General features: G+C 32.6%; 3 protein-coding genes across 3 annotated transcripts; 1 reads left to right on the forward strand and 2 right to left on the reverse strand.

Moving 5' to 3' along the window:
- Positions 1-230: 230 nt before the first annotated feature.
- On the reverse strand, positions 231-34541 carry LOC133178172 (uncharacterized). Its single transcript, XM_061312919.1, has 25 exons — positions 34365-34541; positions 32379-32587; positions 31967-32263; positions 31535-31860; positions 28144-28277; positions 27977-28050; positions 27740-27874; positions 27433-27609; positions 26707-27290; positions 26216-26354; positions 25776-25988; positions 24968-25094; positions 24646-24760; positions 24151-24195; positions 23948-24001; positions 23628-23852; positions 22802-22944; positions 22259-22565; positions 22047-22116; positions 20099-20844; positions 19886-19979; positions 19380-19567; positions 17585-17782; positions 15752-15942; positions 231-1821 (listed from the first exon to the last, which is right to left on the reverse strand). Exons 1-25 carry the CDS (start codon positions 34539-34541, stop codon positions 1549-1551), a joined length of 5241 nt encoding a protein of 1746 aa, XP_061168903.1. The 3' UTR covers positions 231-1548.
- A 320-nt stretch (positions 34542-34861) lies between these two features.
- On the forward strand, positions 34862-79897 carry LOC133178173 (uncharacterized). The gene is given in 52 exon segments (XM_061312920.1): positions 34862-34949; positions 34952-35025; positions 40549-40636; positions 40822-40858; positions 41271-41391; positions 43192-43243; positions 43605-43705; positions 43971-44062; positions 44271-44317; positions 46312-46355; positions 46700-46784; positions 46876-47162; positions 47343-47400; positions 47650-47796; positions 48169-48392; positions 48502-48632; positions 49893-50074; positions 50313-50420; positions 50423-50457; positions 51094-51423; positions 52042-52184; positions 52331-52401; positions 52773-52933; positions 53480-53649; positions 53767-53941; positions 54269-54879; positions 55057-55316; positions 56462-56668; positions 57575-57772; positions 58042-58181; positions 58477-58639; positions 59356-59426; positions 61463-61620; positions 64322-65557; positions 65690-65784; positions 66206-66375; positions 66482-66848; positions 67149-67326; positions 67769-67953; positions 68150-68835; positions 68975-70422; positions 71341-71606; positions 71726-74881; positions 74965-75270; positions 75525-75653; positions 75766-75910; positions 76065-76228; positions 76507-76589; positions 76707-77800; positions 77906-77953; positions 78055-78075; positions 78726-79897. Coding segments are annotated over 52 exon segments (15558 nt in total). The 3' UTR covers positions 79648-79897.
- A 1497-nt stretch (positions 79898-81394) lies between these two features.
- On the reverse strand, positions 81395-98657 carry LOC133175259 (translation initiation factor IF-2, mitochondrial-like). Its single transcript, XM_061310363.1, has 16 exons — positions 98382-98657; positions 96302-96404; positions 95579-95641; positions 95104-95215; positions 94257-94417; positions 93480-93656; positions 91962-92011; positions 89907-89996; positions 88092-88216; positions 86033-86111; positions 85423-85548; positions 84526-84757; positions 83992-84129; positions 82781-82945; positions 81994-82134; positions 81395-81583 (listed from the first exon to the last, which is right to left on the reverse strand). Exons 1-16 carry the CDS (start codon positions 98646-98648, stop codon positions 81411-81413), a joined length of 2202 nt encoding a protein of 733 aa, XP_061166347.1. The 5' UTR covers positions 98649-98657; the 3' UTR covers positions 81395-81410.
- Between the last annotated feature and the right edge of the window lie 20959 nt (positions 98658-119616).

The following is a 119616-nucleotide window of genomic DNA, read 5'->3' on the forward strand; positions in this document are numbered from 1 at the left end:
TTTTGTAAATAAATTTTTGATAGAGATGAAGAAAGAAAATATTGTTAGTGAAATTCATTTCGCTAGTATGACTTAAATTCTTTGAAGCTTGTTGCTGACAGTTTCAATTATAAGAATAGAAAATTTAAATTTTTGTGATTAGAAAAATTGTAGTTTTTTCTCATTTATTTCAATATTTTAAATGGACATTTCTATATGACAATCATTACTTATGAATAAATTGTTAAGTTTCACAAGACTATTTTACAGATAAAACTTGAATTCACATTGATTAATAAATATAATAAAACTTTGTTTTACAATATAAATAATAAAAGATTTTGCACTATACATTACAAATAGGCATTAACTTAAAATCAATAAATATAAATAGAATGTAAGTCCACATGCTATTTAAGCTTTTACGGAAGATAACCAGTTAGGGTGAATTAACCATTCATCGGACACATACCTTGCAACTTTAAGCCATAAACCTTCACTGAACCTGGGTCTCCCCGTGTTTTTACTTGTTTCTGTCTTAAAGGAGAATATTTAAACATTTTAATGATGCCGATTTTTATTTTCATGTTGTGATAAAAATACCACTAGAATGGCCTTACGTCATATCTTACATCATCAAAGGGGAGTAATCAGAATTCTACGATTTTGCCATTTTTAGAGTTGTCGTTCTTTTAAATAGACTTCATCGGAAGTCGGACCTCGGTAAAAATTGTCAATGATTGATAACTGTAAAGAAATTTTTCAAAAAAAATTACTTCAATGTTTGTAGAATATTTTTAGAGTTGTTTTTGACTAGTATGTAACCATGCATCGGACACTTTCCGATGCATGGGTATACGTAATCACTGCCATTTTCATGTAAAATCCAAATGACAGCTGGTTTTTTTTTTTTTTACGGAAATAGAAAACAAAAAACTCTAAATTTTCAGTGAAAATACAAGTTATCGATATATGACGACTAGAAGTGGACTCAATTTATTTCTTTAAACTAGATGATGATAACACACAAGACAAAGGCGCGAGTTGCCATATTACTAGCATTGTAAGGCCTTTCTAAGGCGATGTGATGCAACTAAAATCTCTTCACATTTGTGGATCGAAATAATCATTCAAATTTAACTAGAAGGTTAATTTTTAAATAAAAGATAAAACTGTTTCGATATCACTAATTTTAAAGCACCGAGATCAAGGTATGATATTTTTCTGGTTTAAATACCGTATGTCCGATGCATGCTGAATATTGTCCGATCCATGGTGAATTCTTAATTATTTCGAAAAATAGGTTTTTAGTGATATATTCTCATAAATTAACACACTATTGTGCCAAAATTTATATTTTAACCATATACTACTTGTTAAGTTCCATTTTGATAATATTCGGTCGGTAGCGATATATATCGCTAGAACTTGCTGAAGTGCAATGCATAGTGAATTCACCCTAAATGGTCTCTGCCTTAGAAAAGAACTACTTTGAAAGATGAACAAAAAGTTTTAAACATTATTAAAATCATAATTATTAAACAGCTTTCATTTAAAAAAAAAAGACTATCACGTTTTTGCTAACCACTCCAGTTCCCAGTTATTTCTCAGTTGTTTCACTACATTTCTGTCTTTGCTTCTATCAATACTTCGCTTGTGTCTTTCATTGTCTATTTTCTGGACAGTGTATGGAGCTACTACAACACGTGTTCTATCTGGACACATGGAAAACGCCCATCTCTCAAGTTTACGTTGAATAGCTGACATTGCCTGATTCTCCCTCACTGATTTTGTCAGATGAAAATGAACGTTTGAAACCTTTGCGTTATAAACCATAAGTATCTAAAATAAAACAGAAAATATAACTTTGATCGATAACTTGACGGTGATATCATACTAATAAGATACAGAATGCTAGAAACAAGTGTCCTCATAGAATGTCCAAAGGAGCATCAAAAAACTAGTAGGATAATACATATCTTTTACTATATCAGCAGTCTTGTTTAAAATCATCATTTCGTAAGTTCTGTGGTCGATACAATGACCTTGTCAGCAAATGCAATTTATCATTGAGTCAAATGCTGACTGACGTTTTTCATACTAATTGTTAGGCCATTATCACTACTAAGTCAGAAACGTACTGACATTCCCATTTTTTACTGATAAACTAGACAATTACTGACCATGTGCTGTCTTTACTGCAAAACTTAGACAATTACTGACCTTTTTACTGCCGGTGCTGATAAACTTAGAAAAGTGCTGACAATCTTAGTCGATGCTGATAAACTTAGACAATTACTGACCCGTTTACTGTCCCTGCTGAAAAACTTAGACAAGTGCTGACTTTTACTGATAATTACTGTCCCCATTGTTCTCGCTCTCGGGGAGACTGCAGATGTGTGAAATTGATTTTTTTTCTAATTTAAAAGAGGGTTTATTTGATTTTCAAAAATTAAATAATTTTTTAACTATGTCCCAGTGATATTTTTATAAAACTCCTGTGATCAATGTATAGTAGAATTATTTATTTAAAAATATTTCATAAGGAAAACATAAAACTCCTTTCAGCATATTAGCAATTTATAAACTATTTTAGTTGCATTTATTAGCGAAATATCATGGCGTTTTACAGTGATCTTTTTCTACTGATTATAAAAAAATATTATTATTTCTTATTTCTTTAATTTACGTGTACTCCCTCTTTTTGTTTATTTATGTATGAAAAAATAAAACTTATTAGATGTGTTATATGCATTTAATTTTGAATAACAATATTTCAGACCCGCAGTATGCGGACGCCCCTCTTTCTGAGAATAGACATTTTGGTGTAATTTTCATACATTAATTTGACGTAGATGCTGCCCCTAACCCCCCTCAATTTGTGTTGCTGTACACTCAAGCATACCCTAATTCCAGCTTTAGAAAGAAAATATATATTGAAAAGTTAGGCACACCCCAATCCCCACCCCGGAAAAAGGATGATTTTAATGAATGTTTTAAAGTTTATACAGTTTGTTTTTCCCCCTTAATGTCCTGTATTTACTCAATGATCCTTAGTATTCATTGATTAAGTTACTGCTCATTTTATTCTTTTGAATAGAATACATGATAGTTGATTTCCATATCTTGAATTTCTGGATCCCCACCTGAGAGATTTATTTAGGGTCAATGTCCTTCTATTCAGTTGCACTTGTAAATCGTATTTCTTAATTCATACGTCAATTGTTACTGTTAAGATTTGTAATGCACGGCAACTCATTTGGAATTAAGTGATAATAAATAAATGATCTATTTAAAAAAATCAGCGGTTTGAAAAAAAAAATATCATATGCATGTCTATTTTAACTCAATTTGGATTGAAAATAATACTTTGTTCAGTATATAAACTGGTTTGATTTTACAGTAATACTGTGCTTATTGCTCTTTCGAAATGTTTCAAGTCTGTTAGTTGATAACTAGCAGAATTACAGAATTATTGAACACACAATCGGAAACTCTGTGAAACACCTTTGTGTAGAAGAAATCGCCTGAGGCGATCCGAGTGTGTACGGTAGCGAGGAAATAAGACAATAGGTGTCACTGCTGCATTATACAGAAGGGCACTCGCCGCGGAAGCTAGTTACGCAACATTACAGCGACGGGTAGACATCTCTGTTCTTCAACACAATTTTGAGCAATTTAACACACATCTCTCACCCTCTTTCTAGAATAAATATTGCTATTCTAAATAAAAAATACTACTAGATTTATATGAGATAAATTAAAATGATTTATCAAGTATCAATTAAAAATTACATGTAAAAAGCAAAGTTCTGGAAAGACACACACTTTTTAAGATTTATCTGCAATTTCTAACAAACAAAAAATAATAATTCAATAACTACTACAGTGTTGCAAAAATATGGTTTTCAGGGGTTTCTTTCTAATATTTTCTGTTAAGTCGGGTTAGCAGGTTAGTGTGCGACGTACATTTCAAGCTACGGTAAAGTGAGAGAACAATTAAAATGAATGTGTTGTCGCTTGCATTTACCATAGATGATAAACATTTTGAAGATGCAAGTAAAGTTTGTTTATCAACTTAAAAAAAACTGAACATAATTCAAAGTTACCGTATATTATCTGAACTTTTAATGAACAATTTAAGAATAATTATTCGAAATCAATTTACATACAACAAGATCAGAAGAGTAAAAAAATTATTCTCAGTCGGATTTATACTGACTGTATCTAAAACTATCTTCATTCACTTCGCCTGGATCAATATTGATTTTTTTTTGGAGAGAGAGAGAGAGAGAGACACAAACGGCAACTCGGCACAGAAGATGTTAGAGACCTATAATGTATAGTCTTAATCGTATAATGAAAAAAAGAACGGTATAAAATATTAATCAAAACTGAAACAAATGAATAAAAAACAATACTTATAATAACGATAAAGACTGTATATTTAACAAGTGGCCACATAGATTTTCACCCTGTAAAGTAGCAAATGAATCCATTTCATGTATACTATATAGATATTGGGTATTTCATGTAACTTGGAGAATATACGTGTATACTAATATTGAAAATTAAATCTCATTTTGATGTTTTGACGAATATTTCGTTGAGCTTTGTGAATCATCTGACGGCATTTAAAATTACAGTCATGTTTTTTCCATGTGCAACAGGAAAGAAAAGTCACTATTAATGAAAGAGGATCATGTATTAAGTTAGAAATACATTCACATTGATTCTCTATTACACATGTAAATATTTCTACGATAATTCATTGCACTTTAATACATTTCATGATTTTGTTTACTGTGTTTAACGCATTCGGCTTCAGAGTGTCAGTGTGTGTTAATAATTTAATAATTTTTCTGTCGGAGTTACGCTGATGTAATGAATTCAGTATCAGTTTACATATCCAACTCAAACAAGACCCTTAACTTCTTGCTGTGAATAAAAATATCAATTTCCTTTGCAAATCAAACTATACATGCCCTTCCTTGTTAAGGTCTTCCGTTTCCAACGGAAGACCTTCTACTGATTCTGATGGTTAAGATTATTCTTATTATTCTTTTTTTTTTTTCCTAGACGCCAACTTTGAAGCTTCATATCTTCCTCATTTCTGAACGGATTTTGTTCAAATTTTCAGAGCTTTTAGACTTTGCAAAACACTCTCAGAATACTGTAATACAATTCGGAAATTACCTTCTGTTCACGAGTTATTCCCCTTTGATTGAAATTTTTATGCCTCTGGTTTCCAGACAAAGGCTCTGAGACTGTAATAATTGGAGCACAAAACCCTTTGAAATTGAAAAGAAGAAGCATTGAAGTTGTGCACATCGGTTTTTGTTTTTTGATTTTTGCATTAAAAATGGCGCTAGAGAGGGGTCAAAAGTTAGAACGCGGAAAAGAGCAAAAATTTTGACATATTTTCCTTTATATCTTTAAAACTAAAAATATTTTGTTAAAACATGTAGAATAAAAGTTGTGCATAATAGCAAGAGCTTTCATTTGATACCATTTAAAAGGGGCTGGCCTCTAAAATTAGGGATCTAGAGCCTTTGAAAGTTTTCGCTTTATAACTCAAAAACGGTAAATATTTCGATATGGCTTTCGGAATTAAAGTTGTTCTTTAACACCTTATTGATCTCATACAAATGATGTTTTGTTCGAGTATTGCGCAATATGTCGTAATATGTAGGTAAAAAGCAGGTCCCGTAAACAGGTAAGCGTTTTCATTCGGCAAGTAAATCGGAACTCTTCATGTGTATAACTTTAACAAACTTGCAATAAATTATATACCCTACTGTATTTAATGCTAATTTTCTTCTAAATAAGGTTTTAAACGTGTTCTGTGGTTCACTCATAAATTATTCTTTACAACTTTCTTTTCTTTTTTAATTTAGATTTAAAGGGAACACGTCTTCAAATAAAGGAAGGAATTAAATGTATCTATATAACTATATAAGTAATATTAAACTTTAAGCATCGAATAATTAATGATCATTAACAGTACGCATTTCTCCATGTTCACCTAAATGTTTTTAGTTATGTAACACAACCCGCGATCCCACGTTGCCGAGGTCACCATCGACCAGCCACCTGCGGTCATAAACCATGTAAACAAAACAAATATCTGTGAAGACTGTGATCACGTTTTAAATCCATCGTGTAGAAACAACAACTAATGAAACATTGTGTTTTTTAAATTTATATTGAATCTTTAAGATAACTTAATCTCATCTTTGATTTAATCTTAATTTCAAACACTAGTGCATAAAATCATTTCGAATTTTAATCGCTTTTACCGGCCTGTTCACTGTCGACACAGCAATACGATTTAAAAAAAAAAAAAAAAATATTTCTCTGTCCCGTGTAATTGCATCTTTGATTTAGTCTTAATTTCAAACACTAGTGCATAAAATCATTTCGAATTTTAATCGCTTTTACCGGCCTGTTCACTGTCGACACAGAAATACGATTTAAAAAATCAAACAAACAAACAATTTATTTCTCTGTCCCGTGTAATTGTATTCTATTTCAATTGTAATTGAAAAGGTGCTAAGGCAAATAATTGCAATTAGTTATGGAAGTATTAAGTATTAATACTTGTGTAAAGTATAATTTTTACTATCAGTCTCTTAATTGTTTCTTCATTTAATTTTCATTAAATATTAAACTATATACATCAAATAATACTTTTAAACATACAATAATTCACGCCTTCTTACAGCACAGTTTACATTCTGCTCTGTCGCTTTGTAACCCGTCTTCGTGCACACGTGGCCGCAGAGAGCCGGGGTCATATCGGTATTAAAATACATTGTGTACTCATAGCGATTAATGGAAAATTGGGTTTGAAATCATTTCGAATCTTACGTATTATTTTATTTTACTCTATCTCACGCTTATTTTTATCAATCCTTACCGCCCGTGCATTTATTCATTTCAAGTTTTACGCATTTTAATTGCCGACTTAACCATTAAGTTTGCAACAATTTATTTTTCTGTCTCGTGTTTTAAATTGCATGTACACATGCATGATAATTGTAAGTGGAGGTGACTTTTTCAATTCTCGGCATCCTCACATGTGATTTCGGAACCTTAATTGACATTGTGAGGATGAATTCTCGGGAAAATCGAAAAGTTTTACGGATACATGCATACATACATACATGCATGCAAGTACAGAACATGCTCTTTTTATAAGCACGATCATGAATTCGAATGTACAAGTGTACATGTATATGCAAGAGCGCCCCAAATGTACGCATATCGAGTGTTTAAAATACAGAGAAATACAAAATCCCCGGTCTCTGTTTTACATTATCTTTGCAACAAAATATTGGTTAATCTGAAATCAATTTTATTGATCTATAGCTTATTTTGAAGTAAATTATCGGTCCACTGAGTTGATAATGAGTTGTTTTTATAACGAGTACATTTAGAGTATTCCGAATCACTTTTTACATTTTGACGGTAAACGATTTTATTAACAAGTTTATAAATGGTTGGTTGGTATTAAAGGAAAGCCAATTCAATGAAAAATCAAATCTACATTACACGGCGAGTCTATCTACGATACAGCGGCCTTGACAGGGGTTATATTTACATCACCTTTTTAGTGTATTGCAGGTCACTTCCGGGTATTTCGAATCACCAGGTAAATGGCTAAAAACAGTCAGATAACAACATTATAATTAATGAATTAGTTGGTATTGTTTACCAAAAGTATCAAAAAATAAAAAGAATTATTTTCTTGTTGAATGTTGTTGGTTTTTTTATTAAGTTATTAAAGCCCCCCCCCCCCCTTCTGTAGACACACTATAAAACAGCGTTCTCAGAGGCGGATCATGCAGAAAAGCAAATACCAACAGAATATTTACTTTCTGAAATTACCTGATTGTAAATTGTTGTCCTGTAAATATAATCATGATAATTATGTAATTTTTTTTTACCTATGTGATTTTTTTAATGCAAATAATTAACATTGAACTGTCATAATTCTACGAGTAGGCTACCAAATAATGATATAATGATGATAAAAAAATTGTGAAATGGAATTAAACCAACTCATGTTTAGATTTCATGATTATCAAGAATGACGTATATCACTGCATACGTGTACTCGTACATATCAACATTGATCAACACTGATCAAGTGTATACCGGGACCCGGGATAGTCTTATTATAGCTCTTGCTTTGTCAAATCATTACTTTCATACCCCTTGCATTTAAGGAAAACAATGTTATAAAAAAAATAATAATCTGACATATAACAAGTATACATGTAGCGTGTGTAATTTATTTGGCTAGGGGCATGTACACACGTGGTTCGAAACTATAGGGGGCTACAAATGCGGCCATAACTAGTATATTTTTGAGGTGTTATAAAAAACAAATAATACTCACAAAAGCTTATAAAATTGCCGTTCTATCGATACCTTATATGCCATGTTTCATCCACCAACAACGCCACGACATCGATGAGAAATACCATGCAACGTTTCTACACGGGCATTTTCTTCGAAAAGGGTAGGAAGTTAATGAATTAAAATAATTAATTCTTTTAGTTAACGCATTATGTTTACCTCTTTATTTGTTGTATGCAATAAGTATAGACCTTACTAATAATGACTGTTTGGTTGTCACACCTGTGCATGTGTTGTGCGAGGTACAGCGGTAAGGTAAATTACCGAGAGTCGCGATATGCGGGGTGATTCGGAATACCCTAAATGATCTAACATGGGCCCACATAATACGACTAAATTCGTTTCATGAATGAACTGGTTCTTAACAAATATATGTACAGTATACAATATCTTTTCCTTAGATCTGTTTGTTTATTATTTTCAACCACAATCTGCAGTTACACGAAATCCATGCACAACGGCGCTACACCTGTCAATCAAAATCACTCGATATTGTGAACTCAGTCTGGTGTTACGGCAGCATTTCCGAAGTGATTCAAAATATTCTATCGGCTAATTCTAATTTTTCGCGTTGAATAATAATATTTTGGAACAAAGTTGGAATTAAGGCTGGAGCTGCATGCTGTGAATTTATCACACCTGCAGTCTGCAGTCTATGTATATGAAGCATCTGTTGAGTAATGAATCAGAGAGCATAATATGCGGAACAAGTCTGATTGAGATTTTTACTTTTCCTTTAAGATAAAATGATTAATAACATAATTTATGCATCTAATAGATACATATCAATGTACATGTGTAGCTTTTTTAAAAACAAGAATCTGTAATTGAAAATGTGAAAGTGAAGAGTTTAGGTAATAGTTCTTAACCAAAATTTAATGACAGTTCATTCCTTCCTAGTCTCTATATAACTTTTAATTACGGCCGTGCCCTCTCCCCTTCAATTGATGTCTTATACATGCTTTTAAATTCTGTTTATGTATCAAGAAATTTCCACAGGTACTTGTGGACAGGATCCCCCCCCCCCAAAATTCAACCCCGATGTTTGTTGGACATTTTTTTCCACAAATTATATTTATTTCACTTATTCATCATGTGTACCATAGGAAAAAATCGAGTACAAGTACCTGTGGAAATTTCTATTTGCCCCCCTCCCTCCAAAAAAACTGAAATTGCTTTCTACGGGCTTGACAAAAGGTACTTGTGGACAGACCCCCCCCCCCCCCCCGAATATTCAACCCCGGGGCTTGTTGGACATTTTTTCCACAAATTATATTTATTGCACTTACTCATCATGTGTAACATATGAAAAAATCGTGAAAACCCCATTTGATAATCTTTCCACACAAAAAATGCCTCACTGTGTATAGTTAAAACATTAATTTTTCATATTTCTTGATGAAATTAACATTAAAAAAAGCAACACAAAATTAATACCGGATTACATATCACTTGAATTTATCATAAAGCAGAAAATCTGTTCTGCGGGCTTCAAGGCCAGCTCAGGAACCTAAAGATGTCCTCATTTTCCAAGTCCAGTACAGAACGTAAAATAAATGAAATAAATCACACGATCACTGGGATGAACTCAAAGAAAGAAGACTCTTGAGGAAAAGATATTTTGATTCGACTTATAGACTGAAATAAACCGATATTCTCTTTTTGCCACTCTTTCCTGGTGCCCTGGGACTCTGAATGTAGGATCAGTATTTTTTTCACAGGTCCGTTGTACGGATTGTACCGGGGGGGGGGGGGGGCAGACCTTCTGAAAATAGTCTTTTGCTGTAGTTTTAATATGTAAATTTTGATTTAGTTGCTGCTTGCACCCTCCCCACTCTTTGTTTCTCTACGGTCATACATAGGCGAATCCCAGCAAAAATGTAATGACCCCCCCCCCCTCCAACACACACTTTCTTTTAAATATGTATTGCGATAGGACTTAAAATAGGAAAACATTTTCTGCATATCTCTACATCGAAAAATATAAAACAAATATTTTTTTTATATTTTCTTTTTAAAACAACATAGATAATTATGCATAGCTAATTAAATACTGAATTAAATATTCATCTTTGCAGACAATATGCTCTGGGTTATAGAACATGATGTGAAAGCGTATCGTAATGCACCTTGTAATCCTTTGGATTTTCAGATTTAAGGTCAATGCGAAAACCCAAAGACGCCGACATTTTTTTTATGCTACTGTAATCGAAGATCCGGGGGGCATACAGTTTTTGTCCTGTCCACCTGTCTATTTGTCTGTTAGACTGTGTTAGCCTCTTTGTCCGCAAAAAACTATGCCCATAAAATTTGATTGGTTGGAACTACTGCTTTCATATTTCTTATGTGTATTCGTAGTAACAAGGACTTCCTTCAGGTACCAACATATTTGACCTCTTGACCTTGAACTTGGAGTTTGATCCTCTTTTGTAAAATTTTACCAAACTATAACCTTGGCCAAAACTTTTGAACAGTTGGTGCTATGGCTTTTATACTTCACATCTGTATCCCTTGTGATAAGTCTCCTCCTTGGGTATAAATATGTTTGACCATTTGACCTTGATCTTGGAGTTTGACCAACTTTTAAACAACTTTAGCCTTGACAATAACTTTTGAATGACTGGTACTAGGGCTTTTATATTACATAGGTACTTTTCTTGTGACAAGGCCTGTCATTGTATACCTTTAATTTTGACCATTTTACCTTGACCTTTGAGTATGTCCTACTTTTGAAAAACTTTAACCTTGGTTTTAACTTTTGAACAGTTGGTGCTAAGGCTTTTTTAAAACCATATGTGTATTCCTTGTAACAATTAAGACCTTCCCTTAAGTACAAACAATTATGATCCCTTGACCTTGGAGTTTGACCTTTTAAAGAAATTAACCTTGGCAATAACTTTTAAACTGTTGCTGCTGTGGCTTTCATACTAGTATATATTTCACAGTATATTCTTTGTTCAAGACCTTTATTTGGGTAATAACATTTTTTTTATCTTTTGATCTTGACCATGGAGTTTGACTTGCATTTGAGAAACTTTAACTTTTGCCATAAGATGCCATATGGGGGCATCAGTGTTTCAAAAATCACACGTTGTTCAGTATCCAAATCGGGCATAAAACATTTACAATGATCCTTTAAAGCAGTGAGTTGAACCTAATAAATTATGACTATAGAAATTATGATAATTTATTTCGATGTATGGTCTAAAAAAACGTTTATTATACCTCTGTGAAAACTAGCTTACAAGTGAAAAATCACTAGTAAAATAGAATTTGATTGGCCGAGAAAGTCACGTGTCCATCATGTTTGCCCTGCAACAAAACGTCGTGTTTCACGATTGTGACGTCACAATTAAACGAGTGAGGAGTTAGATTGTTTATAGCGACGCTGCTAACCTCGTTCGCGCGGTAACAACAACTAAAAATTCACCCCAAAAAATCACCTTAATTAATGGAATTGCATACAGATAGTAGATTAAACATTCTTTGTTAAAATGTTTGCACTTTTCAAAATTCGTTTATGGAAGTACAGCTAACATACGTCATGAGACGTCACAGTCTAGACGTTCCAAATGTCTCGTGCTGTTTGAAGAGGCGGATCTTAAAATTAAGTGAACAATGCACTCGCCCAACGGTCGCACCGTCAACATATTATCGTTGATTGATTGTGTCGATTTAAATGTGTAAAAATGTAATGGTGTTTGAATGTTACTGGTGTGATCACACAAACTTGTCACGTAGGATTTTTTTTTTTAATGAAACGAGGCTATTGGTGTACCTGTAACTTACTTCTCTTTCATATCGTTCTCATCAAATGCATGTTTGCTTTATTCATTGGATCTCCTTTGTAATTCCTGCATTTTGGTTAATTCGGTATTATAAACAATTTATTGCATAATAGAGACAGAAAGATTTCTTCGCAAATGAAAAATCATATTTCCCTCGGGCGTTGCCTTCGGGGAGTATGATTTTTCATGGGCGAAGAAATCTTCATGTTGCCCTCGCGGAATTTGATTTTTTATGGGCGAAGAAATCTTCATGTCTCCCTCACTATCATGCAATAAATGCAAACTGTGAACTTGTCAAGTCCGAAACACACAAAAGGGTATCGCTGATATCATACAGAGTGTATCATTGCCTTGATCAGGCCCATAGGAAGCAAATTCAGTTTTTTTTTCGGGGGGGGGGGGGGGATGGGCACAGCCATACATTTTCAGTTGACAGTTGAGGGGGCACTACTACCATAAATTTCCTGACAAGCAAAAAAAAAAAAAGGGTCACCAACTACCAAAAATTCCTTGACAAGCAAAAAAAAAGAAGGTTATCAGACGTTTTTATTGAGGTGGCACAAGCTATAGTATCTATGTCTACTATAGTAATCTATATATCGGCAAAATTATTGGGGGGCACGTCCCCCTCGGTTCCTACGGCCATGTTGATTAAATTAAGGGTCACTAAGGAAAGAATGTTTTGACTGGATGAATGGTCTGAAAGAACATGTGTTAACTTGTCGAGTCGGTAACACATAGATGGGGTTTTCTTATAACCAGAGTGTGTCATGGTTTGATGCAAGGTCATTTGAACGAGTTCAAGGTCATCAACGGAGAAACAACATTCCTTAACTGTCTTTCTACTGGTGAGACATTGCAAGTTGATACCCCTTACAAGATTGCTTATAACCTTAGAATGTGGCATGACCTTGACTCAAGGTCACTTCTTCCTGTTCGCAGCTCCAACGGAAGACCTACTCGTTGCTTTGCAACGAGCTCTGCTCTAGTTCACCCGTACTATCCTAAAATTGTCTGCACATCTGAAATCACCGACAAATAACATTTACATGTACCTAACGGAATTCTACCAAATCACGAGTCAAGCTCTTTCCTTCGCTTGAATTGTCGCTTGAGTACACAGAAACTAAATTTGCATTTATTAAGAACTCACATACCCCTTAAAATTAAAATGCTAACAATTAAAATAAAATGATAGAGAATAATAATACATGTAGGTATGAAGCGCCTTTTGGTGAAAATAAAATCGCAAAACATTGTAGCCCCCCCCCCCCCATTAATTTCATAATTTGCTAAAGGACAAGTTTCTTTGTGTAAATATACAGGCATAAATATATTCTGCCATTATCCTGTTTCAAGATGTCCAACAATTAAAGTTTCTAAAACTAGGCAGTGATTGATTTTTCTCGTGTAAATTTCGACCTGTATACTGTACTCATTGTTATTAAGCGAGGGATCATTTTCGTGCACATTTCGACCTTGCATTCTGCACTCATGGTCATTGAGCAGTGAGGGATCTTTCTCGTGAATTCTCTCTTACATTCAATAAAGTTAAATTCTATACTCCACAGATAAGAGGTCTTCCAACATTTTTTTCAAAGTTTGTGAAAAGGTTGGTTATTATGGCGTATACCTAATACATTCGAAGTTGTTTTTCCGCTAGTCGGAAAGGCCCGAGAAGTTGCGATTGATCCATTTCATGTTGCAATATCATGAATAAAATTGTTATGTTTTAAACACATTGGAATTACTTAAAAGAAACTCTGAAACACTGAGGGAAACAACATCGACCGCTGAAGTTAAGATTAAGTAGTCTACAACAGTAATAAGTGTACTTCGGTGTTCATTTCAACGATTTTTTTTTAATTCGGCGATCAACCAGATTTATGATATATTTAATTTAATTGATAGAGAATTTGTGAAACTAAGATCAACTCAGTTTTGCTCTGAGCATGCAGAGTGGTCAATCAGTTTGTATATTTACTCCTTACACCAGTGGTCCAGTGCATACGTGGAACAATACGCAATGAGGGCCTATTGTTAAACTGACCACTGAAAATTTCATGTTATTAAAATATATACAAAAACGTATCTTGCTTTAGGATGTGTAAGGTAAACGAATAAAAGAGAAGGCGCCGGACGAATCAGCAATTTTCATTATTTCATAAGATTATTTAGGAAAATATGGTTTCATTGCGTAAATCAAAAGCAGTTTAAGAATCCTCTGAAATATGAGATCGACACATTAAAATTTGCCTTTGTTTCAAAACATTGGAAAAGAAAGAAAAGAAGCGTTGCATTAACACGATTCCCTGAACGTCTTAAAATTATAAGGAGAAAGAAAAATAATTAATATGAGTGCTGCCTATCACTGTATTTAACTCATTACATGAATAAATTATATTCTTCAGTATTATTTTAATACGACTAACATAAATATATAACAGTAATTTAAATTACTTGAATACGACTGAGAATTCAAATTTTATCGAACATCTATTCAAGATTTTTATACCATCAGTCCTTCTGCACTCTAATTCATTAGCCACCGCAATTTCCATCATAGACATAATTTTTAACAATTTCTATAGGCAATTGTTACCTTCCGTGAAGAGGAACTGCTTTTTTTCAACAAGTTCAAAGAAAGTCTGAAAATGTACTTTCCTGTTACTTGATTAAAAAAAATAACAAACATGTATTTCCGATCGATGTAAACTGGAATCAATACGTTAAAATACATTAAAAAGGGGCATATTAAGCATACGCCTGCGATGGTATGAATTAATGAAAACCAGTTTGTTAATTAATTATTTATTTACATTTAACAGGGATAAAGATAAAGTACAATTATTCCACACAATAATTATTTAAACTTGATTCATGCATAATTCATTGAACATCGTATTCGTTATGAATTATTTTACAGATATCAATAAAAAAAAATGTTAGTTTAAACATTTTAACTGTCTTTGAACTTGCACTTTATTTCAGAATATTATTAAAATTAAATTAAGACTGTTTCTAAATTGAAAGTATAATACACACAAACATTTTCACACCACTGCAGCCTCCCCGAGAGCGAGAACAATAGGGACAGTACTTATCAGTAAATGTCAGCACTTGTCTAAATTTTTCAGCAGGGACAGTAAACCGGGTCAGTAATTGTCTAAGTTTATCAGCACCGGCAGTAAAAGGGTCAGTAATTGTCTAAGTTTTGCAGTAAAGACAGCACATGGTCAGTAATTGTCTAAGTTTATCAGTAAAAAATGGGAATGTCAGTACGTTTCTGACTTAGTAATGTATTTACACACTGAATTGTCGACGGATTTTTCCGTAATTTCCCGATCATGACAAGGAGCACACGGCGGGTGTGACCGGTCGGAAGGGGATGCTCACTCCTCCATGGCACCTAATCCCACCTCTGATGTTTTGGAGGTCTGTGTTTGCTCTGCTCCTATTTTGAATTGTTTAATAGACTTTTGAGCATGAATGCTGTTCGTTATATCCATATATTTCACTGTAGAAATTTAAATTCGGAATGAGCTTGTTCAAGGGTTTACCTTTAGTATGTGATTTAGTTTTGAAACATCTCCATTGCTTTCAATATAAACTGACACGTTTCCGGAAACCCTCATTGCCATTTCCTGTTCTAAAATATCAAGCAAAGGAGACGGATTGTCAGCGGGATCGTACAAGAGTTCTTCGTTCGTCTCTGAAGGGCTTGGTTTGTACTTAGTTGTTAATGTTTCCTCTAAAACAAAATTTACATAAAATATACATGTGTGTATGTTTCAAAAGTAACATATTACGGGAAAAGCATACTCGCAAAACAATAACAAAGGCAAAACAAAACAAAAAAAAATACATATGCATACACAATTACAGGTAAACTTCGTTATCTCGACATCGACGGGAACATCGGAAAATGTCGAGATATCCGAGGTGTCGAGATATCAGAGTTGAGACTTGACGTCCAAGATTTCATTGCATAGCAAAACAGACAAGCTTATTATATGTACCTGACTATAATATATACTGTAACTCAACATATTTCAGAATTCCCTCTATTTTTATTAAAAATCTAAGAAGTTATTTTAAAAATCTTATTTATAAAACATGTTCTTTAATTATCGAAATCTTTCTAAATTCACAAAGTTTCAGCACAAAGTTAAAGCATTGAGCTGCATTCGCGTGTAACTTGCCTTTTCGTCAGAACAGGATACGAAATGCGCTCTATAAATTTCGAACCGTATAAAGTCGACATTCGATATACGGTAAAAAAAAATTAAATGCGGATTATTTTTTATTTCATTCAGGAAGAATGTACATTAAAATTAATTTTTTTAAAGAGATTTGTGTATCTAAACTAACGTAGTGATGTTACAGATGCACGAATTTCGGCTGATTCGGTCAATCGTGTCGTTAATTGGATTGTTTCCTGTTGAATACATTTTAACTACAAAATATCATTAAAACATTAAACGATTTTTTGTTATATACATATATATCTTTGATCGCCTATTGTGGCTTGACCTGATCCCTGGGGCCATGCTTTGAACAAAATCCAATCTACACTACGAAATAAAGCTTTCAAATAAGTTTCGTCTTTTCTGACCTTGTGGTTCGTAAGAAGGATTTAAAATACGCCATTAAATTCTTCACTAATTCTTAATCATCTTCCCTGAAAGCGGGTTGGGCCCTTCATTTGAACAGAGTTGAACTCCCTTCACCCAAGAATGCTTTGTGTCAAATTTGATGAAATTGACCTAGTGACTTATTAGAAGAAGTCAAAACATGCACCGTTCACTGTAGATCAGTCGGTAGAGCGCTCGCTCCGTGATCGAAGGCGGTGAGTTCGAATTTCGGCCGCGACTGATCTAGGTCGATAAAAATAGGTAGCAACTGTTCCTTCGCCATGCGCTCGGCACTTTGGAGTGAAAGTTGCGGGTCCTTCGGATGAGACCTTAAAAACCGAGGCCCCGTGCCACGGCAGGCGTTGGTATGATAAAGAACCCTCACTGCTCAATGGCCCTGAGTGCTGAGTAAAGGTCAAAATTTGAAGCCCTTCACCGGTATGTGGTGACGTCTCTATATGAGTAAAAAATTCTCGAATGGGACGTAAACAAAATACAATCAATCAATCAATCAAAAATATGAAATGTTAACAGATGAGACATGGCATACAATATACGGAGGCCGGACACCATTTATCAGACAAACTCACTTCGGCTCAGGTGAGCTAAAAACCTTAGAAAAGCATAAAAAGGCAAAATAAAATCAGAGAAAAAAAAATAAAATTAGATATTTATGTTGGTATTTATCATTTACATGAATTATTTTCTGATTCAATTAGAATTGAATACAATAAGATTGAATACTTTAGATCTGCTTACGGAGGAAAGAATGAAGCTGAACATTTTCGACACATGCACTTCCGTCATGACACGCCAAGGAGTGAACCTCTGATTTTGTGTTTTCTGTATTGTAAAACGCCCCGGTGTTTCTAAGGTCTGGGAATGGAGTTGATGATCCGTCCAGGAAATAGGACATTAGTTCAAAACATGCAATCGTTTTTTCTTTCCATATTTTTCCTTGAGGAAAAGATAAGAATTGCAAAATTTCCACACTCAAAGTTTGCTAAGGAAAGAAACACATATGCTACACCTTATTTCAAATGTTCCTTATATTTTGGCTGATTGTAGTTAAAAGAACATTTTAACATTTGTGAAAATTATTTATTGCTCGTAATAACAGCTTGAATTAAACAACCATAGTGCTCATGAGAATTACCTCTCATTACCAGACAAATAAAAGTGCCGATAATTAATTGATTGATTGTATGTTGTTATACGCCCTGTTTGAGAATTTTTCACTCGTATATAGACATGACCATTACAGGTGGAGTGCTTCAAATTTAGACCTTTACTCGACACTCAGGGCCATTGAGCAGTGAGGAATCTACTGTATACAGGGAAATTTTCGCCCCCATTTTATTTTCGCCCCTTTCGCCCTAATCACAGGTGGGCGAATTTAAAACGGGGCGAATTCAAAATACACAGTACCATTTCTTAAACAGAACTGTGACTGGGCGAATTTAAAACAGGGCAAAATTGTTCGCAAGTGCGAAAGGGCGAAAATAACACAGGGCGAAAATAACCCTGTATACAGTATATCGTGCAAAGGCTTGTCCTAACACGGGGCCTCATTTTTAAGGTCTCATCCGAAAGACCCGCAACATTCACTTCAAAGTGTCGTGCGCTTGGCGAAGGAACAGCTGCTACCTTTTTTTTTATGGACTTAGGTCAGTCGCCACCGGGGTATGAATCCACGACCTTCCGATTACGGAGCGAGCTGATGGACGAAATCTCCACTTAAAGTCAAGGATTTCAACTATCTGAAGGAAATGAATGCATGATGTCACTTAAAAAATTTAGTTCAAAGTTTCTTATGTAAAGCATTAACTTCATATTGTGGCCTATCCTTGCTTTATGAGTTTTGGAGTGCAAAGGACTGGGTGGGTGGGGGTTAAATCCAGACTTAAATTCAATTTTTGTTGGAAAAAATGTTTAAAGGTATATTTTATGATAAATGTCTTATAGCAGTTGGTAGAGCGCTTGCTCCGTAGTCGGAATTTCGTGAGTTCAGGCCGCTGCCGAATCTATGAAAAATAGGATGAAAGTGTTCCTTCATCTAGCGCTCAGAAACCGTGAAGTGAAAAATAGAGGGTCATTCGAATGAGACAATAAAAACTGAGGCCCAAAGGCGTTAGCAAGAACCCTCACTGCTCAATTGCCCTTGGTGCCAAGTAAAGGTCTAAATTTGAAGCCCTTTTACCGGTATTTGATGACGTATTCATATGAGTGAAATAATCTTGCAAGGAACGTACAAACACGACAATCAATCAATCGAATAAAACACCCTGAAATAATGGGAAAATAATTTAAATGTTCTCAATTTATTGTGATAGCAATACATTAGGTTTCTTCCATATTGGAAAGTTCTGGTGTTTTTGAGTAATTTAAAAAAAAAAAAAAAACATTTGTTTCCTTTTATTCATTTGAAGAAAAGTTAATTACAAATTCTGGCTTTACTATAGCCCTTAAGGATACAACCTACTTTATTGTCCAAAAGGTTCTGCTATGACTTGACACTTTAAACTTATATTACTAAGACAAATTTGGAAGCTACCTTTTCCGATGCAGCCACCACACAGTGAGACCAGACATTTGTTGACTTTGTCTCTAAGTGTCGCCCTGTCCAGCGGTCCGTTTCCTGTGACTTCAGTCAATCGTTTAAGAAGATCGGAAGCTGACTTCTGACGATCAGAGGTAGTTGACGAACAGACAACGGAAACCCCAGAATCCGAATTACAAGAGCTGTAATTATCGATAGTAAGCATGATATGAAAACTACGTGATAAATTCGAAGTTCATATAAAAACAAAAAAACATTCAAATATAAAAAAAAAATCAAAACTATTAACAACATTTAAAGATTACAAAAACTGCAGAAGAGTAATAAATAATATAACGAATTACAAATACGTCAAATTGATAAACTTCATTTTATTTATAGATAAATACTCTTTAGCACCGACAAAAGAAAAGGGACAATTGGTACTCTATTTTATTGAAAAACAATATTAATAGCGTAGAAAGATTAATGTTTTGAGAAAATAAAAATAAAATTAATACTCTTCTTTGGAATATTTTATATAATATGCTTTGGATCCTAGAGGTGGAGTTTGGCATGCTCTTGTTCTATTCGTTGGATCAATGAAGGCACCGCCTAAGATTATATTAAAGCTGATATTAAGAAAGTTTGAATATTCAACCGTAAATTTTATTGACTAATTGACGAATTTGAAATGGGTATTGTAATTATCAGCAGTAATTTCTTCTACTAACCTTTATTAAATCCTGTCTCTATATCTTTCAGCTCTTTGTGCAATTCCGGAAATCCTGCATCCCAGACTTTAATAAACTCCTCTCTTGGGGTTGACTCCCTTATATCAACATAGAGCCTATCTTTGTGAGCCCCAATACCTAGTATTAACCTCTTAGGAATAAGATTTTTTACACATGATCTGATAATTGTTAATCCAAGATTCGATAGTTCTTTCAGCGACATTTCTAATCCAACTTCTACTGCTTGGCCTACTGAAAACCGCCATCTTTCTTCTGAATGTCTTAATTCAATATTTCTATTGTTATCGGATCTTACCCGATATCCAGAACCAGGTATAACCTTTATGCATCCACCATAATGACTACTGGCATCCTCTAAACATTCTAACAGTTTTACGTCAAATCTAAAGTATCTATATTTCTGTACTTTTAAATCGGCTATTCGATAACAATCTGAGAGTTTTATTGAATCATTAAATCCATCTAAAAGAAGGGGATACATTAAACTATAATCTGCCTCTGCTGATATTTCGTATTCTACTGTGTCCTTTGCTGGGGGTTCTGTTTCGTGCATGTTCAGGTTTGGATAATTCACTATGACAGTATTAACACCAGTAGCTGGTCGCACGCTGACTATAATATGATTGGACTCCTTTGTCACATGATCGAATCCCGCGAGAACGGCGAGATTCGCCAGTTTACTGTTGCTCAGTGACAAGCCTGTGTTGACTGATATTTTCAATGATCTGTGAAATAAAATAGCAGTATTGTTGGATATAGCTAAATATCTCACAAATGAATTATAATACTTTCCAAAGAGAAATATTTCAAAAATAATTCTTTAAAAAAAAGATACCAGATATGTTTTGATAAGTTAGTAATTGGATTCAATACGCAGTACAGTTAAGGTGCCAAATGGAAATATCGGCGAATTTTTTAGACAGTACATTCTTTACAAGGATGGGCGATTCTTTTAAGGCCTTTACTATTATCGGACAAATGTAGTGTGGCTGAAAACTACATGTTGAGGACGTTTATATTTTTTTTTTATTTAGATTTGTCACGTAATGTTGCAGTCACGTGATTTTAGCAAATATACCTGCAGTCTTGAGGTCATCTATAAATTCCAGTATTGCAAGGGCATAACCAAGTTAAAAATCTAAGTTTAATTTATAGTTATTTTCAACACTCTTTGTAGTTTGTGAAAAGTGCTGCGAACCTATATAGATTCTGCTATATAATTGCTAAAATTACATTTGTTAGACCGTATGTTGAATATTTTGTGGTCAAGTACGTTAAATGTGGATATAATTAATTCATTTGCAAGATTTCATCAGGTTCGCAGCACTTTTCAAATATCTTCATGCTTCTTGAGTATATGCGTAAAAGCTTGTCGTAATTCATTGAGAGTATGCCATTGCAATATATCGATTTATTACGACCCTTCTATTACCCTTCAATAAATCTGCATACAAATGTACGGCAGTTTCACTTGTCTAGGGGATGTATGGGTAGTATATGAATAAAATCATAAAATAGACATCGCATCCAAGTTAATGGCCTCTTATATATCTGCAAATAATATTTTATTTAATTACAAAACACATTTTTCATTGTATAAAATATAGCTTGATCCGCCTCTCACTGCATGCAAACTGCGTCAAATTTTACGATATGACGTCACATTGACAAGTGCATTGCAATCAGTAAATTGTTTATACATTGCTGTGTGGGATTTAACCAACGACAAAAATACATTCAATAGTAAGTATTGATGTAGTTTAAAGCTATCCAACAGTTTAAAGTAGCGTATCATTTCATTTTGTGGTAACTTGAAGAACATGTATTTATGTGTGATGTCATAATAAGCATTTCCCGTAAAAATTAGGCCCTCCCGCTCCTTATTGCAGCCTTAACTGTGCTGCGTATTATGAAAATTAAAATGCACCTCCCAACAGCTGACAGGGTCGTCCCAGTCGATCTCTTTCCTTGAGGCGGATCAGTCTTGGATACCTTCACTGATATGTAACAAAACATTAAAAACATTACAAATCTGGTATAATAAACAAATTAATAAAATATATCAACATTCTCTAACCACAGTAATTTGAATCCAGATTATTTATTTGTTGTTTTTGAAATTTATGATTTGGAAGTAACCTGGTTTCCAAACTTGTTTTTGGAACTGTTCGGCATTCCACTTCATTCTAGTGCATATACTTCCTTTGCCGGTTGTCGTGCATTTGTATTTAATCTTGTACTCTGGGTGGCTGATATAAATAGCTGCAGCATTTGCCCACTGGCCATTGCTGACAGCAGTGTTAAATTTCTTTTTAAGAGTTCCAGAAATTTCCCCTCTATACCTTGCATTGATGATGGCAATTTTCGTAGCCGTGTCCAAATGTACGAATATTTTGAAAGGAACGATACTGTTGATGCTTCTTATAATGTGCCTTCTCATTGTTCTCTTTAAAAACAATCTCTCAGAAATATCAAATTGCACTTCCATTAATATTTGAATACGTTATAGTATTTTATGTATGTTTTGTGTTGACTTAAACGCATTGCTTAGTGTTATGTAAGTGGGTTTTTTAAATAACGTGTTGTAAATATAAAATTAGAATTAATGGTACAAATTGTTCTAACAAAAATTGATGGAACAAGTGTTTGTTTCCTTTGCAAAATGAAAAAACAAAAACTTACATCATATAGGAAAAGTGCTTGTTCTTTTGTTATTGTTTGTTCTCCATTCATTATTTTGTTATAATCCAGGCTTGGGATTGTTTCCAATAGAAAATCTTTCTTTTCTGTCGAATCTGTTGCTTCACGAAGGCTGTAACCGATTCCTAGAAATGAAATGAATTACTTCATTTTATCCCATTTTAAGACATTAAGAAATAATTGTGACAACCCATTAGCAACTGTCTGCATAAAAACATTCTTTCATTAAAAAAATATCAAAAATACGATGAAAAACCATTCCAGATAAGATATCTCAAGATTTTTAGTATTGACGTCATATAATTTCCAAACCACCAGAATAAGGGCAATATAAGTAAACCGGGGCTATAAATAGTTTAGAGTTCTCATTCAGATTTTTGTAAAAATAGATTAATTATAATCGGTAAAAATTTGAAAATTGACCGAGGAAATTCGTACTGGAATATTAAAAGGTTTATTGCTCAACCTCTAGTTGTTTATGTATATTTAGCAACACTTGTCCAATTTCCAATTTATTTTATTATCTGAAGAGTTCTCTTACTTATTATACATGTATTTTATTAATAAAGAAAATATTGATCATAGTGTGACAAAATTGAGGTTTTTACTGATAAATACTTAGGGGCCACTAGCGTAAAAAGTAGGTCATTTACCTAGTTTTTTGAAGGTGAATAACATCACTATAATCATAGGTCTACAATGTACATAAAGTGGTTTTCCATTTTTAACAGTGGGATTTTTTGTCCTCTGAGTAAACACTATCCTTATATGTTAATATTATAATGATAAATTATGTTAATTTTCTTACCAATTGTTGGATCATTAGGAATAGGGTTGTGAATTTTGAGGATAGTATTATCACTGCCCATACACGAAGACAAGAACGCCATCAGGTTTCCTTCCCTGACATTCAAGTTCTTAATGTCTGAATCCATTGTAGCCTGATCCCATTTCCCAGAACAAACTTCGAATATCATTATTACTTTGAGAAGTAAATGATATTCTTTTCCAGAGAAGAATTGACAAGGGTCGCCTGTTTGAAAACATATCATCTGTAAGATGTAACTAAAATGTGTTCAAAATACAAAATAATCTTTTTAATTTCAAGAAAATTAAATTTGTACTTACCTGAGCATACATTTCCGTAGAGAATCATTTTCGAATCGTCACCTTGATTACACGCTAAAGAGAGAATGTAAAGTTGTACATGCTTTTGAACAACCTTGTAAACTCATTTACATACACTGTACTTGTCATACTAAGGCATTTGCAAAGCACAAAGGTCTGAGAAATATTAATCATTAAGTAACTTTAAAAACTGTAAAATTTACCTGGAGTTGAAGGGATGGTAACATCAGGCGCGAAAGGATTTGGTTCTACAAAGGAGTTTAAACATGAAGCATGCAACGTCATTTTCAATTTTTTTAACAAAAAGAATTGACCTGGATTTTGGTTAAATTATGAAAATAAAACCGTGTACCGTTTTTATTTCTTTGATCAAACAGGCGATATGTATCTTTTTACAAAATATGAAATTCAACTTACTGGCTTTATTCATAAATATTTTCCAACGATATCATTACATTGAAACAATGAACACTGTCCATGTAAAGTCTATGGAGTAAATAGGTACCCTCAGCTCTATCAGAGAAAGCTTTGAAAAATTGGCAAATTTTATCCAGAAGAGAAAAGCAATACCAACACTTAATTAGGAAAATGAAATTTCGAAACCGAAATGGAAAGTGCAGTCGAGTCATTCAAAGGCAGTAAAACACAGCGGGACTCTCGTGTACTTACTTCCCATAATGCATTATCAATAAACGTACCTTTACATGTAATTGGTGTCCATACACTGGCACTTTGGTCTCCAGAACAATCATTTTTCATGCAACCTATTTTGTCATTGAGATAGCAACAACGGGTTTCTTTTATGCAGTTGTACTAAATGTCAACAAAAATGTTTATCAGTACTAGCAGTGAAATTTTGTCATGCAAAATTCAGGATTTGCTTTTACATAACATTAACTTAACACAAAAGTATCTCTGATATGCTGATGTTCAATTACACAATATATAGAACATAAATAGAAGACAAATGTCGATAGTTTTACGACAGAAAGACATACGACAGTCAGGCTTATTACTAACACATTTAGTTTCTTTGTCGGAGGTTGAGCTTGGCATCAGTTCTTTACACTTTTGAAGATCCTGAAACAGCACCACTCCAGATCGACAAACACCGAGTTCTTCGTCTGTCATTCCTAGTGATGATCCTATGAAATACATGTAAATATCATTCATCACATCATTTCTGCTTTGAATACTTCGATCGGATATAATGAGCTGTAAAGGTTAACATATTTTTTTTATCGATTAAATGTTTGAATTTGATGTAGAAAATGCTCACAATAGGGAACGGGTGCATGAGCATGGAACTATTTCACATGCCATATCGGCAGGACCCTAAAATTCTCACATCTTGAAATATCATCTTTAGTGAAGCATAAGTTTGTAAAAGTATATGTTATCAGACTTGAATTTTCAAAGTAACTTGATGGTCACCATATATTCCTGATCTTTCGTTACTTGCGGAATTTTGATATTGCACACTTAAATCCGTCGTATCTGCTCTTGAATTAATTCCTTCTTTTTGAAACGTTTCAATTCTTTAAATCTGTATCAAATTTGAGTATTTAACTGACTATAGACGATATGACGAACTAACAACACAATTCTTTTAAAACATATTTCTAATTAATGCATCCCAAGGATATCCTGTATTTGTAAGTCGCCAATTCGAAGACAGTCCGCCACAATTAATATTCGCAATCTGAATTTCTGTTTCATCTGCCGAATCATTTACAAGTCCTAAACTATTTCGGGATGCAAGATGGAGTTAATCACGCAGACATTTCATTGATTAAAAAAGCTTACAATCATGAGAGGAAACTACTGCTTACTCTGTGTATCGTCTTCTATTAATTTCACCAGTCTCCGCAGTCTCGTGACAGCTCTAGTATTCATGGTCCAGGTCAAGCACCAATCCCAGGGATTATCAACGTCCTTATAATCTTTACACTGATTACATTCCCGGGTCAACGCTCCACAAGATGACGTCTTCGCTCCTTCTGGTTCAAACTCAACGTTCTGTAGTGGATATTGAACTAATCTGTGAATGATTCAATCAAATAGTATGCTATATTAATTATTTTTTATATATCAAATGTTTCAAGGAAGTATAATTGGGAAAAGACAGTTTTTGAGGAATTGTATCAGAACTACCAAACCATATTTGTTATTTGGACTTCTAATGAAAGATGTACAAGATTGCACAGTAATATTCATCTTCAAAAAACTTAACATGGACTTACTTTTAACTGCTGACAATATACTCACCGCTGCATCTGTTCCAGGTTTTCTATACTGTATATTTCATCAGCTTTTCCACACACATCATCCGCTGTTTTACCCTGTGGGTAATATTTCCCACTCCCGAAGTAATCCTTCGAGGTAGAGCCAAGTGTTTTTGCACTAACTAGAACATAGACCGCAGTATTTAGTCTCGAAATGTATACAATATACAGGATTATTTTCGCCCTACCACACTTCCAAACGGCTTTGCCAAGACACGTACTGTTGTGTTAAATAGAAACCTCTGTTTTATTAGGATATATCCCATATCAAATTCGCCCTCTTGTGACGAAAGTGAAAGAGGCAAAATATACCCTGTATCAGTATTATGACAATGTCTTAATTAAAAAAAAAGTTCTCTTAAATACTATAACGACATACACCACTGATTTTTAAATATTTATCTTTATCGATTTCATATGAATAGGAATATTAAAAATATATTCAAATTCTGTAATACATAGACATTTACCAACCTAGACTAAATAAATGATCGTCATATTTGTCCTTTTCTTCTCTCCAGGTGTTGATTTGAGCGATGTTGTTTGAGTTCACTGCTCTTTTCTTTCTCTTTTCGTCCTGGTTTGTAAATATAGACGCCAAATCATCAGAAACACAAATGTCAACGATAGAATTTTTTGTGAATATGTCGAAAAAATCGACATCAGAACACTGGAGTAATTCCTCTAATCTTCGGAATATATCTTCGTTAGTTTCAGGTTCTTTACTAGTGAGGGTTTTGCTTAGCGCAACTCGAGCTGCTCTCCCAGTATAAAACAAAGACTGATTACCATGACTACCAAGTGGATGTGCGGATGTAGGTTCGTCCCAAGCTTCGAGAACCAAAAGCTTACGGTTTGGCCATTCAGCAGCAACCAATTTTGATAGTTTTGTTAAAACTTCTGCGAGAGTTGGAGTCACGTATCTATCAGAGCAGACGTTATCATCTTGAAAGTAGTCCGCACAGTCGGTACAGGGATTTCCTGGATGTCCACACCACGACGATTCGCTCGACTCCTCCGATAGGAATAATATCGAGTCACCAAATAATTTTCGCAAACTAAATTGACGAAACAAATGGGATAAGAAATTACATTGTACTTGCACATTTGTGCTAAAACGACAAGCTTGTTAAATATTTGTTTTAATTTATATCCCGAACAAATGTAAAACATTGTTAATGCTAAAAAAGGTATACGTACGAAGAAAATGATGACGAATTTCGAAGCACTACGTCTTCTGTTGAACCACATACGTTTATTGTCCTCGTAGATTTTTGTTGAGTTCCAAAGCAATTTGCACGACATTTATTGAATAAATTTTGCTGAATTAAAGAGGAATTCGTCACTTGAGCTTTAGATAAAGTTGAAACATCTCCCCTTTTTAAATGAAATACATTCTATCAAAAGACATATAGGGGCATATGAATACTTTCATTACCAAGAGTGTTATGATTGAACAAATCTTAATTTACAGTGGGAATATAAAATGAAGGTATGTTGGATGTACCATATTGGAATCCCAAATGCATCTACAACCAGGGAATTCTTTCCTGTGACGAACATACTTGTAGTCTGAGCTACCATATCTGTACACAGGGATACATCAGAAATTGATGACATCACATCCAACTCCTGAATTAACCTACGAAATGAATGATTTTTTTTCTCCAATGATACTTTTGACTTATTAAAAAGGTATACTTATTCTAGATATATAGATTCCAGTAACGTACAAAAGTCTAACCTTAGGGTAAACGGTGATCCAAAATCTAATCGAATATCTCGCTCTCTCCATTCAATATACGGTTTTATGAAAATCTGATTTAAGAAAATGTTTTCAGCAATGACATAAGTAAAAAAATTGTACATTTAAAAATCTTAAATTGGATTTTTCTTGCAAATCATACATACCTCATGAGAAAGACTGATCTGAATAGAAAATGAATCATTGGACAGTACTCCGTCACGTGGGCTGTGTTGTATCTGCCAATCAGATGTCGTGAGATGATTTGTTGGTGGACCATTGTGCTGACTGTGTTGATTAGCTATAAGTAGAACATAAACTCTCGCTTTTACTGGCTTTAAAGATGCAATCTGTAAATGCTTCAAAACATATTATATAAAAAATTAAAAATGATTTCATTATTTCCTGTCTTTTTATCAAACAACAGCATATAAAATTTACGTGTAATCAGTGTTAGAGAGAGAGAGAGAGAGAGAGAGAGAGAGAGAGAGAGAGAAACAGAGGAGTAGAGAGAGAGAGAGAGAGAGAGAGAGAGAGAGAAAAGGTGGGGTAGTTAGTGGGAGGTTCAAGAACATGAATATTAGTTTTATCAATCATAGATATTTCAGTTTCTCTTTAATTAATCTCTTTAATTCTTTAATTATAGTATAGTGATGGGATGTGCGTCCCTCTAGATCTGTTCTTCCGTCCGTCCTTCTCTTATCTACAACTCCTCCTATACCACTGAATAATATATAATGAGACTCTCACAGAATCTTTATTACATAGTGCTATTTTCCACCTTTTGCTGTATATTTTGATCGGAAAGGTATTTGGGCTTTCCCGTAGCAAAAAATGGACTTTGCCATTATATCCATATGGGAGTGGGGGTAACGTTTTGTGAGCTTACTAATACCTCTAGTTTCAATTGTTAGTAGCAAAATTTTACAACAATTTTAATGATGTATTTTAGGATTTCATTACCTAATTGACATAAAAGTGACAGGGCCTGTAATTTTGGTAAAATTTGTTTGATGTATGAAAAAACAATCTTTAAAAAAACCTCATTTTTTTTTCTACAAAACTTATGTACATCTAAATGCATTGCTTAAAATAGTGTTATTTGATATTTCAAAAAGAAATGTTGACGATAACAGTTAAATTTAAAAAAAAACAAAACATTTTTTCCTTAGTCAAAAATCGACAAAAATTAAAATTATCTTTACGTTTAAATTTCCAAGAATGTGCACGAGAATGAACCCTGATAAATCTGTCTCAATTAAAAACTGTGAAGATCGGTTATGTTTTATTATTATTATTTTGAACCTTTGTCGTGTAAAATTATTTTGAATGTCCTTTTATCAATGAAATTGGAGGATTGAAATGCAATGCTGGGATAAATCAGGTAGATCGTAAATTGATAATTTTAAAGAACTTTTCTTGTTTTTTTTTTTTAGAATAACAGAATACACACCCAAAAAAATTGTCAACAGTGTAACCCGATGCATTTTCTTTTGTCAGTAATTAAGAACTTCATAGTTGACCTTTATCATTCAAAGTGGGATTTACATGTAAATGAAATTCAATCTGAGGTTTAAAAGGTCATCAATAATTTTGCAAAGAGAACGATTTAAGATATAAGGATATTTATATATTGTGTATATTTGTGTACTACAAAATAGGAATCGGTTAAAAGAATATAAATACTGTCAATTTAATTTTAAAATTTTTATTAATTTAAAAAAATTTCATTTAAAAAATAAATTTTTATTTTCATAAAATGTGCTTGAATAGTGAACAGGGTTACCTTCAAATAGATCAAGGGACAAAAAGACAGATAGACGAACTGACACCTGACTTTGTATGACATTGACCTACAAAGTTTGAATGACTTGATTTTTTTTTCTATTCTCTAAACATGAGTTCTTTTTGCTAGAAATTATTATCTTTTTTTCATTGTACCATAATTAGGTGTGATTTTATTTGTTCAGAGTGTGGATTTTCTGTATATAATGCACATTTTTTTTTATAAACTCCAATCATCAAGCCAGGACTAAAGAGCATTTCAAAGAACCAAGCCACATTTTTTTTTAATTGAACAATCATCCGCCTAGATGCACAAAATTCAAGAGCAAAAAATATAAATTATAGAAAGCATTAGACGATCATTATCAATTGAAAGTTGTATTTTAGACTTAGACTTTCACTAACAAATGAAAAGAAGTGCAGAAATCGCTTGATTATTTTTTTTTTTTTCATTTTTTCTAAATAAATATTCTCATGACAAGTTTTTATTAGTATTGGTTTTGATATCGTTGGTATTTCTTAAATGATTCCAATATCGTTCTATTTATAACCTACCAAAAAAATTTGGTACATAAAATCAAAATATACTTAAATACACTGTAATATATGTACGCACGTCTCGAAGTTGTAGCTTTCCAACGAAAGAGGCGCAAAAAGCATCCATATCAGCACGGAAGTGGGACAGGATGTCGATATACACAAAGGTTCAAAAATAAATGAGCGATGACTACGGCTTTTAAAATGTATTTAATGTTATAGAAAGATTATTCATACATGTACATATGATGTCAAGCAGTGATGATTTTAATGATTATATTGTATAATTAGAATGCTTGAAAAAAAAGACCAGTCATAGTCGTTGTGAAAAAGATGCTTCTTTGATTGTACAAACCTTTTTTTTAGTTAGTACACTCTTTGAAATTATTATAAGGGAAAGAGTCGGTGTGTCATTCAGAATGCCGAAGTGCAATGATCAGATGCCTGTGTATTAGAGATCAATGTCTCTTCCCTCGTCTGGTGTCATCCACTGATATTTTCTTTTTTCCCCGATAGAAATAATGACGCCTTTAATCGAATTCGGTAATTTTCGAGTTGATGAGTGCATCCCAACACAGTTATGACAGACCGGTATATCGATGATGTAACGTATCCAATATTACATTTCTACTTAATTAGTAATTACTTCATAGTAATAACTGTTCCACCTGCCGGTTTACGCGGGAAACCCCCCCCCCCCCCCAACGAAAGAGCGTACCAAGGGAGGTAATCTCGAACTTGCGTATTGAGTTTGATTGCATCTACTCTAAATATATAAATTCCTTTACATTATTAAATGTTTTAAATCTTATATAAAAGAAGGCCCTATGTGCAACCATGCACGAGGAGGATAGGTAAAAGTTAACAGGAAAGAAAAATCAATTACGTTTAAAAAAGAGTTTGAATTATTTGATTTTGACATTTTAGATATACGAAAAATAAAGTCAAATCAACATGTTTCATTGAAAAAAGCACATTTTTCAAAAACTCATGTCAGTTAAAATTCGTAACTGCACGTAAAAGACTTAGATATGATCAATTTTACAATACTATGGTACAAGTCAGTTATTACGCTCTCTCACGTCATTATGACCAAGCCCATCGGGTATCTGTACATAACCAACATTATTATACAGAGTAACTATATATATTCTATTTCACGAAAAATTTGTCGAAAAGATTCTTTCAAAAATCTTACAATTACATTTCCTTTGTTTTGAACTCATATGTACTCACATACGACGAATTCCCCCGATGTTTGGAAGGAGTCGTCGACTTTCATCTCCTTTGAGGACATGGTTATTACATCCGCAGACAAATTAGAAATGGATTGGACACTGATAGCCAGATGTATTGTGGGAAATCTTTTGAAAGTTGCTAGTTGTATCGGATGAAGGAAAGAAGGAGCTGTCTCCATAATTTTCCTTTCTAACTTGAGAGACAGTTCTCTTTGAGATTCAATTGTAAACTGATAGTAATTTGTAGACGTGCCTTCTATCTGAGAAAGGTAGGAATTTATAATAGGCTTGTTGGTTGTTTGGTTTCTTCTTATTCTCATTTCTCTGTGAAAATATTTTGATAGGGTTAGGTTGGTTTTAATTTGAATTATAATTCTATATTATACATGAGGTGCATTTAAAAAACTGATTTTCTCTTTGCAGTACTTACAAATGGTATGATAGATCAATCTTTCCAAAACAAGTAGAACACGTAAAATTGAACTCTGTCCCTGTTGAATTTTTAATTTGGCTTGCTGAATTGTATACCAGAACTTCCGGTTCTGGGTTATTGACCATTTTCAGCAGAGAGAAAGGCTTTCTTTCTGGGTTTAATTCAACTGTTGTATTTGTTCTTTCTTCCCAATTGATGCTATCCAAAATGTTCGACAGAAAATTTGTGTTGCTTCTTTTTGAGCGATGTCTCACATGAACAGATAAGTCTGCTTCTTCCAGTATATCCAATGGGCTAAAGATATTAAAATAATAATGCCTTTACTATTGTACAAGAAGAAGAGTTGCTGTATCATTTTAGGTTCAGTACGTAGAGTATCATCGTTAACAATTAGACTGAGCACACCAACCTTGCATTATCTACCGTAATATACAAAAGTCCTTTTCTTTTCTCCTCAATGTTTGCAATTTTTCCAAGGACTCCCTCCCCCACTTTTGTGAACTTGAGATGACATCCGAGGGATGCACTACCCACAATTACGTCTCCTATCCTCCATTCACTTCCCGAAGTTCCAGAGACAAAGGATACTTTAATTAAATAATCTCTGCACATTGTTTTCTATGAAAAATGAGCATAGAACACAGTAAGCGCAAGCTTAAGAAAAAAACATTTTACTTTTGTGCTTTAGGGCCTAAATCATTTTTAAACAAATCACAGTAATATTAGATGTTTAAGTTTTTCGTACACAAGTTTTTTTCAGTTGTTATAAATTAATTGCTTGCTTGATTGATTAAATGGTGTTTAACGTCCCATTCGAGAATTTTTCACTGGTATAGGGACGTCATTGTATGTCGGTGAAGGGTTTCAAATTTAGACCTATAATCGGCATTCAGGGCCTTTGAGCAGTGAGGGTTCTTTATCGTGCCACGTGATTGCATAAATTCAACAGTAAAACTGAGTGACAAACAGTTGGGTATATAATAAAGTAACGTAGCATATAAGAAAAGGATCATGGACCATCTTATATATTTTCTAAAATTTTTAATTTGATTTGACACAATACACATTATGTACACAGATATGCATACCTACTTACAAAACATTTGATCACATAATGAGGCAATAACTCAGTTTTTTTAAGGCAATATTTTGAAATTTTCTAGTTTTATATATTTTATCTAAAATTTAGAGAAAATACTACAAGATGAAGCAAAAAAACAATATTGCCAGACAGACTGACAATTATGTAAAACACATCTCTTCTCTTAGGGGCTTAGTACATCACGAACAAAATTTTAAACAAACATTGAAACCCCCCCCCCCTTAATTTCGTAGTATTAATATAAAAAACGGTAATTTACAAGCATAAAATGAAATACATGGAGATAACGAACAGTATTCAAGCTTAAAAGTCCATGAAACGATACAAACTTTGCAGCAGAGCAAACACGGACCTCTAAAACATCAGAGGTGGGATCAGGTGCCATGGAGGAGTGAGCATCCCCTGCTGACCGGTCACACCCACCGTGTGCTCCTTGTCATGATCGGGAAATAACGGGAAAATCCGTCGACAATTCAGTGTGTAAATAATGGCCTAACAATTAGTATAAAAAAACGCCAGTCAGCATTTGACTCAATGATAAATTGTATTTGCTGTCAAGGTCATTGTATCGACCATAGAACTTACGAAATGACTTTAAACGAGACTGCTGATATTCTTGTTTCATCAACTTGTTTGTCAATAATTTACCTCTGTTTAGAAATCGAAAGAGTTCAGATTGAGATCCATTAAGATTACAAAAAATAAATTTCAAGCATTCAAACATAGAATAATTTTCATTAATAAAAAACTACTTTCGTTTTAAAGAGCTTAAAATGTTCTTGAAAAAGAGAATAAATACTTTTCATGTTGATTCATATTGCTTGTACCATGACTATTATATCATATTGATTGAAAATGACGCATGTGTTTGAAACTGCTTGGTAAATGATTTACAACAAACGTATACATAAGGAAGTTGAGAGATTGTCTTGAACGACGGTCGTAAATCAGAAAAAGTTGTCGATTTTTCAAAGTAGGGATGTGCTGATTTTTAAATCTTATTGCACTTTTTCTAAGTATTGATATAAACACATTTACAACAATATTAAATTTCCTGCTATACATTGTATAATACACTGAGGAAAAATTTGTTTCAGTTAAATACTTTTGGACCATAGGTTAAAAATTTATATTCAATTTTAAGTCAAGTACTTATGGTTGATTGCAAGTGAATTTTTATCACAAAAAATTAAAAAAAAGACAAAATCTTTATAATAATTGCCATAATCGCCAAGAACCAATTTAAAATCTTGTGACTGTTAAACATATCGATAATTAAAGTATAAATCTTACGGCAACGGTACTCTTATCATCCAAGTCCAGTATCTTTCGTAGTCGTCCTTGAGTGGATACCGTTAGTTCCCTCCCGGTATCCTCCTCTATTGTTTTATATTCCTCGGTAAAAGATTCATTTCCACTCACTATTCCCAACAGACACAGGCAAAACAAAAGTCTATGTACATCTAACATGGCTTGCTCCTAGCTTACAAACAATCGACATATATATGCATTTCGTGTAACAAATCTGGCCCAATTAGAAAATTAAACAGTCGGACTTCTAATTATAGATTCTTTTTAGACTTCCTTTCTTTCACTTTAGAACAATTCAAGTACATATTTCCACACCAATTTAGTAGAACTGCACAAATACGTTTAAAGGGATAATAGTCGGATTCAAACTGTGAACAAAGGTCCGAGAGAACGGTTTTGGCACGAATTTTACTGCCTTGTTTTATTCCAAATAGACGTATAGCGCTTTAACATGAAACGTCCGCTCTCATGACGCTATGATGGTTTTCATCAGTAACAGTTTGGTTATTTACGGTAGTATTTTATTCTTTTGTCTTTTTGGAGGCACTGTCGGTTATAATTATGACATGGATACGAATACCGATACAACTACAAGGCCGACTCAGTGGTTTTGGGCGATTTCAGAGTTGCTACCATCGTTAAGGTAATTTGAAAGATGTTGCTTTTGTCCGTATGATCTTCTTTAAAACATTTCTTTTTGAGTTTTCACACTAGGTACATAATTTTGAACATTTTTACATACCATTCTTTCTCCTACATTTTTTTTTATTGGTTATTGCGAGAATGTGTATTTAAATGAACTTTTTTTTTGAAATTGTTGACTCATTATATTTTAATTTTAGTACCTCATGTCAAATTTGTAGAATTTTAGTTTTTTGTTGTTTATTTTTTAAATTAAACTATTACATGTATCATAAAACACAAATTTTACTTGTGGTAATCTTTTATTCTAATAGATTGACACACTTTTCATTCTTACATAAGCTGCGTTACAGCTGTTTCTGAATTAATGTGTACTCGTATTTCAGAAAACAGCTGTTAAAGTACATGTAGAAATATTTTCTACCCGCAACGAACCAACAAACTCACTCTGTGTGTTTTCCTTTATTATCACTGGTGCCATAATTTACTACTTAATATGCAATTCAACTGATAAATAGGAGAAAACCTGATGGAAAGGGATGTTTAGATATTCTTGATCATGAAAACATTACAATTTTAGTTGGTTTATTAACAAAGTGTATCGTGAAACGCTGATTGCGTTTAAATCTCCACTGTAAGTGATATATATGAAGGAAAACCGTGCAAGTCTAGGCAGAGAATATTTAACTGAAGCCTTTATTTTTGAAAAAGCAAATAATGACACAATAAAACTGTAAGGTTTAACGATTTTTGAAAAGGGAATTTCCCTTTTAAATCCAGCCCTTTTCCTATTTTTCCCTAACGTTTTAACGATTGCGCATTTTCATCAACAGAAAAATATCTTTAATACTTTTCTTTTTGACATAGAAAAAAAAAAGAAACTACATTCATTTTTTAAATAAAGTAAAACATTAGCACTTTTTCTCTCCAAGACAACATAATCTTTTGTCAACTCGCCCGAAGAAATTCTTAATGACGAAATTTGAATGTACCTCATATGAACATTTAGACCTGGAAACCTGAAATTCTTGACACAAAAGTCCTTATTTTCATAAATGTTTGAAGCAAATCAAGTTAAAGGAACAATACGACTAAGGACAGAAACAGGAATAACATGACTGATTTGTCATCAAGATACATTTTAATACGTGAAATATATGAATATAACGAAAAGTATTCAAGCTCAGAGGTCCAAACAATACAAATTAAGGAGCAGAGCAAACACGGACCTCAAAAACATCAGAGGTGGGATCAGGTGCCATGGAGGAGTGAGCATCCCCTGACTACAGGTTACACCCGCCACGATCGTGAAATCCATAGACAATACAGTGTGTAAATAATGGCCTAATAATTAGTATGAAAAAACGTCAGTCAGCATTTGACTCAATGACTGATTTTCTGATACATCTAAATGTCGAGTTGAAGGCCACAGCAAGTGTTTTCTTCTTCTCAAGTATAAGATTTTGAATAAATACTGCTTCATATGAATGCAAAAAATAGGACTGCTAATAACAGGGCGCAATTTGGTACCTATGAGAATTCCAACAGATTGTTTGAAGACCTGGTCTCCAAAAATCACATAGATATTGTCAATCAGAAACTCAAGCATCTTTTTTATATCAACTTCAGAGTACTTTTGTGTACAATCAGAATGTTTTTAAAAAATATAATTTTGCAAATGTCCAATGACAAGGTAAGTAAATTTACGAGTTCCACTTTTATTGAAAAAGCAGCTGCATGTCAATGACAAAGCCTGGGCTTTAATTTATCGTGGGGAATGCTTGTATATAGAGTTGAAAAGTCAAACGTTTTGATATCATTGATTTTGTTAAAATTTTGTGATTTCAAATTTTCCAAACGTTCCCTGGAATTTTTAAGAATCCACATCTGATTTACACCACTTCTCAAATACATTGTTGTACAGTTTTCCTGCAGTCTCTCCTACACAGCTGTTTATAAGTATGAGAATGACTTATTCTCATAAGGCGGTCAAAAATCCTAAAATTAAAAAGAAATAAATATAGTTAAGAAATCTTAAATGTCTATTTTTGTTATAACACATAGTTTCAATACTTAGTTGGAATATAGGTGTGTGCTTATTGTAAATAAACCCTAAATATCAAGTGCTAAATTTAAGACAATAAAAATATCAAGTGTAAAATTTACAGCAATAAATATATATAAGCTAACGGGTCATGAGGTACAAATTTGCAGGGAGAAGTTGCTATTTTTTATACAATTTTTGAAGACAGAAGTTATTCTTTTCTATTATGCAGTATTTAAAGGTTTATACTGCTTTAATTTCTCAAAAGAAATGCATTGACCTTATTTTGTGCGTTATGTTCTTTCGTCTCGTAGATATAGCTGACTTGTGTTTCAATGAATTTTAAACAGTTCTCAATGTCCTTTCATGAAAGCACAATATCTTTTTTTTCGTACGAAAAAGTTTTTTCTTTTTCTTTTCAATAGCTTCGGTGACATTTTTGTAAAAAGAATTATATCACCTTAGTATATATTATTTGCATTGCTAAATAATGTCAAAAAAGTAAAATATATTTGCATACTTTATGAACATACAGTGAAAAATTTCCCCAACAGAAGGAAAATATTTTCCTTTTCAATACTTGTTAGAAAATACTTGAAATGACATATATCAGGGGGAAAAAATATGATCATATATCATTAGTTAAAACCTTCATGTATATTGTTCTCTTTTGTCTTAGTCAAGAAATATGACCACCAATATAACAACAGATCTAATCTTAAAATCTATACTTGAAAGAAAATCGTGCATTAAAACACAATAAAGGTGCTACACTCAATGTATGCCTGAACACCTTTAAATTATTTTGAAAAAATTTCACAGTGAAAAAATTTATGTAATAAAAAGGATAGGACCTTTGAAAAATGCAATTTTTTTTTTGGAAAAAGGTTGATTGAATTATAACAAAACTACTTGATTAATCTTGAAGATCTTAAAATATTTCACGGTTTTTTTTCAACATCATCAATCTGTTAAAACATTGTAGCCCTATATAAATCATATGGTGAATTTCATCTTGAATGAAATACAACGGAGAAAAATACCACATGTTTTTGTTGTACTTTATCTTGTCATCTGTATTTTTTCGTATTGACATGCTTTGCGTGACAAAATGTGAACGTTTTATTTCAATTGAAGGAATCCAAATATAGCATATGTATAATTTGGTTGTCTGCATGAAAAAATGCAGAAATTGACACCAAATTTATTGTGGTTACAGAAGATTCAAAGAAAGACTAATCAGACTTTTCAACCTTCGACCTTTCTCAGTACCGTAATTTCTGTATCATAATTGAGAATCAGTATAATAAGTATTTAATATCAGGATTACCAGGAAGCATACTGTAAATCAGTCTTTATTCGCGAGAACTTTATTTTGGCGTAATTACGCTAGACGGTCGACTCGCCAAAATTTCATTCTCGCGTATATTTTTATCAATATAGGTAATGTGTACCATTAACCAAATTTCATTGAAATTTTGTAGCGCTTAAAAATATCCAATACCTATCTTTCGAAAATAAGGTGTTGCAAAATTTTGGTGATTTACAGTAATAAACATACAGTTAACATTACATGCATTCAAACAACACACCCAAAATTCTGCCAATAAAGGCTTTTGAGGCAACTGTCATTTTAGTATAACTTAATTTCTTAAAATTTGCTGTTGACGTCTACAATACTTAAGGTTTAGTTCAAGTAATGAATTCTTCATTAGCAAATTTCCAAAAAAAAGTGATATATGAAAGTCAGATTTCAATATTCATTTTAAACTACAAACTTATAATTGATTTTTGTACATGTATTCATAACAGTATTTCACATGAAATATAATTGAAAGGAATTTTTTTATGCCAATAAAATATATATTATTATACCTCTACTGTTATTACTCTATATAAAATTAATACCATAAAACTGTCTATTTCCCTGAGAAGATACTACTTCCTTCATCTGAAGACTACTCCCTGAAAAATCGGAGCTACTCCCTGGGACTACTCCCTCATGAATATTTATTAATAATTTTAACCAATTAAAATGAACAGTGGGCGGAGCGTTCAAGGAATCTCGAGTCTGTGACGTAAAGTTATTAGGAATGTAACTATGACGTCAAAACATTTCAACATGCGATGTCAAAATCATATGTGGAATTCTAATTTTATTAGCAAAATGAAGACAACGATAATCCTTCGAAGAGTCTGTGAAATTATTTTATGTTTTTTGATAATTTTATTTTCCTCGGTATTGATGCATTAGTTATCTTACAATATTTTTAATCGCATGCATTTGTGATTATTTAATTGCCTCTATATTGTTTTAAGAAATGTCTGAGTCTCTAGTTGAATAAATCTCCCATGATTGTTTCGGTATAATAAAACAGTTATGGAATGGGTACTCGGGAAATATCAAATTTATGGTTCCCCTCGGAAGGAAACTATTTCCCTCGGCGGCTTCGCCACCTCGGGAAATAGTTTCCTCCCTTGTGGAACCATAAATTTGCTATTTCCCTCATACCCATTCCATAACTGTATACTACACTGACATCATTGGTTCGTCTATTATCTGCGATACATCAAACAGTTTTGAAATTTCTTGTAATAAATCACAGTGAATGGTGTATCTAGAGAAGAAAAAAAAGGAAAAGGTTATACTTTGCTGTAAATACAATTATGGATTAGAAAGTAAATATTAAAATAATACAAGTATACTCTCAGAACTTAAAGACTGGTGTTTATTTTTCAATTCTTTTCCTCAGAATAGATGTTCAGCTGTATCATTGACAATTTTCTTGAGTGTAACCGTTAGAAAATAATAAACATAACGAATTTATTCATTTTCAAAGAAATTACTATTGGTTTCAACTTATCGAAGAGTTTATTAAAGAGTTAAAGTGACAATTGACTCTGGATAGAAAATATGAAATGATTTCAAACCCTTTTTTAAGCAAATTAAATACATATTAAGATAAAAATACATAAAGTATGAGAGATACTGATTTAACTTTTACGTAAACAAGTAAATAAATGAGCTCCGAGGAGGAAGGAAATATGATAAATAATAAAAATGCTACTCAGGCTACTTATGATGCAAATTGAAACCAAAATTTTAAAATAAAATATGATGATTGAGGAAGAAAAAAAAGAGGAAGGGGAGAAGGACTGGTGAATATTTTTTTTTTTTAGTCAAGTGACAAATCGTGATAATAAATAAGAAATTAAGCATAAAGATTAAAATAAATAGATCGAGGAAAATAAAATAAATGACTGGTTATACTTCTAAAATGAGAGTATATTAGTACACGGGTTCTAAACTTCTGTGTGTTTTCAGAATCAATAAAAAGATATTTTGTGAATATGAAAAATTATTGCAAACATTTTTGAGAATACTGAGAGAGAGAGAGAGAGAGAGAGAGAGAGAGAGAGAGAGATATGTTTGAAATTTTCCTAGAAATCAAATATAATAATAGCCTTATTTACTAACAGTTCCGCGTAAGACCACTGGAAAAAAGGAATAACTCACTGCTGTGTCAACTCCATGTAGACAGTTTCACCCAATCTGCTGGTGGGAAAAGTAAGCGCCGTCTTAAGTGTATCATAAATTTTGTTACATGTATATGAAGTGTGTTTTATATTAAAAAAGAAACGATAACATTTCTTACTAATAAAATTTTGCAAATCAGTTTTACATTTTAAACAAAATTATTGATTTTATTTTCCTTCACTTTCTTTTTACTTTTACTTTTTACTATCATTTAGCAAAAACTAATCCCGTGGGATGGGACTTTTACAATGGGTATTTATATTTATATTTTATTTTAAAAATAATTACTCATATCTTTAACAATACTATGATTTATATTTTTTGAAGATTAAAAGTATATATGATATATCATTTAACACAATCATACTTTAATTGCTCTATTTCTATAAACAAATACATAAAGGAAATATTTAAAAGTACTGTGTAAATGAAGTCAAGTACATTTTCAAAATTATAGATACATGTACATAATAAATGTTATCATTTACTATTACTAATAATTAAAAATCTGAAACAAATAACTGCTGCAGCAGAATATTTGTAAACAGTAAAAGATCGATATTAGTTCAAATGGCTGTTTAGTTGACATAAACGTTTACCACAGTTCTAGTACAAACCCTTTTTAAGATTAATTTTGTAATTCTTTTATTTCGATGAAATTCAGATTCGAGTTTTTCATATCAGAAGACGGTTTGATTAAGGAAATAGCACACCACCACGAAGAGAAGACCGACGTGTTAAATCTGAAGAAGGTTCTTGCCAGCGTTCTATCAGCAAAGGGAAAGGTTTGTTAATGGCTATTTTATAAACTTGTGACCGGTCACTGTAGCCTAGTGGTAGGGCTTTCGCCTCTTGATCGCTAGGTCCGGATTCGATTTTCGTTCGCCGCGCTGCGTCAAACCTAAGACGTAAATGTAGGTAGTGACTGTTCTTCCCAAAACGTCCGGCATTAGTAATGAAAGTCATGGGTCTTTCGGATGGGACCTTAAAAACCGAGGTCCAATGTAACGATAGGCGTTTGCACGATATAGAACCTTACTGCTCAATAGCCGTAAGCCGAGTATAGGTCTAAATTTGAAACCTTTCATCTGTATATGGTGTCGTCTCTATATGAGTGAAAAATTCTCGAATGGGACGTAAAACAATAAATAATCAATCAATCAATGTAAACTTGTGAATATAACCTAATGGTAAACTCTACAGGAAACTGGACCCTGAAACAAGCTAAGACTTAAGTCAAAATTTCAACTATCTCTTCCTTGATTTTAAGCTGTTAAATAGAATTCAAAGTTTCATATAACAGTACTTCGGTGATGTAATCTTGATTAACAGTTCTATCTTAGACTGTTTGATTTTACACAATTTCAGTGTACTACAATGGCTTTAACTAATGGTATATTGTTGGTTTGATTTTGGATATAGAAAAATCAAACTGCTGATTTTCGGAATTAATATTTTAAAAGTAATTGACTACAGATATTTGAACTTGAAAGTACTCTGTTAATCGATATAATATTTGAAGATTTGACACCGTTTATTTTCATTTACAAAAAATATTGCATTCAAAAGTTTTTTATTAAGCTATTTGAAAAATTTAGTGGACGTTGTCAATATAGTCATTACGCCATTAAAATCTACATACACAAGTTTTTATTGCCTGTTCATGCACTTTGAAAATATCAATGCTTACTGACAATTGCATTTGTATAATTGCATGGCAAGTAGGTTTCAGCAATCAAAATCTGTGTCGGTGTCAAAGAAGTCTCTTTAAAAGCTATGCTTCAATGTCTATTTACTTAGTTCTTTTTATTTTCAAAATTCGTCTGCAAATTGATAAAGTCCCAATTCTAATTCATATTTATTTAAGGAATTGAAAAGTTTTCTCTTTAATAACCCCAAAAAAAAACGTAAACTGTTCCAACCCAGGTTATACACTAGAACTTGTGTAGCTATTAAACATATTCCTAATAATTTAATTCTCCATCATGAAGTACAGAAAATAATTCTCCTTCAAAAATGCCTTCAAATTGAACATATTTTGAAAGTAACCACAAGCGGATTGATAAGGTTTGGACGTAAGTCATTGTGACGTAGGCAACTAAAGTTATACGATATAAACTATTTTTTTTATTCAATCAAATTATGCGTTACAGCAAAAATTCAATTATTCTTTGATTTAATTTCTCATATGCTCTTTTAATATTTATTCTTTTTATTTATCTGCTACAAGACCACATTGCGATTGTCTTGATAACGTAGCAATAAACCACTTTTCCCTCCGTTTTTACCGTAGTCAAAGCAAACCACAAAAATACTCGAACATAATGCACTATGCTGCTAATATGTCTTTTTAATGCCAATAAAATCTTTTGAATTTATTGATAATTCCTTTAATTGTTAATAGACTTGCAAATACTCTAGAAATAAATTATCGAAATTAGCTTTTTTATCAAAGACCCAGGGTAGGGAGAGGGGGTGCCCTTACTTCTTGTTTTTTCTAGTACAATTTATTTGAATTAATTTTAAAAAATACAATAGACTTCTCTAATTATTCATGAAATAATTACCGTTGTCTATTTTTATAGCTCGGACTTAAAAGCAAACAAACATTTTACAACTGGGAACACGACCATTCAGGTAAGATATGATGAGATCTAACTTTCTTTATTTAAATAGAGAATAGGGGGATCTTTATTACTAACAAGCATTAAATTACTTTAAATGATACATGTATTTTGTGACCAGCAGATTTTGAATCCTAGCCAGATAATGAAAGTAGATAACAATAGCAGTTTTAGAGTTAATTTCTTTTTCCAACAAAAGAGATCCACACAAAAGCATAAAAATGTTTTGTCCCTCAAACACCTGGAATTAAAGTATAATTTTTCAAGCCTCTATATTAACAATCATAACCAACTGTCTACACTATTCAACAGAGACATTTTTTCCATAAAATAGCAAGATATATTAAATGAGATTAACCTAAATTATTTTTCAGGTTATCTGCCTCACAAGTACGACATTCAGAGCACAACTTCAGGTTACAGAGTCACTAAATTTCATGAGAGCACGGACAAAGTCTACAGAAAACATGCTAAGGTAAATAGGTTTCAGTTTCCTATGAATCAAATGAATATTAATAATGACTATGATTATTTTTTTCTTATTCAAATTTTTACTACAGTTCAAATATCAAGTATCTTTTCGTAGAAATTTATCAATAAAGGTCTTGAAATAATTGAAATCTTTTTATTCTACTTTTGATAACGTAGTTTTACTATTAAACAGTAATGATCAGACATAAGTTTGCTTTTATCTACCAAACATAACGTTTTTTGAAGACACAATCTTATTCATTTCTTAGACATTACACTACAGTCATGGTGGGGTCATTGAATATGTTAGTGCCAACGATAAAGTCATTTTTCAGAACAAAAACAAATTACCGGAAACAAGGTAATTATTTACAATCAAAACTGCACCCGTGATTTCTCTGTAAATTACTAAGAAACTTGATTATTCAACTCTTTTTTTCTTTACATTACATTTCAATTGTACATAATATCAAATTGAAAAGACAGTACGATGATGCAGAAATCGTGATAATCAGTCCATAGTTTGGGTTGTTCCCCTTGATGCGAAATGATGATGCGTTTATTTACAGACACCCTGTTCCTGACGAAAAGGAAATCGAAGAAGAAAAAACTGGAGGTAGAATATTCAGTAAATTATCATCACCAAACGATTTAATAAATAAATTTAGCAAAATGTTGTTTAGATAACGAACTAGTGTAAATAAAAAAAAGTTATTTTGAATGATAATAAGTACAGCTTGCACTAAATCTTGCACTAAAGCTTCTAAATATATACACGTAAAAGATTTTTTTTTAAAAAACTTTTCATCAATACATATTCTGTTACTTATAAACGGACATAGACACAGATAAACGGAATAACTGTCTTGTCATTTGTCATTTGCGACAGTTAATGCTAATTTAATTGTCGTCAATTAAGTTTTACCGGCTACGCTAGCGGCTAGTGGAGGTGGAAAAAAGATAAGCGACCATCAAATCATTATTCAAATTTTTATACAATTGGTGGATTTCATTTTGTTTCATGTTTACATCTAAGATCGTTGAATTTTGTAATATGAAATTCGCCACGAACCGCTTATTCTTTGTGTGTCTTTTTTTTTATGTCATTCAATCAAAAACTGTCTCTCTCGGTGCTCGTTTAACTTCCCCAAGCATTAATTTAGTAGCCACTCAGATGCAGATTACAAAACATTTGCATTAGAGTTGGAGTTTAAATCCTGCATCTTTTTTAAATAGAACTTTATACTTCCATGTTGCATGAGCGTTGCGTTTCAGACCTGACATTCTAAAAAAAAAACTGTTTTTTCTGACTTTGTATATTAGCGTTTCATACTAACATGTTGTTTAAGCGTTTTTTTTTTTAAATCAAATTATCAAAAGAACAAATTTTAGGTCTGTTTGATTGCCATATGTCATCCTACTTTAACTTTAAACTATGCTTTATATTTAAAAAAGTGATAAATATGTACCGTATATACTCGCCTATAAGTCGGTCCGCCTATAAGTCGGTTGTAATTTTTGAGGTTATTTTGGAGGGATTTGGCATTGACCCGCATAAAAGTCGGTACAACTTTTTGCAAGAACCGCTGACAATTTCAAATCAATGTTTTAACCTGATTTAAGTTTTTTTTTTTTTAAATGACGCCATTATTTAATTTTTAATCATTAAAAAAATGATAAGTAATGCACACTTAAAATAAAAATAAAATTATTAAAATATGTAAATACTTGTACTTCATGCATAATCTTAGAATACAAAAATTATATAATATATCCAGACTTTATTTAACGAATATCGTCGGACACGTTTATCAAATACTACATGTTGCCGTTCAAAATAATGCCAGTTTTTTATGACTCGCCTATAAGTCGGACATAGAGTTTTGGACCAAAATTTAACTCCCCAAAACCGACTTATAGGCGAGTATATACGGGTATGCAGTATGTTGACATTAAGACATTACTGTAAGTCATGAAGAAAGTCAGTTAAAAAATGTAAGAAAGCGATGACACACCAGTGGGTGTCTGTTCATGTTCAGTAATGTGTGTAGTGTTAGCAAATCAAACGTATGATGTAATACCACGATGTGTATACTTTGTTGGTGCGTTAGCAATTTTGTCTAGTGTATACACAAATAATTTCCAAACAAAAAAGGATTCTGGGAAGCAAGCTACTAAAACCATTTCTCAAATACTTTGATAGACACAATGACCTTGTTTGCAAATGCAACCTGTCGTTAGGTCGAAAGTTGTCTGACGTTGAAACTCAAATTACGGATAACACCTTTCAGCCGATTATGACAAAGGGCTCACGGTGAATTTGACCGATTAACAGGAGATACTTACTCCTTTAATGCACCAGATCCTTCCTCTGATGTTTTCAGGGATCCGTGCTTTGTTTAATGTTTAATAAGACTTTTCACTATGATCACTGTTCATTATCTTCATATTTCATATATTTGAAAACATTTTAGGCAACAATTAAAAAGATAAAGTTATATTAAGTCCATTATATTTTAATGATGGCTTTCCATTATTCAAAAAGGTAGTACTGGTGACATTACTTTGTTTGTTCATCCTTTATATATCTTGTCTTATTCTTATCTTTAGAGGTGAAAGACATTGAGTCGAACACGTCAACAGAAGTTAGACTCGTCAGCAAAATGTGAATACTTTGATAAATTCTGAGAGGCTATATCATTCATTTAGTTATCTTGTATTTTGGTACTACAGAATGTTATAAATGTGTCATTTAAAGACAAATTGATCTTATCCTTCAAAATAATCATCTCTTAATTTATATTGACAATAACCTTTTTTTGCTAAATTGAATTTCAGAAAACTGAATAAAATTGATGAACTATCGCCCTTGGACAAGTATTTGAAAATTACGGACAGTATTGTTGTTCAAAAGGTGAAACCTTATTTTCTGTTATAATTGGATTTTAAAATTAAAGAATTTATTTTTGAAATATCCACTTTTATGTTTTATTTACAGGAAAAGCCAAAAACCACTGATTTTTCAGAAGTTGAAAACAATATTGAATCTAATGTAGCATGCGTTCAATCTTACAATGATGAAGGTAATTAAGCAATGTCCAATATATCTTAATTCATATTCTAACTAACGCAGTTTTGTTTATCCTGAAACATGATATTTTCTTTTCCTTCTAGTCAGCAGAAACAGATCCGATTGTTTTGCAGACCTTGTGCAGATAGTTAATCGCCTTTCGGAGGAGGATTATGTAAAATTAGTGACACGCGAATTCTCCGGAGAATGCCAATCAAATGACACAATATGCTCCAGTAGACAAAATTTATTCATTGATCTTTTGCTAAAAGAAGGACGTAATGTAACACAAAATCTTATTAGCCGACACTTCTTAAAAAAGCAGGATGTCAACGAAACGGTCATGTGTCGAATATTTTTCCATTTAGCGGATATAAAAAGACCTACACTGGTAATTTTTGTTGAAGCTCATATATATATATATATATATATATATATATATATATATATATATATATATATATATATATATATATATATATATATTTATTTATTTATTTATATATATATCTTATTCTTTTTCAAAATTTGTCCTTAAGCATTCGGTATATGTTGTTTTTAATCCCTTCAGGCCTTGTTAGAAGAAGCTGTTGAAGATATATGTCTTGGTCCAGATCATGCAAATATAGGTATATATTGAATCTTTAAGGTCTTGTTCAGAAAAAAATAATGGAGGCTTTCCATGAATTCGTGTCTTCTGATCAGTGGATACAGTAAATATTTTTGACAATTAAATGAACTGAAAAAATAGATGACATTATACGATAATAATTTAGTGTCTAGACGTACCACTAAAATTTATATTTATATAGATCTCTTGGACAGCCTGTTTGGTATATAGTTAATGTAATTTGAGTTGAAATTTATGATCTTTGAAGGATTAATTGCCATGAACAAAACCCAAAAACATGCTTGTTTGGCACTTGGAACATTGATAAGAATATTACGAAACAACTCTGAACATAACATAAAGACAGACCGTCTACTTGATTCCCTCCAGAAGTGGCTATCTCCACATAATCAGAGTAAGGAACTACTAACAATCTTCTTCGTCTTCTTCCGGTTCAGTGCAATTCGCTTATCGCACTCTGCGTGAGGGTGTGAGTGTCTATGTACAGTGTACATTAAATAATTTAAATTAAAAAGATTAAAAACGCAGACGTGATAACTAGTGACTGGCACTGGACAGCTGGGTCTTAAAGCCGTCTAAGTGTTCATGCTCGCATTTTATACACTTTTTATATACTTTTCTTCAAAACCAGGTTAACTTTGTTTCAAATAGAAAATATTTTTAAGTGAATAAAATATAATCATTACATGTTATACATGTACACCTGCATTGAATTATATTTTCATTTTACATTATGGTCATGTTCTGTTTTAATATTATTTTCCAGCAAATTATAAAGTAATGTACAATAAAAAAAGACCACGCCGTTCTGTGGACGGATTTGATGGAGAAGTTCATAATTACACTTACTCCAAAATGGTGTTAATTCATGCCTTGGGAAATTCCGGAAACGCCAGAGACCACCTCCTGACGTACATGAGGCCCGGGGAGGGGGACAACAGCTGGAGAAGGGCTGCTATCATAGGGATGAGGCACTTTAGCTGCACGAAGGTATAACATTTTCTAAAGGCTTAGGGATGGGATGCTTTGGAAAATATATACATGTAGTTTCAAAGTTATGATAGGTGAATATTTAATTTTTTCAATTTATTATCTATAGAGTTCAGTTGCTTTACTTGACCTTGCTGTCAACGACGAGTATTCCTTGGTTAGACAGCAAGCTATGGAATACTTTGAGAAGCATCCTTTATCCAAGAGAAGTATTCCGGAGCATCGAGATATCATTTTGAGGCATATATGAAAACTTTTAACAACGTTTTGATCAACACAATTGTGTTTATACAATTGTGTGTATATGAAATCTTTAAATGTTCATTTGTTTTGGTATCGTTTAAAATAGATTCTTCTTATGAATATGGATCGCCTACAACGTACAGGGTGTTTCATAATATCTGTTACATTTTTAAATCTATATATTTTTCTTACCTATCATATTTCTAATACAAACCATATATCATTTTAAACATTAAATCCTGTATTTTTATTCCATGTGAAAAAATCATGGAAATTGTAGCATTATATTTTAAATTTTGACAAAAACGCACATGTCGTAATTTGGATATTTTTTCGAAATGAATACAACTTATCAACACGTTGCTGAATTGTAGAGATGTTTTGTCAAAACAAACCGCCAAAATTCATTCATAGGTCATAAGTTGATGAAGGAAAATATTCCAAAAGAACAGTAGCATTTTAGAATGCTTTTTTTTCCAGAATACTTCATGTAGTAACAACATTTAATAGTACAGGGAAGGGAAATATGAGAGAAATGACACAATAATTCAAGAAGACTAACTTCAAAAACCAAAGATTTTCTTTTTATTGCGGATACCCTATGTAACAGATGTAGCAAACTCCAGAGAAAAGTGTCAGATAGATGTTTTCTGAATTTGATGCTGGCAATATCAGCATTTTCAGTGTGTATTATATAAAGTTATCAACATACAAATTCTCAATAAAGCAACAACCCAAAGGAAGGGTTTAGCCCCTGCATTCGCCTTGGGGTTTCTTAAGAACAGTTGGTTTACAATCCTAAATCCCAGTTACTGAATAAGCTCAAAAACATAAAACTTTACATTAGGAGTGTCTCATCAAAAATGTTTGACAATGGTTTTAAAAATTTCCAGAAATAACTTTGTTTTGTAGATTGATTGATTGTATGTTGCTTTACGTTCCGTTCGAGAATTTTTCACTCATATAGAGACGTCACCATATACCGGTGAAGGGCTTAAAATTTAGATCTTTACTCGGCACTCAGGTCCATTGAGCAGTGAGGGGGCCTCGGTTTTTAAGGTGTTATCCGAAGGACCCTCAACTTTCACGTCAAAGTATACTCTGAAGCACCCTGTCCAACCTCTAAAGAAATGAGAAACAAAAATACTATCACTTAAATTTAATTCAGGAAAAGATTGCATAAGATTTGTAGTAAAGTGTATTAATGTCATAATCTTTAAGTGAAAATATGTATCTAATATGTTAACTTAATTACAGTCGAAACTACACATACCAAACTTTGATGCGTGTAAAAAGAGGTATTCTTGATATAAAATTCAAAGATGGCTTCTTCTTTGCAATGAAACTTCCGGGCATACAATGGAGTAAACAGTTTGGAAACAGTGCTCTTGGAGCAGGCATTGGACTTATTTTGACAAATGAACTTGAAATAGAAATAAGTATGTAATCTAAATCTATATTATATATATTAATCTAAATCTCAAAGCGAATGTAAAATTTAGCATTTTAGAAAAAAAAAATACTCGAATAATGAATCTTAATCTTTGTTGAATAATCATATAAATGCTGCGAGTATATATCATGTTATATTCAAGCTTTTTATCTTGTTTATCTGACAGTATGCACATAAAATTTAGAGAGAATTTTAAACTCTATTATCACTTGTTATAACTTCAGAGCCACTCAGTGGGCACGCTATGTTGAATGTCTATGACGATGCGTATGCTAAAGTCATGGTTGGTTGGCTTGGAATAGAACAGTATCTCTTCCGAGCTCACGCCTGCTACAGGGGCATGCGGGATATGATATAAACATCCTAAAGGTATACTTTATCATGAAGTGTCTATAACAACGGGGGTTTCGTGAGATTCTAATGTACGGAATAGCATGCAAAGTATAATTTTATCGGTATAGATCGTATAATTTTGAAAATCTGAAAATGAACAAAATTAAAGTCAAAATTAAAAAAAAAAAGAAAAAAAAGAGCGAATAATTTTCTGAAAGAGAATGATATAATTTGATTAACTTGACTTCAAAACATTTTCATACTGCATTCATATGAATAGATGCTATCGTTATACAGGTCCATATATAGTGCAATTATCTTTCATTTTTAGCCGTATATTATGAAAATTAACAATATAAAGGTTGACAATATTTATAAAGGTTTCAAAAGTAAGATTGATCAGATTTGAACTTGCGATTTTTACATATGTAGTATATTTCTAACAGAAAATAAAAATTTAAAAATCTGGTCCATTTTACATACAAAAATAGTTTTGGGCATTAAAATTATTTGTAAATTTGTTTGTTTATCAAGGCAGCGTTTTGTTGACTTCTTGTTGAAATATTGTGTAATTTAAACAGGTCCAGTTATATTATTTTTAAATACTTTTTGCCCCCTCCTAAAATAAAATACGCATAGAAATGGGTTATTTTTTTCTCATTTTAATTACAGGACTTTGGAGTCAATGGCATACAGGACTTAGCAACAATATTCGACAGAATCGTGAAAACAGTGGTTGATCCAGTAAAAAACGCCGTCAAGGCTTTCAAAGACATTATTCAGTTATTTGACAAAGGCGTTGAATACATTGTCAACAAGATTATTGAAGTGGTCAAAAACTTCCCACTTATTTTAGAAAGCATCATTCAAAATGTCATCAAAGCAGTCATGAAGGTCATTGAGTATGGAGGGGTTCCTTGGATTGACCAAATAAAGAAGATAATTATTAGAGCCAGATATTTTGTAGAAGACGTTAAGGAGGACCTTACAGAGTTCTATAGTGTAAAGATCTGTTTTTTGTACACTTTGATAAAACAGTGCAATTTCATATCTCAAAAAGATTATGTTTTAAAGAAACATCATTTGATGATAAATTTGTTAATAAATACATCTCTTCTCTAGAGTGCGCTATCGATATTACGCGATTTTCTTATTTAAGGATAACACAAACAAACTTTTTTCACAAATCAGCAATATTTATCATAGATTTATATTCAAATAGGTAACCTGTTAAATGTTTGCCATGTAAAGGGGAGAATTTTGTACGATTTTGTCACAGTGTTAAAAATATGCGCAAAATTTTGCATAGAATTACATAGAAAACTACACAAAGTCACATATCTAAGAACCAAAGAAAACTTACAATTTCTTTATATTTTAGGGATTTATTATTTATATCATTTCTAATCAAGTTCAGTCAAAGAATATATATTAATCCATGTATCGAATTTTTGTTTGTGTTATGAATCCTTAAAGTTTGTCTATTCAAATACATTTAATTATCGAAAGAACTATATTTTCAAAAATAATGTAGTTTGAGTAATTTATTCAATTATTTCATTTATGATAATCATTGATGAATCTATTTTTAAACATAAAAACCTGCTTCTGTCATTGTAGACAATTGCTGATGCTATCACAGTGACATTGCCCTATGTTGCAAAGAAGTTGTTTGATTCTGTTGCATCAATAATTTCAGCACTGAAGAAGTTCTTATCAAATCCAGTTCAGTCCGTAACGGTCTTTGGAAAATCTGTACTAGAGTTAGTTTCGATAACATGAAGCTATTAACTTAAAAATTTAATTTTGAATTTATAATCGTTTCAAAAAATTGAATTATAGTGAATTAAATTTATAAATGACATATTGTAAAAGTATTTTTTTTCCTATGTTCAGTTTTCTTTTGCAGCATAAAGCTGGCTGTTGGAATGTTTTTAGACGTGAAAAACAAAGTTGTAGAGAGTTTGTCATTTCTGAAAGGTACCTTTGCTTTAAAGAGAAAAAGAGACCAAACTTGTTAAATAAAAAGACGATGAAACAACTACATTTTCGAATAGGAATTCCCCGGCATTTCTCCACACACACACACCCCAAAAAAATAACAAATTCCTTAAATAAAACGCAGAATATGCAAAGAAATTTTTAATAAGATTCATTTTGATTGAACACATTGAAAGGCATGTAACATGTATTTTGAAAAAAAAACCCAACAAAAAACAAAACAAAAACAAAAAAACTAAACAGACGTTCATTAAAGAATATCAGATACATGTAGCTATGCCTGACATTCATTCTCGATTTTTAATTTACTATACGAAGTTGTCCTTGTTACCGACTGTTTCTAACTGCAGGTGGTACCCCATTTTGGGTTGACTATTGGGAAGATTTTAAGGAGATTTTAGGAGACGTTAAAGACCTTTTTGGGCTTCTTTTTGACAAGAAGGAGAGTCCTTCCGCCGAAGAGTTTGAGGATGAACTTTCCACAGCACTTACGGACGGCGTTTCAATGACGGTAATCTGAAATTTAAATTCAATTGTTTTGTAAAACGCATTTTCTTTGGTAAATGCACTGATGTTTGAGGAAGTTTAACGAACATTATCGAGAGTGAAAACTTTCAATTCTGACGTCATAATAAAACGGTGCCAAAAAAAACCCCTTCATGACGTATTTATATAACAAAACTCAACAAAATAAGGCGTAAACATCAAACAAAATGCATAAATTGCAATAAAATTGGAATAACTATCTTCTCATCTGTTATTTGCGACCTTTAGTGCTTACTTAACGATTGCAAAGATCCGTTTTACCGGCTCCGCTTATAGGCGTCTCCAGTAAAACTCAGTTTCCATTAAATCAGCATTAACGGTCGCAAATAATAAATGAGAAGACATTTATTCCTTAAACCGAAACGCATTCATTTATGTTTTCCCTTTAGTATGAAGCTTATTTATTTTAAACGGTTTTATCTTAATTACAATTGCTGGTCATTCAATATTTTCTCTAATCTGAAGTCAAATTATAAAATCATAAAAACATAATTGATGAACTATTTTGCAGAGGGAGCAAACTAATATATTTATAGAGGCTATCAAGGAGTCATTTGGGGACATAACAACTCAATTTAAGGACACTTTGAGTGATTTAGTGTCTCCTTTTTTCAATGCTTTCCACTCAGTTTTGAATGCAATCAAGGCAATCAAGTCCGGATATACATCTGTTAGAGATATGTAAGACATGCGTTCTGCCTTTTTGTTAAAAAAACCCAAAAACCATCAAATCTTTCTTTCCCATTGAAATGAGTAGGTTGTCTGTATAATAAATAATAAGTGCAAAAATTATTATAGATTTATAAAGACAAAAAATCTCATACAAAAGATATTTGGTTCCAAATTCCACATCACATTTCCCAAGCGGCGAAGAAATGAGGATTCTACTTGCGGAGTAGGGGTTTGGCCCACGAATACGAACGGGAGATATCAGACAAGGGGTGTTGATGTGCGAATTGGATACTATGCTGACGTAAATATGTTTTTATGCTTCTGAATGATGTTTTAATTTACTTTAGAAAAAATGTTTCGGCAAGATTTGCATTGATATATCTTTGATCACTTAATAGTTGGTTTTAACTTAATTACAGTATGCTATGTACTTTATTGTAAAAAAACAAAGAGGGTAAAGGAGAAAAGGGTAAATTATATCAAAACAAAACAAATAGGTGAATTGTATTTTAGATATACGACACCAAGACACGAAACATCCAGTTGAAAATATATTTGTATCATGCTGATCGTCTTTTGTTTGGACTCTCTTCGAGCTTTCTGAGTTTAATTTTTTTAACATGTGCAGATTCGAAGCCCTGTGAATGGAGAAGTTTTTAAAGAAAATAACAGAGTGCTAATCTTGCCTACAGATGAAGATTTTATTGAATTTGAAATAGTCATAGAAAATATTATTCCGGATTCTTCCATCCCATCAAATGGGCAGTTTCTCTCAGCGGGAAAAGATATCATTGGAAAAGCTGACAAATCACCTTGCGAATACAATTCTATCCACGTGTCTGTTCGAAAAAGGTCTCCGATGAAAATGTCAGATTCTGATTACGAATACATAGACCCGTCTCCATTTCTAGATCATTTGCTCCCCACTCCACAATGGATCTGGGAATGCAAAGACTACACTTATATTAATTTTTTAAGTGTTGTTTCGGCTGATGCTGTAGGGGAAAATTTAGACGAATTAGACGAAGAAATTTCAAGAGCAAGTTTCGAAGGAGCAGAAGATCTTGGGAACGAATTTCCTCCCGAAGAACCTAATTATCGCCCTCCAGAGTTCGAAGTGGCTTCTCCGGATGATCCAGTGGCTGTTGGTGCGTGGAACAAGTTCAAGGAAGGATTCAAGGGTTTAGTTTCAAACTTCAAGGACATAGCCAAACAGCTTTTTGATTTTTCAAATAATAGGTTATGTATATCGAGTTTTAATTACATCTAGATTCTTCGTCATCAATTTTGAGATGAGAATATTCCAGATGTTTTTAATTCGACAGTTTTATTTTGCTAATTATGATAAGAGGACTGAAGTATAATCTAAGTTCTTCTTCGGTCTTTTAATAATTTTATATTCTTACCTCATTTCAGAACTGGGCCTAATCTCCTTGATCTGGTTAATGTTAATTCATATACACTTGGGAGAATTAAAGAATTACTTGGAGATAAAGTTCAAACGGAGATGAAAATTGTTTATGATAAACTGATGCAACTTCGAACATCTATTTCTGCTCAAAACCTGGATGGGTTGTCAATGTCAAAGCTCCGAAGTTTATTATCAGCCTCATTTAGCACCGCGTCTGGATCCAAATCAAACATGGTTTCAAGAGTTCTCTCAAGAACTGAAAATGGTTCGTACACAAAACAATTCATTGATTTCATTTCTTTGGGAAATGAAATAAACGATATTGTTAAAAATGAAAAAAATTATGAAGATTATTGTGAATCTGAGGTATGTTTTTTGTAAATAATCAAGAAAGTGTCATTTCTGTTATGTTTCCTTATATGTCTATGATCTGGGAAAAATATTCTTAATAAAGACAATGCTAAAAAGTCACGACAGTACAGTGAACAGTACAGTATAGGAAGTGAAAAAAAAATGTTGAAGATAAACTAGACTTCACTACTATTCAGACATGTGGATGTTTTTTAATCGACTGAAAACGAATTTATATTTAGATAAAACGTTGCGAGTGGGATTGATGATTTTTACCTTACTGTTCTATAAGACAGTTACTGGTCCATGTAAAAGTTTCTTGCGACCCTCTCCAATTCTTTTATCGTTTATTATCGAAGTGTCAATGAAAATTCTGTTATATGAGTGCTTTTGGGTATAATTATTCATTCTTGTTTTAGTTTGAGATTTGGAACTCCGCTTCCAAAAGCTTGATAGTTGATCAGGATTCACCTTATGGTATTTTGAACCCAAGACACCGAATGATGACCTTAACCCATCAAAATTATGTTTTTCCAACAGCATTCCTTAAATTAAAGATATTAAAAGCAAATTTGTTTTCAGTTATGAAAAATGGAGAAACAATTATAGTATAATGTGCTGAATTAAACAGCTGATTTGTTGATTTTGTTCTAATTTGCTTAACTGAATTATAGGTTTTGTGTCTGATAAATGGTGACAATTGTTCGAGCCTTCGATCTTTTTAAATTTTACTTACAAATTAAACACTACTGTATAAATAAAAGGTCAAAGCTTACGCGTTTTATATGTTCATATTTTAATGATAAGATTTCATATGATTTATATCGCACGTTATTTTTTTTATAATTTAGATCGCACGTTATTTTTGTTATACAAGCAATGTCATGAAAATACGTCAACAATACATATTAACCATTATAATAATATATAATTGGTGGTTTGTTTATTAATGTTAAGCTTTATTTATAATGCTACAAAGGCAAACCTTTGAAATATTAGTTTTTGGAAATATATGTTTAGTTGTTTATATATATATATTTTTTCTATTTTTTTCTTTAGATTGCCCGATGTTTCTCAACAGACTTCCAAAAGGCCCTGGAAATGTTTGTTTTGTGCATCGTTTCTGTAATGAAATTTCCTGTGCTGTTCTACTTTCCCAAGCCAATCACAGAATAATGGTAACTGCCGATATCAAAATGGATGGATGTTTAAAACAAGTCAATGTTACAACGCAGTCAACTGCCTATGTAATAAATTTTCAAGATGGTAAGTAATTAGTTTTTTTTTTCAATTTCTGAATATCTGCATTGAGCTCGTATGAAATATAGCCAGCAATTCTATAGAGAATAATACATGGCAAAATCTGTATCACACCCCATATCAACCCGAGACTCCAATATCAGCCCGAGGGCCGAAGGCCAGAGGGCTGATATTGGTCGAGGGTTGATATGGGGTGGTGTGATACAGATTTTGTCATGTATTGCTGTTTTTATTATATATTTGAAAAAAGTGTCTAAAAATCTTATATAAACTTGTCAATTAATTACCATTTTTTAAATAATCGAATGTGTTCTGTTGTTGAATTTCCGTTTTCTCTTTTTTTTTTTCCAAATTTATGCAATGCATTCGGCGATAAGAAATGAAATAATTATAAATTGAACAAATAATTATTTTGAATAGCATAAGATATCTGATGAAGTAAAATTACAATTTAAATAAACTTCATTAACAAATAGAAAAAGATCCGAGATACTCCAAATGAAAAAATACAGAAATGTTCCGGAAAGGTGTAATAAAGGGTGAAATAAAGGGTGCTAATACAGGGTGTGTAATACAGGGCGCGTGCCTGTGTTCATATCAGGGATGCAAAAATCCTGTATTATATAACAAATATATAATAAATATATTTATATATATAAATACTATTTTGTCATTACTTAGCAATTAATAATATACGAATTGTATATTTTGCTAAAATAACATAGTCGAAACTCGATATTAACAATGAGGTCGCAAATAAAAGTAGAAATAACCGAGTGTGACGAGTATGAAGAATGATTAAGTGTACATGGTACTATTGACTCGACCCATTGTGTGCTGTTGGCCTACTGTTCGACATGCCGATGTTCAAAATATTTGAGATACAAAATTTGCGCTTTATTTTCATTTCAGGTGTTGAAATGGAGGAGAGGGTTCCTTTAGTACATGTGTCTACGTTAATGTCTGCAAACTTAGTTGTTTCTATAAAATTTGACTGGTCAACTGCAGTTATCTCCCTTACTGCAGAACTCTGTGTTTCTGATTTCATTTCTTGCTTACATACTGTACCAGTGTTGTTGAACTACGAAATTGATTCTACATGTTCTACGGGTCAGTAAACACAATATGGTTTGGTAAAATATGATTCATCTCTTTTTTGTAAGTATCCTGAGAATTAAATAAAAGATAGAAGTAAAAGGTTTAACCACAGAATTATTTTTAACATATCGCCAAATACATGGTTTTCTTTTTTAATTTGAACATCAAATATCTAGTAAATATCACAAAGCTTATATTAAAAAGGTTTAGAATATATGAACACGTTTGGAAAATTTGACTTACATGTTGTTTTTATTTGAAATATATATAACAAACAATAGGAGATGGAAATAAACCCGTTTTGCCGACTATGGATAGCATAACTGTTCAAGATTTCATAGCAGAACTCTCCGAAAATCACCTTCTTGATAAAGACATTCTTAAAATCCTTGACACCATAAGAGAAGCTATGATGGACGAAGTAAGCTTTTTTTCCGTTATAAAGTAAAAAATTCAAAATTCAAAATTAAGCTATATTCAAAACGGTATTATTGAAACCAATCCGCCAAATTGTGGAGCTTTTTTATAAACACAATACTAATGTTACTTCAATAGAGTTTGTCAAAGTCTGTTCACGAAAACTTCAGATGTAGTGTCTAAATTGTTTTATCAATACCGAATGTGGTTGAATTTCCTGTTCCAGTATAATAATTGATTATATGGAATGCAATTCATAATCAATTTATAATCATTGATTTTTTTTTCAATTCTTCAAGTTAATTAACGATCCCAGGACGCTTTTAAAAATAATGGGCAAAGAGTTCCAGAATAAGGTAGACTTCTGCGCAGACGTAGAAATCCCATTTCCGACGAAGGATTTTGAGTTTCTGGATTTGGACATCGGTCCAATCATGGTTGGTCCTGTTCCATTATATTTTGGTAAGTTCTGTTATTAGTTTTTTATATACAATATATCTTGAAATCATTTTCACAAGAATCTCTAAAATTGAAAGTCAAGTCGGAAAAGATAAAAAGAATGATAATATTTTTTAAACAATTTCAATTCTAATTTTATTGAGTCAAACAATGCATACTTTTTAAAAGTGGTTTGTTCGTTCATAGCTTATTGAGATGTTGTATGACTGACGACTATATCATATCAAATTATATAACTTGGAGACATTTCATATATGAATTTAGCTATGTAAAGAATATATGCGGTATATGCATATTTTTTGCCCCAACAAAAGTCATATTTTAAAAATTTCTTGAAATGTGCTGAATTGTATATTTTGTATGAGAAATCTAAATTAAGAAAAAATATTATAATTTCAAAGTAGGTTATTGGCAATTTTGGTATATAGTCCTTACATCTGAAAGTTAAACTAGTAATATGAAATAATCTTCATAAATTTATAATGACATATATATGAGTGGTATCATGTAATTAAATATGCTCCCTTGTGTAAAGGGGGCATACTAGTTCTCACCTGTCGGTCTGTTTTATACATTCTCAATTAAAAGTTTATCCTTTTTAATATTGATTCAAGGGGGTATAAATGTTTTAAATCATTTCTTGTTTAATACATATGTATCTTACAGGCAGGTGCCATCATCTAGATAATATTATTCATATCAATTACATGAATTTGTAGAGTTAGGAGCAGGAGCGTCTATTGGCCTGAGAATACAAGTCGGTCTTTGTATTCTAAGTTTCAAGGCAAGGGTAAGTAGACAAGATTAAATCTTCTAATTATTATGTATCTAATTGAGCAACATTATTTATTACCCTTGTTAAGATTTTTTTTCTTTCTCATTGGTTATAGCTACGTTAAGAAATCCCCCATGGCTCATATATAAGTTACAAATGTAGTTACAGTACCTTGGATTAAAACGACCTTTATGGCACAGTCCTTGTTTTCTCGGAAAATTTTGCAAAATGTGTTTAAGATTGGAAATTATGCTCTTTTTAAGCGCCTTTAAATGCACTGATTAGCAGTGATAATTTCAATAATCAATGTTCAGAATGCAGAAAATGTATTTAGTTTTAAGTATTAGGCTCATTACTGAAGAATTCTTTAAATTACTACTGTACTGGTTACTCAATTAAATATGTGAATTCAATGAGCTAGAATTTTGATCAAAACGATCCGTATAAAAACATTACTGTTGTGAGACCAAAATAAAACTATTTTTAATTGAGAGTAAGCCGATAAATTATTAAATAGCAGAGAATAATGCGTTTTGACGTTCCTTCTTTATTCTATGAAATATATGGAGATAACAAACAGTATTCAAGCTCAAAAGTCCATTAAACAATACAAAATAGGAGCAGAGCAAACACGGACCTCCAAACATCAGAGGTGGGATCAGATGCCATGGAGGAGTGAGCATCCCCTGCCGACCGGTCACACCCGCCGTGTGCTCCTTGTCATGATCGGGAAATAACGGAAAAATCCGTCGACAATTCAGTGTGTAAATAATGGCTTAACAATTAGTATGAAAAACGTCAGTCAGCATTTGACTCAATGATTAATTGTATTTGCTGACAAGGTCATTGTATCGACCATAGAACTTACGAAATGATGACTTTAAATGAGACAGCTGATATTCTTGTTTCATCAACTTGTTTGTCAATAATTTACCTCGTTTTAGAAATTGTTCATACGTAGAGCATGCTCTTGCGTATCGAATCAACTGAGAGATATATACCCCGTATGCAGGTGATGAAGGTATATTGCTGCATTAGTAAGGGAAGTTGACGATTGAAAAGTTAAAGTCATCACGTTTATCATAAAGCTTGGTTGTTAGATTACCATTAACGTCTTTTTCAAGTAAAATATCCAAATATGAAACAGATGTGTCAGACTCTGTGGTATCTTTTATCTCAAGCTCAACAGGATATATCGTATCGACATAAGAATGAAAATAGCCATTGTTAATTGACAATACATCGTCGATATATCTAAGTGTCGAGTTAATTATGTATAACAATAGAAATGGTAATGATTCGTAAGACTATGATAGATTGCTCATGATATAAAGCGAATATCCCTTTCTCGTATATTTATGCATAAAAAGATCTACTTAATTATAGAAAAGACATTCTTTTCAGTTAAATGGGCCTGGACGCAGTTGCATTATTTACATTTCAAATTTCTATATTTATTAAAAAAATATCTTCAGTTGAATAAATTGAACTAACATAAATATTCTTAAAATTCAATGACAACGACCTTCTTTATATTATGTCAAAGATCTGTGTTTGTAAACAGGGCACGAGCTCTGTTATTGTTAATGTTTTACCGGTTGTGTTCAATTGTTTTACTCTGTACACATCACTGAAGTAGGACTGACAATACTGGTGAGTTGGATAGGCTTCCTCACATTTCTACTCTGAATTATATGGATTATAGTTTTATCATTTTTCATTAATACTCAATAAAATTTCTACTTTTCTTTTACGAATAAAGTTGCTTCGTGAAAGTTCCAGGATATTTGTCTATCAAACGAGTCCCAAAATCCGTTGTTTTCATAAATCTCCTAAAAACAAGAAATTTTTTAACAGCTTTTACTATTTTTCGGCGTGAAAGCTTTAACAACATATAAGTCATGATATTTTACTTAAGATTTTAGAAAATATTAACTTCAAATCTGGGTCCAATCCCCTTTAATATATGAAGTTGGTTCCCTTTAAATTTTTATATGCATGTCACTTTTGGTACACTCTTTCTATCTTCATAATTTTTTTTTTATTTACAGGGAACACTTACCCCCTGGGCAGGGGCAAAAGTTTGGGGAGGAGTGGCCATTAAATTCTTTATTTTTAGAGCTGGATTGAGACTTATAGGATATCTACTAGAGACACGATTTCCAATAACAGCAGAAATAACCTATAATAAATTCCCTCTGGACGTAAAGTAGGTATTTAATCAGTCTGTTTAGAGAAATGCATTTTATATCTTTAAAAGTAGATACATTTATTTGATTTGAGACTAGTAGAAAAATTATTGATAAAACATCTTAAGCAATCTCAAAATATGAGCAAAGCTTTATAATAAGCTATGCATGAAATATGGATGAGAAACTAGAGGCCCATGGATCACAACGCTCACCTGAGTTAATATGGACCTGCTCCTCAGCAGCAGAATTTAAAGTCTCCTGAGTCACTCAGATGACTTCACTCAGGTTACGTATTGCTATCTAGTTTTGTCGGTCGTTGTATACGTATGGCATCCATGGGATACAAAGTTTGTAAATTTTAAGATCCCCGCCCAATTTGGGGCTGAGAAATAGGGCTACACCATCAAATCTTTTAAAATCTTTTTCTTTACTCTTGGACATCAAGAAGTTATACTGTTGGCATGATTGTATTAAACATCAAGTTCTTTGCCAAAATTATGAAACTCATGACCCCTGGGTCAGAGGTTCTGGAGTTAGGGTGGGTTTCTTTTGACCATACAGTGAAAATACATTCTTTATAAAGCTACTTTTCTCTCTCCCCCCTCTATATTTAGCAGACAAACTAAGTCCATAGAGAGCAAAGTTGCCTCTTCCAAAATTGTAAAAATCATGGCCCCTGGGTCAGAGGTTCCGGTGTTATGGTGGGGCTCTCTTGGTGATATAGTGAAAAAAAAAATGCATTCATTCTTTGAAAAATTTTCTCTGCTTCTGGGTATTTAGCAGATAAAAAAGTGCATGGTTGTAAAAAGCAAGGATGCCTCTTCGAAACTGAAATTCATTGTCCCTGGGTCAAGGGTTCTGGTGTAAGGCCGGGCTCTATTGATTGTAAAATGAAAAGAATAAATTCTTTGAAAATCTTCTCTACTTCTGTCCATATAGGAAGCAAACAGAGTACAAAGTTGTAAAGAGCAAGGATGTTTTTACAAGATTTGTGAGAGTCTGCACTACTACTTCTAGTGTTATGGTGCTGGGCAGTGCCCTGTTGATATTGTAATGAAATTTGTACTCTACTGACAAAAGTAACTTCCCTTCGTTGTAATATATAGGGTTTACTAAATGTCGTCAAGCACGAGGGTGTATTAGTACTAGCAAGTGAAAAGATCTTCTTTATTACTGAGTACTAGACTTGACTTACTACTTCTCTTGTTTTGGGGCAACCTATCTTCATTTCTAAGTTTAGTTTGTTTTATTTCATAATTCATTAGATCCTTTACAGTGTAAAACTATACTATACTCAAGTGACCTGAATGGCCCTTGACCCCACCCCACCCCCCAACCCAACCCCATTGCTGCTATCATATATTCCTATGTAAAACTTTGATTCCTGTTGTGTCATGATTTGAACAAATTTGAATATACACTACCCGAGAAAGCTACCATATCAATATGAATATGAATAATAATAGCTTTACTGCTCTAAAAAAAGAAGATTTTGAAGATATTTCTCTTTACATTCTATCCTACGTAAACATTTCATCCTAAATTATGGCCCCACCCTACCCCGCAGTCATGATTTTAATAACTTTGAGTCTGCACTACCTGAGGATGCTTTCAGATCAATATGAAAAACCATGGTTTGCTGTTCACCGTAGATTTTAAATATTTTTCCTATATATTCCTATGTCAAAATGCTATCCCCCATTATGGCCTCAACCCACTTCTTGGGGTCATGATTTGAACAAACTTGAAACTTACTTTTTATAATGATGCTTCCATATCAATATGACTTATCATGGCTTTGTTTTTCTTGAGCAGAAGATTTTAAAACTAAATATTCCTATGAAAAATCCCCCACTGTGGCCCCACCCTACCTCTGGGTAATGAAATGAACAAATCTAACTCTACACAACCTGAGGATGTTCCCATATCAGTATGACTAATCATGGCTCTGCTACTCATGAGAAGAAGATTTTTAAAGATATTTCCTAGATATTGTATTACGATGTAAAACTTTGATCCCATATTAAAGCCCATCCTACCCGGTCATTTTTTGAACAAACTTGAACTTACACTAATAAAGGTTTCACATAATTTTCAATGTTTTTGGAAGCCAATCACAATTCATCATTACTTTTACATGTATGTTAAAAGTCGAAAAAAAAAAAATTAAAAAGTCAAACAAAACACTATATTGAATAATAAAGTAGAAAATGGCAATTTATCATAAATTCTTAATATAAAGTCCTGGATTTGAAAACTGAAGATTTTAAGAGATATTATCAATTGGTTATATTTCATACGTACGTTGTACACTAATCTTGTCCGTAAATGATAACACTAAGCCTCTACATTTTCATTCTTTTTATATTGATATTAAACTATAACCTAACTTCGCGACATTGAATCGGAGACTAATATTGTCCTTGTAGAATCTTGAGTAAGAGGGGAAAAGGGCAAAATGAAAGGGATAATATGGGCTTAATTTTTCAAGAATAAACAACTTGCTGTGACTTCGAATATTTTGTTGTTGTTCTTTTTCTGCAATACAATATTCAAATGAAGTCGGCAGTATTTAAGTTATTCTGCAGTAGTAAAAACTGTTATTTTTAATTCCATTGAAAGTCAACAGTTAGTTCTTGTCAGTGTCTACTAGAAGGTCATATTTGATTTAAAAATTAATATCAATTTTCGAAAATGCTACACATTCTTTTTTTATAGAGGAAGTATGGACCTGATCCTGAATCCATTGCGTTTGAAACTGGAGGCATACTGCGTTATAGAATTCAAAATTTGCATCTGGAAATGCTTCAAAATTACCATTACAATTTTCCGAGGCACGCTTTGGACATACTCCACAACACCAATATCAAGTAATATTTTCACAAATATCAAGGATGAGAAAGACACCTCTCCTCCGGAATTTTCCTCACCTAGTTTAACTGAACAAGGAAGTCGAGGAAAAAGAGAGACAACAGACAACTGTGTCTTGAGACAAATTCCAGGTCGAAATCATAAAGACCCTGCATATGAATTACAGATCGCTGCAGACGATGACAAAAGCAATTTGAAATTATACTATGCTATTGGGACACAACAGGGAGGTACAAATGTTGCTGCTTTTACGGAAATGGGTGGATTTTCTTTGCTAGTTGCAACAAATGATTTGCCAAATGCTGTGCCTTTATACTGGACTGTAAAGGCAGTCAACAGCCAAGGCACTGATGCCCGTGTGTATTGCATGCTCCATACGTATGATAACACATTGCCAGATGGGCGAGTAGACCCCTCTTATATATATAGCTCCAATCCAAACGTCTTGACTGCTACCATCAATGTATTTGAGGACTCTCAACTGAAGAAAGTTCATAGTCAGGCTTTAGGATATAGCTCCGGTATGTATGGAAGTGAAATTGTATCTTGGAAGAATCTTACCCTAGATTCATCGGCACACAGAACAGGAATTCCAAATGATCTTAAACACTTCAGTGTTCCTAAAACTGGCAAACTTACAAGTAGCCCCTTTCCTATTCACATTACGCATACACCAGAGGACTGCGCAACAGTCTGTATTAATTCAGGGAAGAAATGCGTTTCCTTTGATTATGCTTATTTTACAGAATCTTGTGAACTGCAAACTGTTGTCGAGGGCCCGAGTGCTAAGTTAAGAAAAAGTGGTACATATATGAATTATGAAAGACTTGGAGTTGGATACAATTCCTATGAAAGATTTGAGAATCTACCCTTGGAACACGGCAATATGTATTATATCAATGCCAGAATAACTAACGTTCTTGGATATGTTGGATACCTTCATTCCTATGGAACAATGGTCGATTTTTCTCCACCAAGCACTGGAAATTTAGGCACAGAATTTAAAGAAACGTTATTGGCAGATGGATGTAAAGCATCCGTTGCACAACGATGTGTCGAAGTGACCTGGAAGAAAAACCACAGGTAATGGAAAATAGTCGATTTTAATCAAAAGCATTTGATGGCATTATTCGTTGGCACTTAAATACACCAATTCAAATTCTTTTAAAATTATATGAGACCATCATTGTTAATCGTGTCACCTATTTTTTTTAGACACGTAATTGATGGGAAAGGGTCATCAGTTGTATTCAATGGACACACACCCTTAAAGGATAAAATGTATACAAGATCGAATCACTATATATCAGGTAGTTTCTTAAAAATCTATATTGAATTGAGCACAATAAAAGCATGCATAGAAAATATTTTATGTTGCATTTGATAGATCTTTATTCACTGTTTTGGTAAAATCAAAAATTCAAATTTAATTTTTAAAAAAATTTAAAAGGATATTTTTTTTAAATGAATGATCCACAATACCTTATATTTTCAAAGTTTCCTGGTTTCTGAGAATGAACTTTTTAAGTTGTCTATATATGATTTTATAAATTCAATATAATTTTTAAAATTTTCTTTTAGTTTCTCACTCTTAACACAAGTGGAAAAGACCGTAGTCTATTTTAAGTTATCGGTATTTGATTGATGATTTATTCGTTGTTGAACATGGTCCTACATGTATCTTTATAATTGAAATCATGGTATCACATGTGTCATGAATATACTTTTCAGTCAATTTTGATGGCTTTCATGATGATGAATCTGGGATTCACCAGTACACGTGGGCTGTTGGGAAATCAGTGTGTAATAAAGACGTAGTAATTTTTTCTGATCCACACGAGTTTCTTCACAGTGCTAAACACTGGACACATAGCGGTTATGAGAAAAATCTGTTTTTACAGGTAAAGTTTCCTTTAAATGATTTTTGAACTAAAATTTTATGCATTCCTTTCTCAATGAGTAAAGTAACATGATATGATTGCAATTCATACATTTGTCTAATTTAAGGATGGACAATACTTTATGACAGTCCAGTGCCTCAACAATGTGGTGTTTGGTGGTTCACTGGTTACAACTGTTTGTCACAGCATTCCCCTCACCGTGGACACAACTCCTCCTTTCTTCGATGGTGTTGAGCAAACCTATTTCGATGAACACTTTGATATGCTTGCTATTTATTATAAAGCTGGTGATAATGAGTCTCTACTTCGGAGCGTCGACTTCGGACTTGGAAAAACAAAATATGATGTTCTGGTCAGAAAGTATTCATATCACGAGCCAATGAACGGGGATGATGCTCCGTTCATTGTCATTGAAGAGCTGGATTTAGAGGAGGGTGTTCCAGCTTGGCCTCGAGTGCGAGTTGATAATGGAGGTATTGTGTTAAATCTGAAAATTAAAACAGTAAAACATGTTTAATAGGGACAACACTGGTTCTATAGAACTTGGCCAAATTAGACAACATTCCTGTTTAGACACATTTCTAACAATTATATTCAATAAAAGGGGTAGAAATTCACAACGTAATAGGAAAGATTTCGACACCCACAACATCCAGATAAGACATGCTAACTGTAAAAACCCTGTAAATTTATATCGCGTTTTATTCATTTTGATATCTAACATTTATGCTTTAAAGTTTGATTTACAAGGTGAACGAAAATATTTTTTCCAGTGGGCTTATTTAAAGCTGGCAGTGGTCCTGAGCCCATTTTGATTGATAGAACATCTCCTGTGGCTGGAACAGTATTGGATGGTCATATCGTACATCATGATTTGACCTACCAATCAAATGATGAGCAGATCTGTGCCCAGTGGACAGGCTTTTATGACCCCGAGTCTGGCATTGACCAGTTAGTGTTTTATATTTTATGCTAAAATATTTTAATTAGCACATAAATCATGATTTTTATAAGGTTATTTTATACTGCTATGACAAAATTCTGATCTTTTATTGTCTTAATATTCATCCTTTACTATATATAGGAGTTCAATAATAATAATAAACGGTCTGCAGTGATGTTTTCTATATTTACTTTTCACCTCTCCCTAGTAATTTGTAAATAAATAAATGTCATTGTTTTAAATAAGATATACGTTGAATACTTTGCTATAATAAAAGAAAATTATCAGAGTGTCCATTAGGATGTTATATGGCATACATTCATTATGTAGAAACATCAGAAATATTTTGAACTTAGGAGATAAAAGATGATATAGTTTCCAAGCTCAAAAGAATTGAGTTCTTCATATACAAGGACTGCCCAATCCAACACCTGTTGTTACTATTTATAGTTTCCGTTGGGGTATAGGAACTGTTCCTGGAAAAGACAACATCATGAATTTCCGTAATTTTTCACATAACACAAGACATTCCTGTGTTGACGTCGCCCTCCAGCACAATACACGTTACTATTCCACTGTCATTGTCTTCAATGGAGCCTTAAATTCCAAAGATTCTAATAGCACTTCTAATGGTGGTATGTTATTTTAATATTTGGAATAAAACACGTCATAAAAGCCTTAGCTCTCAATGTTTTTAACCCTATTATAAGAAACTTCTAATGTCAACTACGAGGCAGATTGGTATAAATTTTCTTGAGAGTTATTTCTTGAATTATAAAATTGAGTGTAAAGGTAAGTTTTTACATCATTCATTTTTTCTGTTAATTTCAGTGTTAGTTGACACAACACCACCAGTTCCGGGTTATGCAGTTGATGGTCCTGATTTATCCGAGGACATATCATTCTCATCAGAAACAGCCACCAAAATTGTCACCTGGGATAATTTTTCCGATCCAGAATCTGGCATAGAAAGGTACGCCGTGACAGTCTATATAAACGATGCTAAGGTTAAAACATTTGAATCTAAAACAGAGACAACTTTCGTGGATCATTCAATTAGCATGGATCACAAAGATAAAGTTCATTTCAAAGTTGATAGTTTCAATAAAGCTGGCTTATCGGAGAAGTTCATCACAGATGGATATATTGTCGACCATACGCCGCCAAATTTGATATTCATTCATGACAATATTCATCAGAGGAGATATCAGACTAACGACAATCTCCTGAATCTTAGATGGCAATTTAAGGACGAGGAATCGGGGATTAGAGAATATCGCTATGCGGTTTTACAATCCTTGCATGGAATGAAGAAGCGTATTTGGCCAAAGACAGAGATGTTCCTAACTGTATTTCCCAATTCCAGCATGGGCACTGCTGCTATAGATTTAGATAAACATCTTTTAACAGGTGCTACTTATTCAGTTCATGTGACAGCAATAAATTTGGCACACCTTTCCACAGCACACGAATCAGAAGGCGTAATCATAGACCCTACTCCTCCAATCATAGTTAAGGTGAAATTAATAATATACACATTTATACCGATATTTTTATTTTATTTGGGGGATGATGAGCGTTACTGTTGGTTAATTTAATATAATGCTTTGGTAAATTTATCAATAATGCTGTTCTAAAAATATTTTTTTCTTTAAGGTTCACATAGGTTTGTTGGATGAGGATGAAGAAGTTGAGGATGGATATGTGCAGCATGCTAATTCACAATCTATCAGAGTAAGTTGGATTGGCGATGATCCAGAGAGTCATATACAAAAATTTTATGTAGCAATAGGAACAAGTCAGGGAGACGTAAGTGTAACCCATGGATATATTGATATGGAAACAGAAACGTCTGCAGATATCAAAGCCTCTCTTTTAACTTTTTCTGAATCTGGTGAAATATACTATGTCGCTGTTAAGGCTGAAAATGGTGCCGGTATTCTATCCTCTCCACTCTTTTCAAAACCAATAAAGATCTTGAAGGAAAATGTACCAGGGGTTATTTATGATGGTCGAGAGCCTTTCATTGATGAAGATAGTACAAACGACAGATTCAGTATTGCTGTGCATTTCCAAGGATTTTCAAGTGAAGCGTGTAATATTCTTAAATATGAATGGGCGATTGGATCAAAACCTTATTATTCTGATATAAATGAATATACAGAATATGGCATTGTTCATAATGAAACCCATGGTAAAGCACAAACCCATGTACAATTAAATGAAAATCAAACATATCATGTCACAGTCAGAGCAAAGACGGGACATAACTGCCACGAAGAATTCATTGTGTCAACATCAGATGGAATAACCACTGACTTTAGCCCTCCTGAAATTTCAAATATAGAGCCAGAAAACATTGAAGGCCACTTTTACGACTCAGAGTCTCAGTGCCTCTTTCAGTCGTATGTCGATTCTTTCGAATACAAATGGAATGTTACTGATCAGTCTGAATTGCAATTTGAAAATTATTCGGTTGGATTGAAACCACTGATACATAATGCACTGCCTTCTTCTGTATCTACAGAGTCGAAAATTCCACCAGGTGTTCTTTCACCACAAACTGGTGTTGCATACTTTGTGAATGTCTTTGCAAAGGATAAGGTTGGATTTTTAACTTCCTCATCTTCACTGCCAATTGTTGCAGACATCTCACCACCGACAATTAATAATCTAACCTGCACAAATACAATATCTACCAAACAATCTTCCATACTATGCTCATGGCAAATTATGGAGATAGAAAGTAAGTTAAAACAAATATCTATCTGTGTTGGATCCCAAGAAATTCTGGAAGACGTGATTCAGAACGTCACACTTCCTACATATCAATGCAAGTGGACTATTGATGTGAAGAGCTTTTCAAATTTGAACAGTCTCTCATATATTTATGTCTCTCTTACTGCATCAAACGTGATGGATCTCTCTTTAACAAAAACTTTTAAAATTGCAATCGACTCCACAGGACCAGTTATAGAAAACGTTGAATTCGTCACATGGACAAACCCTGTTAAGGAACGTTTAAAGCAGATTTGTCAGCTACCCTGGTCGTATGTAGATGTCAATGTGTCTACTATAGAGGACAAAGAATCCGAAATAGAGAGGTAAAAAAGTACACATTTGTGATGGAAGGTCTGCACACAGGGGCATCTTATTCGCTCTGTTCTTTAATGCACATATAAAAATACACAAGGGAAGAATCGAAAGTAGGACACGATTTGTAAACAAAGTCAAAAAACTACTTACTTGAGAAAACTTATACAAATCCTTCTATGCACTAGCGCAAATGATGTCCTAGTACTTATCAAGGCTAAAATATTCCAAATATATCCAATGTAAATAGCTTTTATCCAAATAAAACTCCAGCTTTCTGCACAGTTTGAAACTCTTCGCCTAAGAAAAGATAACTCGTCCACAGACGACAACTATCGTTTTTCGGAAACTTTCGGGACTTTTTGTATCGAGAGTGATAAATTCTAATTAGACAGTGAAATGTCTGAAAAAATATTTTTCTTATGGTAAGCATGAAGATAATATAATTTTAGAGTAATTTAATTATCAAAATTTATTGCACCAAATTTGATTTTGAAATTCGAATAAATATATAGAATTTATGAAAAACGAAAGTTGTAGAGTTATCTTTTCTTAGCTTGGGCGAATAATTTCAAACTGTGCAGAAAGCTGGAGTTTTATTTGGATAAAAGCTATTTACGTTGGATATATTTGGAATATTTTAGCCTTGATAAGTACTAGGACATCATTAGCACTAGTGCATAGAAGGATTTGTATAACTTTTCTCAAGTAAGTCGTTTTTTTTACTTTGTTTACAACTCCTGTCATACTTTCGATTCTTCCCTTGATGTGTATTTTTATATGTGTAGTAGAGAACAGAGCGTATAAGATGCCCCTGTGGTCTGCATCTAATTTACAGATAATATGGTAATTTATGCAGCGAGCATCTATAATCCACTGTAGATAGAGTTAATCTAAATAAAAACATTAATCCTTTATCCTTATTTTAGGGCTGAGATCTGTTTAGGAAGCGAACCGGCAACTGACAATATCAAGGCGTATCAAGACATGGAAAACAATTATGTGACCATCGATAACATTTACGCCTCGTCCGGAACCAAGATATACGCCACTGTAAGGGCATACAACAGAGTTGGACTCCACAGTGTCTTGACGTCGGAACCAATAATAGTTAGCCCAGATCCTAGAATTGATGTCCTTGATGGAAAGGGGGATATAGATGCTGATTTTCAAGCAAGTTTAAATGTTATTCAAGGTAGGATATTTATTTATGAAACTAAAACACAAAAAAAAAACCCAGATTTTTTTAAACAAAAAAAAGTTTACTTTTTGATACTTAAATTGTTTAAGTTAGCTGGGTTTTTTTTGTTACAGGGTCTTACCGCTACTCTGACAATTGTCCGATAATAAAGGCTGAATGGTCGGTAGAGGATCTGACGGGAAAAGTAATCCAAAATAACACAGCTGTACCTGGGAATGGACTTTTCTTCTTCAACGACCAACTGAGTTTGCAAAATAATTACTTGTACTTTGTTAAAGTAAAAATAACGGACGCTCTAAATCGTACAAAGGAGGGAAAATCAGATGGTATAACTGTTAGAATCCAGCCACCTGTGTCTGGAATAGTAAGAGATGGCCTTGGTTCAGAGGATATCAAATACCAGGAATCTCTTACGGAACTTTCAGCAAATTGGGACGCTTTTGGTAATGAGGCTTCTGGAGATCCTACACAGAAAATAGACCATTACGAAGTTTCTATCGGAGATGATACAAGAGACCATATAACAAGAACTAATATACATTACTTTACAAATGTTGGTTTGAATACTAGCTACACATTTTTGGGTTTAAATCTAACATCGAAAACAGTGCGATATTACATCACGGTAAGAGGTTATAGTATAACTGGGGCCTTCGAAGAAGGCTATTCCAATGGAGTTAGAGTTGGATACCGACTAGACATAATACCAGGACTCATAGAAACAAATGAGGTACAATCAAGTACCAGTGAAATAACAGTTTCATGGAGTGGATTCGATTCCGATGTCGGTATCAAGGAATATTACATAGCGGTATCTACCACACCAGTCATAAAGAGTAATAAAACGTACCCATGTTCCGATATTCAAACACTTTCTTCTCGGTTTGACATAGTTTCACCAAAGTTAATAGGACTGGACACTTTTCAAACTTTTAAAAACCTGTCTCTAAGGCATGGAATGTCTTATTATGTAACTGTCATTGCTAGTGATGAAATCGGAAAATGTTCCTCGTCGGAGAGTTTGCCTATCCTTGTTGATACTACAGCACCTATTCGAAGTAATGTGACCTTCCTGGTGAATGGTTGGAATGTAACTGGACGAAAAAAGTTCTTCGTGACAAATCCAAATAGAATAGAAATAAAACTTCTTGATTTAATGGACCCTGAGAGTGGAATTAATACAGTTACTTTTCGTCTAAATCAATATTTGGATTGCCCAGCTTCTGAAACTCAATCCTCATCCTCTCATATGGTGAAGGAAACAGTCGTTAAAAACGACACAAAGGTGAGCATGATAAGTTTAAGTTTAGAATCCAAGAGATATTATTACATTAAGGTAATAGCAAGCAACAATGCTGGTCTGGAATCGCACTTTGTAAGTCCAGTAATGCTATTCGATACTGGATCACCAAATGTAGGATCGGCCATTGTTGGAAATAACTGGGGAGAGAAGACATCGTACCAATCTTCCACATCAAGAGTCACAGCTTGGACAGCAATTGCAAGAACAGAAGATGCATACGAATGCGATAATACAAACACATTCTTCCCTTCGGAAGAAGCCTTAACATGGATCCCTTTATCAGAAGATTTCTCGACAGAAAATGTGGTTAAAGAAAAATACCAATGGATTTTGAATATAGGATACAACATTCCTCTGACGAAAGTCCTGAAAAGTGGAATCACACGCTGGATGGGGGCGTTACAAGAAGGAATATATTCAAGTACATTATCGGCTGCAAAAGGAAAGAACATCTCCACTGCACTGATCATATCAAGTTCAAAAGAAAATCCCTATTTTCCTTTACAATTTACACGACCACAACCAAGTAACTTTGACAGAGTCAGCTTCAATTTTTCGGTAGCAGAATATGAAATGTTGAACGATTCATCCTCCTCCAGCTCTACCGAAAATCCAACATCAGCAATGCATGATGCTAGCTCTACTGTCGATGACATAGTTTATGTAACCCGACCTTCCTATAAAACAATCAATACAGATGAGTCCAGTGGGTTTGGTTTTCAAGTATTAGGTGATCAGCAAAACGGAAGCAAGGGTTGGGATGTTTTGTTTCGGGCAAAAGATAATAATGAAGAATTTCATAGATGGACCCAAATAGACAATAACCCATTTCAAAATCAACAGAAATATAGCATTCACACGAGGAAAAGGAATTCTGAAAACAAAATAGTTTGGGACCTGGCATTCTTAATTGATGGAGAAAATAAGGCAAATATTTATGGACTATCTTTTGATACCATAGACTTTCACGTTTTTGTCCAAACTTGGAATTTTGAACACTATGAAGAACCAATAACTGACCCAATTCATCCGTATCGGTCTCAAGCTGTACTATCAAAACTGAAAATCCCTTCTAATGCAACATTGGACTGCTTAAATGGAAAAGGTTTTTATGATGGTGAAAGTGGGATTTCCGAAATATGGACTGGGATTTCTGACAACTTAGAGAGTTCTGGAAATGTCAGGAAAATGGAATTATATAGAAAGATGTGTACACCGTGCTTATTCAACTGCAATTTCAGTTGTGATGCAAACTGTTCTCTCTCTGACAAAAGTCTCTCAGAATTTGAGATAATTCCTCTCACATTAGACAATCTAGATCTGAAGACAACAATTGTCTCCAACGATGGTTTAAACGCAAGTGCGAAGACAGAAATCGTCAACATGACCGAATATTATGTTAACGTAATGATGGTTAATTTTGCTGGACAGGCAGTTTCAACTATCACAAATCCAGTTATCGTCGACGAAACACCACCTGTTTGTGAATATATTCGCTGTTTGGATCCTGACGTTTCGGGGATGGACGCACCAACAGACAAACTGGGATCTAATAAGACCATTGGAGCGTACTGGTTGTGTGAGGATAATATAAGTGGAATTAAAAAAGTCTATGTTAAAGTGGGAACTAAAGATACTGATAGTGGGTACAGAGAAGACGAAAACATGGTATCGGAAAAAGAAATAGGAGCAGTTTCTAAAATCAAATTATCTCTGGATGATGACGTTTACTTTGAAGATAGGAAAACATATTTTGTCAACCTTGTTATATTCAATGGTGCCGGGCTTTCCACAGTTTATAGTTGCAATGTATCGACAATTCTTACTCCACCAGACGTTTCCGATGTAGATTCGAACATTTTACTTTCATCTGAAAGGGATCACGCGACAGGGACAGTTTTTGCAGACTCTTTAGACCGATTTGGGATAAGCTGGAACAACAGAGGAAATGATACCGATTACTACAGTAAGTATTGCTTTTAATGAGCTAAAAATTAATCTAGATTGTATTTAGATAATAACATGACACAATATTTCTCTGTCTTGAAGAGTGGCAAATGGGGACATATGAAGGAGGGGGAGACATTATACCACCAACTATAATAGGTCTTACAAAAGAAGGGACTGCAGAAGTTATTAGCGGTGAACTGTGGTTGAACGGCAATAAAACTGGTAAATCTTTAGCAGCTCTCACCCCAGGAACTTGGGGAAACTTAACTGAATCAGAAATAAACAAAACGGAAAGCGACTTCCGCTTCCGTATGGAACCTGGACGATGCGTGTTTCTTTCTCTAATTGCTGTTGGATATTCAAGCTTGGAGGCAAATATTTCATCACAACGAATATGTTTTAAGCGTAAGTACATGAAAATAAAATACCTGATTACAATTAATGAAATAAATAACTGGAAAGTTTCGTACTATATCTTGAACTCCTGTAAAAAGCAGGGCGCTATCGTCAGAATATAACATTTTATTTTAGGAAAAAAATATCTAAAAAGAAAGAAAAACACTGATTAAATTTGGTATAGGTGTAACATTGTTTTAATTAAAAATGTTTTGAATTATTTTTAATTATGAAATAAAATGACCATTTTTTTTAATTTGCAGGAAAGAACAATGACTTGTTTTTGAATAATCAGCAAAATAACAGAACAACAGTTGCATGGCTATCTAATAACAGATTTGAGGAAGTACCAGAAATAAATGGAAATGAAGCAATTGTTATAAGTATTACAGGTATTTATCCCTCTAAAACTGATGTGAAGTTGTATTGAGAATTTTTATTTGATTCAGTGTTATTCATTTATTTACTGAATCGTTTTGCTTAATTAATTTAATAATCATACAGGCCAAATAAGAGGAGTTTCCATTGGTTCTTTATCCGAGTCTGACCTGCAAGCAGAGTATGGAACAGCTTCGTCCTTTGAGTTCAGATCGTACCTTATCAATCCAAATACAACAAATTGGCCATCAACACGTGAAATTCGAAATAGGTAATGGATATTTAGGAATAAAACTGTTCCAGAAAAAACGTCAGAAGGAAATTATATCTAATAAAGAGATCTTGAGAAAGATTGTTTGTTTCTAAATTAGAAGTGCCTGTATTTTCCAGAAGCCATGTGTATAAAAGTTTAAATCATTTTGTAGGATTGTTAGACCTTTGGCAGTCAACTTTTTCATTGCACCAACCCCTACCATAGAAATGGAATTTATTGATGTTGACATCAGAATAAATTTAAATGATTTCGATAATTCTACAGTTCCTGCTCTCTTAATTTGGGATACGTACACCCTCAACTCAGATACGAGAAGTATGGAAAATATACCTCTAGTTCAAATTTTATCGAACATTTGCAAGGGAGATAATTCATTTCAGCACAGACTAATACATTTTTAAAGTAAAAATATTGTCTATTATCTGTTTTATTCGAAGGAAATCAATGAGTTGTAGACAACAGAAACAAATAACCAAACATCTAAGCTTCTCTCATTTTTTTTTTTTTAATTTCTTCGTCATAAAGGTTCAGAATGAATTTTGTACCATCAAAAATATTAAAAATAAATGACCTTTTTATGCTCATTTCGACAGCATACGGTATATGGCGACACGTTGGGGAAAACTGTGGTGAAATAAGAGATCCAACCATAGAAGGAGATATTTATAAAGCAAAGGTTAAATTTTCTCCATAGAATATTCAATATTCAAATTAATTTAAAGTTTATACTGGTTACACAAGCAATAGTCTGATTGGTTTTCGTCTTACTGCTTGCTTCATATTTTTTTTACAGATATGCCAAAAAACATTTCAAATGTTAACGAGACGCAAAAGATCTACTGCAGTAACAGTCAAAAACCCTTACCAATTTACATTAACAGTCATGAACGTGTCCTTCTATAACTCACCACCTGAAGTCGATATCGATACTATTGTGACAATGGAAGATACACCGATAATCGATTTCCAAATACCTTACCACGATGATGAAATGGATTCTGTTCAATTTTATCTTCTTCAAAATTCTGATATTGGATTTGCAAACCTGACCTTGAATGGTAGGTTGACCTATTACCCTAAAACAGATTTCTTTGGCAAGGATAGCATTAGGATGACATTAACAGACAATGCTAAATATCCAGCAACTGTCGAGAAAATCATTTGGATTGAAGTCAATAAAGTAAATGACATGCCGATGTTTGGTTTTCATCATAATGATTCTTCATATGACGTTATGGAGAATAAAAGCTTAACCCTAATTTTCGAAGGAAATTCAACATCACATTATCTGTTCGACTTTGGCTTTGCAGATGTTGATGATAATGAAACTCTTTCTTTCATATCAACCCTTACTAACACCAAGGATGTCAATATAACCACAACGAGCACCGATAATGCATGGTTTCTAAATGACACGTTCGGTCATACAGAGATGAAGACACAACAAGGATATGCAGCAGACATGGTTATCAATAAAAATTTCCACGGTGACTTCTATTACTACATTCTTGGTTTTGATAGTCACAGCTATTATACCGAGCGTTTGGAGACTCATATTTACATCCTTTGGTCTCCTTGTGTCTATGGTTTTTGTTCCCCTAAATTCAACACCTCTCCATCTTGCCAAGACATTTCCAGAGCTGATTCTTTTGATTTTTATAAATGCACCTGTCATCCTGGATACACGGGTATGTGGTGTGAAAATGAAATTAACGAATGTCACCAACAACCTTGTGGTGATCTTTTCAACTGTGAAGACAAAATCAACAGTTATGAATGTGTTATCAAACCGGAGGCTCTGGCTTCATTGATAATTGCTGCAATACTGTTCATAATTCTAGTTGTCATCTTGTATCGAATCTTCAGGTGCAAAACAAAGTCATACAGGTAATTAAGTTTAAATTTCACATGCTGCCTAAATTTAAATATCTAAGAAATTTCTTGTCATGTTCTATTGTTTTAACTAACACATGCATGTATGCTTTTCTTAAGGGTAACAACTCCGTTGCCACCAGATCAAGATGAATCCTTTGATGACTTGTAAGTACAATCACGTGTACTTTTCTCTAGAAAATTTTATTAAATGCTTCAATTACTTTTTATTATAAATTGAACCATTCTAAATTTCCTTTCTTTTTCAGTGATAACAACACTGTGAATTTGTGAGTATATGTTATTCTGTAACCCAAATAATATTAAACTTTTTGTGTCACATTTTCCGATTTTTGACATTTAAAGTTTTTGATATCTACTCATATTAAATGGATACTTCATTTTCTGGACGAACATTGGGGAACATAATTTACATTTATATTGACTAATGCTAAATTGTTCGTTTCATTAATCCAGATGCTTCATTTACCCTGATAATTTCCTTTGGAACACAAATATCCGGATTCACAAGGCCCCACTGTATTTCAAAGCACAAGATTTTATTTTTTTTTTTTTTACTTAATCATAATACTTGTTCAGTTTCCTTTGATCTTTTCAATCTCGTACACATCTTTTCAATCTTATGAAATCGGATGTTGAAAAACATGTATATAATATTATATGAGAACTTCAATAGATTATCACAATTTAAAGTAGAAAACTTACCACTACAAACATCTTTATCTTGACAACATGAGGCTAAATTTCAGGAAAAAAAATTAGTTTTTTCCCGATGATATGTGTTTTTTGAATTTCTTTATGTTCTTGATTGTTAATGTATTATAATTTATACCGACAAGCTTTTAAAAAATAATTACCAAGACAATTGCTTCTCTGTTGCATATACCGAATAATAATTTCTCATTCTCTCTTGTTGCAGAGTTGAATACAAAAATTCAGCACCAATGGCCACTGACTGCAAATTTCAAAACATCGAGAATAAATTGCCCTCATATAGTTCTTTCGTAACATCACAGGAAACTTCAAGAAAAGGACCATCCACACCAAGTGGGGATAAAAGTGGTGAAGATTACCATAAAGACATCGAAGGAAAGGTTTCTAGAAGCACCAGTAAAAACAAAGATAATTTATACACCAATAAGGAACTGGTACACGAAGAAAAACCTTTCTATGCAAGGATATTGCAAAATTTACAAAAGAAGAAACCAATGAAGAGGGTTCCATTTTTCTATCCACTTGAACACGAAAATGCTGCTTACTCGCCAGAAATCTCTGAAAATGATTCTTCGGATGACGAAGAATTAGGCCCATTTAATTCAGCACAAAATGATCTGGCAAAGATGATGGACTCTATGAAATCGCAGTCCAAATCTAGCCCAAAGGAAGCATTTTGCTTTCAGAATTCAGCTTATTTTGAACCTTCGACTCCAAAGGCAGAAATCCAAAGAAATATAAATTTCCGGGGAGCTGTTGGTTATGATAATAATAAAAGTCCTACCATTGAAACATCCCCGCATAAAAATGAAATTGAGAAAAGTCCCCCAATGCCCAAATCAGATGAAACAAGTGTGCTGGAAACTGCTGAAAATGCTTCGATTGACAATGGGCAGAAAACCGAAAGGCGCCAATCATATGATGCTGAAGGTGACTCGAAGCCTACTGAAGCTATCCTAAGTTTTACAAAGGATTTGGAAGCAGCTAAACATTTTTCCACTCCGAATACAATTCGCGTTGTATCGCCAGAGGAAAAACCCTCAACACAGATGTCTGATAGTGATGAAGAAAGAGACAGATATATGACATCTACACCTATCGGAATCTCCATTGACGACACGTTTTGATCACTGAGAATGTGTGAAAAAATTCAGTTTATTAATATTTGGAATAACAAGCTTAAGCAAGTTTCAATTATGAGTAAAAAGACAACGCACTACTGAATGTTACTTGTTTGATTGTTATATTCTTTCTTCATATAAAATTCATTCTCTCTTCACAACTTTCAAAGTGTGTTTAGATCTAAACAGTTTTACTTTGTTTCACTTGTACTCCTTCTTTTTGTTTTAGTGAATTAAATCTTACTTTGATCTTTAATCGTTTTCTAATTTTATTTATATTTTTTCATTTGAACCAGAAAGATAGAAATAAAGTCTATTGGTCAAACCTATAGACTAGATACTTTGGCCATGCTTCTGTTCAAGAAAACCCCGCATATCCTTTTTCGGACTTCATGTATACTCAATATTTAAATCAAGCTACTTTCACATATAACGTTAACGTATTTCTTAAAACGCCTACTTACTTAGTGGAAATACCTGCACTTCAGGTATCTCAATTAAAATTATTTTACTGCTTATTTAGTCAACTTGCAAATACACTTATCAAATACTGTGCTTTTTTCAATTCTTCTGCAGTCGCTAATTCGCGTAACTAATTTATCAGAACGCCATTTCAATTGTCTACTTGCAGCTAGATTTTGGATCCGTGACTGGTAAAACAGTTAAAGTGTACACTTTCTTATTATCAAAGAATAAAAATATTGCAATAACTTTTGATTATGAAATTTTGTGCAAACAACAATTTCAATCATAAAATTCAAATTAGATATCAAAGAAATGTATGCACAAATCTATTTCCTCTATAAATGTGTGCATACATCAATCTTCCCAAATAAATGTACGCTTAGGTATGTAATCATTCTTGTAAAAAATTATAGTTTGATTTATATCAGAGCAAGACTTTGACACCAAAAGACCAACTGAAGAAAAAAATCCTCAATTTATTAATTTGACTTTAAAATTAAATGTACTTTTAAATAGTTCATCTTTGACAAGTAACCAAGTAAAAAAAATATTCGACAGTCCAAATGACTGAGCGATGGTTGAGCTAGTACTCGAATGCTTGTGTTGACAGTCACCAATTCTTTTTCCGTTTGCATTTTACAGAATTTTTTTTTTCAGCCCCTCCCATCAGATCTGAGTACTGTCCACTCTAGGGCCAATTTCTATGAAAATAAGCAGAAACTACAGTACAGGAGGTGTGATGTATTGAAAAATTGTTTACACTCAGACAGAAAAAACACAGATGCCTTAATATTGCATAATCCCATTTAGTCTTTGACCATTAATGCTAAAAATTATGATTTATCCTAAAAATGGCAACAAACTTCGATGAAATAAAAAACCAGAGAAATAATGATCGACCTTAATTATTCTATTTGAGTACCAAGGTTATATGGAAATCTGACCAAAATTGTAGGAGGAGGACTGCTTTTAAGAATTTCAATCCAATCTCTATTTATAGCAATCACTACAACACCATTCTTCAAAATCAAAAGAACAATGTACAGAGTCATGTTTCTCGGTGTTTTCTAAATATAAAATAAGTTTACTGAATGAATGGGATTTAGCATCATAAATAACTGTTTTTACACAAACTGACAGACAGACAGACAGAAAGGAAGACCATAGACCGGAGGCCTTAACAAAACTAAAGATCTTACATTCTTCAACCAATAGTTAAAAAAGTGAACAATAAAAATAAAAAAATATAAATACATAAATATTTATTCTATTAAAAATTCATTTTAAATATTGCAGTATATATTTTAGTAATCTGGTGCCCAATCCACTGTTTTTGTCACATACTTTGTATCAATACACTGAACTAGGTCCCCTTCCTCAAACTGAAATTGAGAGTCTTTTACTAGCATTCCACACTCCATCCCTGTCCCAATTGTCTCCACTTCATCTTTATGATGTTTTAAAGAATCCAGTTTACCTACAATGTTACAATTTTTTTTTAATTTACAAGTCTTTAGAACTTTTTTTATTTGCCCTGCATTTAAGATCCTGGCTGATTGCCTTCCTGCTATGTAGGTTAGACTAGATATCAAGGTCAGTCACTATTGTACTAATACTCAAACTATCCTTCATAGCCTCAAAGATAGCTTATTCTTCAAGAGCAGAGCTCTAATTAAACCTCTGTAGCCACTTTGATCTTGAACACACCTTTGTAAACTACTTTAATTCTCTTTACAGAATAATTTCTTTTCATCATTTAAATCAAGCAAGTGCTAAGTTTGCTGTTTTATCAACCATTTCAACAATTTTTCCTTAATTGCAAAATATAAAATCAATTAAATTATAATCAAGTTAAATACTCTGTATTCTTGTTAATTTTCTCCTTACCTCTGAACACCTCCTCTCCATCTCTTATCACTTTGTACCTGAGCTTCCTCTGAAGGTTTCCTTGCACACAGCGGCAGCCTGCGACATTTCTCTTTCCGTCCTTTAACTTATATTCATATACTTTTTGAACCTCTGCTTCTCCTGTAAAAGTTTCAAGACATTCAGTGCAAGTACATGTATGTAATAAACATTTATTTAAGGCATGTGTATACTTATTTACTTCTATTGGATTTTTTTTATTTTGGTTCCTTTCAACTTTAAAATACATGTATTCCTATACACCAGTGTCACATTATATTGTGGTTTAATCTAAATTCAGTTGCCTGCATGGCACAGTGGTTAGAGAGCTTGCTCTAGAGTAGTGGGATAAAAAGTTGATCCTTATGTCACGGGTTCAAATCCCACTGTGGGATATGGAAACCAAGGTTCCGTGTCGCAGTAGGTGCTGGACGAAAAAAGATCCCTCACTGCTCAATGGCCCTGAGTGCTGAGTACAGGTTTAAATTTGCAGCCCTCCCCTAGCAAGTGGTGTTGTCTCAACAGTGAAAAATTTGTCAAGGGATGTTAAACAAATAAACCTTGAACACACCTTTTATGATCAAAAATTTATTTTATTATCAATTATCTTCATTGTCTGGCTCAACCAGAAAAACAATGAAAATTGTTCAACAAAAAACTGATGAAACCAAAGTTTATACTAAACACTCCCAAGAACATAAGGTCAATGTAAGAAAAAGTTGGATGGTTAATTTAACAGAGAATTACAAGTTCAGTTATGTGTACCTACCAATAATGTCCTCTTCCTCTATTGGGGGAATCCGTTCGTTAGCACTGTCTTTGAGATCATCAATTAATTTATATATCACATTATTTTCCTTAATGATTATGTTTTTCTTCTTTGCTTCAAGCTTTATTTCTTCAGGTACAGGTACATTGAAACTAAAGATATCAGCTGAAAAAAAAAAATACTAGTGCAATTAAAACTGCCCTTGTGACCCACTCTAACTTGACAAATTTACTAAGGACAAAACAATATCTTTATATTATATAAAAAGGAATAAGAAAAGCATAAATTGTTTCATTTATACTGTTATACAAGTCATCTATACAATTTTAAACAAAATATTAAAATAAAGTTAGCCAATTCGGAATTATGCATATTGCATTATGTCATTTTACAGAAAACAAACTGATATATTGATTAATCTGAATCTCTTTTACACTTAAGGGGTTTTATCTAGGGTCCCTTTATAAACATGAAATCACAGAGAGACCTTTTGGGCAGTGTGCAACTTGTCTAATCTCTTTACTATCTCAAAAGCCCCGAAAATTTGATTTCAGTGTATTTTTAGGGTAGATCTTTCAGCACTTATTGTGGGATGAAATATTGAAGATATTGACATATTTCATGGTGACTTTTCAAAATCACTGAGCAATCTAGGGGCTCATTAAGGAGCAAACAGTGAAAGTTCCCTTCCAGTTTCTTTCTGTAGCAACCTCTGGGAGTTTGCTGAGCGAATGCTTTGAGCCAATCAAGATCACTGAAAAAGGGATTACTGAAAACGAGGTCACTGTATGGCCAAAATTCCGATGAGAGATCCTTATTTGTTCAAAAACATTTTGTGTTCTTTGAAAGACCTTCGAGAGATCATGGGGAAGCCAAAAGCTTGTTGAGTGACCTTTCTGCACTCTTTCAGCATTCTTTAAAAGATTAATTATCACTGTCATCATTGAGCCCATTTTGAGTCAGGTCAAAATATTGAGGAGACAATGAAACAATTGAGACCACTGAGAGGTCATGATGATGGTTGGTAACTGAAAAAACATCATTGAGAGATTCGGCCAATTTTGCATCACTCAGAAATATCTCAGCAGTGGCGACTTCTGTGTAGAGGGGTTTTTTTAACATGTAGTCAGAGCAGCAATTTTTTTTTTTTCTTTCTTCTATTCCTAAATTAGATTTTAATAAACCTAGTCCATAATTAACATTTAACTTACCTTTTAAACTTGCTGCTAAATTTAAATCAGCTTCACCCACAGGCCCAACATCTTGATGTACAACCCGTAGTTCACAAAGCTGAGAATCAAATGTTGAGAACATTCCTACTAATGCCTCAATGGACCCATAAACATCACCTGTACAAAAAAATTCATTATTAAGAACTAAAATTTTGTAAAAAGATTAGGTCTTCTTCCTTTTCTTCCTAGTTGCAAATGGAAACACTTTCAGCAGTGATCTCTACTGGAAAATTTATTCCTTCAAAGCTAGGAATCTACCCTGCCTCCCCACACAGAGGGAATGAGAATGATTTCTATAGGGCACCTGCAACTCATTGCCCTCATAGTCAAGCAAAACATGTTTTACAGAAACTTCTCCATGTGCTGTATTTCTCAAGTGTTTTGAAGGTCAATAAAGATTGCTTTATGGTAATAAATTCATTATCATTTACATATTTCTTAAATCAAACAATTACATATACATATAGATCAGCAATGATGCAACTATGAATTAAAACTGATCATACGATGTACCTTTGAGAATTATGGGAAGACAAACTTCTCCGAACGAGGACGGCACATCTCCGTAGTTAACAACCTTCTCCTTTGCCATTCTGTATAACTGGAAGTTTTTCTGTTTCAGTTGACGTAACTCCTGCATGGTTTTCTGGTGTTCCTGACGTCTCTCTTCCACTGAGGCACTCATTTCCTCGCGACCAATTTGATTCTTTCTGGAAATTAAGTTTACCACAGCCTGTGCTGTTTTCTGTCAATTGAACATAAAAAAAAAGTTTTATCAAATTGATCTATTTTTATATAATACTAGTACACTATCGTAAAAGTGAAATTTTTAGCATGACACAAATTTTGTAAATTGGAATAATTTTGGGGGGATGATTTTAAAGTGCCAAGAAAGATATCTCTTTCAACCATTGTTAGCAATATTCAATTCTAATGATTACTAACATAACTTACAATGCCAAAATGAAATCCTTATTAAAAATTCTGCTTTTGCAGTAACCATCATGTTTTACATTCAAGATCTGAACTGACTGGGACAAATCAAATACATGAAAACATAATACCATTGTTGTTTCAGGCAAGATTTATTTGTGATATATTAATAAAGGTATTTTGACTGTAATGCAGTCTTGTTTCACTAAATTAATTACATGTAATTAATGTGATTTCACTTAAAACACTAACCTTGACCTTGACCAAACATGCAGTCTATGTGATGTTTCTTCACATTTAAGAACAATTTTAAAGCCCATACTTAAAAACAGACCATTAATGTATCCATATGACCTTCATCTTGCAATCTTTGCATCATAAAACTTTATCCCACAAAAACAGCTAACAATGTACATACACCTTTCTATCATCAATGTACTTATATGTGAATGACCTTTATCCTGTCCTTGACCTTACCCTGTCCTTGAACTGTAGAACCTCATCCCCAGCCACAGGGAGTTCTCTCCATCCCGTGACTTCTGCACAGAAGGAGGGGGACACGGATTTCACAGCCTGACCCTTATCATTCACCATGCTTTTAATCTATAGAGAGAAATCAGCACAAAATTAATGATTAACAGCCTTTGTAGATCAAGAATTTAAAACTTAAAAACATAAACACATCTTTTCTTAGATCGCTGGACTGTTTCTAATAAAATTATACCTTGTAGTAAGAAAGACTTGGGTTACCTTTTACATTTAACTTCTTCCTTTTTTCTAATATCACAAGACAGAATTTAATTAGATCATTATCTACTTGTGCATGTATATACATGAATATGTTTGGGACCAAAAAAGGATATTTATAATATTTAGAGTTTTTCTTCCAGGAAAAAGGGTGCCTTCTATAACTTTCTTCAAGATTTTTTCTCACTACCTAGAAAACACTAGTCTTGTGTTATATTGATAAGTTCTCAATGTAGCATGATATTCCCTCTCTAAATAATACATGTGAGTTCCAGACCTCCTTACTGGAAGAATGCTGATAAAAATATTCAATTGTTTTTTTAAAAAAAAACAAACAAACCTTTCCATAAGCCTCTCCTGCAACAACAATTGCTCCTGTTTTCAAGATCCCCCGTTGGACTAGAATTGTTGCAACTTTCCTGTGTTAACAAAAGAAAGCAGTTTAAAAGCAACCATTATCATAGAGCTCATTTGGACTTCCGACTTAGAGTCATACACAACATGCCTTAGACTAACAACATTACCTTACATACATGTGTATTACATTACCTATTGTTAACTTTTCAAGATTTTCTGAATTTTAAATACACATGTAGTACCATATCAGATATTCTTAGACAAAAAAATCAGTATACAGTTGAACTTCGGTATCTTGAACACTGATATCTCGAATACCATTGATATGTCGAATTGATTTGGAAGTCCCAACTACTCATTATTTAAGTATTTTAACCTCGATATCTCAAATCATTGGATATCTCGAACTTTTTTCTTGGTCCCGTTGAGTTCGAGATAACGAGGTTTGAGTGTATTACATACATTACCAGGGACTTTGAGAAGATATCAAGTGATGAAAAGCCTTGCAATTCTCAAAGAAACATTACCAAACATAGTTTTTTCTTTCCTTAAAATTTGTTTTAAAGGAAGTGTACAGCATCATTAGGCATAATAAAAGTTGCAAAAAGGTACTTCATATATTGGATCTCTTCAATTAAACAGGGAATAATTAGGGAATATCTGTCTAGTTTGTTTGGTTTTATGATGAAGATAAGCAATTGGTTTGCATGATAATTTTATGCATAAACGCCTTTGACAGATATTCCTTATATTTACAAGATTCCATAAATTTACAAGCTCGATCCAAGCCCTGCGCACCTCCCTCTCTCCCCCCGCCCCCACCCCTAAAGGTCTATCAATGAAACAATAGCTTTATGAAGGAAAAAAGTTATTTTATTATTTGTAGTTTTACCTTGAACATAGAAATTTGAACATGTTACATGTAATATACTGAAATGCAAAAGAAACGCAACATCCTATTTTAGGGGAAAATTTTGTATATAGAATATATTAATTTTGTATCTAAAAAGTAAGGCTATCTTCAACTTAGTAAATATTGGTAATTTTAGGTTAACAAAAATCAAAAACTGCATGTTTAACAAATCATTTGACAGTACTATGGGGTTTTAAGGGTTTTTATCTGTTCATCATAAGTAATGCAGGAATAATCCGAAAAATAAATTCTCCTTTCTTCTCCATAAGAATTGCCAAGGCTTCCTGAAAATGACTTAAGTACGCATTTCCATTGCTCTAGCTGGAAAATCTCAAAATAAAGGTGATAGAGAATTGCAGATACAAATATGCACTACATCACGCCTAAACAGGCTCTTGTATTAGTATGAATGACAGTCCTTGGACCGGAAGTCCAATGGTTACTACACTGCGCTAGGCTAGAGAAAATTCGACCTCATCATCTGAAAAACAGGCATTTAAAAATGGCAGAGAATATTTCTATCGAGATTGATGAACCTATTGCATTGTAGAAATCAACCTGCAATTGTTGTACATGGCAATCTTGCATGCTGTGACTGAATGGCCGGGGTGGGGGGGTTTAAACAGTCACGTGTTATTTCTAAAGTTAAAAGATATAATCCTTTAACATGTTTATCAAATCTCTGATATTTTTAAATCAAGTTTAACCTTACTATATTCATTTTTGAAAATTATCAAATAAAAAATTCAAATATTTGTAGATTACTGCTTGTTGTGTTTCTTTTGCTTTTCAGTATATGAAAAAATTAAGGTTCAAAACTATGTTATGTATGTCCTTAAAAAATCAAATTGCAAAGGGTATGATTTGCTGGATAACTTAACAATTTTGTTAATCTTGTTGATAGTGTGAAATAAAAATGTAATAAAAATAGCTATAAAATGATACATGTAATTAAGAAATTCTTGACTACCGGGTATATATACAACATCACACATTAATATTGAAAGACATGATGATTTATCAGACTAAGTACAAAATGATGATTTTATAAACAAGTATAATTGTTCTTAAATAAATATGAACATTTCATAGTCTCTGATGTCAAAATTAAACTACTTCATAGAAATACCCTGTCTTGGGGTTGAGTTTAGATTCGAGGATGTGACCTTCCACCAGACCCTTGGTGTCACATTTCAGGTCCAGTAACTCTGCCTGGACTGCTATGGTTTCTTGTAACTCGTCAATGTTTTCCCCCTGGAAAAAAAAATTGCAAGAATATTTCAGATTCATTACCAAAATAAATGCCAGAACAGCATGTCATACAGGGCAGAATGCCAGAACAGAATATCATACAGGGCAGAATATCAGAACAGAATATCACAAGTAAAATTGATGCAAAGCATCAAATTGGCCGCAAACAAAATTTAGCATTTCAAAAAGTACTTTCACAATTTTAAAAGCATCCAAGCATCCATGCAAGAAAAGCACAATTAAGATATTCAAAGCTTGAAGAGTGATCATTTTTATTTTAGACTGTCTTCAAAGCAAAATAAATAAATAATTTAAAAGAAATGAAATAAATAGAAATTTTAGTGCATTTGTTCATCAATCTGATTCATCGATGTAATAAAGTCAGTGATAAATGATAAGAATTTATTGTCATCAAAATTAATATGTAGGTCTCTAAAGATGAACCACGTGCTGATACCCTGGATCTTTGCCACGTGACGATGCCCATGATTTCTGCAGAGGAGGCAAGTAGGCTATGCTGCACAGCACAGTGCAAAATGTAGAAAAAAAAATTATCCTTGTGTCAGCTGTACCATATTCAAAACAATTTTTACTAGTTGAACAACTTTTCAATTTTTATTCATCATGCACTTTTACCACAATTATAATCCAGAAAATCATAACGATTTGCTTTCATATCTTACACACTGCCAGGTTGGGAAGTACCTTTTGTAAACTCTCTTTATATAATCTTAAATTATTAATTTTCTGATGAGAAATGATAATGAAATTGAAACATAATAACAACAATTAAAACCTAGTTTAAAGCAAGTTTTTAAAATATTTTACTCATGATTTTATACATGTTATCATTTAAAAATTATTTTACTGGACTAATAGAGAAATAACGTCTCATTTCTCCAAGTGCACTTTCTTACACAACCACAAATAGATCAGCCGCTGCTGCGGCCAATAATAAGGGCAGAATGTCAGAACAGAATACTGTATGTGTACTTAAAAAAGTGGGCTTTGGAGCGGACAACAATGCACTAATTCATGAATACCGTTAACAATTCATATATAAATACAATACGTGGCACGGATGTGTGTAACGCTAATTCATGAGTACACAAACCACTTAATAATACCCAGTGACCGCGCTAAATTTTGAATACGTCAATTTATGTACATGTACAGTATCATTAAGGGCAGAATGTCAGAACAGCATATCATAAAGGGCAAGATAAAAAGATCAATATAGGATAAAACACTAGATTCAATAATTTGGTTGATTGGGGGTGGAGGTTGGGGGTTAGGAGCCCTCTCAAGTTTTTGCTGTCTGACATTGATAATTATATTACACAAAAAGTGCATACCGTGCATGATTCTTTATGTCATTGGTGCAGTAAATCACAAAATATTTTCATGGGGTCAAATTTTCATCATTTGATGTCAGAAAAAAAAGTTTGTGGAGATTTGATTTCATGAATGGAGAAGTGTTGAGTAGTTATGTATATGAAATTGTAATCATTGGACAGAATTTTTGGGTCTTTTCATACTTCAAAGCAACAAAAAAATTTAACTTCCATGACAAATAGTGATTTCACAGTATTTGAAATAATTCTTTTTTTATGAATAAACAAGAAAAAACATATTTTATTCATTTTTTTTCAATACATGTATACTATTATTTGATAAACTAATATTTTCATACCTTTAAGGCAGAAATAGGTACAGCAGGAATATCCCCACCATTCAACTCAGTCTGTATCCCATGTTCAAGTAGACTATTCAGTGTTCTTTGCTGCAAATTATTTCATCATTTACAACCAATTAAGTCTATACATTGTATATATAATATTATAGAATATATATACATCAAGGTACCAAAAGTTTGCTTTTAAGAAAATTTCTTGGGGCAAAAACCATGTGTATTGTTTATTTTCTTATAGGTATATATGTCTAAATGCTGATAGCTGATTGGTAATTGGTCAAAAAAGAAATAAGAGTTTGTTTTCATATACTCTGCATATACATGTATATATTCCAATTTTCAGATAGGTTCTTCACTTTTAAAAAGGAAAATTGTCCATATATATATAACAAGAGGCCCAGGGGTCACATCGCTCACCTGAGCACTGTGGCTAGGAAAAAAGGAAAAATCAGTTTAGTATTGTAAAGCTTAAATGCATAAGTGGTCCCAACCTACCCCTAAAAGGGAAGGGGGGGGGGGGGGGTATGATTTGAACAAAATTAAATCTACACTAACTAAGGATGCTTACATAATTTTTTGAATAAGTGTGACTTTTTTCTCTACAAGTTTGAACTTTCATTGTAGCCCCACCCTACCCCTGGAGGTCATGATTTGAAGAAACTTGAATCTACACTATCTGAGGATGCTTCCATATAAATATGACAAAACGTGGCTTTGCTGTTCTTGAGAAGAATTTTAAAGATTTTTACTATATATTCCTATGTAAAACTTTGATCGTTCATTTTGGCCCCACCCTATCCCCGGGGGTTCATGATTTGAACAAACTTGAATCTACACCACCTGAGGAAGCTTCCAAATAAATATTACCAATCATTGCTTTGCTGTTCTTGAGAAGAAGATTTTTGAAGATTTTTCAAATATATTCCTATGTAAAACTTTGATCGTCCATTGTGGCCCCACCCTACCCCCCGGGGGTCATGATTTGAACAAAATTGAATCTACACCACCTGAGGATGCCTCCAAATCAATATGACCAATCATAGCTTTGCTGTTCTTGAGAAGAAGATATTTGAAGATTTTTCCTATATACTCTATGAAAACTTTGATCGTCCATTGTGGCCCCATCCTAACCCTGGGGGTCATGATTTGAACAAATTTGAATCTACACTAACTGAGGATGCATACATATACATTTGACCAATCATGGCTTTGCTGTTCATGAGAAGAAGATTTTTGAAGATTTTTCCTATATACTCCTATGTTAAACTTTAATCATCCATTGTGGCCCCACCCTACCCCCTGGGGTCATGATTTGAACAAACTTGAACCCACACCACCAGAGGATGCTTCCAAATAAATATTACCAATCACTGCTTAGCTGTTTTTGAGAAGAAGATTTTTGAAGATTTTTCAAATATATTCCTATGTAAAACTTTGATCGTCCATTGTGGCCCCACCCTACCCCGGGGGTCATGATTTGAACAAACTTGAATCTACACTACCTGACAATAATTCCACATGAGTTTCATCTTTCCTGGCCCATTGGTTCTTGAGAAAAAGATTTTTCAATAATGCCATTAATTTTTTGCTATTTCGTAATTATCTCCCCTTGGAGGAGGGCGTGACCCTTCATTTGAACAAACTTGAATCCCCTTAATCCAAGAATACTTTGTGCCAAGTTTGATTGAAATTGGCCCAGTGGTTCTTGAGAAGAAGATGAAATTGTGAAAAGTTTACGACAACAACGATGATGACGACGACGACGACGACAGACAATGGACAAATTTCGATCAGAAAAGTTCACTTGAGCCTTTGGCTCAGGTGAGCTAAAAAAAAGGATTAGACTTGCAGGATTGTGAAGAAAAACTACTTATTATGATCAAAAACAAAAAATACAGTACTTATGTTGATCTTCAGGCTCTTGTCATCAGACAGTACTAAAAAAAATTGCTATTTTCCACAAAGTTTTTACTTCTTTTAGTTGAAAAAATACATAGACTCAAACTTTTGTTTTGCTCTTTTTTTAATTCAAAAAATCAAATCAGTCATACTTACAATATCAGCATTTGGTCGATCTATTTTGTTAATAGCAATTACCATGGGAACTGTGAAGGGAAAAAACAGACATAGTTGATAATTAATTTTAAAAAGGAAATATGTAATTGATAAAAATAATTAATGTAGAATTTAGCATATGTTACAGTTACATGTATATACATACACGTTTCTAAGAAATCACATGACTGTACGAGGGGTGATCAAAAAGTTCGCGAACTAATTGAATTACTTCCTTAAAAGAAATAAAATGAGGTTTTAGTGTTCATTATTTTTTGAGGTAGTCCTCTCCGATTTTAATGCACATCTGCCATTGTTCTGCCCATGCACGAATCACGTGATCCAGGCAGTCACGTGACATGCTTCGTAGCGGTCTGTTCACGGAAGCTACGAGATTTTTCTGAGTCTTATATTTCTTACCATGCAAGTAATCTTTTATAACAAGAACAGACCATCTGTCAGAAATGGACAAATCTTTGCAATAGGATGGGTGGGTAAGGATATCCCCTCCCAGAATTAGCGTGGCGACCATCACAACCCGAGTCCTCTGTCTCAGGAACGTCATTTAGCCAATGTGGAAAAAAGTATGTGCGCCTTCATTTTTTCATATCTCATATGTTTAAAGTCTAAATTAAACGATATTTTAGGGATTTAATAATTATATTATTGCTCATATATTCAACTATTTTTCATACTGTTATTTGGCGATCTTTCAAAACAAATTGCTTAACTAAGGACACATCTTTTTACCGGCTTGCTTTCGCTGGGCAACAGAACAAACATCATTTTTAACCATCTCCCTACCTTCACTAAAACATTCAATCCAATTAATGATTGAACTTCTGGTAAGTCTTTTGTCTTCATAAACCTTGTACAAATTATCATATTCTACTGCAAAGGAATTTTCGAGATATACGTTAAACTTTACAGCCGTTCGTTGCTTGAGTACGACTGAATCAACCATTTTTTGTCACAAGTGACCTACATACTGACGTCATTTTCACATTGTGACGTCACAAACACGGAGCAAAACATTATTTGACATCTGCTATTTATAGAACATGTGTATGACTATATGTGTGCCAAATTTCATTCTGATCTGAATTGTGGTTTTTTTAATATAGAGATAGTTCTCGAACTTTTTGATCACCCCTCGTACATTATATACAATGTACAGTCAAACCTCATTATCTGGAACTCAATGGGACCGACAAAAAAACTTCGAGATATCCAAGGATTCGAGATATCCAGGGTAAAATACTTAAGAAATAAGGGGTTGGGACTTCAAAATCACTTTGACATATCCATGGTATTCGAACCGTGTTCGAGATACCGAAGTTTAACTGTATATTGATATGTAAGTGTATGATGATTATATGCATCGCCCAGACCACTCCACCAAAGCGGAAAAAATGCTATCATTCTGCATGCACTAACCTTCCCGACAACAAAACTTAAAAGATCAGAAAAGATCATTTCATCATATGGCTGAATTGCTCAGATGAGTTAGAGAAGTACCATTATGTTTCCTGGCATGTTCAATTGACTCCAGAGTTTGTGGCATAGTTCCGTCATCCGCCGCCACCACCAGAACTATGATGTCTGTTACTATGGCGCCCCTCTCACGCATGGCTGAGAATGCAGCGTGACCTGGGGTATCCAGGAATGTTATCTGATTTCCCGAGGGTGTCGTGACTGAAAGGCACAGAAATATTGTTTGAATGAATTATACCTAGTAAAATTCTCTCACAAAAGCTATGGAAGAGAAAATATTTGAGAATATTAATTTTTTAAAATGTAAATTGTATAGCCAACAACCCTCACCCTCCAAGGAAAAATTTCAATGGAAGGTGGTCTTTCAAAAAAGATGCAACTGCACTGTTACTTGAAACTGAAATCACTATCCCTTGAATAAAATTGCTAATTTGTAAGCATCTAAGAACATTATGTAGTGAATAAGTATTTTAATTTAGCTCAATGGTTTTGACCATGAGACCAAACATCATTAAAATACTTAAATTAAATTTGGTTGACACGTTGTTGGCTATAAGAACAGTGGGACAGTGAGACACCAGAGGCCTGTTCAACAGTGCGAACGTTCGCGAGCGCTCGCCAAAATTCCTTATCCCTTCAATAGAAATGTTCGCGAGCGCTCGCTCTGTTGAACAGGCTTCAGGATAGAAGAAGATGATGACATACCTACATGTATCAGTGTGTGCCCATTCATTCATGGTAAGAGGGAAAACCCCCCACATTTTTAAACACTCCAAAAAATGACAACCTGGTCAGACTTACCAGAAAAAGCTCCTATGTGTTGTGTTATTCCCCCGAATTCCTGAGACACCACATTAGATTTACGTAGTGTGTCCAGCAGTGTGGTTTTTCCATGGTCAATATGTCCCATTATGGTTATTACTGGTGGTCTGGAGACCAGAGTTTTGGGGTCAGGTGGGGCCCTGAAATGTAGACAGGTATATATATATCTCACATTTATCTCGATCACTTTATTTACTTGTTTGTACCACCATCAACAAATAAGTATATATACATGTACATGTAAATCCATAGTTCAGAAAAGTCAGTTCTAACATGCTTTTTCTTTCAATTTCCCAAATTCTGAAGTTTAGGTTCCTTATATTAATAACTCTCTTTTTGTGAAGTAATTGTTTGCCTTTTATAGTGACAAATTGCATTTCTCACTTTCTGCCTGGATCCAACACACACTCATAAAACATATTCTAGTTTTGCAGAAATTAACACCAAAAATTTTCAACAGATTGTCTTGTTAAAATCTGAAGTTTGAGAAATTTTAACCCTGTACTCAGCAGAAAAACATAAAGGCATGTGAATCTACACAGTTCAAAGCCTTAAACATAGCTCTGAAAAAGGAGCATACATGTACAAGAATGTGTCAACTATTGACAATTGCTATGACCTTGAACTCAATGGGCAACATACTCACTGTGTCAGACAAATATTCAGCACTCTCATAAATATGGAATACAAGAAGTTTATTAAACTCTTTACATGAAGCTCAAGTTAACCCTAAAAGACACACAAAGGATAAGGGAACCAAAGTGATTCCCATTAATCCGTCCATTGTAGACAGGAAGATAAATAAATAATCTATTTGTGTACACACTGTCGTGGAATATCCTGCTGTAAGACCTGTTTTGCCATATCCCTGCCTGTCATTATGGGATTCCCTCTAAAAGTCCGACAGATGTCCGATAACAGGTCAAGGTCATTAATTTCTGAATAACAGAAAATGTCATTTTCTTTATTAATTAATTACCAAAGTACACGCAGCTCATTTTTTTGGTATGAATTTCTCTGCAAGAAATTCATAATCAAGTCAGTATAAGCATTAAGTTTTTCCCATGAAACTTTTTTAAAACTAATAAGACAATTATTCATACTTAGAAATTCTGAAAAATAGAAACGGAAACTTAATAGTTACATGTACGCAAGAACATGCATATTTCATTTTTTTTATATATATATAAATTTTCATGAATCTGAGAGATACTTTTACATTTCATAGAAGTACATTGTTTAAACTCATGGAATATTAAATCTACAGAAATAAAGGCAATTAAACAAATAATTATTTGTACCTGTGTTCTCATCTTCTATGCTTTCATATTCTGGGGATTTCAATATGACCTCTAATATTTTGTCTGAAAAAAACACATTACAAATGTTAAACAAGAAAAATTTTTTTTTACTCTCATTATCCTATTGCTTATACAAAGAAATGAACAATACATATTACAATTTTTAATAAACCCTACATTATCATGACAACTTTTATACCATACATTACATTTGTCTGCTAGTACTCATAATAAACAAAATGCCATACTTTGAAATCTAAACTGAGCTAATATTACACATGTAGATAACTGAAATTTGTGTTTAACATATTACAGTAAAACACGCTTATAACGAAGTGCCAGGGACAGACAATTTTGCTTTGTTATAACAGTAATTCATTACATCTGTTAAGTGTTCAATATACAGTGTATTTTAAAGTCAATAGGAATGAAAATCACTTCGCTATATAAGCATAAATTCATTATAAGGGTGTTTGCTATAAGCATGTTTTACTGTAATTATAATTATTGATGGAGACTTCTGCAGTTGCAGCTATAATCATCATTTGAAATAAAGTTATGCATTTTAATCTTTGTAAACTTGCATTTCAAACTTATTCTTTGAAACATTGTTTTCCATATATATTTTCTACATATAAAAAAAATCGACTACACATTCTATTACAACCCCCCAACCCCCTAGGGGCAGCTTGATTTTCAGATGAACATAAATAACAAGAATACCTAAGTCAATGTTCATATTTCTGGAAAGCTCGACAAGGGTCATTCCCTTAAAAACTTTGACATTCATTTGTTCCACTGATTTTGGCTTGTGGGGAATTTTGTTCTACAAAAGAAAATATAAAAACAAACATGCAAATTAATCAGTTACAAAATATATAGTTTCATCTCCAGTATTCTTTATTTGACCATTCCTGAATGTTGCTGCTGGATCTTATATAACCCAGAAACATCTGAATTTAGAAGAGGCCAAAGGCCACAACACTCACCTGAGTCATTATTCTCTTCCTGACCAAATCAAAAAACGTACAATTGTATCCTATTGAAATTGGACAAAAACTGTACAACATAACGTACAAGTAGCGTTTTGAATGAAATTCAGAGAAAATTTTATTTTCATTAACTTGTGCAACACTTTTCATGGAAATCAAAACCCACTTTACATGTATAGCACTTCCATGTACGCAGTTTTATTGAAATCAGACCAAAGTGTAGGAGAAGGTGTTTTGAAAGAATCTAAATAAAAAAAAAATTCAAATATAGCAATCATGAAAACATTTTTCATCCAAATCAAAAACTGACACAGAATTTTTATCTTGGTGTGTAAGTTTAGTCTACTTGATTTCTAAGTTCATTTGAAATAAAAAAAAATGTGAGAGAAGTAGAATTTTTAAAAATTTGTTTAAAGACAAATGGTCAAAAGGACAGCTAGAGATGGGCAAACAGCTTACTGACCCCTAAATACCCTTGTATACATGCAAGTACATGTGGTCTTTGACCAATACAGTTTAACAAGAGGCCCATGATCCACAATGTTTCCCTGTGTACCTTGGCCCTGCTGACTGTTCTTCAAAATAAAACTTTTTAAAAATTTTACCTTTACTTTCAAATTTGCATGTCATTGACAAATTTTGATCTCATTCCGAGGACACATCCTAGTGCATGTCAAGTCATGACTTAACCAAATTTAAATCCACACTACATGGGAATTCTTATCAATATGGATAATATGACCTAGCTTTTTATGGATGAGATTTTCTAAAGATTGTTCTATAAACATGTTTTATGTAAAATCTTATTCCCAATTTTTTTTCCAACCCTTATACCAGGGTCTATAACATTTGAAGAGGAAAAACATGAATCCACATAACTTGGATTTTTGTGCATATAAAAATGAATTAGTATAGCCCTTCTACTCTTCAATGAGTCACCCACGTGGCACAGTGATTAGAGCGTCTGCTTTAGAGTTGCGGTGTAAAGGAGTTGATCCTTATGTCACAGGTTCTAATCCCACTGCGGGATGTGGAGACTGGTCCTTCAGATGAGACTGTATAAACCGAGGTCCCGTGTTGCAGTAGAAGCTGGCACGAAAAAAATCCCTCACTGCTCAATGGCCCTGAGTGCCGAGTATACATGTATAGATCTAAATTTGCAGCCCTCCACCGGCAAGTGGTGGAATCTTGATATGAGTGAAAAAATTCTTGAGAGGGATGTTAAACAACAAAAAACAAAACACTCTTCAATGAAAAAAAAATATTTTTTTAACTTCCAATATATCTGATGTATAACTTTGAATCTGCATGTAGTTAAGACCTATCCTAGCCCCTGGAGCATTAATTGGTTTGAACAAATTAATATGAACCTGACAACATTGTTTTATTATTTGTATAAATTCATATGGGTAATTGTGGCCCTGATTTCGGGAATAAGAATTTAAAAACAGTTGAACCTCAATATCTCGAACACCGATATCTCGAATACCATGGATATGTCGAAGATCTTTAGACAGGCAGATGAAGAGGGAATTTAGAGTCTCTTCCAGTCTCATCATTGAGGACTAAAACTTTGCATCCCATTCATCCAAGGATGATTTGAGACATGTTCGGTTGAAATTGTTCCTATGGTTCTGGAGATAAAAACTAAGTCAAAGTGAAAATGAAAAGTTATCAGACTACAGATGCCAGATAATGCATAGACAACTGACAAATGTTGATCGGAAGAGCTCACATGAGTCTTGGGCTCAGGTGAACTAAAAAGAAAATAAGTCTCAATATGAAATAATTAACATTCCAATCACACTGACACTTTCAAAAGTTTTCCTTCGCTTTTGGTTTAAAACTTCACTTGGTTCTTCTATATCCCTCAATAGGTCATCCAAACCTGCTGCTATACTGCTGGTGTGGAAAGCCTGCCTAGGGCCTGTGTATGGATGCCTTGTACATGTTCTTTCTCTTGCACACAAGTTCCATAACCCTGTGAGTTTTTTTGTGTTGGAAGCATTCTGCAAATGGCTTGTAAGTCGTTGCTGTGTAAGAAGTCTTCGAAAGCAGATCTCACACACCCTAGACATGACTATGAAACCTAAAATGTAAATAGCTTGAGATAGTATAAAACAGATTGAAGTACAATAAGCATAGATTTAAATATCCATATACAACAGTAACAATAGGACTAAAGATTATTATACTCTAAGACTTGTAGAAGAGTCAACTGTAGCTCTCAGACTTTACAAACACTGAGTAAAACCTGAAAACATCAATGATCATGATTTGTTTCACAGGAGTCGGTAGTTTTATCCATAAAGCAACATAAACAACAACCAGTGAGCTTAGAGAGCGTCACTTCAATCGCTACACTAACGAAGCTCACTGGTTGTTGTTTATTAGCTTTTCCTCAAATATGTCAAAAATACGTAAAATATCGGCTTGCTACTGCCTGCCCAATGTACCAACTGGGAAACCAACAATTGCCAAGAAAATCTAAATATCGAGTATTTCAGGGGAATTTTTACAGCAAATACACTCTACAAAGAAAACCTATAACAAACATAATCTGAAAATTTTCAGCTCAAGTGATAAAGAATTAAGACAGAACATTGAAAAATCCCGAATAGTCCGGTTTTCAATTTGCCCCGGCCCGGGTTTGCCTACTCATTTTACCAACACTCTTATTTACGTTGTTTTATGGATATAATAATAACTGCCGACTCCTAGTGTTTGTTTAAAATATTAATCGTTAATCTTTCAAAAAAGAGCGACATTTTATAATTTACAGTCAATAACATCTTTACATATGCTCGTGTCTATGCTTTATGCGGGACTGAGAATTATCGACTTTTAAAGATAATTCGGCGCCATCAGATGTTTCTTCTCTAGTATCTTTCGAATTTTCTCTGTTCTCCAATGGCATCGTAACAGTTTATATTACTATTCATTAATTTATAACCTCTTCTTAAGTTACTGGTCATTAAATAAATTACATGGTAACTTATCATAATAACAATTCACTTAAAAACACGCAAAACTCACATACCAAGCGTGATCACTGATGATTTCTTAGTCAATGACAGTCCCGAAAATGATTACGCAAGGCATAAAATGTCGATCCCGATCAAAATTCCAATTTTATATGTAGTAGGGTCGGAAAAATGAAAACATAACATAAACACATGCATATTGATATACGTCTACTCTATCCCTACAAATTCAAATAAGTATTTTATTGTAAGAAAATTCGCCCCTAAGTTATATTCCGAAGTAAAACTGAAAAGTAAATGAAGTAAAATTAATTTTTTTGTTTATTTGTTATAAAAAGAAAAAACCCAGTATGTATATATTTTCTGCTCGTGCAGTGAACCCAGAGGAGAGTTATAAATTGAACCTTGTTTTAAGCCCCGTTGTTCAGTTGATATTATATTAATTCTATAGCTTTTGAAAACAAATTAAATGAAGTAAAACTAAAAATATCTTGAATATCTTGTCCAGAAAACCAAAATCAAACCACAAAGAAAAAAATTCTAAAATAAAATAGAGAAAAATTTTACATTTGTTGCAATAGTGCATTTGATGACTGTTGATCTGTCGCGATCCTAAAGTCAGACTTATTAACACCGATACGTACAATGTGAACACTGCGTAAAAAGAAACTTAATTTAGTGTTGTCTCTGTACATATCGACAGCAGCTAGATAGTTAAACCCTTGTTTGAAAAATTTCTGAGATGTTCAATTTTTATTTTTACTTTACGTATTTTTATTCCAAAAAGACTTGATCGGTTTTCATAAAATAAGTACTACAGTGTAGTCTCCTGTAAATTTTGGCAGGTGTGCAACATTGTCCTGAACAAGTAGGGTACATGTATAAGACCGAAGAACATTAACTGACAATATTGGAAATATGCAGATTACGTCGTTTTCATCCGTTTTCTAGGGTCAAAATATTTGATGATAGACAATGAATTCGGCGCGGACGTATGAGAAAACATAGGATTGAAACTATAGTTTGAAATTCACTTTCAATCCACCTCGGCTACGCTCGTATGCACAGTGTTACTGATTGATCCAGAAGACAATTGAATTCGATTTCAGAAAAGTTTGAAATTTATATACACGTAATTAAAACCAGATCTTATTTTCTATCCATTGCTTTTAATGAAATAAAAAGGAACAAACATTTGATTCCTGATTGGTGTGTGTTGTGTGTGGGTGGAGGGGTGGGGGGGGGGGGGGGAGATCTTGAAAATAAATAAGAATGTTTTTTTGTCTCGGCACCTCTCCCAGCTTTTGCGTGTCAAGCATTTGATCAGGGAAGGAAATATGAATGAAATTTAATAATATCAATCTCTTGTATAAAATGTAAAAGGTAAAACAACCAATTTTTCATAGTCTTATAATTTTCAAGCATTTCATTAATCTGTATGCATGTTCACGAAGCTATCTTAGGACTACGATGTTTTTTCCTAACTTAATGACAACATAAATCCTATAATATAGGCTATATACTAAGATCATCCCAAGTCTTTTGTGATGTTTATTTTTCTGAGTATTGCAAGCATAAGGGACAATTTTTATACTCATTACCTAAGCACAGTAAGCAGTTCGTGTATCAGCTGACAACTTACACAAATCATTTTTTTTTCTCACAAATGTTATCCCATCCTCACAACGTCAGTGGTACTGAGTCAATGACTACAACGTGTTGACTTACATGTACGATCCCTGACGTTGTGAGAATAATGTTACCCAAAGGTCTTTCCTTTGTAACATCAGTTACAATGTTCGACGATTTGCAGAAGATGATACATATACTGTATATTTTTTTCACCTCATCGAGAAGAAGCATGTTAATCCAATTTATAGCGGAAAGTTACACCGTACCGATGAATAGAGCCTGATTTCATCGAAGGAGACTGTGTAATCGTCGACAATGCCCCCATACATCAATATGGCTTAAAGGAAACTCAGAATTCATTTATCGACAGTTGGCGTTGAGTACAATTTTTATCTACATGTACATACACCCCAGATCTACATGTAAGCCTATCGAGCTTGTGTTCCGCAAAGTCAACTCACTTCTAAAGAATGACCGTTATGCACATCTACTAATTTGAAAGCTAATTTGAAAGTTAAATACTGTATACGAAGCATTTCAAGAAATCTCAACAGCAGACAGGGTGCCTTTTTTTTAAAGCCACAGAATATGATCGTATAAGACTTAAAGATAGAAAGGAACTCAAACGAAATTCAAACGGATTGAACGAAATTTATATAATTTAAAGAGATTTTTTTTTTTTTGCATTAAAAAGACATGATAATGGTTTTAGTTAGTTTTTTTTTATTAGGCCCTAATTTATTTTTTAACTTATAAATACGCTATGCGAGATGTTTTAATTTCAATAGTTATTGTTAAAGAACTCGAGTCAATCATGGTTATATTTTATTTTTCGGTAGATACATTTTCAGTGTAAAAAAAAAAATTAGTGTGCATACGCTACATAAATTTTCAAATAAAAATAGAAAATGAATTGAGATTTTCGTATTTGTTTACACTATGATTTTGTATACAAAATATTAAAAATCAAAATATTATTTCCTTCTCACTCTCAAAAAGCAAACAAACAAACGGGCAAACAAACAAAAATGCAACATAAAATGCTAAACCGAATCCAATATATTGGCTCCGCCTACTTCGATTTAATTGGAAGGCGATTTGTTAAATCCCTTGCGTAATACTTAGTAACCCTTTGTCATGTATGTGTTATTTGTTTTCAACTAATCAGCAGTCTACAGGAAGACAGCCAATGAACAAAAGTGTTAGAATAAAGCAAGGACGGCTCAGGATCTTACGTAATGCGAAAAGAAACACCTTTAACAAATACCAATTCCTGCAATATGATTGGTTGGTGACTTCTCTAACACTAGAGAGTTCTATGAAGCTCTACCCCAGGTATAAAATGTGTTATCTATAACCCAAAATGATATTTATCATTTTAATAATGAAACACTGTTAAATAGGGAGAGGCAGAGGAAAAAACATTGTACATTTTCATTTGCCGAATGAATGAAAGACGCTCATAATTCCTTTTTTTTTTTTTTTTTTTTTTTTGGTTTTTTTTTTTTTTTTTTTTTTTTGGTTTTTTTTTTTTTTTTGGTTTTTTTTTTTGTTTTTTAAATCTACCTTATTGCCAAAGGATGTGTTTATGTTTGCGGGTGAGCTATACACATTATATATATTGTAGGACTAATTTTAAAATTATTAATTTGAGGGTAAAAATCTTTATTTCTATAAATACGCTTAAATATTACATTTCAAATCGTCTTGTATAATATCGTCTATAAAATCATTTTCGACAATGTTCGTCGGTCCTTTTGTACTTCTGACAATCCAAAACAGGCACAGGAGCTTAAAATGACAATTTGTTTTTAAAAAAAATGTTACCAGGACAATGTGAAGAAATACATGTATGTTTATTAAATTTTGAGGCAGATTAACGTTATCTATTTTCTTTTGTTTGGCTTCAAAATATATTTGCTGTTTTTTTTTCTCAGAAACTTCAGTGATTCCCAGTCATGTTTCGAGTTGAAATATTTTGCATCTTTGAACATGATTTTTATTTTCCTTTGTTCCTTCTTCTTCTCTAATAAAAAGGATATTGAATGGGATTGTAGAGAAATTACTAAACACCTTATACGCGTTTAATATATATCCATATATTTTTGCAATTTAACTCTCTTCAAATTTTCACAATGAAATCTTAGAAGCCACTTGCAAATTTTAATTCGAACTTTGAATTCATACTTCCTGAGTTTTAGTAACCAATCCGGTATGAAGATTGATGGCTTGAATATTTGAAATAATTTTTTTTTTTTTTAGAAAATGAAAAAGAGAAACGTGATTCTTTTTTTATATGAGTGTTTGAGTCAAAACAATAAGCTAAAAAAAAAATCTAAAGCCTTTTGCAAGTTGCATTAATGAACTCTAAGTATGAAGTAAATTTTAAAATAATATCAGATAAAAAATAGGTACAGAATTTAATTTTATTAACAATAAATATTCAATATCAAAAATTAAAATTACAAAGTTCGGTTTCGGATTTATGATATTTTCGGTAAAAAACTAATAATTCGAGGAGAAAAAAAGTAAAACGTTTTTGGAAATTCGAAAATATAGATTCCTATAACTTTTAATCTTTTAATTCTAAAACATCACAACATCGTTTTTTGGTTTCTAAATTGAATTTTTTAAAAACTAAATATCAAAATATCAAAATGCTGAACATTTTTCGAATTTGATGTATTACATGTAAGTACTGCGAAAAACTGTTTATCGCAAATTTTTCAAATTATGAATTGCTTAAAAACTCTACAACAAAAATAAATAAATAAATAAATAAATAAATAAATAAATAAATAGATAAATAAATAAATGCAAAAATTCTCGTTTTAGGTATTTGAAATTTTAAAGTAGATATTTAAGAAATCATTTTTTAGTCTCAAAAATACAAAATCTCTATTTGAGCTTTTTTAATTTTAGAACTTTTTAACAAAAATATGAATTTCTGAGAGTTTCAATTACTTTCGAAAATTGAATTATAAAATATTACACTCAAAATATACTTGCATAAATAGAAAAAATGCTCACTATTTATGTATTTAAAAAAATCACACTGAATTAGTATTAATTAGAATATTTCCATGATTTACATTATTAAGCGTAACCTATCATAAAATGACTTTTTTTAGAAAAAAATTATGTAAATTGACACAAATTACAAAGTATTCCATAAATTTACAACAATTTCAATAAATAAGTACAAAATTTCATGATATACCATGATTTACAAAAAAAAAAAAAAATAAAAAAAAATACAAAAAATAGAATAAATTACAATGAATGTACATAAATGGGTATAAATTACAATTTTTGCAGTAATGTAAAGAAAAATTCGCAAAGATACACACAATTCACTAAATTTACATAAATTAACATAAATTATCATGAATTTGCAAAAATTTTCTTATTTAAATAATTCAAAATAAATAAGCATGAATTTGAATAAAAATCTCTTAATTTACATAAATTATCATGAATTTGCATAAAATTCTGTTAATTTACATCAATTAGCATATATTTGCATAAAACTATCTTAATTTGCATAAATTTGCATAAAATTCCGTTAATCTACATACATTAGCATAAATTTGCATAAATTAACTCAAAATTTATGCAAATTAAGAAAGTTTTATGCAAATATATGTTAATTTATTCAAATATATGCAAATTAAAGGAATCTTATGCAGATTCATGATAATTTATGCAAATTTATATAAATTAATTGAAATTTTATGCAAATTAAGATAAGTTTATGCAAATATGTGCTATTTATGTAGATTAAGAGAATTTCATGCAAATTCATGATAATTTATGTAAATTTATGCTAATTTATGTAAATTATGTTTTTCGGGGGGCAAATTCATGAAAACTTATGCTAGTAATTTATGCAAATGGAAAATTATTCTAATATCTGCAAGGTAAAGTAAAGTGATTAGTCTTCATACTGATTGATGTACATGTGTGGTAATTTATGCAAATTCAGTGCAAATTGTTTTAATGTAGTGTAGAATTATGGATTTTATGCGAAATATTTTATACTAAATTATGTTAATTAATGCAAATAAATGGCTGTGCATGTAATTGTAAAATTATTCTAATGCATGCAAAATAATTCAAATTAATGCACATTTATAGATATTTGTATCCAGATGTATCTTAATTCATGCAAGTGTTGGAGTTAACATTGCTAATTTACGGAAATTCATCCAGATTTATTTTAATTTTACGCTCATGTATGTAAATTAACTTAAATAATGTTAAATTGTGCATGTGGTTGTAAAACATAGGTTATCCATGCATAATAGTTCAATAGTTAAAAATTATGCATATTCATGCACATTTATTTAAAAGAATGCTAATTCATCTTATTTTTTTATTCACTAAAATGTCCTGTAATCTGTGTAAATTTAAGGTAATTAACTAGGATTAAATTTATGTTTCTATTTTTAGATGTATGTGAATTCAATTATTTTGTGTATTAAAGTTGAGTTATAAACTAAAAGGGAGAAGGAAAAGGAAAAAGCCAAAAATAGATTTATAAAATCTAGATGGCCATTATACGGTCTTAAATGGTAAGATATTAAAAATGAAATTATCTACGTGAAATAGATTAAAATCCTAGGAAACTTTAAAAATAAAATGAGAGGCCATTGTGCAAACCCAGATCTAATCATAATATTTCAAAAGTTTGCTGTTAATTAAGCTTAATAATGTTTATTAATATATATATATATATATATATATATATATATATATATATATATATATATATATATATATATATATATATATATATATATATATATATATATATATATATATATATATATATATATATATATATATATATAATCTCAAAGAATATATAAGTAATGAAAGAAATACTTTGTGAACTTTTAACATATAATTTTGTGAAATTGTTTACAGGTGAACAATATGATAACTAATGTGTGTATATACAATGTAGTAATAATGTGTAGTTCGTTGATTAGAGAATCATTTTGTGAATGCAGGTAAAAACAGTTGATTTTGTTTTTCAGTATCATCATTTTTAAAATTTGGTTTTATTCTAATTATATACAATGTACATATTGCTTATATATTTACGGATGTGTTAAAATTGCATGCATATTATAAAAAAGATACTAGTACCTGGATCAACATTATGTTTCAATTTCAAATGACACAGCACTTTGAGATATTGAACTGGTCCCGTATGAAGAGGTGGATTTGGACTTCAACGTTAGAGGAGGTCAAAAATATAAATGATCAATAATGAATATCATGTATATTCGATACTTCTCTACAATGAAAAATACTGTGTGTGAAGATCAGCAATCCTTGGCTGACTCCGCTACGCTTCATACAAACTTCGGATGTAAATGGTGGTTGAATATGAATGAAATTGACGCATTTCTCCGCCGGAACTGCCTGTTAACTCATTTCTTATTTCACACTGTATGAAGTTCACCAAAAAGTTTCTTATCTTGACTAAATTTTCCTTTTCATTGGTTTTGATTACAACCTACTGTTAGTAACCTTTAAAAGCAGAAACATTGGTGGACCTGCCACAAAGTAACTTTTTGGAGAAAATTTGGATTGGATCTCATGATTGCATCAGCAAAAAGGTAGAACACGTTCACGTCCGAGGTTAATATGCAAGGCACGAGCCACCCGAGGAGCTCCGAGTGAGGCACCGTATACTTCTTTGTCCAAGAGAGAGAGAGAGAGAGAGAGATTATTTATTATTATTATTCCTTATTTCATAGGAGTATTCACTGAGATAAATCCAAGTCTTTTGGAAAAGACTTGTTTTGATCTCTCGACCTTGGAATTGAATTTGCATTTGAGAAACTTAACCTTTGCCATAGGTTGCTATACGGGGGCATCATTGTTTCACAAACACATCTTATTTTTTTTATATTTTTATTCATTTATTTATTTATTATTATTATAATTATTTTTTTTGCCCAATATGTAACTCCGAACAAATGTTTTAATATAAATATTACATCACTATTTCACACCAATTTAAGTTTACTGTACGTTTACAGCTTTCATTGATTTAATATTTAGAAAAGAAGAAAGAAGAAGTGGGAAAGAGGGTTTGTTGTTTTTTTTTAAGGGGGGGGGGGGGTTGCAGGGTCACAGTTGAGTTCTGTTAAGGGGGTGGGAAGGAGGCGTACAATGTATCTATCTCCTGTGCCAGATTTAATTTTACAAGGCTGATAATATATTTTGCAGAACATTGTTGAAATGAAATGCGATCGCATCCAAAGAATCCCCTATTTTCGACTGTATTTTAATTGTTTTTTTTTTTCGGGGGTGGGGTTATATTGAGCTTTAATTTGATTTTTTTTTTAATTTACGTTGCAAGTTATTACAGGAAGTCAGTCAGTTACATATGACCACAAACTAAAATTTACACAGCTTTTCACTCACGGTTGGAATATACATGTACATTGGATAAAAATCGGCCACACGTCAACAAGTGTAGAAAGGAACCAATGACAGCGTCTCTTACAGGAAAGAGGTGTGGCTTATGCCATATCATCGCTGTCAAAAAACAATCCAAAGTTGCTAGTGTTATTAATTTCTTAACCAATAAAAATCTAGGTCCCTATTTAAGAGGTCGAGGAATCTACCTTATATGGATATTGTTGTTGCGCAAGGCGGTGTTTACCGCGAACAATGGTCCAATCCAATGAATGAACAGAAAAGCGTGCTGGTCTACTACATGTTAAGAGCCCTCTATACACTGCACACTAGAGAGTTCTGACTTTGTGGTATTTTTATGCAGATAGAGTGATCTGCCCTTTGATCAAGAATAAAATAAATTGAAATGTACAGTTTATTACTTAATTTGTGATCAAATCAAGCATTCATATCACCTCAATAGACCAAGATGTATAGATAGAACACTTCATTTGCAGGTATTTTGCCCACTTAAGTAAACAACAGTGATTTATGCTCATCAGTACTTCATTGTCTTTGAACATTTTTACTAGGGGTAAATGCAAGGCACCCTATGTTGAAAATGTGATAGATAAGCTCAATACTTACACCTTTACACATTATAATTTTCTCAATGTCCAAAAAATATTTTCCTCTAGTGTATAGAGAGGGTCCTTAAATTTACATTTTACTTCAAACAGTGGTTCAGGCAAATTTAAGACACGATTTCAAATGACTGCGGGAAAGTCAACTAATAACTGTTTTCTATGTTTTTTGTAAAAAAAAAAAAAAAATAGGAAGATTAGGTACTAATTAAGATTTTCCATGCACACATTAACGAACAAAGCAATTTTCCGTGTTAAATAGTACATTGAAATACCGCTCATAAAGTCTTTACAAGTAATAAGAATCCAGGGTCGGGTTTCAAAACTTAAGCAAAAAGACTATTCTCAGGAAAAAAAAATGGAGGAAGTGGGAAAAAATTGGAGTCCCCCCCCCCTTCCTGACACCTTTCCTCGCGTATAACAGGCCTGTTCATTGTCTAATCAAGTGGTCGATTGATGTTTGGAAATCTTTGATGAATCGAAGTTGTAAGCTATTAAATCAAAGCAAAATACTAAAATACTGGGTAAAAATTACTATTTAAAACAACTTCTGCTGATTTCTGATTTTTTTTTTTTTTTTTTTTTTTTTTTTTTTTTTTTTTTTTATAATTTCATACACATTTCTGCATTTCAAAAATGAAGGGATTGTGAAGGATTAATCGTCCATATTAAATTTCATAATTACGCATTCTTTCGGCTAGTAACACTAAATATTATACAATAATAGAAAATTATGTGTATTTTAATCTTTACCTCGACATAAACCCTTCAAAGTTCTTTCTACACCTTTTCGAAAAAAAAAACCCAACTAGCTCCTAGCTATTTAAAAATATTCCGGTTTTATAGTATATGTAACTTAAAACACATAAAACATTTTTTGTTGCATGTTTATTTATTTTTTTTAATTAGAAAATACCACTAGGCTATTGATTTAAAGGGAAAAACATCAAAATTTAGGCGGAAATTTTAACTATTTAGTTTATGTCACAAAAAGTTAGTTAGACCCCTCTTCCTTTTCGATCCAGTTCATCTCCCCAGTATCAAATACTTCCCGAAGCCCCTGCTGACAGTACAGCACGGGAATACAGGCAATTGTCCACAAATGAGTTATACAATGGAGTGAAGAATACCCAAATTTTACCATTGCGAAACATTGTTTGTAAATGTGAGCATGGAGTTTTTCGAATTAGTAGATATATAGGATCTCCCATGATTTGTAGTTGGATATGATTTTTATCCAACGAGTTGTGTGTTTTTTTATCCCCGAGCCTTGGCGAGGGGATAAAAACACACAACCAGTTTGATAAAAGTCATATCCAACTATAAATCATGGGAGATTCTTTTTATCCCTTGTTTAATACTTCACAACCAATGTTTTACACTGTTTTATATAGGACTCCACTTTATTTTACTTCATCACGCTAACGCAAAAACCATTGTGACGTCACAACTGCACTTAACTGTGGATTATGAAAAATTTATCCAATGAGTCATATCCACGGGATAAAGGGGTAAACATGGGATAAAATGATATACACTGTACATATTGTATTAAGTGTGTAAAATGTTTGAAAAAATGCAACATGTCTTTCCGAGAGCGATTAGAAAAACTGGCCTTTTCTAAACGTACTAGTATTTTTCTGTAGTAACTCATAATGCAGTTCGACTCATTGAGCTGAATTGTCGGTTTTCCAGTCACGTAGGTGCCTCCTTTGGCATGTATAAATTTATTCCGACGTCACAGAAAATAGTTTCCTCGAACTGTTTAAATTAAGACACCCCAATCTGCGACTAGCAACATGACTTACACAAATTTTAAAATGGGGATTTTATGAAATTAGGAGAGAGAGAGAGAGAGAGAGAGAGAGAGAGAGAGACCTCGCTTCTGTAAAACACACATTGCAATGAATATATACATAATTATGAATTTATCATGTTTATTCAATTGGAGTTAACACAACACATGTATTTTTCGAACATTTACTTGGTGTTTATGTAGACTGTAAATTTGATTGGCTATTGTATTATTTTATAGAATACCTGTTCCACAAGTATTCGAATGATCCATCTGACCGCTTTTTTTTTTTCTTTCTAAAGAAATTGGCGTGTCATTATATGACAATCAACGTTCTAAAGAAAGCTCAAAACGTTCCATTCAAACGGAAAATTTTACCACTTCAATGCGCTTCATTGTAAATGCTAACTCAATAATATTGGCTCCGCCTACTACGATTTAATTGGACGGCGATTTGTTAAAATGCGTAATACTAAGTAACCCTTTGTCATGTATCTGTTATTTGTTTTCAACCAATCACCAGTCAGGAAGACAACCAATGAACAAAAGCGTAAGAATGGGACAAAGGACGGCTTAGGGTCTTATGTAATGCGAAATGGCACGCCTTTAAGAAATACCAATTACTGTTATATGATTGGTTAGTGACTTCTCTAACATTGGAGAGTTCTACACAGGTCTACCCCGGGTATAAAAGGGTTATCCAACGAAGAGACTGTGATATATATCATTATAATCAGTATAATAATACAACACTTTTGAATAGAACGTTTTGTAAATCAGCTGTACGTACGTAGTATCTTTTTTGAAAGGGGGGATGCAGCCGGAGGAAAAAACCATCTGGAAAAACTTTGACAAACAAAAAAAGGTAAATTGACCGAACCCCAAGACCCTATTCAAGAGGGAGGGTATGTTTCAACTTTTTTCATAACGAAATTTTATACATACATGTACATTACGTCATTACCTGATTTTACTATAATGCAACAAAAAGTTGGGGGGGGGGGGGACCAGCCTTTCAATGAAAATGTTCAATTAGTAAAAGAGAATGGGTACCCAAACTTCACCCCTGTAATTACTGGTGCATTATGGAAAGGAGAGAAAGAGAAGTATATCACATATTTTTCTATAAATGCAATGCATTGTTATGCTGAAGTCAATTTTACACCCATTCTTACAGTATTTGATCCGCCTTTCACGAATACATGTATTTATCCACCTTTTTTAAATCTCTAATCAAAGACATGTAAATGTCAATTATCAAAGTTCGCAAATCAGAAAGGGCAAAATAAAACATATATTTTTTTTTTATTTTATCAGTCTTAAACCATTTTGGCTATCAAATTCGACTTCAATATGACTAAATTCTTTGACAAATTAATACTTTCATTCCAATAACAGCGTGTCGCCGTGCTAAATCGAGCGTGCTACTTTGATTACCATAAAACTCATCGATTGGCTGTTTGGTTCAATTCATTGAATCCTAATTTGCATATTACTGACAGGACCAACAATACCCTCGACAGTATTAACCAATCGCATTGAATGAATGTGTACAAATATTCCCACAGCATTTGTAGTAAAAACTAACACGTGGTTTTTTTTGTGTGTGTGTGTGTGTGTGTGAGGGTGTGTGTGTGTGTGTGTGTGTGTGTTTTACTTTCTATAATCTGATTGCATATGTGAAAATGGAGGGTAAACAGGGAATAAAATATTAAATGGAATACCAAGTCTAGAAATTAAAGTTTATTCGGCATTTGATAAATAAGAACTAAACACCTATTTACTCTGTTACCCGGAAAAATGACAATGTGTCGTGAACAGTGATTTCATTAAAGGTGTATAAAGCAACTTTGACATTTTGTGATAAAAGTGAGGCATATTTTTCTGATTTCAATAATATTTTTACTTTTATGAAGCACAATTCAGCTGGATTCAAGTCGGGTGAATATGTAGGGAGAAATATATGTTTTAAACACCAATAGTCGGTAGCCAGTTCCTGAGAACCACCTCAGACATACTATGATGGGTGGGTGCATTATCCATTATATATCACCTCGTTGAAGTACTTCTTCTCCATAATCTAGATAAGAATTCCCCGCTTCTCCTAAAAAATGCAAAAATCAATGAAGTTGGAGGAACCCTCCACGATCTTCAAATAATTCCACATACTCTCATTATCAGACTGACGGTATAATGAACTTTTGTATTAAATTTCGAAACAACAACACAGATGGTTCCTTTTTATGAGTGGCCATATACTTTTTTTCAATCGGAAAAAAAAGAATCCCATTTCATCCATGAATTAAATTGGAGTGTAAATGAGTCTTTATTATTGATATGTAGAAATCGTTGAGTGTACTGTAAGTTTGGTTGAGTAAACCTATCGGTGTGAGACACTGTGACACGTTTCAGAGTCACATTCAGATCTTTGTTGGTATATTAATATTTGACACGGTCTGTAAACTAATATTTAGAAGAGTGATAGAGTATTGTAAAAAATTATTTTTTATTAACTTGAGTGACATTGTTGGGTTAATTGTTTTCAACAAAGCAACATGATTAACATCATCCTGTTGTACGATTTTACGTCGGCCTCCTCGACGTGGTCTTCTGCATACAGCATCAAGTGTAGCATACCTTTTCCATACTGAAGAAATACAAGTTACAGTATTACCAAATTTTTCTGCAACAGATTTACGTACACTGTACAGACGTTTCTCTGCAATTTTAGATTTGAAACCTCGGCTCCCCCTTTTATCATGTTGTCGATTACAATCCTCCGTATGTTCCCAGCATAATTGTGGGTCCAAGTTCTTTTGCCACTTACATCTGATTTTTTCAATTTTTGTCGATTTTTCAATCTAGCTGTCCTCCTAAAAATGACTTAAACAAATCAAACCCAACATTCTTAAACAATTAAAAAAAGTTGTCTATACCAGATCAATTTAATTTTGGTCTATTAAATCATGACTTTAAACACGACTCTGTTTTTTAAAATTACACACAAAAAGTAATGTGAATATGACCAGAATTATGAAAATAAGTTTTAAGTCATGTTAATAATTTCATCATGTGTACTAATTAAAAAAATGTCAAAAGAAGACGTAGCAGCAATTTTGCAAGGACAGCAACATCGGTAAAACTCAAAAATGGGGGAGGGGGGTTAAAATGAAATGCAGGTAACAAAAAAAATAATCACATAAATTTGGCTAATAGCTCTTCCCACTCCCCGCCAATAATTTTGCCTGACCCCTCCTCCTCCTTTTTTTTTTTTTTTTTTTTTTTTTTTTTTTTTTTTTTTTTTTTTGCTTTTCAAAAAATTCTCTTCGATTGTGTCCACTCCCACCCCGAGTTGAAATTGCTTCACATGGACCTGTTTAATATTTATTTAACACTTGTAGCTAAAAATTAATAAAATTTTGAGTTTTTCTAGCATAATAATTCGTAAATAACAGGTATATCTACTACAAAACAATTTAGTTTATTTATACTTTCAGGCTAATCACTGCGATACCGTCAACAAAGTCTGCTGCGAAAATTTGATATTTGTACTGTGCGTTTCAATAATACCTATCTCATTGTGTGTTTATAAATATTGATACATGTAAATAGTGTGCATTTCTAGTTTTGCTCATTTATATCTGTCCAGCTCAGTTGCCAATTATAACGAGTAACCTGCGTATGATGACGCATGCGGAGACTTACCGAAGTTTTTGAGACTTGGGTAACGAAAGATAACTCTGAAAAAGAACTTTGATACCAGATTTTGAAAATAATTTTTCTAAATCAAAAAGTTTGATTTTTAATTCAATTCTTTTTCATAATTCAAGTGTATTCAATGTATAATGAAGGGGTATTGAACAATTTTAAATCATTTTAAACTAGTTAAATATGCATGGCCGTAGGAACCGGGAGGGGGGGGGGGGGCACGGGGGGCCGTGCCCCCCAATAATTTTGTCGATATATAGATAACTATAGAAAATACAGCAATTACTAGCTACTGTTAGAAGTGATTAACAGGTGCTAATTAGTCCCCTAAGGTGATGTACATTGTAAATATTGACACTGGAATAAAAAAAGATATTTTACACACACTTTGACTTTGCATTTATGGTAGTTTGACCCATGATATGTCAAATTACACTAACTTTCTGAGATAGCTTACAATACTGAAAAAGGAAACATCAAGGCAAAATACATCCTTTGTTTTACATAAAATATTAAAAATCTTAAAAATGACATAAATTTTTGTAGCTCATATGAATTGAAGTAAAACATGAATAAACTTGCTACTATAGTAGTCGGCATCTATCTATTCCTGTCACATATGCTCCCCATGAAAAGAAAAGAAAAGTCTTCGAACCTTATAGATGTAGGTTAGGGGACACAGTGTTTAAAAAAAATCTTGAACATTAAATAATGTAAAAGAAAAAAGGCTGTTAATGAATCTGATATGAATCTAAAGGAATGTTTATGCATGACTATTTATTTGGAATACATGTTTTCTGTAAATCTAATTTGTAACTTAATTAATTACATTTGCAAAGTAATGGTTATATTTAATTAATTACAATTCAAAGTTATTGTAATGGTAATGGTAATTTACTAGTAATTGAAGAACTGGACAAGTAATTGTAATTTAATTAATTACTTTCCTATGTAATTGATCCAATCCCTGGAATGAAGAGTAATAAAAAAAGAATAATCATATATGTTAATATAGTGTGACTGATCCCAGATTCTGTCCCTTACATTTTTTTTTGCATATACATTTTGTACGGGTATGTACCAGTCTAGTACATTTCTAAAATTAATCTAAAAAAATATGCAGATGGCGTTTTGACGTCGTATTTTCCACTTTTTCTGACCCCCATTTCTTTCCATTAGCGAACTAAACATAAAAATTCTGATTTTCAAAAATGCATTTTCAATAATACTCTTTCAGCGGATGTTCCCCTTCTTCCGTTGAAGAGAGGCTAGAGTGTATACGTAAATCTAGTATTTGGTAATAAATATATTCTTACTTGTGTATTGGTTTTCGGCAGATTATCCCGATTAATATTATACATGATAGTTATAAAAGTTTTGAGAAGCTTGTTTTGTTTTGTTTTGTTTTTTTTTTTGTGGGGGAGGGGGGATTACATATAGCTGAACTAATTTATATGTTGATTTTTTTTTTATCTCTAATCGGTTATGGTACAATGTGACACTTATGGTATTACAAGCAAAACCGGGCTTTGACTGACCACGTGTTAATTTTTATTACAAATGCCGTGGGAATACTTGTACATTCAATGCGATTGGTCAGTACTGTCTTGGGTATTGTGGGTCCTGTCTTTAATATGCAAATTAGGATTCAATGAGTTGAACCGAACACCCAATCGATGAGTTTTATGGTAATCAAAGTAGCACGCTTGATTTAGCAAGGTGACACGCTGTTATTGGAATGATAGTAGAAATAAAATTATTTTTTTTAGCTAAATAAAATAATTTAAATCCCAAAAAACAAAAACTAAATAAAATGTTTCTGAAGAATTAAACGTTAGGAACATTATTCATTTCCATTTGCTGAAAAAATGAAACACGCTCTTCATTGATTTCCCGTTTTTAAAATGTCAACCTTATTGCTATTGCCTATGTTTGTACTTGCAGGAGAGCTAATTTTAAAAAATGTTATCAAGAAAATGTGCGTCTTAAGATGTTAATTACATGTCCATGCAGATTAGAGTTATTTATTTTCCTTTCTTTGCAATTGGCTTTACAATATAATATTTGCTGTTTTATCTCAAAAACGTAATAGTGATTCCCAGTTCAAGTTTCGAGTTGAAACATTTTGCATCTTTGAACATGTTTCTTAATTTTTTTTCCTCCTTTTTTCTTCTTTTTTTTAAATAAAGATGATATTAAATGGGATTGTAGAGAAATTATGTAACACTTAAAACACTTAAAAGCCTAAAACATGGAATACTTCTTTAGTTTTTTTATACTGATCAATCCACATATTTTGCAATTAAACTTTCTTCTTAACTTCCTCGAGGAAACACTTTATAAATTCATGTCGGTCACTACAATTTTTTCAATTTTTCACAAAGAAATTTGAAAAGCAAATTCCATTTTGGGAGGTCAACATTACCGCTACATTGCGAAAATTTCAACGCATTACCGCCACATTTCTTCGAAATCTCCAGTGATCATTACCGTTGAATTTAATCAATCAATTTAATCAATAAGATTATTGGCGAATACCATTCATTAGAGTGTTACCGCTACATATTCGATTCATTCAATCTGTAGACGAAATTTAAATATTCAGCGTCAGTTGAACGTCACGGCTACTTTTGAGAAGTTGGTGAAAAATCGCGACAATATGAAAAAAGTCATTGATGGATATAAAATTCGAATAAATAAGTAAACTATATGAACAATTATCGGTTTTAATCTTTTCTAAATGTTTTATGAAATAAAATAGATTTTAAAAAACTAAAAAAATCCTGCTCAAATTCTTACTTTCACCTCTTCGTGGTAAGCAGAGGTTTTATGCATGTGTATATTGTACATGTGCTTTAAATCAATCTGTTCATAAGCCTCTGGCTAACGAAGGAGGCAATGTAGCGGTAATGTATACTTCTAAATGCAGTGGTAACGTAAAATTTTTGCAGCGGTAATGAGTATGTAACGGTAATGAATTTTTTTGAAAAATGTAGCGGCAATGATAAGCACCCCCTATCTTAAATCTAAATTGAACATTGAATTCATATCTGCTGACTTTCAAATACAAATCTGGAATTAAGATATTGATGTCTCGAATATCTGAAATTAAATTCTAGAACTGAAATAATGAATCGTGATTCTTTTTTTTTAAAACATTTGAGTCAAAACTAAAAAAAATCTAAAACCCTTTGCAAGTTGAAATTAATGAACTTCAAATATAAAGTAAATTTTAAAATATCAATAGATAAAATAGATACAGAATTTAATTTTTCTAAACAATAGATATTTTAAAAATAAATATCAAAAATTAGAAACACAAAATTCGGTTTTTAGATGTTTGATATATATACAGAGTATAATTTAGAGAAAAAGCTAATAATTAAACAAAAGTATATGTAAAACGCTTTTAGAAATTCGAAGATATAGATCCTAAAACTTTTAATTTTTAAATTTTAAAACAGTACAACATCAGTTTTTGGTTTTTTTGAAGTATTAAAATTCCGCAATGCTGAATAATTTTCGATATTTGAAGTGTTAAGAAACTGCACGAAACCGTTTATCGTAAATTTTCTAAATAATGAATAGCCCAAAAATTCAAAAATTAAATACAAAATTGGTTTTAGAGATTTACATTTTCAAGTACATATATTATTTTTTTAATCTGAAAGAACGCAAAATCAATATTTGATTAGAACATTTCCATGATAAAAAAAAAAATAAAAAAAAAACTATGAATAGAGTTTGAATAAAATTCGGATATTTGTAATTAACCTTAAATTAGAAGCAATAAATTTGTAAAAATTCAAAAATATACATGGTAACATAAAAGAATACATAAATTCACAAAAAATGATATGCATTGTAATTTATGAGTGACTAATATATGAAATTATAAATCTACATATAAGCATACACTATCATTAATTTACCTAAATTTACAAAATAATTTGCATAAAATTAGCTTGAATTTACTTTAATTTACACAAATAAGCATAAACTTTAATGAATTAACATAAATTGCCATAAATATTTAAAAAAAAAAAAACAACAGCAAAAATACATTTACATAAATTTGCATCAATTGCCTTTAATCTGCATAAATTAGCAGATATTTACATAAATTAGCATAAATAAACATAAAATTCCCTTAATTTGCATACATTAGCATACATTTTCATAAATTAGCATAAAATATCCTTAATTTGTATAAATTAGCATAAATTTGCATAAAATTTTCATAAATTAACATAAAATATCCTTAATTGACATAATTTAGCATGCATTTACAGACCCTGAAACGTGCTACTACCCCAAAAAAGCGTGTAACTTTCGTGCGCTTTTCGTTTCGTGCAAACCGTGTAGCGTTTCGTGTAAACCGTGCAGCGTTTCGTGCAAACCGTGTAGCGTTTCGTGTAAACCGTGCAGCGTTTCGTGTAAGCTCCAAAGCGTTTCGTGCAAACCGTGTAGCGAGCCTGCGAGAAGCGTGTGAGACACGTGCGACTTTCGTGTAAGAACCGTGTGAGAAACGTGCGACTTTCGTGCAAGAATCGTGTGAGAAACGTGTAGGATTCATTCGGAAGTCATTTTATTTTAGATATGGCTATTGATGGATTAACATGTCATTTTGTGTTGTTTGTTACTAATATTATTCGGATATATCATACCGGTGGTATTTTAAGAAAAAAAAATACGGAAACAACAAAATAAAATTACTCGGTAATGTATTTCACATTTGTTTGATTTTCTTTCTTTTTTTATTTAAATAAAGATGGAAAGAAAATGTGTTAAAAGTAATTAATTATATGCACACCAATGTTAAGGTATTTGATTTAATACATTTTTTAAAGGGAGCAATGCTGAACATTTTTTTTTAAAGAAAATTCATCAGGAATCCGGTCTTGTCCTTTTCATTCATTTATTAGAATCTCTTCATCATTTTACAATTATGGTATATAGAGATTACAAGAACATATGGGTAATTAATATAAAATAATAGACAGATAAGGCAGGCGTGAAAAATAAAACACAAAATTTAGTGCGTTGCTATACATGTGACGTATAGGAATTCTAGGTCGGGGAACACTATTAATTTTTTTTGTTTATAAACGAACAAAATTTTCTTATATTACAAGATTGTGATACAAATAATTTTGAAATGATGAGTCATTTATAGTCTTTTTATGCAAAAAAAATTGTCATATAAAGGAATCATAATTCACATATGCATGCATCGGCAAATATAGGGTTAAATATTTCCGGGGGGGGGGGGGTCAAATGAAAACACAAACTTTGAGTTTTTGTTAACACGTTTTTATAAATAATTTTCTTTTTAAAGATGCCCGATGCACCCCTTAAAAATACATTGAAATCTTCTTTACACTTCCAACACTCTTCTTACGACTGTGATCAAGGTCATTTACAACAGCGGTCACGGACTCCGCGTGCCGGGAACTGAAAACGTGTTCTGCTACATATATTACCTCTTGTTAATCATGGCTAAGATGACAACCGACAATAATTCATGAATTAAATTGTTTTATTAGTATTTAATGGGTAGAAATAAATACCCATGGATTTTATTTCTTAAATTTAACCGATTGTCTGTAAACAGTGAATTAATTTGCCAGTGTATTCGTGAACAAAAAATTATAAAGAAATAAATCCTGAATAATTATGTATTAGTTGATTTATTAATCACGCAGTTCTAGAGCATATATTTTTTTTTTAGTTTTTGGTCATTGGACATGTATACATGTATATTGAATGTATTGTTAAGAGCCGCGACTATTGATTACATTTTTTTTTTTTTTGGCTAGACGGGGTTTGAAATCAAGGATTTTACAAGGTGATGGATATATTGTTT

Source organism: Saccostrea echinata, unplaced genomic scaffold, assembly GCF_033153115.1.
Source record: "Saccostrea echinata isolate AGI-Se365-2 ecotype Australia unplaced genomic scaffold, CSIRO_AGI_Sech_v1 ptg000002l, whole genome shotgun sequence".
NCBI classification, from domain to species: domain Eukaryota; kingdom Metazoa; phylum Mollusca; class Bivalvia; order Ostreida; family Ostreidae; genus Saccostrea; species Saccostrea echinata.

What these genes read in the sequence shown, in the direction of transcription:
- LOC133175259 (XM_061310363.1), bottom strand. Translation starts at nt 98,648, where the DNA reads ATGTCTAGGGTGTGTGAGATCTGCTTTCGAAGACTTCTTACACAGCAA. An exon ending in CAGGAGAGGCTTATGGAAAG is followed by an intron (nt 85,549 to 86,032) that starts GTTTGTTTGTTT and finishes TTCTCTCTATAG; the next exon opens with ATTAAAAGCATGGTGAATGA. An exon ending in TTCTACAGTTCAAGGACAGG is followed by an intron (nt 84,758 to 85,422) that starts GTAAGGTCAAGG and finishes TTCAATTGACAG; the next exon opens with AAAACAGCACAGGCTGTGGT.
- LOC133178172 (XM_061312919.1), bottom strand. Translation starts at nt 34,541, where the DNA reads ATGTTAGATGTACATAGACTTTTGTTTTGCCTGTGTCTGTTGGGAATA. An exon ending in TACCATCCCTTCAACTCCAG is followed by an intron (nt 24,002 to 24,150) that starts GTAAATTTTACA and finishes TTCTCTCTTTAG; the next exon opens with CGTGTAATCAAGGTGACGAT. An exon ending in TGGTGGCTGCATCGGAAAAG is followed by an intron (nt 17,783 to 19,379) that starts GTAGCTTCCAAA and finishes CTTTTCCTCAAG; the next exon opens with GAAAAATATGGAAAGAAAAA.